Source organism: Bufo bufo, chromosome 2, assembly GCF_905171765.1.
Source record: "Bufo bufo chromosome 2, aBufBuf1.1, whole genome shotgun sequence".
NCBI classification, from domain to species: Eukaryota; Metazoa; Chordata; class Amphibia; order Anura; family Bufonidae; genus Bufo; species Bufo bufo.
The window spans coordinates 675,756,568-675,900,746 of NC_053390.1; the positions used below are offsets into that span (position 1 = coordinate 675,756,568).

Below are 144,179 nucleotides of genomic sequence, written 5' to 3' on the forward strand. Positions count from 1 at the left end.
CTCATCAATAAATAAATACAAAAATAAATTCATCAATACAGAAATATATTTAAAAAAGTCATCAATAAATAAATGCATCAATACAGAAATATATAAAGTCATCAATAAATAAATATATAAAATAATTCATCCCCTAATAAATAAATAAATTTATCCAGAAATATATACAGAAGTTAAAAAAACAACGATGTTTGGGAGGGAGAGCCAAGGAGAGGGATTGACAAGGGACTCTTCAGCGCCCTGAACCGACGGCGGGGGCCAAGAAGTCGCTGACGATCCAGGACTCATTCATTTTGATTAATGTCAGTCTATTCACGGAGTCTGTGGACATATGGGTCCGCTTGTCAGTGACCACCCCACCTGCCGCGCTGAATGACCGCTCAGACAGTACACTGGAGGGGGGCAAGACAGTACTTCCAGCGCATACTGAGCGAGCTCACGGCAGGTGTCCAGCCTGGCAACCCAGTACTCCATGGGGTCGTCGGTGCTCACGCTGTCGGAAGCACCGACGGACCCCATGTAGTTTGCCACCACGCAGGCCAGCCGCTGTATGGTGACTGCTGCTGCTGGATCTCGCAGACTGGTAGAACAACCTCATCTCACGCATAACATCACCTACTCGGCTGGAGCTGCTTGGGCCAGCCACCTGCTGGGTGAGATGAGCGGGGAGAACTGGAGGGTGAGGCAGAGGGTCTGCCTGCTCTAGCCGGAGAAGCAGACAGGCCTGCAGGTTTTGCATACGGGCATCCCTCCGGCTGGCTGGGGTGAACTGCTCCAGTTTCCCCTTGCAGCGAGGGTCTAAAACGGTGCCAACCAAAAATCATCCCTCTCCTTAATTTTCCTGATTCGGGGGTCCCTCCGGAGGCATCGCAGCATGTGGGCAGCCATCGGGAAGAGGACAGCCTGCTGTAACTCTTCTTGGCTGCCTGGGACCATGACATCTTGGTCCTGCTGCTGCTGCTCCCTGTGGGAGTCACCCCACCCCTGGACTAACGGTGCCCCTAGCACCGGCTCTCCCTTCTGACCAGGCCCAGACTCCTGGTTGTCAGCAAACTCCTCAAAAAATTCTTCCTCCTCCTCATCCTGTTCTTGGTGGAGCAGTATTGCCTCTTCTTGCTCCACCAAGGCATTCTCCCCAGCATCCAGCAGACGTTCTAGTGTCCTGTTCAGCAGGAACACTATGGGGAGCACGTCATTGAGGCAAACATGCTGCCCGCTGATCATCTTAGTTGCCTGCTCGAATGGGGCCAACACATGGCAGACCTGGCGTATCTGCCCCAACTCCGCATTGGTAATGTAGGGGAGTGGGTGTGATGGCCCTGAAGTGCCTTGGTCCAGCAGATACTCTTTCAACACCCGTTGCTGCTCCCACAACCTCTCCAGCATGTGGAGGGTGGAGTTCCACTGCGTCACACTGTCCACAATCAGCCTGTGAGGTGGCAGGCTGTTGTCCTGCTGCAGTTTGGACAGGGACGCGTGGCGGTTGGGGAGCATCAGAAGGGGCTGGCAATCCTCCTTACCCTTTGCACGATGTTGCTCAACTTTGGGTATGTGCGTAGGAACTTCTGTACCACAAGGTTGAGGACATGTGCCATGCAGGGCACGTGTGTTAGACTGCCAGCATGGAGGGCGGCGAGGAGGTTGCTGCAGTTGTCACAGACAACTATACCTGCCTGGAGCCTTCGGGGAGTCAGCCACTTGTGGACCTGAGCCTGGAGGGCGGCCAGAACATGAGATCCAGTGTATCTCCGTTCCCCTAAGCTTACAAGCTGGAGCATGGCCTGGCAGCAGACGTGCCCCACACTTGTGTAGCTAAGGGGACGCTTGCTGGGGGGCTCAGTAGCTGTGGAGGCTTGAGAGAGAGCAGCAGTTCTCTCCTGGACACCCCGGGGCGGCACCACAAACTGAGATGCCACCACATCCGATGATCCCTCCCCGACCCCTCAGAGGGACACCCAATGGGCTGTAAAGCTGATGTATCGTCCCTGCCCATGTCTGCTGGTCTAGGCCTCCATTGTCAGATGCACCCAGTCGCTGACAGCGTGATCCAGCGACAATGATACATTCTGCACAAAGTGCTGGTGTAGGGCAGGGACACCGGTCCTGGCAAAGAAATGGTGGCTGGGGACACGCCCTCTGTGTTGGGCCTGCTCCAACATCTGCCGGAATAGATTGCAGTCCACAATATTGAAGGGTAGCAGATGTTGGCCGATAACCCTTGCCAGGAGCTCATTGAGTGAACACACCCGTTGGTCCCCGGGGGCGTAGGCCGTGGTGTGTTCAAATGCGTCGGCGACTGACGGCTGGCGCCGGATGGCAGTGGAGGCGATAGAGGCGGGTGCAGAGGAAGCAGAGGTCTGGCTGCCAGTACTAGTACCTCTAGGAGAGGGAGTGGGGGAGTGGGAATGCATTATTGGAAGGGGGTGGGGTGGCTGCAAGACAGTGGCAGGAGCACTGCTGCGACCACCCTGCATCTGGTCCCACTCCCGCCAGTGATTGACTCTCAGGTGCTGGATAAGGGCATGGTACCCAGCCAAGCAACAGACCTCCCTCTCCTCACCCTGGCATGGCACAGCTGACAGATGGCAATTGTCTGATCATCTGCTGCCAGGGTGAAGTAAGCCCAAACAGGCGACTTAAGCACCGACCTCCTGTCAGATGGGGTGGTGCTGGCTTGCGCCTGTTCAGGCTCGGTGCGCACAGGTGGAGCCGGCACCTGCTGCTGCTACCGCCATTACCAGTGGAGCCCCTGCCATTGGGCTCCCTGGAGCACCGTTTGCCTTGGGTGCCTACCTTCCTTATCAGTGCTGCTGTCATCTGACAAGGAAGGTGGCACCCATTCTAGGTCACCCTCCTCTTCATCCCCTGTAATGTCAGACCCAAGGTTGACCAATGGTTGACTGAGGAGAACAGCATACGTGGAGCCCCTGACCTAGCTCCGCTGTCCACTCGCTGATGCCTGGGTCTGACTAGGTGCGGGGTTCTGTGGCTGAAACCACCTGCAACAGTTAGAAGGGATGTCACTGGAGTACTGATGGGCGGTACCCCCTCCTCCCCTCCCCTTCCCTTCCAAAAGGTCCTGAGCATCCGGACCAAGCTCTAGCTCACTCTCCTGCATTACCTCCCCCAAGATGTCCCTCTGGCTGTCGCTGTCAAACAGAATCAGGGACGAGTCTTGGGGGCTGGTCCTGCAGGAGGCAGAGTGCTTCTGCTGCTCATAGCCGGGGCAGAGGACTCCATGCCACTGGCTTGGGTCACTAATCACACAACTGCCTCGGCATATCGAGATGCAATAGGGTGGCTGCCACGCCCCAAAAAAATAAATCAGACGCCCCTGCCACCTGCGTCCACCCCTCAGTGGGTAGAGGAGCAGCCCCGTGCTGGCAGTGGTCCAGCACTGGAACCAACTCCCCTACCAAGACTACAAGCACGACCACATCCACTCATGATTTGACCACAAGGGTTTTAAACACCAGAAAAAAAAATTGAAAAAAAAAATATTGAGGGAGTTTGGGCTAACTTTATTGAGTTGTGGACAATGAGGCAAAAAAAAAAAAAAAAGACACTAAACCCCAAGACAATGACACAAAATCAGACAGGAAAAGCCTTTTTTTTTTCACAGACAAAAGACGCTGACCATAATCCCTCCCTAGCACATGAAACCCTAAACCAGTAACACTAAAATATAGCAAAAGACTTTATTTTTTTTTGTCCACATACAGCAAAAGGCTACACTATACTATATCTCTATCTAACCTATACTACACCCTGCACTGGAACCTATCAGCTACACTATTCACTAACCTACACTATCTCCCACTATCTGGATATATATATATATTTATATTTTACACACACACACACAGTTGCAAGAACACACAAATAATTAAAATGTTACCATGTTTTTATTGAACACATCAGTTCTGGGTTTGCTTTTCACAAGAAGCATTGCCTGATGTGAATGATGCCTCGCACAAAAAAGCTCTCAGAAAACCTACGATTAAGAATTGTTGACTTGCATAAAGCTGGAAAGGGTTATAAAAGTATCTCCAAAAGCCTTGCTGTTCATCAGTCCACGGTAAGACAAATTGTCTATAAATGGAGAAAGTTCCGCACTGCTGCTACTCTCCCTAGGAGTGGCCGTTCTGTAAAGATGACTGCAAGAGCACAGCGCAGACTGCTCAATGAGGTGAAGAAGAATCCTAGAGTGTCAGCTAAAGAGCTACAAAAGTCTCTGGCATATGCCAACATCCCTGTTAGTGAATCTACGATACGTAAAACACTAAACAAAATTGATTTCATGGGGGGATACCATCCGTCCACCAGCTGAAGCGCAACAGAAGATGGGTGTTGCAACAGGACAACGAACCAAAGCATAGAAGTAAATCAACAGAATGGCTTAAACAGAAGAAAATACGCCTTCTGGAGTGGCCCAGTCAGAGTCCTGACCTCAACCCGATTGAGATGCTGTGGCATGACCTCAAGGAAGTGATTCACACCAGACATTCCAAGAATATTGCTGAACTGAAACGGTTATGTAAAGAGTCAAGAATTACTCCTGACCGTTGTGCACATCTGATCTGCAACTACAGGAAATGTTTGGTTGAAGTTATTGCTGCCAAAACGAGGTTCAACCAGTTATTAAATCCAAGGGTTCACATACTTTTTCCACCTGCACTGTGAATGTTTACATGGTGTGTTCAATAAAAACATGGTAACATTTAATTCTTTGTGTGTTATTAGTTTAAGCAGACTGTGATTGTCTATTGTTGTGACTTAGATGAAGATCAGATCACATTTTATGAGCAATTTGTGCAGAAATCCATATCATTCCAAAGGGTTCACATACTTTTTCTTGCAAAAAATAATATTATATATATATATATATATATATATATATATATACATATATATATATATATATATATATATATACACACACACACACACACACTGTAAGAAGAGATACCTGCCACAATCATCCACCTTACATGAAATATACTCAAAATTCACTTTATGTACCAAGATAGAAACTCCCATTGAATAGGATGTACAGTACAGACCAAAAGTTTGGACACACCTTCTCATTCAAAGAGTTTTCTTTATTTTCATGACTATGAAGGCATCAAAACTATGAATTAACACATGTGGAATTATATACATAACAAACAAGTGTGAAACAACTGAAAATATGTCATATTCTAGGTTCTTCAAAGTAGCCACCTTTTGCTTTGATTACTGCTTTGCACACTCTTGGCATTCTCTTGATTAACTTCAAGAGGTAGTCCCCTGAAATGGTCTTCCAACAGTCTTGAAGGAGTTCCCAGAGATGTTTAGCACTTGTTGGCCCTTTTGCCTTCACTCTGCGGTCCAGCTCACCCCAAACCATCTCGATTGGGTTCAGGTCCGGTGACTGTGGAGGCCAGGTCATCTGGCGCAGCACCCTATCACTCTCCTTCATGGTCAAATAGCCCTTACTTTCAAAGTTTTCCCAATTTTTCGGCTGACTGACTGACCTTTATTTCTTAAAGTAATGATGGCCACTCGTTTTTCTTTACTTAGAATTTGTATTATGGCAAGAAAAAAGCAGCTAAGTAAAGAAAAACGAGTGGCCATCATTACTTTAAGAAAAGGTCAGTCAGTCAGCCGAAAAATTGGGAAAACTTTGAAAGTAAGGGCTATTTGACCATGAAGTAGAGTGATGGGGTGCTGCGCCAGATTACCTGGCCTCCACAGTCACCGGACCTGAACCTAATCGAGATGGTTTGGGGTGAGCTGGACCGCAGAGTGAAGGCAAAAGGGCCAACAAGTGCTAAGCATCTCTGGGAACTCCTTCAAGACTGTTCGAAGACCATTTCAGGGGACTACCTCTTGAAGCTCATCAAGAGAATGCCAAGAGTGTGCAAAGCAGTAATCAAAGCAAAAGGTGGCTACTTTGAAGAACCTAGAGTATGACATATTTTCAGTTGTTTCACAATTGTTTGTTATGTATATAATTCCACATGTGTTAATTCATAGTTTTGATGCCTTCATAGTCATGAAAATAAAGAAAACTCTTTGAATGAGAAGGAGTGTCCAAACTTTTGGTCTGTACTGTATATTTATTAGCTTACTCTCCATGGCAGCATTCATTTGTTTTAAGAATACTACATCTTTCTCCAGCTTAAATAATAAATCTTCCACCGGTGACCATCTACTTTCCAATTCCTGCATACAGTCACTCACCTTTATCAAATCATCTCTAATTAGCGACACATCTGTTTGGATGCCCCCAATCTGTATTACTACCTTCCCCATCATACTCTCTAACTTCGTGACCGCACATAAAATTTCATTCACCATTTTTGGGTCAGAGTCTCCTTTTACTCCCTCCACTTCTTTCCCTTCAGGGACATCCAAAATGTATATTTTCTTCCAAACCAAACTCTACCCCTTCCCCTATCTCATTTCCAGGGTTAGGGGTTCTTAGTGGAGAGGAAGCAGGTGTCAGATATTTACTTAAAGAATTTTGTTTCTGTCTTGTATCTGCTGCCGAACCCGCAGCGGATCGTTTATTAGCATTGTTCGTATTAGATCCAGGTTGATCATCTCTTTTTTAGGTGGCATTTTCAACAGGGGTAATTAAATAACAGACGCAAAGACCACGGCTATTAATAGATATGCTGGTTAGAAATTTGTCAGTCCAGGTTTAGTACACTGTTCGTAAGATGGTAGGTTGGAAAGAATGTTACAGCAGTCTATGGAGGAGTCACAGTCCGTTTGTTTCTCAACAGTTAGGGGGTAGGGGATAGAGAGTTAAAGAATCCAAGACGCATTGGTTAGAGGAGATCAAATAGATAGGATGAAGCAGGCAAAAAAGCTGCAAAGTTGTCCTCTTTTTTTGACTCCGTACAAAAAGAGACCTTTATCCCAGCTCCCTCTTTATACATTATTCTTCCACTCTTCCTTTTAATTGGTTGCACCCCCACCGCTTAGCATGCCAAACTTGCTGAGAGCCAAAAGCCCCACTGTCACCAGGTCTTCCTCATCATTGACCCCAGTGCCAACTGCAGTATCTTCAAATTCACTGCCTCCAAATGCCAACCAACCTATACCACCAATTGGCAGGAACACGCGGGAGACCAGGACAAGCCACCGCTGACCTACTACATCCGACTCTAGCTGGGAGGACCGAGCCGCATCAGCTCACACACGCAGCATCTCCCCCCTGCCTTCGCATGGACGGCCCGCACACTGCAAATCACGGAGGTGAGGGAGGGGACAGAGCTGGCGTCACACGTCAGACGCACTCCATGCCGATGAGCCGAAGTTAGTTATTCGCGAAGTTGCGTGTGACTTCGTTGAATAACTTTGGTAACAGATTTTTTTTAACTTGAAACCAAACCCAGCTTAGGTCCCGAGGTACCAGTTGGAACTGAAGCAGAGTTCAGTATCAAGTTTTAAATTGGTTTCAAAGTTTTGAATGAAGAGACTTCGGATGTAAAATCCGAAGCTCACTTTGCTTATCTTTACATACAATGAATGCTGTTGGTGGAAGCTTTCATAAATGAAAGGGCAGCATGGTGGCTCAGTAGTTAGCACTGGTGCCTTGCAGCGCTGGGGTCATGGGTTTGAATTCGACCAAGGACAACATCTGCATGGGGTTTTTTATGTTCTCTCCGTGTTTGCATGGGTTTCCTCACACACTCCAAAGGCATACTGATGGGGAACTTCGATAGTAAGCTCCACTGGGGACAGCTTGATACGGACGTCTGTAAAGCATTGCGGAATATGTCACCGCTATATAAGTGCATAAATTAAATAAATGCTGCAGATAGAGACATTTACACTGAGCTAACCTGTACACAAGAAAACCTTTAAAAAACAGGATACATGAAACATTATCCACCAGAAGTCTTTATTAAAAACTTAATAAATGAAAATCAGAATTTACATAGTGCAAAAATTGTTTATAAATCAGATCTTGTTTTTAGAAAACCTTTATAAAATTATTTTGTACAGGAAAACAAGGACTGTGCTACCACTAGCTAACAAACCTACCTGCTGTCAAAAGGATGACCAGTCAGGCCCACTTCACATATATCAGTTGTGGCAGGCCAGCTATTTCAGGCGCGGAGCTGGACACAACTGATATATGTGCACAGCACTTCAATGAACAAATCTGCACAGAAAAACTGAGCATGCAGCCCAGCATCCGGCACCACAACTGATGCACTGGATGTAGAGGAACAGTCCCAAAGAAAGCTATGGGATCAGTTCCCCTCTGGCGATTTCTACTTCTACCGAACTAGATCGTCAGACATATGTCCGTTAAATGGGCTGTCCAAGAAATAAAACTCGCAAACAAGCCTCCAATTTGGCTAAAATCAAAAAGGTTATATTCCCCCACGACTCTGGTCCAGTTTTCCTGCCGCTGCTTGTTTACAAACTACAGCAGTGATGTACCGGTCTGCAGGTGTACATCACTGACCGCAGAGGGCAGTGAATGGCTGAAGTGGTCATGTGCCATATAGACGGCAGGTCACTGTTATAGTTTGTAAGCATGTAGTGGCATGAAGGGCAGCAGCGGAGAAAGGGACGAGTATAATATTTATTTGAGCCAATTAGGGGGCCTTAACAATGCAAGACAATCGTGTGGATTTTGATCCATTTCTACACAACGGATGAAATGTAGTAAAAAATAAAAAACCACAAACAGCGCATGCCGTAGGATGCCCTTAAATCTGTAATGTACTTCAGCAGGGCATGGATGGGGTTTTTCAAAACACTATTCAGTTGTACTGTACATTTTGTTATGGCTACTAGCTTGCAGCCAAAAGCTTTCCGAACTCTAGAATAACATCGTTCTTGCATAATGTGCATGAATGGGTTTCCAGATTTTTTTACATGTCTCTTTATTCACACACATTATATATTATATGTCCCACACCGTAAGAAACACTTTCCGCCAAAAGTGGGTAAAAAAGTGCGTCTTATGAAGCGAATACTAGTGAGCACTTCCCCCTATGGATCAGGAGAGGTATATTTATTAACTTCTTTTAGGTCTCACATGTATGATGTGGGCCTAATCTGAGGTCTGATGGAAGTGTGATCTGAGGTGTGATGAAGAAATGGGGTCTGATGGGCATCTGATCTGAGATGTGATGACACATGGGGCTCCGATTTGGGGATCTGAGGAAAAATATTTTTTTCCCTCCTCTAAAACCTTGTGTGTCTTATGTTGAAGGAAATACAGTGTGTGTATATATATATATATATATATATATATATACATATATACATATACACACATATACACACACACACACATATACATATACATACACACACCACACACACCGTCCAGAATTCATTACAGGTTCATGAGAAACATCAAGATGGCGGATTTTTTTTCTCCGTAAACCCCTACCTCGCCTGTTCTCTGTGGAATAGCAGCTTCTGTCCACTGACTGTAATGTTGTTAAGCTGTAATACAAGACAAACCATGGACAGGTTTGGCATTGTTCCTGGAGGAAAGCAACCATGTTTTTCTATGCATAGGCAACTCATTTGATGCAATGTCACGGTTTCTTTATTAAGTGGACAAGTAAGATATTGCAGCATTTGTTATAATTAACTGAACATCACTGCACTCATTAACAATTAACTGCACTAATCACAAGACATTACAAAACACACACCAATATTAACAGAAATGGCTTCCAACTGTCTTCAGTAGTTTTAGCAAGTAGGAAACAGAAGATAACAGTCATTCTGGGACCTGAAAGAGAAATACCTGTAATAACACAGTAGTAACATACTATGCTCATCCAATATCCCTGCAATAGGGTTTTAGTGCACATAAACCCAAGCAGCTTTCACAAGATTCCCTCCATGATCATCCTCACAAGACACATTTTTTTAAGCCAGTTATTACTTCCGTATACACTTAATAAAAGAACACTCGAGCATGCCCAATGTACATCCAGCCATACAAACAACTTCCCGCTAAGGTGTCTCAATGAGAGTGGAGAAGTGTCACACCAATACATAATGATGTACACAGCTCCATGTATGATGAGGTGGCTCAATCTGCAGTGGAAAATGCATATTATTTCAAGCATACATACACGTGTGATCAGAACACAATATATTATGGGCCACAGCATACTCCGTCCATCACAAGTCCCATAGTGTGTGATCAGATGTCGAATAAATAGGTTTTATACAGTCATTCATCAGATGCAGAACATTTACTTCTTATGCAGTCTTAAAAGCAGAGCAGGTAAAGAGAGATTTTTAATGCAGGTCTTTGTCAAGAAGATTTCTAGAATGACTAAAGGGCATTTTTATCCGTGTTTTTATTTGACTTCACGTATAGCCTTACTACTCTTGATGCAACCTTGCAGAAGACTCGCTTCAAATTTAAAGGGCATCTGTCAGCAGATTGGCACCTATGAAACAGGTTGAAATGTTACATGTTTGGCAGCTGAAGGCATCTGTGTTGGTCCCATGTTCATATGTGTCCACATTGCTGAGAAAAAATGATGTCATATATGGAAATGAGCTCAGGTTCTACTCTCTGCAACTGCTGCGCCCTCTACACTTTGCTTGCCAGGGCCGGGCAGTGAAAAAGTCATCACACCTGCCCCTGTTAAAGCGCAGAGGGCATAGCAGTTGCTCCTAGAGGTTAATTTACATATATTAAAACATCATTTTTCTCAGCAATGCGGGCACATATGAACATGGGACCAACACAGATGCCGTTAGCTGCCAAGTGCACCTGCAACAGGTCAGGGATTTTCATAGGTACAAATCTGCTGACAAATGCCCTTTAAATGTGAAGTAAGTCTTCTGCAAATGGTGCAGAGATTGCATTAAGAGTAGTAAAGCTATTTGACATAAAGTCAAATAAAGTGTAATAAGGGTATGTTGGTTTCTATAGAAATCAGCTGCTGAAATGCCGAAGTTTTAGGTATATATTTTTTCAACAGCGTTTTCAGCTGCATAAATGGCTGCAAAATACATACCAAGTAAGCACTTCTCGAAATGTTTTCAATTCTTTTTCCAAGAAAAACCATTTCAAATTATTTTGACGCAAATTGTGGCAAGTAAAAAAAAAACAAAAAAAAAACGCTTTGCACATTTTGCCGTCTGAACATGGCCTCAGGGTTGGTTATAGTTTTGGGACCACTCTTGCACATTTTGGCGTGTGAACTAACAGATACCATTCCATATATTGTAACATGTACGGTGAACATTCATTTGTAACTGGAAAGAGATCAGTCAGCAAATTTTACATTTCAAATAATATCATGTAAAGGTCATTGACATATTCCTTCTGTCCAGATAATGCCCTTACATATAGTAATTAAAGGCTGAAGTCCTTAGCAAGTGTCAGTAGGTAGAGTTTGCTTGATCAAAAAATACCTTCAAAAATGAACATGGCAAGAAGCTTTTTTTTCATGTGAATAGTAGAACCTTAAAAATAAATACAGAAAACTAAAAAATACAATTAAAAGAAAATAAAAAGAAAACATGAAATAGGAATCACAGTTTGAATATATACGTATAGACCAAACTAGAAAAAAACATAAAAATCTCAGCAAACAAAAAACAGGCTAAATTATATTCTAAAAAGAAAAGAAAAAAAAAAACAGAACATAAAACACAACCCTGTTATAAAACTAAGGATGAAAAAATATGGATGGACCATTTCAGCAGTCAAATAATATTGTTTTTGTGTCTTAAAGGGGTTATTTAAGAACACTTTTACATAGCTACCAGCAACTTGTCCTAGAATGTAAGATTTGGTTGTTACCACTTTGCCTAGAAAGAAAAGCCTCGCTACTCACTATACACTCTGGAACTTGTATGTACTACATATTGGTGAGGTTTCCCGTCAGGCTGCTCAGCCATAATGGCATATCATAGGCAGGATCACATCATTACCATCTATTGTAGGGCACTATAGTGTGCAGTGAGTCCCCTCACCCCACTAGACAGTTATGCAAGTGGCAGCAACCAGTCCTGCACTCATTCTAGGACAGGATGCTGGTGGACAGAGAACCCCCTTTAAAAAACACAACTTTAATATGAGGGTAACACAAAATCAGCTGCAATTTACATGAAAACCACAGTTGCATGTGATTTTTCTCATTCATCCCGTAAACCACATGCAAAGGCAATTATCAAACAAAATGCATATGACTTTACGTTAGGTCTAGCCTAATAGACATCAATGCATCAGAAACAAAATCCTGCACTTGAAAAAAAATTGCAAGTGGATTTATAATTCTGCACATAACCATCAACAATTGGAAATTATCCAGGAAAACATAATTCTTATTTTTGTGGAGTAATACTGATCGATTGACAGTAACAAGCACATATTATACCATTGAACAATATATTGCATACAAATGGATTTTCTGTTGAGTGAAGTGTCAATATAAAAATCGACTGAAAAAAGTTAAAGGCTATATACAACTACAACCAATTCTGAAATGTTCCAATGCACCTTAAGCAGAAAATTAACAAAGTTTGCAAATCGACTTGATTAAAAAAATAAAATATCCTACCATTTTGTGCTTACAGCTTCTATGGGTCTCTATGGTCACAGACAAGAATTATAAAGAGATTATGGTTGCAGGCTACAAACAATCCCTGTGTCATCTGAAGCCTGTAGTCATCCTTATTATCATATGTATATATTACATATAGTACACTACATATAACTAAGAAGATGACTTCAGGGTCAGACAACACAGAGTTTGTTTGTAGTCTAACTATGGAGTCATCATTCAGCATGTGATTTATTTTATTTTAAAATCAACACCATTTGCAAAATCGTTAAAATTTTTATTTAACATGCATGGAAGTAAAGAAAAAAAATTGTTGCAATTGTGGACATACCCTTTAAATAAATACCACAATAAATCACAAAAAGATAAGATTTTTGGAGAGGTCAGTAAGAGCAGCCGTAAATATTTAATAACGGTCGGCCAAATAACAGCCATCTCTCCAGACTCCTTCACAGTTGGGCCAAAAGGGTATGTGTACTCATTGGGGAGGGAGGAGAACAAAAGGATCTAGAAAAAATATCCACTTTGTCTGACCCTTCTCTCCCCTGGCATCATCTGTGATAACTCTTGAAAGTCAACTTTATGATGGTCAATAACACAGTACGTTGTAGCTTCGAACCATTAGCCTTTGGGCTCATTCACACGACCATGCCGTGTTTTGCGATCTGCAAATTGCGGATCGCAAAATACGGATGCCGCCCGTGTGCCTTCTGCAATTTGTGGAACGGCACAGACGGTCCATTATAAAAAATGCCTATTCTTGTCCGCAAAACAGACAAGAATATGACACGATTTATCATTTTTGAGGGGTAATGGATGCGGGCAGCACACCGAGTGCCATCTGCATCTTTTGCAGCCCTATTGAAGTGAATGGGTCCGTACCCGAGCCGCAAAAAATGCGGCTCGGATGCGGAACCAAACCATGGTCGTGTGAATGAGCCCTTTGTCAGAGTCACACTCCTTGATTTTCCGCTATTCTGCATTGCTGCTGTGTCTGCTGTGCTGTAAGAGCCAGAAGCTGTTGACTAAGCAGTGCGTTGTGACGCTGTAGATATTCTATGGTATCTCCCTGTTTTTCAACCACATCTTCTAGGCTTGTTCCTTCCCTATAAAACAAAAATAAAATGTTTGAGAATGGACACACTCCTGAACAAATACACCATATTATACAAAAATACATCTCCAGATCATAAGTGAATAACTGATTCGGTGGGTGTCAAACCATGAGATGTATGAACTATGAACAGACAAGATAACAGGATTGTTTCAATGTCCCAATGCATTAATCATAATCTAAACATATGATATTCTACAATTACTTTAGGGTGTTCTCCAGGAATTAATAAAACCAAATTACTGAAAATACTTAAATACATTCCCAAATACCTTTAATTAGTTATAATGGCTCATTTTGTCTGAGGAGCAATCATTAGGATAAATAAAATGGCCGCTGCCCTATTAGTACACACAAAACCTGTTCTACACACAGGAGGACAAGTTAAATCAGAACACTGAGGTAAAGAGCTGCCTCATCCTCCTCTCTGCTCTGCTTGTCAGGGATTATCATCCTGAATACAGTTTAATATGGTCATCAGCTGATTCTCTATAGGAATGGAGTTCATGAGAAGACATGAGGAGGGTGGGGGTGTAGCTAATAAGCAGCAGCACTTGTATGCAGTCTCCATTACCACAGCCCCACATTACCAGTCTGCCCTGTCCATCCTCTCCGTACTTCATGTCTCCTCATGAGCTCCATTCCCACAAAGATTCAGCTGAAGATCATTTTAAGCTGTATTCAGGATCATAATGCCTGACAAAGTAGAGCAGAGAGGAGGATGAGGCAGCTCTTTACCCCCAGTGTTGTGAAGTAACTTGTCCTGCTGTGTGATTAGGACAAATTTTGTGTGAACTAATAGGACAGCGGCCGCTTTATTTCTTCTAATGATTGCCATGGTGCGGCAGAATTTGCGACTTCTCCCCGCTTATGCCAGGTCTGAAAAAGTAGGCGTGGTGTAGGTTTAGGCGTAGAAAATTGTCTAAATGTAAGACAGCAAGGAAGCCGCCTTACATTTAGAGCCGGCACCTCTACATAACTTCGGCGATCCACCGCCAGCTATAGGGTTTCTTAAGATCATAGTTAATAGTTACAGTGGCTTTACCGTTCCAAATCCGAAGATTAGGTGCACACTCCACGGCACATCCCCTGCCAATATAAACAACAATATGAAACAAATGGTCTGGAGGGCACTCAAATATCTGGCGTTGCAAGGAAACTTATATATGGATATCTAAAAGGTATTTATTCAATACATAATTGCATTAAAATCAGTGTACACTTAAAAATAATAATAATGATAAAAATTATATCCTGGCGTTTCCTTGCAAAGCCAGATATTTGAGTGCCCTCCAGACCATTTGTGGCTGCTTAAGATCGAAGTCTAAATCACCGGTCTTCATGAATGTGCCCCTTAGTATTTGGGAGTTCAATATAGTGTCCAGATTTAGGGTACTTTCACACTAGCGTTTTTGTTTTCCGGTATTGAGTTCCATCATAGGAGCTCAATACCGGAAAAAAAAGTGTTATCTCCAGCTAAAAATACTGATCACTTGCCAAAATGCGGATCCGGCATTCATTTACATTGAAGTGTATTAGTGCCGGATGCGGCATTAAGTGTTCCGGTAAAACGGATCGGGCTTTCCCGTCTGCGCATGCGCAGACCTTTAAAAATGCAAAAAAAATACCGGATCTATTTTTTCCAGATGACACCGGAGAGACGGATGCAGTATTTCAATGCATTTGTCAGACGGATCCGGATCCGTCTCACAAATGCCATCAGTTTGCGTCCGTATTGACGGATCCGGCGGGCAGTTCCAGCGATGTAACTGCCTGCCGGAATCCCCTGCCGCAAGTGTGAAAGTACCCTTAGCAATTCTCAAAACTGCATCATCACTGCATAGTGTCTCAAACATACACATCTAAAAAGTCCTGGGATTAATCCATGCTTGGTCCATGTGGAAGATTTTTTAAGTATAATGAAGCAAGCCTTTTAGTTTTAGATCTGGATCTGCGCAGTGTTGCCTTCTTCCCTGGTTCTACCTTGTACAGGTGACACTCGAAAAATTAGAATATCATGCAAACTTCATTTATTTCAGTAATGCAACTTAAAAGGTGAAACCAACATATGAGATAGACTCATTACATGCAAAGCGAGATATTTCAAGCCTTTACTATAATTTGGCTTACAGTTTAGGAAACCCCAAAGTCACAATTTTGAGGTCCCCTTTGCTCAGGGGGTATGGATTAATTAGCTGACTAGAGTGTGACACTTTGTGCCAAGAATATTGAACCCTTTCACAAAATTCTAATTTTAAGCTGCATTAATGCAATTCCTTTTAATTTGCATTACTGAAATAAATGGCCTTTTGCACGATATTCGATTTTTTTAGAGTTTCACCTGTATAGTTGAAACCCGGAACTTACATGGTTAGGCGTTGGGAGCTAGCTCTGGAACTATATTATATTTTAAAACTGTTTCATCACCTTAGAAATCCCTCATATACAAGTCAGTTTTGCAGGAGTCTGTATTACCGTAAGTTGTGCTAAATTTATCAAATCTTGCACAACGTTTGATAAATTTGGTGCATCTTCAAGTCTACACTATCTTGAGAGATGTTACTCCAGATTCTATGCCACCCTATTATTGGAGTAAGATTGTGACAATATTTGTGACCTTTTAAAGAATTGCAGTTGATGAATCTGGCATAATTAGTTTTTTTAACTTCAATATTGATGCCCTATCCTTAGGATAAGTAATCAATCTCTGTTTGGTGGGGGTACAACTCACAGAACCCTTGCCGATCAACTGTTAGAGGAGGGCGTGGTGCACGAGAGAAAACAAGCCAAACAGTCCTATATGTTGCATAGCAGCGGTGCTAGGCATTGCAGCCCAGGCCATTCACTTGAATGGAACTGAGCTGCAAATAGGCCAATGAACATTACATAATAGGCCTATGAACAGGTAAGCACCACTGCTGATTGACAGGGGTGTCTGGGGTCGGACCCCCACGATCAGACACTGATGACCTATTTAGAGGATATATCGTTAATACTAAAGTCCTGGAAAACCTTTTTAAATCAGCTTAGCAGGCTAACCTTGACCACTTTCCTACCCCACTTTTCAAAACTAGAGTGAGTGGTGTACAAGTCAAAATGTTGCAAATATTTTGGGCAAATGAACCCAAAAAGTCATAAAACCATATTTTGCAACTTTTTGAAGCCAGAATTCTAAAGTGCAGAGTTTGATAAATCCTCTTCATGCAGGTCTGTTAGAAAGTCTGGACGTTATATTGATCTTCGAGACTAACATTCTGTGATTGTTCTATGTATTGTTTAAAGATCGAAACTGTCTTGTAGTAACATTTTTCTTTATTTTACACCATTTCATGTATACTAATTGCTTAAGATTAATTCACGCAGTTTGACCTCTTGACATTCCAAACAGAAATAAAGCCAGTAGTTGTACATTGAAGGAGAAGTTACGTGGTTTTCTGACACGGTGTCTCATATGTTGTGACTGGAAATTTATGGTCAATCTGAGATTTTATCAATCCCCTTGGTAACCTCCATGTTGTGATGATTATCACTCTTGAGAAGAACTTATGCAGCATGCCATAGAGCATTGTTTCCTTGGTAACCTTTATGGGATTTAGAAAATCGTGGACGTAACAATCCTTCATGGTCACAAATTATCAGTTTATGTGCAGAGCTTTATAAAAAGTGCAGAAGAGACAGTTAAAAGTAAAACCCAGATAAATCTTCCAGAAACAAACAAAATCTTACCCACAGTTGTGTCTGGCAGGACTGGCACTATGGCTAGGCAAAGGCACCTACAATATAATATTTACAAAGACAGGTGCACTCTGCGGTCTTACTAAACCCTCAAACTGATGTTAAAATTGAGAGATTAGCCAACATATCATACTATAGAGGACATGTCTGAGCCCGAGCACCGCACCAAGGTTTCTCAAGTAGCTCAGGTCCTAACACTCACCTACCTGTGCCGTATGGGCAATACCAGGGGCCAGTGGGCGAATTACAGGAGCGTGAGGTCCAACTCACAGACAACTCACCAGTTACCTCCAGCATGTAGCCATGCTAGCAATGGGAGGAGGGAGGAGTCTGCGAGTCCCACTCAAGACTGGCTGATATAGCCCAGGCCTCGCAGGTGCACCTAAAATACACCTCCAGGCATCTCTATATACAAACCAACTGAAAAAATGGCATAGTGTTAAACAGGCAGGAAGTGCTCAAACCCATAACTTCATATGGGTTTGAGCACTTCCTGCCTGTTTAACACCATGCCATTTTTTCAGTTTGTTTGTATATGAAGGCATCTACAACACCACCTTGTACCAAAGATTGGGGAGCAATTTTTTGCATTTTTAACCCCTTAAGGACTCAGCCTATTTCACCTTAAGGACTTTTTTTTTGCAAATCTGACCAGTGTCACTTTAAGTGCTGATAACTTTAAAACGCTTTGACTTATCCAGGCCATTCTGAGATTGTTTTTTCGTCACATATTGTACTCCATGACACAGGTAAAATGAAGTAAAAAAAATTTTTATTTATTAAAAAATACCAAATTTACAAAAAATTTGTAAAAAATTGCAAATTTCCAAGTTTCAATTTCTCTACTTCTATAATACATAGTAATACCTCCAAAAATAGTTATTACTTCACATTCCCCATATGTCTACTTCATGTTTGGATCATTTTGGGAAGGATATTTTATTTTTTGGGGATGTTACAAGGCTTAGAAGTTTAGAAGCAAATCTTGAAATTTTTCAGAAAATTTCAAAAACCCAATTTTTAGGGACCAGTTCAGGTCTGAAGTCACTTTGCGAGGCTTACATAATAGAAACCACCCAAAAATGACCCCATTCTAGAAACTACACCCCTCAAGGTATTCAAAACTGATTTTACAAACGTAGTTAACCCTTTAGGTGTTCCACAAGAATTAATGGAAAATAGAGATACAATTTCAAAATTTTACTTTTATGGCAGATTTTCCATTTTAATAATTTTTTTCCCAGTTCCAAAGCAAGGGTTAACAGCCAAACCAAACTCAATATTTATGGCCCTGATTCTGTAGTTTACAGAAACACCCCATATGTGGTCGTAAACCTCTGTACGGGCACACAGTAGGGCGCAGAAGAAAAGGAATGCCATACAGTTTTTGGAAGGCAGATTTTGCTGGACTGTTTTTTTTTACACCATGTCCCATTTGAAGCCCCGCTGATGCACCCCTAGAGTAGAAACTCCATAAAAGTGACCCCATTTTAGAAACTATGGGATAGGGTGGCAGTTTTGTTGGTTCTATTGTAGGGTACATATGATTTTTGGTTGCTCTATATTACACTTTTTGTAAGGCAAGGTAACAAGAAATAGCCGTTTTTGGCACCGTTTTTATTTTTTGTTATTTACAACGTTCATCTGACAGGTTAGATCATGTGATATTTTTATAGACCAGGTTGTCACGGATGCGGCGATACCTAATATGTATACTTATTTTTTTTTATGTAAGTTTTACACAATGATTTCTTTTTTGAAGCAAAAAAAAATCATGTTTTAGTGTTTCATGTTTTATTGGCACTATTTTGGGGTGCATATGACTTTTTGATCGCTTGCTATTACACTTTTTGTGATGTAAGGTGACAAAAAATGGTTTATTTAGCACAGTTTTTATTTTTTACGGTGTTTATCTGAGGGGTTAGGTCATGTGATATTTTTATAGAGCCGGTCGATACGGACGCGGCGATACCCAAAATGTATACTTTTTTTTACCAATTTTTTTTTACTTTATTTGGGGAAAATGACGTTTTTGTTTATTTTTACTTGAAACTTTTAATTTTTAGGGAGGAAAACTTTATTTTTACAATTTTTTTTTTTACTTTATTTTTTGTCCCACTTTGGGACTTCAACTTTTGGGGGTCTAATCCCTTTTACAATGCATTCCAATACTTCTGTATTGGAATGCATTGGCTCTATGAGTAATACTGGCTCGTCACCGGAAGGCAGCGCAGATGCCTAAGGAAGGCATCGCGCTGCCTTCCATGCCATCGGGTCCCCCCTACAGCCGCATGGGGACCCGATTGCACCGCCGCCCCGCCGCATAAGGTAAAAGCCGCAAACCACAGGTCTGAATTGACCTGCGGTTTGCGGCGATCGCCGACACCCCCCCCCCCCCTCCCCGGCGTTGTGACATCCTGTTGCGATTAACCCCCGCCGCAATCGCGATTTAAAGTTAGGACGTACCGGTACGCCCTGAGTCCTTAAGGACTCGGGAAACAGGGTGTACCGGTACGTCCTAAGTCCCTAAAGGGTTAAAATGGTTAAAAAAAATATGTATTAAAAAATTATAAAAAACGACGGTGTGCAAAAATCCCTTTAACACACATGTGTACAGGACCTTTTACTGTTGAAGATCCTGCTATTGCATGACCACCTGTAAAGGTTCTGAAGCCAGGAGAATGCAGCTACAAAGCTCCACCGATGTTAAATGGGTTGTCTCACTTCAGCAAATGGCATTTATCATGTAGAGAAAGTTAATACAAGGCACATTCTAATGTATACAATGCTTGTATATAGGGGTTACAACCACCCTGAAATCCGGTGGTCGTGCTTGCACCCCATAGGAAAAAGTAACGGCCGGGGCCATGGCATAGGCACACATGTGCAGCAGCTCCGGTCCCTGCCACTTCCCATCTGCGCTGCAGCAGGAATCATAAACCTGGATACAAGCAATATATAATGTGATGGAAAAATGAATGAAGCCAGCAAAGGAGACAATATGGACAATCACAATACATTAGTAAGTGCCTTGTATTAACTTATTCTACATGATAAATGTAATTTGCTGAAGTGAGAATGTAAGAATGTGTTTTAGTGGGGAGCTGTATTTATATAGGGGTTAGGTCTATGGACTAGGTTTACCTAGGAGGTGTGGATTCTGTAGTTATTTTCAGAGTTGTGTATGATTAGGGGTCTTTTTATGGTGCCTGCTCTGGAGCGGGGACCATCTTTAAACAGATGACATGCGCCATACATGTATAACACCTGTTGTCAAGGGGTGAATAACATGTCTTAAACCTATAAGAACTGTAGCAATAGGCAAGTTGAATTCTTAAGATCTCTCCATATTTGTGTTAATTTCCTACCAAACTACAAAAACATACTGATCATTTTAGATCATGAGCCCAGGGGTTCATGTGAATAGTGAACATGGCTGTACAGCACTGTTGAATATGTTGGTGCTATATAAGCAATGGGAAATAAATATTATAAAAAGTTACCTGAATCCAATTCCTGGTTGGATGTGACCTTTAAATGCATGTATTTGCTCCTCTTCAATAATATCTGGTCTAGGCATAATTCTATTGAACTTGTATATCCGCACTGAAAAGCAAAGTGATATATTACGTGTTATGGCCTGTCCATTGGGATCAGATCTTGAAAAATACAAAGTACAAATTAATCTTCAAATAGTTAGTTATCCTACTCCCAACTATTTATATTCTATATAATGTATGTAGGGGCATATTCATCTATAAGCACATGTCTCCAAGAGGCCCTGAGGGAAAGGTGCCACACAGTGCATTTATATGCGTTTTATTCATATGATAATTAGGAGGCGGACACCCCGTAAAGGGGCAACTGCACAAGATACTACTAGTTTTCTTGTTCAACATGAAATTTATCAAGATCTTCTACCACTCTTTCAGATGCCTAGAACCTTCTCACAGGTGCCAGAGAAAACAGGGTATGTACCTAGCATAGTTAAACTGGTCCTCAGAGGATAGGTGATAAATGTATGATTAACGGTAGTCTGACCACTAAAACCTTCACCGAGCACAATAGTGGGGGGTTCCTAAACTCCGTGTGAATGGAGTGGTGGTGTGCTTGCGTGACCACCGCTCCATTCACTGCTATGGGACTGAAGGAGATAGCCAAGCTCCATACTTGGCAGTCCCATGGAAGTTAGCGGAGCAGTGGTCACACATGAGTACTACCACTGCATTCACACAGGAGGTCCCCAATCTGTCATGTGACAGATCCAGCACGTCATCACATTTGTTTCTGTTCCTATAATGGAACAGAAGAATGGAAATGTGAAAACAGATGCAAACCATGTCTTAGTAATGCATGGGTAGCAGGACCTAAAAGCCAATTAAAGGGTCACTGAACTTAAAAAAAATAGATATAATAATAATAATATTAGAGATAGATAGATAGATAGATAGATAGAGATATATATATATATATATATATATATATATATATATATATATATATATCTCTATCACTTTTAAATATGTCACTGTGACAAATCAAGAGTTTTGATCAGTGGGGATCTGACTGCTGAGATCCCCAGATATTGGCAGCATGAAGAGAGAAGCGCTCTCTTTCTCTCTCCGTACTGTAGTAGACAGAATCAAAACAGGTCCATAGACACATTTTTTTTATTGAGCCAGCCTCCTGCAATGAGGAGAGAGTGCGATAGGTTAACATATCACTCTCCTCATTCTAGCATTAAGACTTTAAGTTTAGCGACCCTTTAATAATGTTAAATTGAAAATTATTTGAAATATGTGGAATTACGATAATATGCATCAATTATACGGCAAACGCTGTTCATGTACATCAATAAATATTTAACAAAAATACAATCCTTTTAAAAATGTTCCAGTTAAAATTTAGAGGACACTTTCAAAAATGCATTCATTTCTTATAAATCTATGCCATGCAACATTTTGAACAAAGTGAACACAAATCCTTGGTAGAGTTTTAGTTTTCAGGTATCGAGATCCGTCATAGGGGCTCAATACCAGAAAAAAAATGCTTCCGTTTTGTCCCCATCCATTGTCAATGGGGACAAAACTGAACTGAACAGAACGGAGTGCTCCAAAATGCATTCCGTTCCGTTCCCATACCGGAGAGCAGACCGCAACATGTTGTAGTTTGCTTTCCGTCCTGGGATGCGGAGCAAGACGGATCCGGCATGCTCCACAATGCAAGTCAATGGGGGCGGATCAGTTTTTTATGACACACGGATCTGTCCCCTATTGACTTTCAATGGAGTTCATGACTGATCCGTCTTGGCTATGTTAAAGATAATACAACTGGATCCGTTCATAACGGATGCAGATGGTTGTATTATCAGTAACAGAAGCGTTTTTGCTGAACCCTGCCGGATCCAGTAAAAACGCTAGTGTGAAAGTAACCAGTCAAGCAATGTATGGGCTAACCAGACAAATAGGATCTTACTTAAACTGGAGGAAAAGGACAAAAAAAAAAAAAAAAAAAGTGACAAAAACATTAAACATCTAATGCATCAGCTTATTCTTACCCAAAAGGACAACTGTTTCAACAGTGCACTTCCCCACTATATGATCCCATATATGATGTCCCATTAAACCTCCTTTGTCTTCCTTTGTAATGGCAGCATAGCCTTCCACCATTGTTCATCTAGACCACCTGCTTGTTTGGGAGCGGAGTATATGACTGGAATTGTGAGCCTCACAATGTCTCTCCCACAGAAGCACACGAATATCAAACAGCAGGTTGTAAAGTAATCAGACAGGCCACCATCGGATCAGTTGCTGGTGGTCTCTTCCCATCTACTCCATTGTACACTGTATTTTAGAACATGGGCGTCTGATGCTTTAAATGCAATCGTGAAAGAAAATGAAAACAACTGAAAGCCATCAAAACGGCTCACAAAAACAGCAGCGTAAACAAAGGAAGCTGTGTACTTGTATGTTTTCTAGCCATTATCCATAACTAGGCCAATGAATATTTTTTTCACAAATTTACTACGGAAACATTCCTCAGTCTCTGAACTCAGCCTAAGACCTCTTGCACACGAATGTTGTGCATCCGTTCTGTGCAATGGGGCCGCAATCTGTGAACGGGTCTGCATCAGTGATGTGGAGTGCACACGGGCGGGTGCCAGTGTCTTGCGGACCCACTGTATGCAGGCCGCAATACGGCCACAGTCATACAAAGTTGGTGTGCAAGAGGCCTAAATGTCAGCAAAGTTTAGCCTTTAAACTTTTCTTCCTGCTCCTTTGGTGCACGTTTATCTCCTCACATCTCATGTTGGGGGGAAAGTCAGTAGGCCCCCCTACACAAGAAACCAAAGGCTAGTCCTCTTGATATCAGCAGGTCCAGCTGACTTTAATGAGTATGGCCAGCTTTAGGCCTACTGTTCACACCTGAAGGACTACAAGAACAATATACAGCCAACAACCTATGTGCTAAACAGCTAACCTTTATTCTGCACTGATACATTGTAACATTGTAGCATGAGAGCCAACATTGGATACATTGGTAGCAAACCCATCAGACGTTAGTTTTTTTTTTTTTTGCATTTGTAAGGAAACCATAATATTCCAATTCTAGCATTTTTTTTATGTTTTTGGTTGTTTTTTTATTTCATTACATTTTAAAAAATGCATTTTTATTTGCCATTTTGGGTCTCAAAGAAGCCTAAAGGAAAATACCTGAAGCACAAAGGGGAATTTATCATGCTCTGTGCTCCTGAATTCTGGTCCCAAAATAGGTAATTGCACAAAAATGTTGTGCCTTTTTGCCATTTTACACCACACACTCCAGTTTTAAAAGTGGGTGGAAAATGGGCATAGTTATCTAGGTTAAGGAGTTTCACTCCAGATTAATCACAGACTTTTTAAAGAGTCGCAAAAAAGTCAAACTCCCTCCAGTACAAGGATGGAGAAGGAAAGTTTGTGTAACACTTCTAGACAGAAGTTTTAGGGGTCTTTCACACAAGCTGTCCATGGCGGGAATCACACTCTGTGTGAAAGAGGGATCCTGCGTTCTGGACTTAGGAAGTGCATGGAATTATCACGATTGATAATGCTGTGTGCCTCTGTGTGACCTTTCTGTAACTGAAGCATACTGACTTACAACTATTTCCTCCAGAGATGGGGCGGAGTGATCGCTACTGCCATTGGGCTTCCCCATAACAACTCCTTGTTTCCCAGCAGCAGATCGTGTTCACACAGGACAATCTGCTGTTGGGAAACTAGGATTTTTGTGTTCGCACAAACGATCCATTACCCAGTAACGCTTGTTCATCTGGTAATCTGCGGTACATTTAATTCGCCAGATCATCACTAACAAGGTGTTAATCTGAATGCTCGTTATCAATGATCTATGCGAATCTTGGCCCGTGTAAAGGGCACTTAACTGCACACCGTCTAGATTATAGCAGTGGTGCAGTGTAATTACACCTCATTATCCCATTCAAGTGAGGATAGGTCATCAATGCTGGACATCTGGCCACAGCATTTTTTACTTAAAAAAAAAACAAAAAACATTAAGGCACTAACATAAGTGCCATGATAAATACTGCAACAAAATATGTAAAACCAGCTTTTTTTTATACCTGTAGAAACAAGCTTCAGATGAGTCATTGACCCAGACTTATTCTGATTGTTAAAGGGGGTTGTCTCATGAAAAATATTACAAAGTTTTCAAACCAGCACCAGGATCTGAATACTTTTGTAATTGCATGTAATTAAGAATTGTGTATAGCCACTAAACTATTCAATAAAATGCATCTGTATAGCACTACCAGCTCTTTATTCTTTTTCTTTGTCCAGCTCACAGAGTTGGCCGCACATGCTCAGTTTTATCCTTCAACTGCCTCCTGAGCTGTGATAGGGAGAGTTGAGACACGCCTCCTGAGCTGTGATAGGGAGAGCTGAGACACTCCTCCTGAGCTGTGATAGGGAGAGCTGAGACACGCCCTCTGAGCTTCAGCAGAGAAGACACTCCCCTTGAGCTGTCAGCTTGATATAACTCTAGCAAAGCAATGAATGGGGAGATCTCTGGATCCATGTGAGGTACAGGGCTGGTTCTAGCTTTAATATAAAGAGATAGTCATGGGATAACCCCTTTAAGTTGACCATAGATAGATATCTACCAAACATGTCAACTTTAGTGGGATTGGCCGACCATCTAAGGCAGAGTTCACACTTCAGTTATTGTGAGCCAAAACCAGGTGTGGGTCAAAAACACAAAACACGTGCAGATCTTTACATTATACCTCAACTCCGAGTACGCTTGACTACTGGTTTCGGCTCACAATAAGGGTCTATTCACACGTCCGTTATAACACTCCATTTTTTCGGATCCATTAATTTCAATTGCCTCTGCAAAAATGCGGACACCAATCATAGTGCTGTCCGAATCACAGAATCCGTTCCGTTTTCCTATTTTTGAGTATGCGGATCCTGAAAAAAAATTAAAGCTTGTCCTACTTTCCGTCCGTTTTTCGGGTCAGTTGTCCATTCAAGTCAATGGATCCGCATAAATGCGGATGACATGCACAAAACCATCCGAATGTCATCCGATTTTGCGGATCCGTTGACAGGAAAATGTATGAAAAAAAAAAACAGAATAACGGAAACACTGAACGGATTCGGAAGCACTTTAGTAAAAAAAACGGAAGGTTGCACTGAAAAACGGATCCGCAAAAAAAAAAAAAGGAACATTTGGAAAGTTAAAAATACTGACGTGTGATAGGAACCTAAGTGATGGAAATAACTGAACAAATAACTGAAGTATGAACTCAGCCTTATGTGTATGGCGACCGCCCAACTCTCTCTCGATGCTCAAGTGGTGTCTGGCAGTGGGTTTCTCCCCTCTCGCCATTCACTACTTATGTACGCTTGGTTGAGCCGAGCATGCCTGTGGATGGAGGGGATCAGAAGAGAGCTGTTGGCTAAAGCAGAATTCAGCTGATTATTTTGTGTGCACAGACAGGCTGAATTCAGGTCATTAATTACATTCTTCCCATTAAAAGCTGGCAACTGCCACACAGGGGTTTCCTTACTTTCTCTGGATCAATGCTATAGGAAAACCAATTAAATTAGATGCGTTGAACACAACAACAAGGTAAAGCAAAAAGTCCAATAACATTTCATTATACAACGATTTAGGTTTATTTACACAAAAACTAGTAAACCCCTTAACAACAAGCAGTTTATAGCACTGTAATCTTGGTAACTAATGCTCACGCTACAATCACATCTGTACAAACAGTTCATTCATGGGATCTCAAGGCTGTCCGGCATATGTTATAGACACAACTGCACTAAAACCATTGTCACACACACATACACACAAAGAACATACAGAGATTGCACCATATCAACAAATCCAAGCAGACAAATGTTCCACTGTCCGTGAAGACCCTGAAGCAGAAATGACGATCACAATCCAAAACAGTGGCTACTTCGAGAAGTAAAAGATGAATGTTTTTGGATTGGGTACACATCAAAGCTGATGGCCAAAGGATTTAGTGGCATTCTTAAAGGCAGAATGTGAATTCTGACACCGGAGGACTGTGATTTTACAATATCAGAGAGATGATGAGGACTCTGCTCCTGGAGAAGAGATCTGGCTGTCACTCACTAGGCAGCAAAAATAAGGGGTGCCATATCTTTGGTTGGGAATTGGGGGGGGGGGGGGGTAACGGTGGCAAGAAAAAAAAGGTGGGATAGTCAAGGCACCCGTGAGATTTACTGGCAACAGGTCCTCTTGAACAAGTATTAGAGGAGATTTGAAAATCAGCAGCATTTCCTGAAATCCATGCAGATTTTTTTTAATGATGTTTCATAAAAAAATTTAACAGTTTAACATTTTTTCTACTTACAAAATCAATAGAACATGTCTTAAAGGGAATCTTTAACCAGCGACTTCCCTATTAAACTGTTTGCATGATTAAAACACTGTTTTTGTTTTGTTGATCCGAGTCTGTTCCAGGGTTATACTTTTCTTAAAGGGTTTCTGTCACCCCACAAAACTCTTTTTTTTTTTTTTTGGATAGTTAGATTCCTCATAGCGCGATGTAGGGGAATATAATAGTCTTACTTACTTTCATGCGGCCGATTCTTTATAAAACGAAGTTTTATAATATGTAAATGAGGGCTCTTCCAGCAAGTAGGGCGTCTACTTGCTGGTAGCCGCAGCAGAAAACCGCCCCCTCGCCGTGTTGATTGACAGGGCCAGCCGTGATCTCCTCCTCCGGCCGGCCCTGTCAGTATTTCAAAAATCGCGCGCCTCTGGTCATTCGGCGCAGGCGCTCTGAGATGAGGAGGCTCGTCTCCTCAGCACTCCCTCAGTGCGCCTGCGCCGATGACATCACCGAAAGAGAAGACGTCATCGGCGCAGGCGCACTGAGGGAGTGCTGAGGAGACGAGCCTCCTCATCTCAGAGCGCCTGCGCCGAATGACCAGAGGCGCGCGATTTTTGAAATACTGACAGGGCCGGCCGGAGGAGGAGATCACGGCTGGCCCTGTCAATCAACACGGCGAGGGGGCGGTTTTCTGCTGCGGCTACCAGCAAGTAGACGCCCTACTTGCTGGTAGAGCCCTCATTTACATATTATAAAACTTCGTTTTATAAAGAATCGGCCGCATGAAAGTAAGTAAGACTATTATATTCTCCTATATCGCGCTATGAGGAATCTAACTATCCAAAAAAAAAAAAAAAAAAGAGTTTTGTGGGGTGACAGAAACCCTTTAAAGTGTAAATTTGGCCTTTGATGCAATGAGGGCATTACCATTGCTCCTGTTGCACCCAAGCTCCGCTACTTTCTGTGGCCAGCCGCTCCCTGTCTGCTTTGCCCCTGCCTGGCCTTGTCAATCAGAGCAACAGGGAGGGGCTGGTCACAAAAATTTGCATACCCTGAGTGTAACAAGAGCAACAGTTACACCCTTATTGCACTAAAGGTCTAATTTTCATATTAAGGGAAAAAAATAACGCTGGAATGGAGCCTCGGATCAACAAAAGAAGAACAGTGGATTAATCAGCATTCCGTTTTGTGACTGGACACAAAACCGTTACAAGCTGCAGTTTTGTGTCCGGTCATTGAAACGCAACAAACCGGATCAGTCACCAAAAACAATGCAAGTCTATGGTGACGGATCCGTCTTTTTTTAGGATCCTAAAAAACTGGATCAATCACCCATTGACATTCAATGAATTTAGTAACAGATTCTGTTTGTTACATTTTGATTTCACAAAACCGCATCCTAAAGGAACGGATGGAAACTGATGTGTAATCATAACGGAACAGTTTTGGTCACGCTTTAAGATCCTCTGCCTGATCTCACAACCTGAAACCAAAACGCATATATGTGAAAGTAGCCTTAGCTGGTCAGCAGGTTTGCTGAAATCAGTGGGTCTGGCTGGCATATAACTAATGTGTATGACCAGCTTTATATAGTCTGATTAGTATATAACTTAATCTCCAGGACTTCCAAAATGTGTTAAGTGCTCTCTTCATGGGCCGAGAATCAACAAGAGCGTTCATCTGGCAGTGTAAAGGTGCCGCCGATTACCCGATGAACTAGTAAAAGGCTTGTTCATCGGGTAATAGATATTTGTGCTGACGCAAAAATCATTGTTTGCCATCAGCAGATCATGCTGAGTAAACAGCAAACAACGAGCGATCACTCCTTCCCATACTGTGGAGGAGATCGCTGCATGTTAATGCAGTGGTCTCTTTCTCTGATGAGCAGACGATTGCTGGGAAAGAACGCTTCCTTCTCAACATCACCTGCTGTGTCATCCCATATAAAGGGACCTTTAGTTATCAAAGATTGTAGCAAGTGATTGTCTGGATGGAAGAGTTTGCCTGCTAGCTAGCAGAGGAGACCGTTGCGATTACATCCGGTGATCTTCCCGCAACATGGATGATTTTTAGGCAATTAAAAAATCACAATTGCCCGATAAACGAGCAAACACTCGTTCATCAGGCGATTGGCAGCAGTATTACACACTGCCAGAAGAAAAACGGCAAGTATAATACAGCCTTAATGGGAATGTGTCATCAGAAAATGACCTACATGTTTTTATATTTAAAAAAAATGTAAGAATTTTTGATGTTATTTTTAATTTCCCATGTCAATATCTATATTTAGACAAAAACTATAAAATCCTGCAGTTTTCGCACTGGCCACTTCTTGGTTTATACAGATCACTTTATTGCAGTTTGCCCTTTCTAATCCTGCCTGTAATAAGGAGATATCACCTTTATGTATAGATAAAACAGGATCTTTTCTTCTGCACAGGTCGCATAGCATGCCTAGAAATCTCTACCATAGAAGACAATAGGGTCCGCTCCTGAACATTGTGTCTATGGCCCATGGGGCTGCCAAAAAGCAGCTTTCTTAAATGCGGTTAAGAACAGCTCAGGCAAGATGGCCGCACCCATAATCATGTTCAGGAAACAGAATAAGAAAAATAAAAAAAAATCTATAAAAAAAAAGTCAGAAAATAAAAACATAAGAAAAAAGGAGATGTGCTGCTATCTGGTTTTAACTGGCAAACAAAATTTTGGGTGAGACATTTCCTTTAAGTACTGGTTCTTTAGTTCATCTCGTCTCCACTAATGTCCCAAAGATGGGGGAAGATAAGAGACTGAAAGCTTTTCTGGGACAGTAGCGAAACTAACTAAAAAAAGATAGTGGGCATCCTACAGACACAGGCAGAAACATAGTTCAGCTCTTGACCACACAACCCTTATGAATAGACAAACAAGTCAAACCACAAGTGAATTAGAAAGAGCAATTAGGACACTGGCGCATGATTCTTAGGAGAATCAAAGCCAAAATAAGACAAGTCTCCAATAAATAGGAAGGTTCAAAGGATCTAATAATGCTATACAACCCTGAAGGCAAACTCATAGGAAAAAATGGGTGTTATGAAATAGGATGCTATGTTGGTGTTCTCCATTACATCTTATAAGCCTATGTTTAATCTTATTTGCTGTACAGCTTATCTACACTACATACAGTACAGACCAAAAGTTTGGACACACCTTCTCATTCAAAGAGTTTTCTTTATTTTCACGACTATGAAAATTGTAGATTCACACTGAAGGCATCAAAACTATGAATTAACACATGTGGAATTATATACATAACAAACAAGTGTGAAACAACTGAAAATATTTGGATTGCTGTGTCGAGACTCTTAATTGATGCTCCACAGTGTTTTCTGTAGCTGGTCTCCCTAAGATCAGCTATTGTTTTGTTTGAGTAGTCTCCAAGGCATTGCTCCCGGTTAGCCAGAATCCTACTCCACACTGATGAGGGGCAACACCCCGAAACAGCTGTCTGTGGATGGATAACCGGCTTAGGTTTTCCCTGTCACATCCTTAAAGCTTGTAAAAGAGCGGGATCTTGACATAGGGGCCACTTAATATGGTGGATTTGGTGATCTCTGTAATGGGGACACCCCTTTGCTCAGGTTTTCCTTCCTTTGAGGGATATCTGGCTTTCACTGTGTTGAAGACCCAGAACTGGGGCTCCACAGTTATTTTGCATACAACTGAAAATATGTCATATTCTAGGTTCTTCAAAGTAGCCACCTTTTGCTTTGATTACTGCTTTGCACACTCTTGGCATTCTCTTGATGAGCTTCAAGAGGTAGTCCCCTGAAATGGATTTCACTTCACAGGTGTGCCCTGTCAGGTTTAATAAGTGGGATTTCTTGCCTTATAAATGGGGTTGGGACCATCAGTTGCGTTGAGGAGAAGTCAGGTGGATACACAGCTGATAGTCCTACTGAATAGACTGTTAGAATTTGTATTATGGCAAGAAAAAAGCAGCTAAGTAAAGAAAAACGAGTGGCCATCATTACTTTAAGAAATTAAGGTCAGTCAGTCAGCCGAAAAATTGGGAAAACTTTGAAAGTAAGGGCTATTTGACCATGAAGGAGAGTGATGGGGTGCTGCGCCAGATGACCTGGCCTCCACAGTCACCGGACCTGAACCCAATCGAGATGGGTTTGGGGTGAGCTGGACCGCAGAGTGAAGGCAAAAGGGCCAACAAGTGTTAAGCATCTCTGGGGACTCCTTCAAGACTGTTGGAAGACCATTTCAGGGGACTACCTCTTGAAGCTCATCAAGAGAATGCCAAGAGTGTGCAAAGCAGTAATCAAAGCAAAAAGGTGGCTACTTTGAAGAACCTAGAATATGACATATTTTCAGTTGTTTCACACTTGTTTGTTATGTATATAATTCCACATGTGTTAATTCATAGTTTTGATGCCTTCATAGTCATGAAAATAAAGAAAACTCTTTGAATGAGAAGGTGTGTTCGAACTTTTGGTCTGTACTGTACATCAGCTTTTATAAGAACATAAAATTAAAATGGGGGGGGGGTGTCTTCTCTTAAAGCATATGTGAAAACCCTAATTTTGAAAGCTTTTTTCATTCAACCACAGTAAGGACCGTTGGCGAGTCTCAACATCAAACACCTTCAATGACAAAAGCCATCTACTTAGTGAACTGTTTGTCCAAATAAATGGTAAAGGACACTGATCAGAAAAAAAAAAAAAAGGATGATCACTTCTCCTTTTAAACACCAGGGATGTAAGAGTGGAAAATGCTGAGTCTTTGAAGTTTGTGATTGTAAAGAAATCAAAACCAGTCTTTGCCTTGGATGGGTTTTCACTTGCAAAACAAAATGCAACCTTCAAAGTTCAAAACCTGAAAACAATCAAGAAAAAGGGAGAACATCAAAGTAAAGTGAGAAGATTCAAGGAGGACTTAAAACTAACAAATAAACAAAATTAGATAGAACAATAGGGGTCACGAAGACATGGAAGATAAGCTGTAACAGTCTTACGATATAGGAAAGATCCTAGGAAGTCTAGCAGTCTGTCAGAGCTTTGTGATGCTACCACTGATTTATAGTTATAGAGTCCAAAAAAAGTTTGAAAATTGTGGGCAAGATCATCAACAAGCCGGCCTTAAAAATGTGAATGTGCACCTGATACCAACACACATAATGAGAGTGTGGCAAAAAAAAAAAAAAAAAAGCTATCTGCACTTCAGGTCAATCAAGTCAATATGAAGATCAGCCAGCTGCATCAGGAAAATCTAACAAATCCACTGGACTTTATGGCACCATGTCGGCTTTCTTTATTCTTTTTAGCAAGTATATAGTGATGGACAGCAACAATATGTCCACGTGGGCATTTTTAAAAGAGTATGCCAATGAATCCAACATACACTGCTCAAAAATAACACATCCTAGATCTGAATTAATTAAATATTCTTCTGAAATACTTTGTTCTTTACATAGTTGAATGTGCTGACAACAAAATCACACAAAAATAAAAAAATGGAAATCAAATTTTTCAACCCATGGAGGTCTGGATTTTGAGTCACACCCAAAATTAAAGTGGAAAAACACACTACAGGCTGATCCAACTTTGATGTAATGTCCTTAAAACAAGTCAAAATGAGGCTCAGTAGTGTGTGTGGCCTCCACTTTGCTGTATGACCTCCCTACAACGCCTGTGCATGCTCCTGATGAGGTGGCGGACGGTCTCCTGAGGGCTCTCCTCCCAGACCTGGACTAAAGCATCTGCCAACTCCTGGACAGTCTGTGGTGCAACGTGACATTGGTGGATAGAGCAAGACATGATGTCCCAGATGTGCTCAATTGGATTCAGGTCTGGGGAACGGGCGGGCCAGTCCATAGCATCAATGCCTTAGTCTTGCAGGAACTGCTGACACACTCCAGCCACATGAGGTCTAGCATTGTCTTGCATTAGGAGGAACCCAGGGCCAACCGTACCAGCATATGGTCTCACAAGGGGTCAGAGGATCTCATCTCGGTACCTAATGGCAGTCAGGCTACCTCTGGCGAGCACATGGAGGGCTGTGCGGCCCTCCAAAGAAATGCCACCCCACACCATTACTGACCCAATGCCAAACCGGTCATGCTGGAGGATGTTGCAGGCAGCAGAACATTCTCTACGGAGTCTCCAGACTCTGTCACGTCTGTCACATGTGCTCAGTGTGAACCTGCTTTCATCTGTGAAGAGCACAGGGCGCCAGTGGCGAATTTGCCAATCTTGGTGTTCTCTGGCAAATGCCAAACGTCCTGCACGGTGTTGGGCTGTAAGCACAACCCCCACCTGTGGACGTCGGGCCCTCATATCACCCTCATGGAGTCTGTTTCTGACCGTTTGAGCAGACACATGCACATTTGTGGCCTGCTGGAGGTCATTTTGCAGGGCTCTGGCAGTGCTCCTCCTTGCACAAAGGCGGAGGTAGCGGTCCTGCTGCTGGGTTATTGCCCTCCTACGGCCTCCTCCACGTCTCCTGATGTACTGGCCTGTCTCCTGGTAGCGCCTCCATGCTCTGGACACTACGCTGACAGACACAGCAAACCTTCTTGCCACAGCTCGCATTGATGTGCCATCCTGGATAAGCTGCACTACCTGAGCCACTTGTGTGGGTTGTAGACTCCGTCTCATGCTACCACTAGAGTGAAAGCACCGCCAGCATTCAAAAGTGACCAAAACATCAGCCAGGAAGCATAGGAACTGAGAAGTGGTCTGTGGTCACCACCTGCAGAACCTCTCCTTTATTGGGGGTGTCTTGCTAATTGCCTATAATTTCCACCTGTTGTCCATCCCATTTGCACAACAGCATGTGAAATTGATTGTCACTCAGTGTTGCTTCCTAAGTGGACAGTTTGATTTCACAGAAGTGTGATTGACTTGGAGTTACATTGTGTTGTTTAAGTGCTCCCTTTATTTTTTTGAGCAGTGTACAATAATGACCAGGGGTGGAGTAGGAACTTAGTGACGCTGGAAAAAATAATAAAAATGGGCCCATTTTGTACTCTGGTCCAAATCAATGGAAGCCAGGGCCAGAAATAACATTGTGGCACATTATACCACACCAACAGAGCTAAATACCACAGTCCATCAGAAAATACTGCCCCAGCAGCACAAAATACATCTCCCAAAACTTCCTCCGGCGTATGTGAGGAGAACCCAAGCGGCCCCCTGGGCATCGGCCCACCGGGAAATTTCCCTGTAAGGTCTAACAGTCCTTAAAGTGTATATGTCATTATGCTATTCTGCCCAGAGTGAAAAACAGAGCATGTGACAAACACATTAGTAAGCCAAAAGGAAAGGATTGTTTTATCCAGTCTGGATTTGGGTAAAACACGAGCAAAAATGAAGAAAACAAAATTTTTGTTTAGTGGTTATGAAATCTGTCAGTAGACAAGACCTTTTTTAATACAATCTAGGAAGCCATGGGTGAAGTCATGCAAGTCTCAGTGGAATGTATATCTGATGGTTGATTGATTGATTCTGTATATTTCCTGTTTTACCTTTAAAGGGTTTCCATAACTTCGTATGCCATAATTAGCTCGCAGACACTAGCGATCCGCTAGTGTCTGCTCTGGCCAACCATCCTAATATAAGAGCTTTTTGGGCAGCCGTTTTGCTAAAAAAATAACTTTTATAAATATGCTAATGAGCCTCTAGGTGCTATGTGGGCGTCATTAGCACCTAGAGGCTCCGTCTACCTTCATACACAGCCACCGCCCAGCGCGTCCCTCCAGCCCGCCCATCTCCTGATGAATGCGATCCTCCGTGTGACGCAACGGACGAATTCTCGCGCATGCGCCGTGCGCGGCTGTATTCGGCGCATGCGCAGAGAATGTCTGACCGCTTCCCTGCTCAGACATCTCCACTGCGCCTGCGCCGATGACGTCATAGTGCTCCAAGGAACAGGCGCAGTGGAGATGTCTGAGCAGGGAAGCGGTCAGACATTCTCTGCGCATGCGCCGAATACAGCCGCGCACGGCGCATGCGCGAGAATTCGTCCGTTGCATCACACGGAGGATCGCATTCATCAGGAGATGGGCGGGCCGGAGGGACGCGCTGGGCGGTGGCTGTGTATGAAGGTAGACGGAGCCTCTAGGTGCTAATGACGCCCACATAGCACCTAGAGGCTCATTAGCATATTTATAAAAGTTATTTTTTTAGCAAAACGGCTGCCCAAAAAGCTCTTATATTAGGATGGTTGGCCAGAGCAGACACTAGCGGATCGCTAGTGTCTGAGAGCTAATTATGGCATACGAAGTGATAGAAACCCTTTAATTTGCGAGCTCAATTAATTCTAATGGCCTCAATTCAATCAATACTACAGTATAAGCTCTCCTGCACACGACCGTTGTGTGCACCCGTGGCCGTTGTGCCGTTTTCCGGTTTTTTTCGCGGACCCATTGACTTTCAATGGGTCCGTGGAAAAATTCGGAAAATGCACCGTTTTGCAGCCGCATCCGTGATCCATGTTTCCTGGCCGTGAAAAAAATATGAGCTGTCCTATTTTTTCCACGGCCAACGGTTCACGGACCCATTCAAGTCAATGGGTCCGTGAAAGAACACGGATGCACACAAGATTGGCATCCGTGTCCGTGATCCGTAGGTTACTTTTTATACAGACGGATCCGAAGATCCGTCTGCATAAAAGCTTTTTCATAGCTGAGTTTTCAGAACTCAGAACCGACAGTATATTCTAACACAGAGGCGCCCCCATGGTGATGGGGACGCTTCAGGTTAGAATATACTAAAAGAACTGTGTACATGACTGCCCCCTGCTGCCTGGCAGGTGCTGCAGGGGGCAGCCCCCCCCCTCCTGTAGTTAACTCATTGGTGGCCAGTGGGCCCCCCCCCCTCCCTCCCCTGTAGTTAACTCGTTGGTGGCCAGTGGGCCCCCCCCCTCCCTCCCCTGTAGTTAACTCGTTGGTGGCCAGTGGGCCCCCCCCTCCCTCCCCTGTAGTTAACTTGTTGGTGGCCAGTGAGGCCGGCCCCCCTCCCTCCCCTGTAGTTAACTCGTTGGTGGCGAGTGGGCCCTCTCCCCTCCCTCCCCCTCCTAATAAAAATCTCCCCCCCCCCTATCATTGGTGGCAGCGGAGAGTACCGATCGGAGTCCCAGTTTAATCGCTGGGGCTCCGATCGGTAACCATGGCAACTAGGACGCTACTGCTGTCCCGGTTGCCATGGTTACTTAGCAATTTGTAGAACCATTATACTTACCTGCGAGCTGCGATCTCTGCGTCCGGCCGGGAGCTCCTCCTACTGGTAAGTGACAGGTCATTAAGCAATGCGCCGCACAGACCTGTCACTTACCAGTAGGAGGAGCTCCCGGCCGGACGCAGAGATCGCAGCTCGCAGGTAAGTATAATGGTTCTACAAATTGCTAAGTAACCATGGCAACCGGGACAGCAGTAGCGTCCTGGTTGCCATGGTTACCGATCGGAGCCCCAGCGATTAAACTGGGACTCCGATCGGTACTCTCCGCTGCCACCAATGATAGGGGGGGAGATTTTAATTAGTAGGGGGAGGGAGGGGAGAGGGCCCACTGGCCACCAACGAGTTAACTACAGGGGAGGGGAGAGGGCCCACTGGCCACCAACGAGTTAACTACAGGGGAGGGAGGGGGGCCCACTGGCCACCAATGAGTTAACTACAGGGGAGGGGGGGGCGGCCGCACTGGCCACCAATGTGTTAACTACAGGGGGGGGGGGGGGGCTGCCCCCTGCTGCCTGGCAGCACCTGCCAGGCAGCAGGGGGCAGTCATGTACACAGTTATTTTAGTATATTCTAACCTGAAGCGTCCCCATCACCATGGGAACGCCTCTGTGTTAGAATATACTGTCGGATCTGAGTTTCACGATGTAACCTCATATCCGACAGTATAGTCTAACATAGAGGCGTTCCCATGGTGATGGGGACGCTTCAAGTTACAATATACCATCGGATTGGAGAAAACTCCGATCCTATGGTATATTAACTCCTGACTTTACATTGAAAGTCAATGGGGGACGGATCCGTTTGAAATTGCACCATATTGTGTCAATGTCAAACGGAACCGTCCCCATTGACTTGCATTGTAATTCAGGACGGCCAGGCGGACACCAAAACGACTGTTTTTTCATGTCCGTGGATCCTCCAAAAATCAAGGAAGACCCACGGACGAAAAAACTGTCACGGATCACGGAAAAACGGAACCCGTTTTTGCGGACCGCAAAAAAATACGGTCGTGTGCATGAGGCCTAAGAGAAATGCATAAAGTAAATCCAAGTTGAAGCTTTATTACGCGTCAAACTGACTAACCGTTAGTATAACATTTAGTACTTGCAATCACAGTACTTGTAAAAAAATAGCCCACATTTACTAACCGTGTAGGTGGTGTAAACTTAAAGTTGAGAATGGTAGGTTTGACCAACAGTTTAATGTGTGTTGGAGTTCCTGACACCAATGAATATTTTCACCCAATCCTTTTGATCCCCTGGTATACAAGATGTCGCCAGTGTCTGGCAATGACTTTCTCAGCTCTTCTAGCTGAATACAGATATTTTGGACATTAAATACGCCATTCTGAAGCGTAGCGGCATGACGTAGGACGTGCTGCGGCCCCGCCCCCTCGCCTCTTGCTGGACGCTCCACCGCCCCACCGCCGAACCGCTGCCTCCATGTTTCACCGCTCCACTGCTTGCCCTGGAGGGATGCCAGATGCCGGTCAGGCGGCTGATGTTGGTGCGGTTCTCTTCACTGCCTCCTCGCTCCTGCTGCAGCCTGCGAATGTTGAGGTCGATGCCCGGGTGACCAGGTGATCTTCCGCTGATGCCGCTCTACCGCCAGTGAGCCTTCAGATGGTTGGCCGGGTGTTCGGATGTCTGGGTGAAGTGTGGGCTGCGCCTTCGATTTGGTGACATTTTTCCGCTATTCATTAGTTCTGTCTTTATTGTGGACAATAGCCAAACGAAGTGGAGATGTAACATCAGAGCTTCCGGAGTTACTGCATCACAGGAGTTCCTTTTTTTTGGGAGGCACGTGGGACTGGTCACATGGCCTGTGTGCCAGTATGAATTGAGCTTTCGTTGTGATCTTGATGTGGTTTGGATACAGAGGGGGGGCTTAAATTGCCGGATTCAGATGCAGCGCCTTTTTGCCCTTAGGGCGGTGTTAATTTGTGGCGGTGTAAGGACACAGACACTGGACAAATTCACTTAGTCCCTTTAAGCACCGGTCTGGGCAGTGGGTGTCACGGGCGGAAGAGCTGAAGGGCGCACTCTGAGAGCAAGAGTGCCCCAAGCCCGACTACGGCCGCCTAATTGCCCTCGGTTTTGCTCCAGTTGCGCAATTAATAGGCCGTCACGATCCCTGCACCACCTCCAATGGGGATGAAGAGGGGCTCCTTGTGAGAAAGGGAGCGACCCTCATGCCTAAGTGTTTTCGCTTATAATTTTTTATTTTCTTTTTTTTGCACTTCATTTAACTGCACTGACGTATATTATTGGAATCTTTCAGGCCCGTTTGGCAGTTTCGATGCTGTCCCTTCCTTGAAAACTGAAAGAAAACGGCTGAAGACTGGTGAGATCTGCAGGGGTCGCCCTGCTTTAGTGTGGGATGTATGTCACACAAGAAAGGCAGTGGGAGATTAGGGAGATTAACAAGTGGCTCAAGAACTGGTGTAGGAAGGAGGGGTTTGGGTTCCTGGAGAACTGGGCCGACTTCTTGATCGGCTACAAGCTCTATCGTAGGGACGGGCTGCACCTCAACGGGGAAGGGGCAGCTGTGCTTGGGAGAAAGATGGCTAGAAGGTTGGAGGAGTGTTTAAACTAGGGAGGGGGGGGGGGGGGATTACACTATAGGAGGGGAAGATAGTGCAGATAGAGACCGGGGCAAGGTAATGGGACAGGGGGAGGAATGGAAGGAGGGACTAGAACAGTTCAGAAGGAAAGGTGTAGGGTAAAAAAAATATACATAAACTTCTCAAATGTATGTATACGAATGCCAGAAGCCTGACTAATAAAACTGGGGAGCTGGAATTAGTGATGTGTGAGGAGGACTATGACATAGTGGGAATAACTGAGACATGGCTGGATGATAGCTATGACTGGGCAGTTAATGTACAAGGTTATAGTCTGTTTAGAAAGGATCGTCAAAACCGGAGAGGGGGAGGGGTCTGCCTTTATGTAAAGTCCTGTCTAAAGCCCACACTCCGGGAATATATAAGTGAGGGACATGAACATGTGGAGTCACTGTGGGTAGAGATACATTGAGCTAAAAACAACAATAAATTACTAATAGGAGTTTACTATAAACCACCTAATATACCAGAGTCCACAGAAAATCTACTACTAAACGAGATAGACCAGGCGGCAAATCATAATGAGGTGGTTATTATGGGGATTTCAACTACCCAGATATAGACTGGGAAACTGAAACTTGTATATCTCATAAGGGAAACAGGTTCTTGGCAATAACCAAAGACAATTACCTCTCCCAACTGGTTCAGGACCCGACTAGAGGGACGGCCATACTGGACTTCGTATTAACCAATAGGCCTGACAGAACAACAGATGTGCAGGTCGGGGGACACCTGGGAAATAGTGACCATAAAGTAATAACCTTCCAATTATCCTTCAAAAGAGCGTTTCTACAGGGAGGAACAAAAATACCAAACTTCAAAAAAGCTAAATTTAGCCAACTAAGAGAGGCCATAGGCCTAACTAACTGGGACAAAGTCCTCAAAAATAAAAATACAGCCACAAAATGGGATATCTTTAAAAACATCTTAAAATCTCATTGTGAGAGGTACATACCGTATGGGAATAAAAGGTTAAGGAACAAAAAGAAACCAATGTGGATAAATAGAACTGTAAAGAAAGCAAGAAATGACAAAAAGAAAGCATATAAATCACTAAAACAGGAGGGTGGCACAGAAGCATTGAAAAACTATAAAGGAAAAAAATAGAACAAGTAAAAAACAAATAAAAGCGGCCAAACTAGAGACCGAGAGATTAATTGCCAAAGAGAGTAAAACTAACCCTAAAATGTTCTTCAATTATATAAAAGGTTAAAAAGTATAAATCTGAAGGTGTCGGCCCTTTAAAGAGTAATGAGGGGGGAGTCGCAGAGAGCGACGAGGAGAAAGCAAAGCTGTTAAATATTTTTTTCTCCAATGTATTCACTGAGGAAAATAAACTGTCAGATGACATGCAGAATGTAAAAATAAATTCCCCATTAAAAGTGTCCTCTCTGACCCAGGAAGAAGTACATCAGCGACTTAAAAAGATTAAAATAGACAAATCACCAGGACCGGATGGTATACACCCCCGTATCCTAAGGGAATTAAGTAATGTCATAGCCAGACCCTTATTTCTGATATTTGCGGACTCTATACTGCCAGGGAATGTCCCACAGGATTGGCGCATGGCAAATGTGGTGCCAATATTGAAAAAGGGTCCAAAAACAGAGCCTGGAAACTATAGGCCGGTAAGTTTAACATCTGTTGTGGGTAAACTGTTTGAAGGTTTTCTGAGAGATGCTATCTTAGAGCATCTCAACGGAAATAAGCAAATAACGCCATATCAGCATGGCTTCGTGAGGGATCGGTCATGCCAAACTAATTTAATCAGTTTCTATGAGGAGGTAAGTTCTAGACTTGACAGCGGCGAATCAATGGATGTCGTATATCTGGACTTCTCCAAAGCATTTAACACTGTACCGCATAAAAGGTTAGTATATAAAATGAGAATGCTCGGACTGGGAGAAAACGTCTGTATGTGGGTAAGTAACTGGCTCAATGATAGAAAACAGAGGGTGGTTATTAACCGTACACACTCAGATTGGGTCACTGTCACTAGTGGGGTACCTCAGGGGTCAGTATTGGGCCCTATTCTCTTCAATATATTTATTAATGATCTTGTAGAAGGCTTGCATAGTAAAGTATAAATTTTCGCAGATGACACTAAACTGTGTAAAGTAATTTACACTGAAGAGGACAGTATACTGCTACAGAGGGATCTGGATAGATTGGAGGCTTGGGCAGATAAGTGGCAGATGAGGTTTAACACTGACAAATGTAAAGTTATGCACATGGGAAGAAATAATGCAAGTCACCCGTACATACTAAAATGATAAAACACTCAGTAACACTGACATGGAAAAGGATCTAGGAATTTTAATAAACAGCAAACTAAGCTGCAAAAAACAGTGTCAGGCAGCTGCTGCCAAGGCCAATAAGATAATGGGTTGCATCAGAAGGGGCATAGATGCCCGTGATAAGAACATAGTCCTACCACTTTACAAATCGCTAGTCAGACCACACATTGAGTACTGCGTACAGTTCTGGGCTCCTGTAGACAAGGCAGACAGAGCTGAGCTGGAGAAGGTCCAGAGGAGGGCAACTAAAGTAATAATTGGAATGGGGCAACTACAGTACCCTGAAAGATGATCAAAATTAGGGTTATTCACTTTAGAAAAAAGACGACTGAGGGGAGATCTAATTAATATGTATAAATATATCAGGGGTCAGTATCTATCCCAACATCTATTTATCCCCAGGACTGTGACTGTGACGAGGGGACATCCTCTGCGTCTGGAGGAAAGAAGGTTTGTACACAAAGATAGAAGAGGATTCTTTACGGTAAGAGCAGTGAGACTATGGAACTCTCTGCCTGAGAAAGTGGTGATGGTGAGAACAATAAAGGAATTCAAGAGGGGCCTGGACGTATTTCTGCAGCGTAATAATATTACAGGCTATAGCTACTAGAGAGGGGTCGTTGATCCAGGGAGTTAGTTTGATTGCCTGATTGGAGTCAGGAGGTAATTTTTTTGCCTTTCTCTGGATCAACTTGCAGGATGACAGGCCGAACTGGATGGACAAATGTCTTTTTTCGGCCTTATGTACTATGTTACTATGATGACTCCCTGGATTATCTGGGGATAAGGATAGGTGTTCCCATAGGTAGATTTTAGGAGTTAAATCTTTCCCCGGTAATAGATAAAGTAAAGGGGAAAATTAGAGCCTGGCAAAAATTAGTAATATCGCAAACTGATCGTCTGGCATTAATAAAAATGATCATATTACCGTTGGTTCTGTATCCGATCTGTGCTTCCCCCATCTGGATAGAAGATGCTTTTTTTTTATAGATTGGAAGTTTTAATAAATGACTTAATTTGGGGGAGGCAGAGGTATCTGTGGCTGGCTGAGTCAGATGGGGGATTATCACTCCCTTTCATTCAAGGTTATTTTTTTTCTGCGCAGATACAAAGATGCTGTAATGCCGGCGAGAATGCACTAGGGCAGTATTTAAATAGGGTATCTGGTAGGTCACTTGATAATATTTTTATGCATTTAGAAACTGCATACTTTCTTACTTTGGATACTAGATGTCAAATTGCGAGAACACTACAGAGGGTTTGGGACACATTGAAAACGATTTTGCAGGTGCGACACGTTTTTCATTTTACCCCGCTGTGGGAGAATCGGAATTTAGGGGAATTTTCGAAAATGACTGATTACACTTATTGGAGATGTAGGGGTATCACTAGAGTGGCCCATCTGTTTGTTGCAGATCGCTTCAAAGTTTTAGGGGACTTTAATTTCACAAACACCTTCTTAGATCAATTTATGTATGCACGTTTAAAACATGCCTATGACACTACACTTAATAAAACATATATGATTACTGAACAACAATTAGTCTTTGATTACAGTTTTTTTCACGCAGGGAAAAAGATTAAAATGGCACAGATTTACTCGAAAATGCGAGATTCACTGTCCACGGTGTTTCCCCTTAAAAGCACATTTAAATGGGAACCTGGGAAAACCTCCCCCCTTCCCTGGCCACAGATTTTTTTAAATATAAAAAAGGTAGCATTGGCAGCCAGCTATAGATTGATCCAGTTTAAGATTTTATATAGGCTATACTATACACCACAAATGCAGGCTAAGTTTGTTAATAACCGAGGACGTGATTTTCCCTGTCGAAAGTGCGGCAGACCCAATGTTGGATATATCCATCTTTTATGGGAATGCAGTGTGATAAAGCGCTTTTGGGAGCAGGTATTTATAGCATTGCAGGGGGATTTTGGGCTATTATATACCTGACAATCCTAATCCTTCTGATCATCGATTATCCTGGTTGAAGGGCTGTTTTATAGCAAAGGTTCTGATAGTCAAGAGATGGGTTTCCCCCATTTCCCCGGTATTTGAGGAGTGGAGACAGATCATGTCCCAAATAAAGCTGTATGAGGAGGTTGAGAGGCGAAGTAGGTGAGGTACGCGTTATTATGCTGCTCTGCAGAAGCGAGGTGTATTGACTAGCTTAGCTCGAAGGGTGGAGTAGACGGACGAGTACGGGGTCCGGGCTATCAGCGACAGCAGCTAAGAGTAAAAGGGGGAATAGCGGGGTTTAAAAGGTACTATGCTTGTGTCTACAGTGTTGGACTTAATGCTATCGTCTATGTTAATGTGGAAATGATAGTATTATCTATGGCATATGTCTATAAGCTTGGTTTTTTTTCTGTGTTTTTGGCTTATTTCCGCTTCTTCAGCGCTGTTTAATTTCTTTTTTGTAATTATTATTGAAGAAAAGAAAATATTTATTTAAAAAATAAAAATAAAAATACGCCATACACAAAGCCATACAGAAACTGAAACACTTAAATATGGCAAAAAATAAAAAAAAGGAAAGGCACTCATAGGGTGATATGCATAAACCCGTAGGTGTTTAAATTTGATGGTTATGCTCACCATTTTGTGTTGTGCAAGCATAGGTACAACACTAGTGAAGGCGTGTGGATGTGATTGGTCGGTGCTGCCGATGTTGTCAGGTCCTCACCCACCAGAGGAGCATAGAGACTGTAGATGGGGGAAGGGGGTGCAGGCAAAGTGTAGCCTGCATTGTTCCGACACCTCTTAGCACAATACCACGACCACAGTAGGATACACAAAATTTCATTTATTTGAAACAAAGGCGACCACATGAAACCAATGAGACAATATTTCATTAGGAATTCAGACAAGGGAGGAGGCGTCATAATTCAAGACAAGGATGAATATCTTGCAGAAGCACATAAAATCTTTAAGGATGAAGAATACTATCAAGCTGTAACTGAAACTCCATTGACAGAGGACACCATTAAACTACTGACTACTCAAAGAAGCTGAAGATAAGCAGATTTAGACAAAAAAAAGGAAAAGGAGTACAGTTGTGTTCAAAATAATAGCAGTGAATAAAGCTCAAAAGCCTTCTAATAGCTTTTATTTCCATATACACAAATGCATTAGGAACACTACACATTCTATTCCGAATCAAAACATGAAGAAAAATATAGCAAATGTGTTGTTACTCTAATTACTCTAAAAAAAAACCTAAAAAAAAACCTGTGTTTGTATTCTTCTTTTCAAACGCAAACATTCACTATATAAACTGAAAAATGTTTGAAGATTTTGCTTTCCTTTGAATCACTTAACTAATATTTAGTTGTATAAGCACTGTTTCTAGCCCAGGATGATTGGACTTCATTCCACAGTTCATCTCTATTTCTTGGTTTTTGCCTCAGAAACTGCATTTTTGATGTCACCCCACAAGTTTTCTCTTGGATCAAGATCTGGGGATTGGGCTGATCACTCCATAACGTCAATCTTGTTGGTCTGGAACCAAGATGTTGCACGTTTACTGGTGTGTTTGGGGTCGTTGTCTTGTTGGAACACCGATTTCAAAGGCATTTCCTCTTCAGCATAAGGCAGCATGACCTCCTCAAGTATTCTGATGTATTCAAACTGATCCCTGGTATGTGATAAATAGGCCCAACACCGTAGTATGGGAAACATCCCCATATCATGATGCTTGCGCCACCATACTTCACTGTCTTCACAGTACTGTCTTACTGTGGCTTTAATTCAGTGTTTGGGGGTCGTCTGACAAACTGTCTCCGGCCACTAGACCCAAAAAGAACAATCTTATTTTCATCAGTCCACAAAATGTCTCTTTAGGCCAGTCAATGTGCTCTTTGGCAAATTGTAACCTCTTCAGCACAGGTCTTTTTTTCAACAGTGGGACTTTGCGGGGGCTTCTTGCAGATAGCTTGGCTTCACATAGGCGTCTTCTAATTGTAACAGTACTCACAGGTAACTTTAGACTTTTGATCTTCCTGGTCCTTGCCATTTTGGCTATTCTTCTATCCATTTGAATGGTAGTTTTTCGCTTTCTTCCACGTCTTTCAGGTTTTGGTTGCCATGTTAAAGCATTTGCAATCATTTTAGCTGAGCAGCCTATCATTTTCTGCACTTATTTATGTTTTTCCCCTCTCCAATCAACTTTTTATTCAAGGTACGCTGTACTTCTGAACAATGTCTGGAACGACCCATTTTCCTTAGAATTTCAGAGAGAAATGCACTGTAACCATCATGTACAACATTTGCTGCCTTCCTTCCTTAACCGCCTCCGGACCGCCTAACGCAGGATCGCGTTCCGGAGGCGGCAGCCCTGCGCAGAGTCACGCATATATGCGTCATCTCGCGAGACGCGAGATTTCCTGTGAACGCGCGCACGCAGGAGCGCGTTCACAGGATCGGAAGGTAAGTGAGTGGATCTCCAGCCTGCCAGCGGCGATCGTTCGCTGGCAGGCTGGAGATGCGATTTTTTTTAACCCCTAACAGGTATATTAGATACTGTTTTGATAACAGCGTCTAATATACCTGCTACCTGGTCCTCTGGTGGTCCCTTTTGCTTGGATCGACCACCAGAGGACACAGACAGCTCAGTAATAAGTAGCACCAAACACCACTACACTACACCCCCCCCCCCCCCGTCACTTATTAACCCCTTATTCACCCCTGATCACCCCCCTGTCATTGCTCACCCCCCTGTAAGGCTCTATTCAGACGTCCGTATGTTTTTTACGGATCCACGGATACATGGATCGGATCCGCAAAACACATACGGACGTCTGAATGGAGCCTTACAGGGGGGTGATCACCCCATATAGACTCCCTGATCACCCCCCTGTAAGGCTCCATTCAGACATTTTTTTGGCCCAAGTTAGCGGAAATATTTTTTCTTTTCTTACAAAGTCTCATATTCCACTAACTTGTGTCAAAAAAGAAAATCTCACATGAACTCACCATACCCCTCACGGAATCCAAATGCGTAAAAATTATTGACATTTATATTCCAGACTTTTTCTCACGCTTTAGGGCCCCTAAAATGCCAGGGCAGTATAAATACCCCACATGTGACCCCATTTCGGAAAGAAGACACCCCAAGGTATTCCGTGAGGGGCATATTGAGTCCATGAAAGATTGAAATTTTTGTCCCAAGTTAGCGGAAAGGGAGACTGAGAAAAAAATAAAAAATAAATAAATCAACTTTTGCTAACTTGAAAAAAAAAAAAATTCTATGAACTCGCCATGCCCCTCATTGAATACCTTGGGGTGTCTTCTTTCCAAAATGGGGTCACATGTGGGGTATTTATGCTGCCCTGGAATTTTAGGGGCTCTAAAGCGTGAGAAGAAGTCTGGGATCCAAATGCCTAAAAATGCCCTCATAAAAAGGAATTTGGGCCCCTTTGCGCATCTAGGCTGCAAAAAAGTGTCACACATGTGGTATCGCCGTACTCAGGAGAAGTTGGGCAATGTGTTTTGGGGTGTCATTTTACATATACCCATGCTGGGTGAGATAAATATCTTGGTCAAATGCCAACTTTGTATAAAAAAAAAAATGGGAAAAGTTGTCTTTTGCTGAGATATTTCTCTCACCCAGCATGGGTATATGTAAAATGACACCCTAAAACACATTGCCCAACTTCTCCTGAGTACGGCAATACCAGATGTGTGACACTTTTTTGCAGCCTAGGTGGGCAAAGGGGCCCACATTCCAAAGAGCACCTTTCGGATTTCACCGGCCATTTTTTACAGATTTTAATTTCAAACTACTTACCACACATTAGGGCCCCTAGAATACCAGGGCAGTATAACTACCCCACAAGTGACCCCATTTTGGAAAGAAGACACCCCAAGGTATTCGCTGATGGGCATAGTGAGTTCATAGAAGTTTTTATTTTTTGTCACAAGTTAGTGGAATATGGAAGTTAGTGGACTTTGTAAGAAAAAAATAAAAAAAAATCATCATTTTCCGCTAACTTGTGACAAAAAATAAAAAGTTCTATGGACTTACTATGCCCATCAGCGAATACCTTAGGGTGTCTACTTTCCGAAATGGGGTCATTTGTGGGGTGTTTGTACTGTCTGGCCATTGTAGAACCTCAGGAAACATGACAGGTGCTCAGAAAGTCAGAGCTGCTTCAAAAAGCGGAAATTGACATTTTTGTACCATAGTTTGTAAACGCTATAACTTTTACCCAAACCATTTTTTTTTTTTACCCAAACCTTTTTTTTTTTTATCAAAGACATGTAGAACAATAAATTTTGAGAAAAATTTATACACTGCTCAAAAAAATAAAGGGAACACAAAAATAACACATCCTAGATCTGAATTAATTAAATATTCTTCTGAAATACTTTGTTCTTTACATAGTTGAATGTGCCGACAACAAAATCACACAAAAATTTAAAAATGGAAATCAAATTTTTCAACCCATGGAGGTCTGGATTTGGAGTCACACTCAAAATTAAAGTGGAAAAACACACTACAGGCTGATCCAACTTTGATGTAATGTCCTTAAAACAAGTCAAAATGAGGCTCAGTAGTGTGTGTGGCCTCCACGTGCCTGTATGACCTCCCTACAACGCCTGTGCATGCTCCTGATGAGGTGGCTGACGGTCTCCTGAGGGATCTCCTCCCAGACCTGGACTAAAGCATCTGCCAACTCCTGGACAGTCTGTGGTGCAACGTGACGTTGGTGGATAGAGCGAGACATGATGTCCCAGATGTGCTCAATTGGATTCAAGTCTGGGGAACGGGCGGGCCATATGGTCTCACAAGGGGTCTGAGGATCTCATCTTGGTACCTAATGGCAGTCAGGCTACCTCTGGCGAGCACATGGAGGGCTGTGCGGCCCTCCAAAGAAATGCCACCCCACACCATTACTGACCCAATGCCAAACCGGTCATGTTGGAGGATGTTGCAGGCAGCAGAACGTTCTCCACGGCGTCTCAAGACTCTGTCACGTCTGTCACATGTGCTCAGTGTGAACCTGCTTTCATCTGTGAAGAGCACAGGGCGCCAGTGGCGAATTTGCTAATCTTGGTGTTCTCTGGCAAATGCCAAACGTCCTGCACGGTGTTGGGCTGTAAGCACAACCCCCACCTGTGGACGTCGGGCTCTCATATCACCCTCATGGAGTCGGTTTCTGACCGTTTGAGCAGACACATGCACATTTGTGGCCTGCTGGAGGTCATTTTGCAGGCCTCTGGCAGTGCTCCTCCTGTTCCTCCTTGCACAAAGGCGGAGGTAGCGATCCTGCTGCTGGGTTGTTGCCCTCCTACGGCCTCCTCCACATCTCCTGATGTACTGGCCTGTCTCCTGGTAGCGCCTCCATGCTCTGGACACTACGCTGACAGACACAGCAAACCTTCTTGCCACAGCTCGCATTGATGTGCCATCCTGGATAAGCTGCACTACCTGAGCCACTTGTGTGGGTTGTAGACTCCGTCTCATGCTACTACTAGATTGAAAGCACCGCCAGCATTCAGAACCACTCCTTTATTGGGGGTGTCTTGCTAATTGCCTATAATTTCCACCTGTTGTCTATCCCATTTGCACAACAGCATGTGAAATTGATTGTCACTCAGTGTTGCTTCCTTAGTGGACAGCTTGATTTCACAGAAGTGTGATTGACTTGGAGTTACATTGTGTTGTTTAAGTGTTCCCTTTATTTTTTTGAGCAGTGTATATGGATGTCATTTTTTTTGCAAAATTTTACAACTGAAAGTGAAAAATGTCATTTTTTTTCCCAAAAAATTGTAAAATTTCGATTAATAACAAAAAAAGTAAAAATGTCAGCAGCAATGAAATACCACCAAATGAAAGCTCTATTAGTGAGAAGAAAAGGAGGTAAAATTCATTTGGGTGGTAAGTTGCATGACCGAGCAATAATTGGTGAAAGTAGTGAAGGTCAGAAGTGTAAAAAGTGGCCTGGTCATTAAGGGTGTTTAAGCTAGGGGGGCTGAAGTGGTTAAATAAGGGCAATAATTGCCACCTGTTTTTCAAAGAATTAATGACCTCACTCATTGAACTCCACACTGCTATTCTTTTGGACATGCCCCTTTCAATTAGTGATTCAGTTACACAGAATCAGCAGCATGCATGTCATGACTGTTGGGTTTCTAGTACTCTACTACATCTAGTAAATTATTTGCCATGTAGAAATATCATTTCTACCAAAAACAGGGATTGATCAGGTTAGTGATGTCTGACTGCTATTATTTTGAACACAACTGTATATCATTGTGGATCATTCAAGCCTAGCACTCTTCTAGCATCTACCGAAGGTACATAAAGCCACCCACAATCCCCCTGGAAGACCTATCCTCTCTGGTATATCCTCGTTAACATGTAACATTACGTGGATATTCTACTACAGAAACATGTTATCAAATTACCTTCCTATTTGAAAGATTCATCGAGCTTGATTACCCCACTTTAAGAAGTGAAATGGCAAGACTCGTACATTTGGGTAACACAAGATGTTTCCACACTCTACTCCAACATTTCACACAGGGTAAGAGAAGTGGGGCAATACTATCTCCAACAGAATAGCACAATGCCCACCCTACAAGCCCAATTTGTATTAGATGCTATAGACTTCATACTGAATCATAATACATTCATCTCTACCTTTATCAGTCAGACCATCAATCTGACCAAAGAGAGTCCATCTTTGTTGACCCAGCGCTCTTCTGAAGCCATCTTTATGAAGGCCCATCAAGAGAACTATGGAACCGGTCATACAGTTAACCCATTTCTAGACCTACTATCATGAGTATTTCTATTCGAATTACATTCTGCTGTGATGGGAAGTGAACTGACAATGGATTATTTAACCATCTATACAGGAGTTTTACGTTTAAGCTAACAACCTATAACTCTGCCCTCCAGCTCGCCAAACAGACCTACTTTACCACCCTGATCTCCTCACTATCCAACAACCCTAAAAAAAAAATCTGACACTTTTCACCCCCTCCTCAGTCCCAAAGTGCAGCTGCCGATCACAGACCTCTGTGCTGAAGATCTGGCCGCCTACTTCACTGAGAAAATAGAAAACATCCAGCATGAAATCGGCTACCAGCCACTAAGTGTCATTGATCCCCCCCCCCCCCCCCCCCGACATCTCTTCTGGCTCACTATCCACGTTTGACCCAGTCATGGAAGTAGTCTCAAGGCTCCTCTCTTCTTCTCATCCTACCACATGCACTTCTGACCCCACTCCCTCACACCTACTCCGGTCTCTCTCTCTCTCTCTCTCTCTGGCTGTCACCACTCGCCTAACAAAAATCTTCAACCTCTCGCTTTTGGTATCTTCCCCTCCTCTTTCAAATACTCCTAACATTACTCCATTATTTTTAAAAAACAAAACTTCTCTTGACCTGTCCTGCACAACAAACTACAGACCAGTCTCTAACCTTCCCTTCATCTCTAAACTCCTGGAGCATCTGGTCTACTCTCGCCTCATCCGCCTTCTCTCTGCTCACTCTCTCCTTGATCCATTACAATCTGGTCTCCACACCCTACATTCTACAGAAATTGCCCTCACCAAAGTGACAAATGACCTCCTGACAGCAAAATCTCCTTGACCTCTCTGCAACTTTTGACACTATAGACCACCATCTCCTACTCACAATGCTCAAATGTATCGGCCTAAAGAACACTGCTCTCTCCTGGTTTTCTTCATATCTCTCTGACCGCTCTTTTAGTGTATCATTCGCTAGCTCCACTTCTCCTCTCCCTCTTGTTGTTGAGGTTCCTCAGGGTTGCGTCCTAGGCCCTCTCCTCTTCTCTCTATACAGCCAAAATTGTAGAGACCATCAGCAGATTTGGTTTCCAGTACCATAACTATGCTGATGACATAAAACTATACATTTCAACCGCTGACAGCACCCCTGCAGTATAATATAATACTAGTGACTGTTTGTCCTCTATCTCTATCATCATGTACTCCCCCTATCTGAAATTTTATCTTTCAAAATCTGAACTTCTTGTGTTCTCTCCATCTACTAACCGACCTAAACCTGATATCTCCCTCTCACTGTGTGGCACCATCATCACGCCTAGCCAGCACACCCGCAGTCTCGGTGTTATGTTTGATGATGGTCTTTCCTTCACACCCTATATTTAATCTTTTGCCCACTTATGTCGCCTGTACCTCCAGAATATTCCTAAAATACTCCCCTTTCTCACTATGGAAACAAGAACTCTTATTGCCCTGATCCATTCCTGCTTCGATTACTGTAGCTCACTTTTAATTGGCCTCCCCCTCTCCAGACTTTCCCCTCTCCAATCTATCCTTAATGCAGCAGCCAGGGTCACCTATCTGTCTAACTGCTACCGAGATGCCTCTGCCCTGTGCCAGTCATTGCACTTGTTGCCCATACAGTATAGAATCAAACTTAAACTGCACGTTCTCACACACAAGGCTCTCCACAGTACTGCACCCCCTAAATCTCTTTCCTTATCTCTATCACCCCAACCGTTTTCTACGCAGCGGTTTTTGTCCGGCCGCCTCTTGGCATATTTGTTGTGCTGCAGCCAGAGCCACGCTGCTCCCCATTATAGTGAATGGGACCAGGTGGACTTCCAGCAGCTCATGGATGTACACTCTAGTTACAGATCCGGCAGGCTGTTCCCCTGCCGGAATGAGTAAACGTCAGTGTGAAAGTAGCCTTACCTTTAACATAAAATTACAATGTGTCACAAGAAAACAAACAAACAAAATCTCAGAATCGCTTGGATAAGTAAAAGCATTCCAAAGTTATTACCACATGAAGTGACAATTGTCAGATTTTACAAAAATAGGCTCCGTCAGGAAGGTGAAAACTGCTGTGTCCTGAAGGCGTTAAAATAAAGCAATCATCTGCCAAGATACAGCACTTAACTGCTGCAGCCTATCACCTTCCTCAGCATTAGACTCCTGAGAACAGTGACTGGCTACTGTGGTCAGATGCCTCATCCAGGTATGTCACAAACAGCTGCAGGAGAGTTGTCCCAGCGCCGCAAAAAAATTCCACAACCCCTGCAAATAGTGGATTAGGGGGCATTCAAATGACCATCTGTATTTTGCAGTCCGCAAAACCAGATAAACACAATTCTTTTTTCTAATAGTTTTTATTTTCTGATTATAGTTTTTTTTTTTTATTCTAGTTTCTGAACATAATTATGGGGGCTGCCATCTTGCCCGAGCTGTTCTAAACAGCATTTAGGAAGCATTAAAGGGATTCTGTCAGCAACATTTTCGATATAGAGCTGTTTATATCATCCTATCAGTCTCCATTATCTAAATTAAAAATACACTAGTTTTACCCCCACCTGCGCTTTCATTTTTGATAAAAATCGGTTTATATACTAATTACCTGCCTAACGTCCCTTATCTCATAGCCCAGCGCCGCCGCACTGCTAATTATTCACTCCTCTCGTCGCCGATACTGCGCTGTGATCTTACACATGCGCCCTGGATCGACAGATCAGTGCCCGCGAGCGAAGCAAGCAGGCAGCTGGCGCTCTTCGTTCGCTGAGGCTGCTGCCAGGACACCGCGCCGATGCGCTGACCAGTGGATCCTGCACAAGAATACGCCGCACCATCGGCGATGAGTTAATAATTAGCAGTGGGGGCGGCGCTGGGCTACGAGATAATGGGCGGGGCTGGGCACAAACCGCCGGAGGGAAGGCCCCTTGGGCACGTTAGGAAGGAATTAGCATATAAATAAAACCGAATTTTTATCAAAAAAATTAAAAAGGACAGGTGGAGGTAAAACTAGTATATTTTTAATTCGATAATGGAGACTGATAGGATGATATGAACAGCTCTATATCGAAAATCTTGCTGACAGAATCCCTTTAAGAACATTGCTTTACGGCAGCCCCATGGTCCTTAGACACAATGGTCAGGACGGGACCTCACTCACTTCTATGGGAGAGTTTTCAAATCACCTATTGTGAATGGTGGATCCTGGGTTATCTATACACAGAGGTGATTTCATTACAGGCAGGATTACAAAGATAGATACGCAGATAACTACAGTAAAGTGATCGGTACAGACCAAGAAGCGGTGCCTATTAGGCTCAGTGGCCAGTGTGAAAACTGCAGGATTTTAAGTTTTTGTTTAACCTCTTATAACCATGTTTTGGGCCTTACTGACCTATCGATTTTTTTCGCCATTTTTTCATCATCTCCTTTCAAGAGCTATAACTTTTTTTTCCGCCTGTGTAGCCGTATCATGGGGACAAGTTGCGGGACAAGTTGTAGTTTTTAATGGTGCCATTTTGGGGTACACATAACTTATTGATTAACTTTTATTAACTCTTTCTGGGAGGGAGGATAGGGGGAAAAAAACAGCAATACAGCCACTGAGTATTTACAATATAAATTTTGTGCTGTTCATTTTTTGGCATAGAGAACATGATAACTTTATTCCATCGGTCAGTACTATTTTTCTGTAAAAGAATAAAATGCTTTTGCATTGCCGCATCCCAAGACAATAACTTTTTTCTTTTTCTTTTTCTTTCTGTGGAGCTGTGGGAGGGCTTGATTTTTGCAGGATGACTTCTAGTTTTCCTGGGTATCATATAGTCATGTCATAGACAAATTGCAGTTTTTGAAAGTACCTGTATGAACACCTAAACACACACACACAATGCTGTAGGAACCAGAGGCAGCAGCTATTTCATATTTCAAAAGCTGGCAGTCATTTTGTAAGCTGTATTTTTCTGGAGCCACATGGCTGGTCTGCAAATTGTATAACATGTTCTATTCTTGTCTGCATTACGGATGAGAATAGTCATTTCTATTGATGGGAGTGAGAAAGATATACGTATTTTGAAATCTGTTGCTTGCGGACTAAACACAGACACAACCGTGTGCATGAACCCCAAATTTGAAATGCGATTGGTTGCCATGGAAATCCAGACATAAAAAAATATATATATCTCTTATAATTTAAATTGTAACGAAAATTTTCTGTAAACTTTACAAACCAACTTGTAAGCATCCATTAAAAGTAGCCATATATCTTCGCTGGCAGCAATTTCTACTGCCTCTCCCATAAACATACACACTGTTTGGCCAATCATATACAGTGATCCCTCAAGATATAGTGAGTGGCCTCAGGATACAGAATTTTCAACGTACAATGGCCTTTTCGGACCCATCGTAAGTTAAAACCAGACTCAACATACAATGTCTCGGACTCAGATTCAACCAATCAAGGCCACTTCTCTGGTAAAATAACTACTAGTTGCTAGTTAACAGCTATCTATTCCTGACTGTTCTGTGTAAGGACTTGTTTTATCTGTCTTAGTTATCTGCTTATTTTTCTTACATCTTCATTTTCTCTCATCTTGGATGACATTTTGGGGCTTTGGAACAGATTACTCAAGTTACAATGGTTTCAACATACAATGGTCGTCCTGGAACCAATTAATATTATAACTTGAGGGGCCGCTGTATTTGTTTTCACCTTCTCTTATCTCATGCAAGAATAAAAATAAAAAAAATCTGGCTTTTTGAAATCCAAAATGTCCAATCCTTATACAGTCCTCTGATCCCTCCACCACATCTGGTATCGGGGAATAGTTGGGTGTAGTCTATATCGTTAGATAGTAGATATATAAAATTTTCATAGAGACCTCTATGGAGAGACTTTGCCAAATAAAGATAAGTGAACTGATTACACACACCGAATGCACACTGTTCCTAAAGTACAGAGCTGTGATAACTTTCTTGGCTGCTTCCAGATATCTACTATTTGTTACATTGAATGTTGTAAAAAGGTGGAAAGTCCCATTAAAACATTACAAGGGGTTGTCTCAATCACATCTGCGTTTAACTGATCCGACAGGTTGTTCTGACAGAGGAGCAGCCCGTCAAAGTTTACCGGACCCGGCATTGCTGGACATGGCTGTGCACCACCAGACCCCATTAATTTAAATTGTGTCCGACAGTGATCCAGATGCTTTCTGACATAAGTGCCAGCTTTGGCCAGACAAAAATTCTTGTGTGCAATGCTTTTATCCGGTTGAAGCCAGCACTTATGCCAGAAAGTGGCTGAATCCTATTATAGTCAATTGGGTCTTTGTTCCAAATGAAGTTGGTCCAGCGATTAGAAATCTCTGGAGATTAGCTGGTATTATTGTGGGATAGTATGTAGTGGTTTACCAGAAAAACGTATGCCAAAAGGACATGTGCGAAGACCATATAAATCTATGGACAGGACACCGGAAAAGATGGCTTTTTTTTTTTGCCATTAAAAGTATTCACACCTGGTGTGAAATAGGCTGACAGATTCAACCACTAGACTAAGAAAAAGTAGGACAAAATCTGTTTAAAAAATTAATTGGTTCTAAATTAAAAAAATATAAATAAAAAGGCATCATAGTCCTGCCTATATCCCCACTAGACCTTGCGAAGCCCAACCAAAGCGTTTGATCTAGACTGAGAAAATATCCTTTGATCCTTTAATTGCTTAAATAGTTAGAAATAAATAACTGTTCATCACGGCAGTTTCCAACAGAAAAAGAACTGTTCTGCAAATACCGTATTATAAAAGAGTCAAGGATTATATTATCATATGTAATAAACGTGAGGCAGATACAGGATGGACTATGGCTGATTATTATTAGATCATGGGTGTCCAGGCTCAATAAATAACCTCACCAGCATGTACAGTACAGTAATAAAAAGCATCACACTATACCAGAGATGCAGCCTTTTATGGTCAGGGACAAAAATAATTGGCCCATCTCTCAATAGTGAGCCTTTAAGGAGTACTAGTGAGCTACAAATACATTTCAGGTCAGGTCAGTTCCTAGAATGCATAGGTACTTTTATTTTAGCACATCTATATTTACTCTGTCCCAGGGGATATGATTGGGTGTGCAATAGAAGCATGGCACTGGATCTGTTGACACTTTTTGCAAAGCTTGCTTCTTTGCCATTTAAAGGAGCCTGAGGGACACACACTTAGCAGGTAATAGCAGAAATCGTCATCTCGACAGATAACAGCCCTGAGAGGGCATAAAAGTACATCAAAGAAAGACTGATCAGGAGGGAGGAAACACTCTTCATTCTTGGAATAGTGGAGAAGGCCGAACCTCTGTTGAAGAGATAAAGCCTCTGGCCAAAAAAAAACAAAAAAAACAAGACCCAGCAATGGAAAGAAAAAAAGAGGAACAGATCACAATAAAATGCTACATACAAGCAGTTCTATACCCACCTCTGGAAGATTCCTTACATTATTTAATGCCCACTTACTCTAGGTTCCTGTCTTGTAAAGGCTTCCAGTGGATGCACATTCCTCCTGCATTCCTCCCCTGCCCTCTCTTGGATATTTTGAGTTCTAAGCAAATATGGAGGACTTTTAATGATCGGCTTTCAATTGTTAACACTTCCTGTTTCCTTTTCCCAATTTTTTTTTTCACGGAAAAACAGTCTCAACAACCGAAAAAGGGCAGATGTCAATGAGCAAATCCACTTTTGATCTTGGTCTACAATGGTTTTTTTTTGGCTGCTGCAGCGAGAAGGAATTTCACAGATGGTCTGTGGCGGATGTACTCACCTGTGTACATGAGGAGGAATAGCACAGATAGGATCAGCTCCAGTATAAGGACACTCAGGATGAGATAGATATAGAGATCACTGTAACCAAAGGAATCCCTGACTGAGATTATCACATTTACAGCCGCATTGCCTAAAAGAAAGGAAAAAAGAGATAAGTTAAGAACAATGCTTGTGGGGAAACAAGAAACATGAACACGCTGAACAAAGACCCTCCATACGAATGCTTCTCCCCAATCATTGACATGTCGGCAAATAAAACAACAAATGGCAATTTGTCACTGATCGCATCTTTTATGTTGATGTTAAAACTATAAATTTGTCAGCACCACATCTTCCCGTGTAAATGGAGATGTGATACCTACAATGCAACCATGATTGCTCCATATAAATAGATATGGACTGTGTGCGCTCTGCATTTTGCAGATTAGCACATCCCACCCTTTGTTAGAAATGCCTATTCTTGTCCACAAAATGGACAAGAATAGTACATGCTAAATTTATTTATATTTTTTTTGCGGTGCCACGGAACAGACATACTGATCCAGACAGCACACTGTGTGCGGTCCGCATCTTTAGCGGCCCCATTGAAATAACTGGGTCTGCATCCCATCCTCAAAAAAAGGCAGATTGGAATGCGGACCAAAAATATGGTCGTGTGCATGGCCTTTATAGACAGGAATTCTCCTCATGTGAAAGAACCCTATAGATGTTATTTTACCCAGCAAGTTTCTAATGCACATGCAAAACAGATACAGTATAACAGACCACTAAATGTCACTAAAACATCTGACTGACCCAAGCAGGTAGCTCTACCAGTGGCTTATCTTACTGATAAACAAAATGATCTGGTGTTGAATGCAAGGCCGCCAATCTTTCTCATGCGACATTGGGAGCTCCCGATTCTCCTCGGCCAAACACATTAGATTGTTGGACGGTTCTACCCAAAAATGGTGGCTTTGGCAGACAATAGCCTAATGCAGGGATGCCCAACCTGCGGCCCTCCAGCTTTTGCAAAACTACAACTCCCAGCATGCTAGAACAGCCTACAGCTGGGCATGGTGGGAGTTGTAGTTTTACAGCAGCTGGAGGGTCCGCAGGTTAGGCATCCCTGGCCTAATGTCTATGTAGGCCTTCAGCCCTCTTAGAATCTGGATTGTTTTACATCTCCAAGAACAAAGCTTTCTCTTGAATTTGCTTGACATCTAGGCTTGAAAAGACACTTTTGTCTTCTTGTAATTTGCTTTTTAGCCCTTTCACCATGATGAATTACACTTTACACAAAAATAACACAAGAAGGAGTTGTTGGAACTGAATCAAACTAGGTGTGAATGTAATGATGATATAGGTTAGCGATTACAATATTCAAAGAGAGGATAAGTGTATTGGGGAAAACTGTACAATCGAAAGAAGGCTCCAGTCCCCTGTTGGGCCGCCTCTAGCTTGGATACAAGATGAGATACGGTCAGCCAGAGAAGCATACATGTTCCATATGGTATCCTGCAGCACATTTGCCCACAGATGCTGCAGCTGGGCTTGTAGATCCTGCACAATCATAAAAAGCTGGCATCCCAGCTGGTCCCATAAATGTTCGATTAATGATAAATCTGGCAACCAGGCAGGCCAAGGAAGAGTTGCAATCTAGCGGAGACATTCCTAAGAAAACCTTGCTGTGTGTGTGGTTCAGCATTATCCTGCTGAAAAATGTCAGATGGAAGCCATCCCATGAGAGGCGACGTGTCAGCGGGATGTCCTGCAAATATCACTAAGCTGTTAGTGTCCCACGTATCACTACTAGGGGTGACCGTCTGTCGTATGCGATACATACTCAAACTCAACCATTGTCAGTTCCCAAACAGAGGATTTGTCACTAAGGACGATCTGGTTCCATTCCATATAGAAGTCTGTGTTTTGCATTCATGCAAATGAAGGTGATGGTGGCTGGCTGTCAATAGAGGACAAGTAAACAAGTAAAAGATGCCTCCTTGAAATATCTCTAACACTCATAAGATACACTGATGTCTTACTGGAAAGCTGTTCTTTATTACTTAAAGCGCCATTCATTTCATGGTGCTTGTACATATGATAAGGGGTATACATACATAACAAAAACAAGTACAATAAGCATGAACAAGGCAGTTACAAACTACAGAAGGAGAGAGGACCCTGCCCAAAAAGGCTTACAATCTACGAGGGATGGGAGAAAGATACAGTAGGTAAGGGTAAAGATGGTCATGGTGGTATAGCGGCAGCAGGGATACTGTAAAGATTGCCTGAAGAGGTGCATTTTCAGGTTTCTTTTGAAGGTTTCCATGGTAGGTGAGCGTCTGATATGTTGTGGTAGTTCCAGAGAATGGGGGCTGCACAAGAGAAACTTTGGAGGCGACTGTGGGAACAGGAGAGGAGAGGACCGCAGAAAAGGAGGTCTTGAGAGGATCTTTCTGATTGATATGGAGGAAAAAATTATATATTCCGTTTTATCCATGTTAAGTTTTAGAAAGTAAAAAGAGGAGGCTATAAAAGATAGGCATTGTGGGATTCTGGATAGTAGGTTGGTGATATCTGAACCAGAGAGCTAAAATTTGCGTGTCATGAGCATAGAATAGATACTGAAAGCTAAGGGGACTCTACAATCTGTCCCAGGCCAAAGGTGTAGATTGAGAAGAGCAGGGGTCCTGGGACAGAGCCTCGACAAAGACTCGAGGTCCTGGGACAGAGGGGATGAGGCACTAGTCTGTAAGGTATGATGTGATCCAGGAGAGGTCTGTAATGCCAAGAGATGAGAGCAGAAGGGAGTGGTCAACTGTGTCAAAGGCAGAGGTTAGATAAAGGAGGAGGAGGGCACAGCAATGGCATTTGGCTTTGGCAGGTTGTTGGTGACTTTGGTAAGGGCAGGTTCAGAGGAGTGATGAAGGTCAGAAGTCAGATTGTAGCCGGTCCAATCGGGAACAGGAAGAGGGAGGACAGTTCAAGGTGAATATGTTAAAGTAACTTTGAGGCATATGGGAGTAGTGATATGGGGCAATAACTTGACGGTCAAGGGAAGGCTTTTTGAGGATGAGTGTGATGGTAGCATGTTTAAAACAGGAGGGAAAGACACCATGTCGAGAAGCTGGTTTTTGTGGAAGAGGACTGAATAGGTGTGTAGAGGGGCTGTAGAATGAAGCTCTCTGATATTATCAATCTTTTGTATAAAGTATGAGACAAAGTCCACAGCTGAGATGAGAGGAAAGGGAGGGAGCACCGGGGGATGAAGAAGAGGGTTAGAAGAGTTAAATAGTTTAGGATTGTGAGACAGAAAAAATATGAGAGATGTGAAGTAGGCCTGTTTTGCAGTAGTGAGCACAAACTTGAAGTTGATGAGGGATTGTTTGTATGTGACAAAGTGCTCTTTAGAATGAGATTCCTTCCGTCTCTGTTCTGCAACCCTGGGGGCTCGTCTCAGCTCTTTAGTCAGACTGGTGTGCCAGGGTTTTGTCATGTATGGAGGAGCTGTAGTTATTGTGGCGTTATACAAAATGGCGGCAATCTACCATAAGAGAGAGCAACAGGGAATGCAGTGTCAGAGGGTATCAGCCATGTGTTTGTCAAACTCAGGAAGGAAAATTTGTGAGAGATGGAAAGGTTGTGAATGTAGGATAGTCTATTGCAGACAGAGCGAGCGTTCCATAATGCTCCTGCAAGAGGGACAGAAGGTTTTTAGGTTTAAAGGGGTTGCAGAACTTTTAAAAGTAGATCGTTAGTGAGCGGGATATAGGATTGTAGGGATTTGCTGGGAAGGGCCAGGAATTGGATATACACTGCTCAAAAAAATAAAAAAAGTGAACACAAAAATAACACATCCTAGATCTGAGTTAATTAAATATTCTTCTGAAATACTTTGTTCTTTACATAGTTGAATGTGCTGACAACAAAATCACACAAATAAAAAAATGGAAATCAAATCTTTCAACCCATGGAGGTCTGGATTTGGAGTCACACTCAAAATTAAAGTGGGAAAACACACTACAGGCTGATCCAACTTTGATGTAATGTCCTTAAAACAAGTCAAAATGAGGCTCAGTAGTGTATGTTGCCTCCACGTGCCTGTATGACCTCCCTACAACGCCTGTGCATGCTCCTGATGAGGTGGCGGACGGTCTCCTGAGGGATCTCCTCCCAGACCTGGACTAAAGCATCTGCCAACTCCTGGACAGTCTGTGGTGCAACGTGACGTTGGTGGATAGAGCGAGACATGATGTCCCAGATGTGCTCAATTGGATTCAGGTCTGGGGAACGGGCGGGCCAGTCCATAGCATCAATGCCTTCTTCTTTCAGGAACTGCTGACACACTCCAGCCACATGAGGTCTAGCATTGTCTTGCATTAGGAGGAACCCAGGGCCAACCGCACCAGCATATGGTCTCACAAGGGGTCTGAGGATCTCATCTCGGTACCTAATGGCAGTCAGGCTACCTCTGGCGAGCACATGGAGGGCTGTGCGGCCCTCCAAAGAAATGCCATTCCACACCATTACTGACCCAATGCCAAACCGGTCATGCTGGAGGATGTTGCAGGCAGCAGAACGTTCTCCACAGCGTCTCCAGACTCGGTCACGTCTGTCACATGTGCTCAGTGTGAACCTGCTTTTATCTGTGAAAAGCACAGGGCGCCAGTGGCGAATTTGCCAATCTTGGTGTTCTCTGGCAAATGCCAAATTCCTGCAGGGTGTTGGGCTGACCTGACCGTTTGAGCAGACACATGCACATTTGTGGCCTGCTGGAGGTCATTTTGCAGGGCTCTGGCAGTGCTCCTCCTGTTTCTCCTTGCACAAAGGCGGAGGTAGCGGTCCTGCTGCTGGGTTGTTGCCCTCCTACGGCCTCCTCCATGTCTCCTGATGTACTGGCCTGTCTCCTGGTAGCGCCTCCATGCTCTGGACACTACGCTGACAGACACAGCAAACCTTCTTGCCACAGCTCGCATTGATGTGCCATCCTGGATAAGCTGCACTACCTGAGCCACTTGTGTGGGTTGTAGACTCAGTCTCATGCTACCACTAGAGTGAAAGCACCGCCAGCATTCAAAAGTGACCAAAACATCAGCCAGGAAGCATAGGAACTGAGAAGTGGTCTGTGGTCACCACCTGCAGAACCTCTCCTTTATTGGGGGTGTCTTGCTAATTGCCTATAATTTCCACCTGTTGTCTATCTCATTTGCACAACAGCATGTGAAATTGATTGTCACTCAGTGTTGCTTCCTAAGTGGACAGTTTGATTTCACAGAAGTGTGATTGACTTGGAGTTACATTGTGTTGTTTAAGTGTTCCCTTTATTTTTTTGAGCAGTGTATATTACCAGAAGTTAGGAGAAGCAGAGAAAGTGTTAGTAGCTGGGAGCAGAAGAGGGCATGAGTTGGCTGTGTGTGTTTTGAAAGGAAAGCTTTTAAGTTAACAAAACAGATCTGTGCAAGAGGTCAGATTGGTGGGTAAGATGGAGGGAAAGATAACTAGCTCCTTGCTGGGTGAAGGGGTGTGGGAGTATTTTAGAAAGTGTAGAAAAAGAGGGGAGATAAATGTGATAAATAGAAACATTGAAAGAAAATTAATTATGAATTATTATTAAAATCTGCAACTTTTTGCAGCTCGAGTGCCGAGAAAAGTGTGTGTCGTGGCTGGGGAAGAGGGCAGGCCTGTCTCATTTATCATTTTCCACAACAGTTTTTGTCCTGCTGCCTCTCTGCATTTTTGCAGTGCTGCGGCCGAATCTACACCGCTCCCCATTATAGTGAATGGCACCAGGCGGACTTCCGGCAGCTAACGGGTGTACACTATAGTACAGATCCGCCAGGCTGTTCCCTTGCCGGAACAGCCTGCCAGACCAAGTAAACATCAGTGTGAGAGTAGCCTGAGGCCTCTTTTACACTGTATTTGTAAGCCAAAATCAGCAGTGGAACCTACAGAGAAAAGGTATAATACAAATATTTGTGTCTCTTCTGTGTTTTGGACCCACTTCTGGTTTTGGATTACAATTACTGATGCAAAAGTACTGACCAAATACCGACTGTGTGAAAGCAGATCTCCAACATTCATCCTTACCTCACTGCGACACTGCACCAACCTGAATCCTAATCATTTCTTGTCTTACCCTGTAATTATTAGTACTGGGTTGACCCCATAAGAACCAGGCAATTTGTTTACTTTCAGGAACATACCAAAATTTTAGACTTTTCATTTCGCCATTCTGGAACTTTTTTTTTTCTTCTTCTTTTTTTTGCATTAAAACAGCAATTTGAGAATTTGTTTGTAAGGCATGTTGTTTTCTACATTTAATATTTTTGTAGTATTAAATAAAATGTATTTTAATAAAAAAAATGCTTTATGTATTTTTATTCAAATTAAATACAATTAAATAATTTTTTTCACTTTTCAGAGTTTTTTTTATTAACCTAATAAAATATATAAGACTTTCTCTAAACATAAATGTTTTAAATACATCAAGGTGCCTTAACCTAATGCCCTTGACATACTATTACGTCAGGGTGCTCCTGTTATATAAAATTATCCCCTATCCACAAGAAAATGGATTACTATCAGATCAGTGAGGGCTTGACCACGGAAGACCCCCTTTGATAAGGAAAATGGGGCCCTATACCCCAAAATGGATGGAGGGGCTGGTCAAGCATGCACTGTGCCAGTCCATTAATTATCTACGTGACTGCCAAAGATGGGCAAGCTCGGCTTCCTCCAGTAGGTCCCATATAGAAAGAATGAGAAGGGCGCGAGCTTGCTCAATCTGCTGTTCCATTCATATCAACACACCAGACCACCATTCTCATGAGACAGACCACTACTCTCAGTGGCCAAGCACGCACCCATCAGATGCTGATATTATATCCACAGGAGAGAGGGAGAGGTAAGCTGATTTTGTGGCATTTGCCTTGCCACTGTAATTTGTGTGTGTGCGCAATTATAAATGAAGACATACTTTATACACACTACTTCCATCAAAATTATCTTGAAGACGTATCCTAATGTTTGTCCAGAAACAGAAAACCACACTGAACAATGCTACAAGAAGCTGTAAAGATTCACCAGATTGAACTTGACAGAAGAGGACTAATACAGCGAGACACTGCATTATAAGGACTTCTAGACACAAATGTAAGGAAAAAAGTAACATTCCTTCCATTGAAAGTACCCACATACAGCCAGAGTCAGAAGATAGACACAGGACAGGTCATACATCGCCTCAGCACGGTCTTCACAATTTCCTTTTCTTTGGGATGTACAGGAAACAATAACTTACAAACTACAGACAGAAGACACCAAACCGACAGAGAAATTAATCCAAGTATCGAAATATCTCAAAAATTGCTTGAAGGAACACTATCTTCAAAAATAAGATGGAGGACAGTGTGTGTGACTAAAATACATATTGTAATGTAATTAAAGATTAAACCATGATCCTTACAGTGGGAGCTAAAGGTCCCGTTCATTCTCTAGAGCTTGGGTGCACAACCAATAGCCAATTGGCCACATATGGCCTGCCATACATACATGTTCTCTGTGGCCCTCAACCATTAGAACACAGACATGCTTGTCCATATTCAGACGATTCAGAAAGACGGGCATCTTTCTTTCTTCCCTGCATTGACAAAATGCAAAAGTTTGCAGATGCAGGACCCTGTAATGGCCGCTCACATGTACCTTCTATATCAGAAAAAAAGAGGCGTGGGAAACAGTTGACCACCACGTTGGAGCAGGGCCAGGCAAGTACTAATCTTTGAGTGTTTGGCTAGCACTATTTGGGGGAAACTGTGGGGGGGGGGGGGGCGCAAGAGCTGTATTTTAAAGGGGTTGTCTGGTCTTGGAGTTGATAAACCATGAGTCCTGCCCTGTCCTCTGAACATAAAAAACCCTACTCTTGTCTGCGGCCTTGCTACTACTCCATTTCCAGTTGCTTCCTTCCCTGTTGGACCAGGAAGCAGCTTGGTTCTGTAACCGTTGTAGCCACAGGCCTCAGCAATCAGTCACAGCCAAATGACAGCAGTGATTCATGCCGCTGTAACTGCTGAGACTGGCCATGGTAGTCACAGGACCAAGACCCTCCCTGGTCCTGCACGGACCAGAAGCAACTGGGAATGGAGCAGTGGCTGGACCTGGATAGGCGAGTATTGTATATGTCCAGAGGGACAGGGAAGGACCCAGGAGTTATTGGCTCTAACCCTTTTAAGCAAATAATTGAGCAATCCAGGCAAGACTGTTTCAATGTTATGCCTAGTAGAGACTATATCAAAGAGCACCAGATTCCCTGCACTAGGCATACCAGTGCATTCGTTTTATCCAGATTGCTCCTTTAAAAAGGGATATTATCCATGAGAGAAATGTATAACATATCCACTTCTGCTCACATGGCCAAACCGGACCTCCCCAGCGGCTCATAACCCCGCCCTCCGTGTGCCTCTGCCCGCCCTCCGTGTGCCTCTGCCCGCCCGTTTACACTCCTCCTCTCTCCTGCTGCGCAGTGGAAAAGGAGAGAGGAGGAGCGTAAACGGGCGGGCAGAGGCACACGGAGGGCGGGGTTATGAGCCGTTGGGGAGGTCCGGTCTTGGGCTCGGAAGATTGAGACGCCGCCCTGGGCACTTGAGAGGGCGCATTAACAGAACCTACAAAGTTCATTTTTGGCTGAAACAAGACTCCGGTATATGCAACAAAGGTACCGTTTTAAACTTCTGGGTGGCACATATAACGCTATTGGATCTGTCTAATAGGCTCAAATGTGGTGACAGACTCCCTTTAAATATGTGCAGAAAGGGCAAATATAAAGAAATGCTTGCATATCCTTATTTCTTATATTTTATAAAGGAATTATAGCAAGTAAATGTGATTTTCTTGGCATAAGGCAGGGATGCCCAACCTGTGTTCCTCCAGCTGTTGCAAAACTACAACTCCCAGCATGCGTGCACAGGCTACAGCTATTAGAGCATGCTGGGAGTTGTAGTTTTAAAACAGCCGGAGGGCTGCAGGCTGAGCATCCCTGGCATAAGGAATCGAAATTGGGAACAGTCTTTATAAAGTGCTGTGGAAAAGAGTAAGCTATTTTCCAGACGTCATACACACTCTTAATTGTCCTATACATAGCCCACGATTGGAAGATCTACAGAAATGATCCCTTAGATTACAGTGTAGCTAGTGTGCCATCTAGTGCCTGTGTGTGAAACTGCAACTTTATACTGCCTTCATATTCCATTCTGCAAAGTTGGATTTATTGCATCTGTTGTGAGGTGCGTGCATGATTAGAAACTAGAATACCATGTCTCATTTTGCAGACTACTTGCATTAATGCAACCTATAAGATGACCTATATGAGCCACAATGGTTAAATATAAAACCTACAACAAAAATGTTTATGCCCAGGTCATATAACTGCAGACGACCATATTGTAAGCAAAAAATATATATCTTTTGTAAGGGGTTAGACTCTCAGGCAGGGCGGCGATGACAGATTCTCTTGCAGACCACAGGGTTAAAGTCCAAATGTTGCTTTATTTATAACACTCCGGCAATACAGGCAACCCCAGTTATAAATCACTGGGTAAGGTGAAGGTCCAACACCACAAAACATAAACCAAACCAAAATAAACACCTGCCCGTCTGGGCTCTGGCTAATAATAGTGAAGATCCTAGCTCACCTATTGAACACAGGTGACACAGAGAACTCGGCTTCTCTAGCCAGCAGGTCAGCCACCTTCCCAGACTTTCTCCAGGCATTACTCTCCCCAGACTGACGGCCTGGACTGTGCTTTATTTCCCCTTGACGATCCCAGTTGGCTTCAGCTGGGGATCCCTCAGGCTAGGGGAAAACCTGCCCCGGAATGGGGTGGACTAGGAAGGTCCCTCTACCAAGCCTAACAAAACTGTCTCAGCAACCTACACATTGCGGAGACCATATTAACCTTCTGGATTTTATTTACCTCACCCAGTTGAGGAAGCTTGGTGGGATATACACCCCTTCCAGGACTTTACCATACACTTTTCTGTTCACCTTACCACACTTTATTAAATAAAATCCATTAAAAGCACAGAATGGAGTCCACACTTTACAGCGGGATAAAAATGTATAAAAGAGGGACAGCCGGGATGAGGCCAAATATCCAATTACATATACAGGGAAGAAGCAAAATTGTGTACATAATATTCAATTGCATATAATTATATACATTAAAGTGCCAGTGCAAAGAAAAAGAAAAAAGTATATTGGTCTCCACTGCAGATTGCACATTAAGCTGTATCAAGCACCGTGATTTAAAATCTTGGCAATTATACAGAGGAGAACCATAAAGAAATCCATAAAAGCTCCTCACCGCTAGTATTAGTAACCAACAGTCAAATCACTCATCCCAGTGTCCCTCACTTACCCAACGCGTTTTTGCCCGATGGCTTCGTCAAGGGAAGTGCATTAATGGCCCAACCCATCATCCCCGCAGGGTCATGGCGTTGTGCAGGCCTGTTAGTCTATCTTCAGGGATTTGATATTAATGGGTATTGAAGTGAACGGGAGCAGCGCTGCAGTAACCAGCCCTGGCCACTGCACATTGGACAGAGCTGTGTAGTTCCCGTTTCCGACACCGAAACCATAGCAAAAAAAGTTGACCGGCGCGTTGTGAGGAGTCGCCCCCTGCCTACTTGATATTGAGTGCCTATCCCAAGGGCTAACCGTCAATATAAAACTCAACTAGAACCCCTTTAACCACCATTTTCTTAAACTTACTGATGAAACCATCTAGAAAATAAATTATATAGCTGTAAATACATACATCACTTAAATCGGATACTGCCATTTTACAATATATGATCACTGTATTTTAGCGTACCATTAATACCGCTCATAGTTTATACACCGTACCTGTTGAGTGAATAATCAGGGGTAGGGTCTTGATGCACTTTGTTGACCGGTAGAAGGAAAGATAGCCTTGGTTTTTCACTTTGCTGTGCTGGTGCTGAATGAAACGCTCATAGACCACATAAAGCAGCCACAGACTGACTTTAGCAATGACCACAGTGGTAGTCAGATTGAATGGTGCTATATACGGCTTGCATAGGTCTTCTTCACCATTAGATATACATAAAACTACAGCTACACAGGTCAGAGCTACAAATGCCACCTGAAAAAAGAAAGACGTCATTAATTATCCTGCACTGTGTTAAAGCATCTCAAGCCCAAAAAATAAATAATAATATTGATGGCCCTGATTTATCATGCCTTCTCTCAAGAATTCTGGCTTCAAATAGTTGCAAAATGAGGCTTTTGCGACTTCTTGCATTTTTCCAACGCTCACTCCAGCTTTGAAATGGGAAAGTGGGCATGGTTACTTACGTTAATGAGCTTCACTGCAGATTTATCAGAGACTTTTTTAAAAAAAAGTTGCAAAAACAGGTTGCAACCTCACTTCAGTATAAGGGTGGAGTAGAAAAACTGATGTAGCTTTTCTAGGCAAAAGTATTAAGTTTAAAAGGGTTTTCGGAGACTTATATACCAATGACCTATCCTCTGTATAGGTCATCAGTATCTGATCAGTGGGGACCCCACTGATCAGCTGTTTGAGAAGGCACCGGCGCTCTCCCTGCTCACCAAGCACAGCACCAAGGCCAAGTGACCAATGAACGTCATCACATGGCCTAAAGAAAGCTGAAATAAGGCAGTGCCGATACCGTCCCAAACAGCAGATCTGCAGGGGTCCAGAGGATAGGTCATCAGTACACAAGTCTCAGAAAACCCCTTTAAGGACAAGACAAATTTATCAAACAAAGTGACATGTAATAAATGTGGCACGAAGTACTCCAACACAGACTCAAGCAAAACTGACTTCAAATATTCCCCTCGAGATCAATTCCCCCAAAAGTGTGAGGGGGGGGGGGGCGGGGGAGGAGAAATGTCACTGTGTCTTATGGGCGAATACTAATGAGCGCTTCCATTATGAAAGTGCTCATTAGTACCAGAGGACCGGGAAGCGGTAAAGTCTCTGTACCAACCGCTTCCTGGTCCTTGGCCGTCAGCTGTGCTGTGGCTGCGCACAGCGTGAGGGCGCTCTGTGTCACAGCACAGCCGACGGCAAGAAGAAAAAGACAGAGCGCTGGAAGTGAGGAGAGGCAGCATCCAGAGCAGGAGAGGTAAGTGGATTTTTCATTTTGTGTGATCTGAGGCATGGGGGCTGATATGAGGTATGGGGGTCTCATCTAAGGTCTTAATGGGGGGGTCTTATTTATATTGGGGCTGTTAACTGATGTCTAATTGGAGGTCATTCCCATTGGGATCTGATTGTGGGTCTGATCTAAGGTCTGATTGGGGGTGTGAGCTGAGGTCTAATGAAAAATATTTTTTCTTATTGTCCTCCTCTAAAACCTAGATTGTCTTATAGGGCGAAAAATACGGTATTTCCAGTAACCAAGTGCAATCTCTCTTCTCGAAACCTATATGCATGCTCCAGACTCCTGCCTTTATAATGAACAAAATCTTGAAAACAAGGAAAGTTGTGAAGTTCAATACGGACATCAAAATGGGAGAAATTAAGGGGATTTCCAGTCCTTTTCTCAGGATAGGCCATGAATATCTGATTGGTGGGTCCATGACACCACATCCCGTGTCAGTGCTGGATGTCAGACCCCATTGATCAGATATTAATGGGATGTCCTGAGGATGGACCACCCTTTTGTCCCAGGATTTAAATGCATTTCCACAGGATAGGCTATAGGTGCTTGGTGGAGGACAACTGCTGGAAACCTGTGTCCCCCGGTATGAATGTAGAGGCAGTCGAGGAAGCCTGTTGCCGCGCCATCCATTCTCTGTTGGAGTTCAGTTCTCCACTATCTCCGATAGTCCCTTAGATGAATGGAGCGGTGGCGTTCAAGCTCAACCACTTCTTAATTCATCCGGAAGGGGAGACGAGAGCACTCCAATTCTAGCGATTGGTGATAGGAGCTCAGGTGCCTGCCTCCACCAATAAGACACTTAGGCCTCTTTCACACGGGCGTCATGTTTTTGGCCCGGATAAAATGCGGGTGCGTCACGGGAAAATGCGCAATTTTTCCGCGCGAGTGCAAAACATTGCAATGCGTTTTGCACGCGCGTGAGAAAAATCGGCATGTTTGGTACCCAAACCCGAACTTCTAAGAAGTTCGGGTTTGAGTTACGTGTTGTGTAGACTGTATTATTTTCCCTTATAACATGGTTATAGGGAAAAATATTTGCATTTTTAATACAGAATGCATAGTACAATAGGGATGCACTTGTTCGCGCAACCCGGCTTCTCTTCTGTCGTCTTTGAGGAATAGAACCTTTGATGACGTCACTGCGCTCGTCACATGGTCCATCACATGATCTTTTACCATGGTGATGGATCATGTGACAGACCGTGTGATGAGCGTAGTGACGTCACCACAGGTCCTTTTCCTGTGCACAGCAAAGAAGAAGAAAGAAGAGAAGTCGGGCTGCGCGAATAAGTGGATTACGGAGAGTTAATTTTTATTTATTTTTTTAACCCCTCCAGCCCTATTGTACTATGCATCCTGCATTAAGAATGCTATTATTTTCCCTTATAACCATGTTATAAGGGAAAATAATAATAATCGCGTCTCCATCCCGATAGTCTCCTAGCAACCGTGCACTTGCTTGCGGATGCTTGCGATTTTCACGCAGCCCCATTCACTTCTATGTGGCCTGCGTTGCGTGGAAAACACACAAAGAGGAGCATGCTGCGATTTTCATGCAATGCACAAGCGATGCGTGAAAATCACTGCTCATGTGCACAGCCCCATAGAAATTAATAGGTCCAGATTCAGTGCGCGGAAATCTCGCCCACCTCATGCATTGCACCCGCGTGGAAATCTCGCCCGTGTGAAAGGGGCCTTATTCCTGATCCTGCGGATAAGTTTAAATCTTAGGACAACCATTTAAAAGGCAATCTGTCACCAGTGACCTCCATATCCAGCTGTTTGCATAGACACATAGCTGTGGTTCACATGATTAAAACGCCGTTTTTAATTTTGTTGATCCGAGGCTCAGGTCTGGAGTTCTGATGCATTTTCTTAATATGCAAATTAGGCCTTTGGTGAAATGAGGGCGTCACCATTGCTCTTGGTTCACCCAAGCTCCACTTCTTTCTGTGACCAACTCCTTCCTCACCACTTTGCCACTGCCTGACCCTGTTAATCAAAGCAGCCATGGAGGGGCCGACCACAGAAAGGAGTAGAGCAACATATAACATGTTAAACTGCGATCTGGGCAGTGAGGGCAGAGTGCCAGCTGTATAATACAAGTGAGTCCACACCAGCAAGGCAATGCTATTACAGCACCTGGTGGAAGGGGTTAACAATGGTTATGAATGCAATATTTATTTCTATTGAAAGCAGTGAATTAGGATAAGCCAGATGACGTACCATCAGTTGTTTAAGTGCCCCATGATTATGTAATAAATATTATAATATGCTGTCGCGGATTTTCATAAGGCAAATGAACAGCAAAATGAATGAATTTTTAGCAATTCTTGTTCACACATGGCAGAAAGATTCCACAGTGGTGCAGAGTTCAAATCTGCAGCCGTCAACTAAAGGCTCATGCACACGAACATATTATCTTCCCGTGTCCGTTCCATTATTTTTTTCAGACCGTATGCAGAAGCACTCATTTCAATGGTTCCACAAAAAAAAAAAAAAGTGCATTCCGTTTCAGTATGTCCGTTCCGCAAAAAAATAGAACATGTCCTATTGTCTGCATTACGGGGCCAGCTGTTCCTTTCCGTAAAATACGTAAGGCACAAATACATCCGTATTTTTAGCGGATCCCTGTTTTGCGGGACGCAATATACATGCGGTCGTGTGCATGAGCCCTTACACTGCGGATATGACCCTCTCCAATGCAAAGAGCGAAATCTGTGGCTAATCAGCAAATCGGTGACAAAAATGCACCTTTGGGTCTCTACTGCTGCAGGTTACAAGCAGAGATTCTGCAGCTAATCAGTCAGATGTGAACATACCCATGTCTAGATACTGCGGTCACATACCTTTGATTCCCTCTCAGAGCCCCAGCCTAATGTGTCCAGTGCTGGTGAACACATGCATAGAAGCTCAGGACAACCACCCAGATCCTCGAGGACATGAGCAGCAGGGTGACAGCCAGCATTTCTGGTCACATGTCACACTGTAAGCAAGCCTCGGCACCGTTCTGAGGGATATGTGAGGAGCTAATGGATTTATCTCATTATTCTTCACTTGTGAGGGGCAGTCCCCAGAGGTGAAGCAGCGCCCACCTGCCTTTTGATCGAGACGCCCAGACATCTTTCCTGGCCCTGATAATCTGGTCCCTGTGCTGCTGCTGCTGCTCCGAGTAGCGATGCAAGCGCTAAAGCTCAAATTCGACTCATCAGGTCTAGGCTAGATCTATGGCCACGGAACACAAAGGTGGGCACTTCTTCACCAAGCCCCTCACAAGTAAAGAACTCTTGTTAAAAAGACAAATCGATGCACTTATCCCTATGTTTGAGGAGTAAGGTGCCATTACACAGCCATGGCTAGCACTCACAATTTACCGCTCCTTGCCAGCTGCACCTGGATTTGCCATGGCTGGAGACTGGAAGTCCTGGTGCACCTGGCACAAGCTGAGGGGGACGTCTAATCGCACCCATGGTCAGACAAGACTGAGGGGGGAGGCAGGGCGCTGTAAGTGACCAGGTGTCAGAAAGAAGCAGTCTCATAAGGATAGCACCGATTCTGTGCCAAAGACCAGGCCTCCCACTGTTTTTAATGGGGGTTGCAATGCAGTAAATGCAGCCTAGGGTTTATGTTGCGCAGTTTTCAAGACTGTGCCAATAATGTATAGGTCCATTGTGGCACGGTAACTATGCGGACCCCTCGCAAAGCTGCAGCGGGAGCCTGCTCACAGTTTAGCTACACCTACAGCAGGTCATAATGAAAAGCCAGGGTAGAAACCGTACCTGTACTAGTAGAAGAATAACGCTGACCGTGACTGTAGGGACAGGGTAGAACAACGGTCGGATATCAGAATGAAGTTTCTGTGACGGTAGGAGAGGGGCGTCCAGTAAACAGTCGTCATCGGCACTCTGGGTCAGCTCTCCAGAACTCTGCAACAGAAAAGAAGAAGAGTCATTATTACCAATCTACCCACTAAAGATGGAAATACACCCATTACAGTAACCTTATGCGTGCCTCGTATGCCTCTACCAATGACTAAAAGAAAGGGGCTACTAAGAAACTGTGCCCATTCAGCTTCTGGTGGGAGAGCCGAATATGGATCATAGGATATATATCGTATGTCCCATCTGATTGAACTGACGGCAGTTGGCACAAAGCCCATTATTGTAGTGATCGAAGGGGGTCTCTGGCGCAGTCCTCTCCCACCAAGTGATAACTTCTGACTGATGATAAGTGCACTTTACAAATCATGGCGATCGCAGGATAGTTTTCAAGACAAGGAAAGCAAATATAAATATGAAAAAAATAAAAGGCAATCCAGGCATATACTAGAGAATCAATACCAGAAGAGCTACCTTTTGGCATAAGCCTGCCATGTACAGATCTTTTTCTGACAGTGTAGGTCAATACTCTTCTAAAACGGAAACCACAAGAAAACATATAAAATGCAACTGCACAGCGGCTCCGATTTGCAGAATGCAAGAAGCAGAAAACATAACTAGCAGTTTGTAATCATGTCACTTTAATTAAACGCCTCACTTTACTTCCATAGCTCAATTCGTTTATCAAAGCGTTCAAATGCAGTCTACATTCTCCCCACTAGAGGTCAGTATACTATCAGAAATGCATCTCTAATCAGAGAGCACACTGCAAAAACTACCAAGAAAAAGCTCTGGGGGAGATTCAGACAACCCTATGTGCCAGAAAACTAGCATAAGAAAAGTCACAAATGACAAATCCCAGGTTGTGGGTTCTTAAATATTTGTGCACATCTGGGGGTCATTTATGATCAGAAATACACCTATATTAGGTGTATTTCTGGCGTAGTTGGCAATCTGCAACTTTTCCCATCTCATACCAGGTCTAAAAAAATGGGAGTGGTGTGGATGGGGAAGGGGACCGGCAGGCCGTCTCGGTCATCAATTTCTACGTAGGCACTGGATACGCTGAAGTTATGTAGAGGCCACGGCAGATCCACCGCTAGGGGCTTATCAAGACCGGCTTCTAAAAGGCCCGTCTCCATAACTGACCCCAATGTTTGTACGCCACCCTTGCCACTTGGCAGATCCAGCGTCATTTAAGCCAGTTTTTTGGCTACGAGCTGGCATAGATTTCATTCTAGGTGTGCGGACTGTCAGAGGATGCGCTTCATTTATGACATGGCGGCCACATTACATTCTCCCTACATCAAGACCGATGTGGAAAACACCATTCTTGATAAATCGCCCTTTCTGTATAAAGATGAATCCAGAGACCTGACAAGAAGTCTTTAGCCATTCCTGAAAACTCCTCTATTTTTAGATTTCTGTTGAATACTGCGATTCCCATATGTACTAGATGTACGTTCACACAATGCAGATTTGCTGCAGAAACTTCTGCGATTGTCCCATAAATCTGAATGGGGTTTATGAAAATGCTTGCAAATGCTGCAGAGTGAACCGCAGATGTATTCAGCTTCTGTAACAAATCTGCCAGATGTGAACGTGGTAAATTTAATATTTGGTCCCGCCACACGTTGCAGATTACGGTACGTGTGGTTTTAGAGTCAGATTTTCGTGCACGTGTAATACTGTACAAGAAAAGTGATTGAGATCTGCCAAATCTCATGTACACATTGGGGGTCATTTACCAAGGGACTTACGACTTTGTTGGCTAGCGGTGCGACTATATTTAGTCTTTCGCCATGTTCAACAATTGGCATGGGGGAAAGTGGGGCATGTTCCGGCACTGGCAAATTTAGTAACATTGTGCCTGGCCTAAAAACCCGTTTCCAGGCATAAGACTGTTATAGGGAAGCCTAATGTATGATGAGGCACGTGTTGCACACCGCGGGTCCGCAAAAACCAGCACTGACCATCATGGTGTGGATCCATTGACGTCAATAAGTCTGCAAAACGTCCTATCTTTTGTGGTGCGGAGGCACGGACGTGGAAGCCCTTCCATGTGCTTCAGTGTCTGTGCCTCCACAGGCTCTCTTTCATTGCATCTTGAATTCAACGGGTCCACACCGCCATGTGGAGTGCCCACAGCCGATGCCCGTGTTTTGCAGACCGTCTTGGCAGCCCCACGGTCACTTACAGGAGGCCCAAAAACGGACCAAAACTGCAATACAGTGCGGATTTATGCCCGGTTTTGTTGCGGACTTCACGCGTCGCATCGTGTGCAGATACCATAAGGACGCCTTCACACACACATGATTTTGTTGGAGAACATTTTTTTGCGACAGAAAGTCAGTTCCATTCATGTGAGGAACAGGGTCATTTTGGTAGGAAGCACATGGATTTCTGCAAACCCCGTTCAGATGAATGGAATGGATTCTCAGTCGCAGAGAATTTTCTGCAGCAATATCTGCCGTATGTGAAGGCATCCATATTAATTCGGATTGGAAGAAAATGCAAGGCTAACAAGATGGGCGATTTCAGATGGAGAAATGATAATGTTCGGTGTCTGTCACCGTTAGAGATGAATCAAATAGACTTGGGATGAAACATCCGAAGTTGATTCGCATAAAACTTCGTTCCAATACTGTACGAAGCAGGAGCTCCGTACAGTATTAGAATGTATTGGCTCCGATGAGCCGAAGTTATTACCTCGCATAATAACTTCAGAAATTAATTTGTACTGTAAAAAAACATTTCCCGAACTCAGGTTCGGTCCCCAGGTACCACTTGGAACCGAACCAGAGTTCGGGATTTTTTTAGAGTACAAATTAATTTCTGAAGTTATTATGCGAGGTAATAACTTCGGCTCATCTGAGCCAATACATTCTAACACTGTACGGAGCTCCTGCTCCATACAGTATTGGAACGAAGTTTTATGCGAATCTACTTCGGATGTTTCATCCAAAGTCGATTCGCTCATCCCTAGTGACCGTATACGATTTACTGCAGCACTGGTAAGGAACAAATAATGATGCAGGGAGCAGTTTAGGAAACGTCGCCCTATCTTGGGTAACATTTGAACTGCATGTAGTGCTGAGATGATGCAGAGCGCTACTAACAAGACATTCAGATTCTAGAACGTTCCTTCAGCACTTCAAACCCTTATCAGATCATAATCTCCATGGGTTTGTTAAATCCAGAGTGGACCGCTTAAACTGGTTTTCAGTAAAATTCAATCAGGTAACATACGAGTCATGAGTCACGTCCAATGAGTTCTAAAATGGAGTTAGATATTAACCAGCATTGTGCCACTGCAAAGGGCCAACATCAGGAACACTGGCTCACATGGGAGAACTAGAAACATCCCAACAGAATTCACCTTAACTTTTAATAAACTGGGTAAAGCCTAACATCATTCAAAACTGGAATATTTTACTAAAAAGCCATGTTTTATTTGAGTTCACTAAAGACAGTGACACAGAAGGTTTAGGCCTAGTTCACACTTTCAGTGTTTGGTCAGTGATTTCCATCAATTATTAAAGTTCTGAACTTGTTCTGGGTTTTTGAGCTCCACCTCCCAATCACTGATGGAAATCACTGACCAAATCACAGACGTGTGAACTAGGCCTTAGGCTGGATTCACTTTTTTTTTTTTTTATGGCATTTTTGCAGTTTGACACTTTAAAAAAATTTGTGCGGTTAAAGTGCCACCTCCAGATGTTAGCTTAAAGTCTTAGGCCTCTTTCACACGGGCGTTGCGGGAAAATGTGCGGGTGCGTTGCGGGAACACCCGCGATTTTTCCGCGCGAGTGCAAAACATTGTAATGCGTTTTGTACGCGCGTGAGAAAAATCGCGCATGTTTGGTACCCGAACTTCTTCACAGAAGTTCGGGCTTGGGATCGGTGTTCTGTAAATAGTATTATTTTCCCTTATAACATGGGAAAATAATAGCATTCTGAATACAGAATGCAAAGTAAAATAGCGCTGGAGGGGTTAAGTCCACTTGATAGCGCAGCCGGCATCTGCTTCTGTATTCTTTCTTTAGGACCTGGGTAAAGGACCTTTGATGACGTCACTCCGGTCATCACATGGTACGTCACATGATCTTTTACCATGGTGAATCACCATGGTAGAAGATCATGTGACGTACCATGTGATGACCGGAGTGACGTCATCAAAGGTCCTGTAACTGTATTTAACGCTCACCATAGGTCCTTCAACAAAGGAGACACAAGGAGATGCCGGGCTACGCGAGCAAGTGGATTAAGGCGAGTTAAATTATTATTTATTTATTTTTAACCCCTCCAGCGCTATTTTACTTTGCATTCTGTATTCAGAATGCTATTATTTTCCCTTATAACCATGTTATAAGGGAAAATAATAATGATCGGGTCTCCATCCCGATCGTCTCCTAGCAACCGTGCGTGAAAATCGCACTGCATCCGCACTTGCTTGCGGATGCTTGCGATTTTCACGCAACCCCATTCACTTCTATGGGGCCTGCGTTGCGTGAAAAACGCAGAATATAGCGCATGCTGCGATTTTCACGCAACGCATAAGTGATGCGTGAAAATCACCGCTCATCTGAACAGCCCCATAGAAATGAATGGGTCGGTATTCAGTGCGGGTGCAATGCGTTCAACTCACGCATCGCATCCGCGCGGAATACTCGCCCGTGTAAAAGGGGCCTTAGGCCTCTTTCACACGGGAGAGATTTCCGAGCGGGTGCAATGCGTGAGGTGAACGCATTGCACGCGCACTGAATCCGGACCGATTCATTTCTATGGGGCTGTGCACATGAGCAGATATCTTCATGCAACGCAGGCCCCATAGAAGTGAATGGGGCTGAGTGACAATCGTAAGAAACCGCAAGCAAGTGCGGATGCGGTGCGATTTTCACACACGGTTGATAGGAGACGATCGGGATGGGGACCCGATCATTATTATCTTCCCTTATAACATGGTTATAAGGGAAAATAGCATTCTTAATACAGAATGCTAAGTAAATTAGGGATAGAGGGGTTAAAAAAAATAAAAAAATAATTTAACTCACCTTAATCCACTTGTTCGCGCAGCCCGGCTTCTCTTCTATCCTTATCTTTGCTGTGCAGTAGGGAAAGGACCTGTGGTGACGTCACTGCGCTCATCACATGGTCCGTCACATGATCCATCACATGATGATTTATCATTTGATGGACCATTTGATGAGCGCTGTGATGTCATCAAAAGGTCCTTTACCCAGGTCCTGAAGAAAGAAGAGAAGCCGAGCTGCGCAAACAAGTAGATTAAGGGGAGTTAAATAATTTTTATTTTATTTTTAACCCCTCCAGCCCTATTTTACTATGCATTCTGTATTAAGAATGCTATTATTTTCCCTTATAACCATGTTATAAGGGAAAATAATACAATCTACACAACACCTAACCCAAACCCGAACTTCTGTGGTTCAGGCTTGGGTACCAAACATGCCAATTTTTCTCACGCACGTGCAAAACGCATTAAAATGTTTTGCACTCACGCGACGCACCCGCATCTTATCCGGCCCAAATCCATGACGCCCGTGTGAAAGAGGCCTTAGGCTTCTTTCACGTAAGCAATGCAGAATGGGTTTGGGTCTTTTCAGTAAAAAACTGATTGCTTAGCACGAAAGTTGAATCAGTTGTGTCTGTGACTGTGTTCAGTGTTTCAGTTTTTCCCCCAGAAGGATTGTATCTTTTTTCATGCACGTAAAAAATAACTGGAGAATAAAGGCTGATTTACACTGGGCATCTAGAAGTAGATTGTTGGCAAAGAAGCTTTTCTTCCCGACAGTCAGCTGATTGTTCAGTGAAGGAGACAGCTGCATTTACATGCATGATCTCCTCCACTGTATGAGGAAAAGCGGTTGCTATTGCGATCGCCTGTCCTCATACAGCTGCACGGTTTCGGGGCAGCAGATCGTTGTTTAGAATATTCGTTCCATATAATCTGCCTGAAAATAACCCGTCTAAATCCACCTTAACACTCAGCATCTCCCAGCAAGCATCAGTGAAAAATGGACAGTCCTTCAGTGTGCTTTAGTTATTTTCATTGACCCATTTACTTGAATGGACCAGTCCTGCGTGAAAAATGGAGGAAGATACAACGAGATGCAATGTTTTTCTGAACAGGCAGATGGCCAGTGAAAAACAATGCTCATGTGCATACACCCGTCAGAATCCGGTCTGAATTCTGTCCATCTGCAAAACAGACAGCATCTAGGTGGAAAAAACACTTGTTTGAAATAAGCCTTCATCAGTTCTTCATGCGGGATCGGTCCAATGAAGTCAATGGATCAATGGGAAAAAAAAGAAAAACTGACAGCACATAGATGGCATCCGGATGCAGTCTGTTCTTCACTGATAATTGCTCGAAATTAATTCAGGTGGATGTAAAACTATTGCAATCCTGACATGAAAACAAACAATTGGAGTCTTTTATTAAGTTTTTTTTTTAAAATTTTTTAAACTAAAATAAAATAGTCAAACCGCAGGTCAATTCAGACCTGCGGTTTGCGGCTTTTCAATGTTGCGGCGGAGCCATCGAGTCCCCATGGGGCTGTAGGGGGGACCCAATGACATGGAAGGCAGCGCGATGCCTTCCTTAGGCATCGGTGCTGCCTTCCTGTGACGAGCCTGTGAGATCCAGCCCCCTGGATCTCACAGGCCGGAAGCTGTATGAGTTATACACACAGTATTACTCATACAGCCAATGCATTCCAATACAGAAGTATTGGAATGCATTGCAAAAGGGATTAGACCCCCAAAAGTTGAAGTCCCAAAGTGGGACAAAAAATAAAGTAAAAAAAAAAAAGAAGTTGAAAAAATAAAGTTTTACCCCCAAATAATTTTAAGTTTCAAGTAAAAACAAAAACGTAATTTTCCCCAAATCAAGTAAAAAGAAAATTGGGAAAAAAAAATAGGGGAAATTTAAAAAAAAAAAGTTGACATATTCGGTATCGCCGCGTCCGTATCGACCGGCTCTATAAACATATCAAATGACCTAACCCCTCAGATGAACACCGTAAAAGATAAAAAAGAAAAACTGTGCTAAATAAACCATTTTTTTGTCACCTTACATCACAAAAAGTACAACAGTAAGCGATCAAAAAGGCATTTGCCCACCAAAATAGTACCAAACGGTCACCTCATCCCGCAAAAAATGAGCCCCTACCTAAGACAATCGCCTAAAAAAAATAAAAAATAAAAAAATATGGCTCAGAATATGGAGACACTAAAACATAATTTTTTTGTATTAAAAAAGCTGTTATTGGGTAAAACTTAAGTAAATAAAAAGAAAAATTATACATATCAGGTATCGCCGCGTCCGTAATAACCTGCTCTATAAAAATATCACATGACATAACCCCTCAGGTGAACACCGTAAAAAATAAAAATTGTGCTAAATAAACCATTTTTTGTCACCTTATATCACAAAAAGTGTAATAGCAAGCGATCAAAAAGTCATACGCACCACAAAATAGTGCCAATCAAACCTTCATCTCATCCCACAAAAAAATGAGACCCTACCTAAGATAATTGCCCAAAAACTGAAAAAAAAAAAAAAAAATCTATGGCTCTCAGACTATGGAGACACTAAAACATGATTTTTTTTGTTAGAAAATCATTGTGTAAAACTTACATAAATAAAAAAAAAAATTGTATACATATTAGGTATCGCAACATCCGTGACAACCTGCTCTATTAAAATACCAGATGATCTAACCTGTCTTGTTACCTTGCCTCACAAAAAGTGTAATATAGACAAACCAAAAATCATGTACCCTAAACTAGTACAAACAAAACTTCCACCCAATCCCGTAGTTTCGAAAATGGGGCCCGTACAGCAGTTTACGACCACATATGGGGCGTGTCTGTAAGCTACAGAATCAGGGCTATAAATATTGAGTTTTGTTTTGCTGATAACCCTTGCTTTGTAACTGGAAAAAAAAATTTAAATAGAAAATCTGCCAAAAAAGTGAAATTTTGAAATTGTATCTCTATTTTCCATTAATTCTTGTGGAACACCTAAAGGGTTAACAACGTTTGTAAAATCAGTTTTGAATAACTTGAGGGGTGTAGTTTATAGAATGGGGTCATTTTGGGCGTTTTCTATTATGTAAGCCTCACAAAATAACTTCAGACCTGAACTGGTCCTTAACCACCTCAGCCCCTATAGCTTAAACACCCTTAAAGACCAGGCCACTTTTTACACTTCTGACCTACCCTACTTTCACCGTTTATTGCTCGGTCATGCAACTTACCACCCAAATGAATTTTACCTCCTTTTCTTCTCACTAATAGAGCTTTCATTTGGTGGTATTTCATTGCTGCTGACATTTTTACTTTTTTTGTTATTAATCGAAATTTAACGATTTTTTTGCAAAAAAATGAAATTTTTCACTTTCAGTTGTAAAATTTTGCAAAAAAAACAACATCCATATATGCATTTTTCTCTAAATTTATTGTTCTACATGTCTTTGATTAAAAAAAAATGGTTTGGGTAAAAAAAAAAAAATGGTTTGGGTAAAAGTTATAGCGTTTACAAACTGTGGTACAAAAATGTGAATTTCCGCTTTTTGAAGCAGCTCTGACTTTCTGAGCACCTGTCATGTTTCCTGAGGTTCTACAATGCCCAGACAGTACAAACACCCCACAAATGACCCCATTTCAGAAAGAAGACACCCTAAGGTATTCGCTGATGGGCATAGTGAGTTCATAGAACTTTTTATTTTTTGTCACAAGTTAGTGGAAAATGATGATTTTTTTTTATTTTTTATTTTTTTCTTACAAAGTCTCATATTCCACTAACTTGTGACAAAAAATAAAAACTTCCATGAACTCACTATGCCCATCAGCGAATACCTTGGGGTGTCTTCTTTCCAAAATGGGGTCACTTGTGGGGTAGTTATACTGCCCTAGCATTCTAGGGGCCCAAATGTGTGGTAAGTAGTTTGAAATCAAAATGTGTAAAAAATGACCGGTGAAATCCGAAAGGTGCTCTTTGGAATGTGGGCCCCTTTGCCCACCTAGGCTGCAAAAAAGTGCCACACATGTGGTATCGCCGTACTCAGGAGAAGTTGGGGAATGTGTTTTGGGGTGTCATTTTACATATACCCATGCTGGGTGAGATAAATATCTTGGTCAAATGCCAACTTTGTATAAAAAAATAAATAAAAAAAAATGGGAAAAGTTGTATTTTGCGAAGAAATCTCTCACCTAGCATGGGTATATGTAAAATGACACCCCAAAACAAATTGCTCAACTTCTCCTGAGCACAGCGATACCACGTGTGTGACACTTTTTTGCAGCCTAGGTGGGCAAAGGGGCCCACATTCCAAAGAGCACCTTTCGGATTTCACCGGCCATTTTTTACAGATTTTGATTTCAAACCACTTCTCACGCATTCGGCCCCTAAAATGCCAGGGCAGTATAACTACCCCACAAGTGACCCCATTTTGGAAGAAGACACCCCAAGGTATTTCGTGATGGGCATAGTGAGTTCATGGAAGTTTTTATTTTTTGTCACAAGTTAGTGGAATGAGAGACTTTGTAAGGAAAAAAATAAAAATAAGAAAAAATCATCATTTTCCGCTAACTTGTGACAAAAAATATAAAATTCTAGGAACTCGCCATGCCCCTCACGGAATACCTTGGGGTGTCTTCTTTCCAAAATGGGGTCACTTGTGGGGTAGTTATACTGCCCTGGCATTTTCCAGGGGCCCTAATGTGTGGTAAGTAGGTAAATGACCTGTGAAATCCTAAAGATGCTCTTTGGAATGTGGGCCCCTTTGCCCACCTAGGCTGCAAAAAAGTGTCACACATGTGGTATCGCCGTATTCAGGAGAAGTTGGGCAATGTGTTTTGGGGTGTCTTTTTACATATACTCATGCTGGGTGAGAGAAATATCTCGGCAAAAGACAACTTTTCCCATTTTTTATACAAAGTTGGCATTTGACCAAGATATTTATCTCACCCAGCATGGGTATATGTAAAATGACACCCCAAAACACATTGCCCAACTTCTCCTGAGTACGGCGATACCAGATGTGTGACACTTTTTTGCAGCCTAGATGCGCAAAGGGGCCCACATTCCTTTTATGAGGGCATTTTTAGACATTTGGATCCCAGACTTCTTCTCACGCTTTAGGGCCCCTAGAATGCCAGGGCAGTATAAATACCCCACATGTGACCCCATTTTGGAAAGAAGACACCCCAAGGCATTCAATGAGGGGCATGGCGAGTTCATAGAATTTATTTTTTTTTGGCACAAGTTAGCGGAAATTGATATTTATTTATTTTTCTCACAAAGTCTCCCTTTCCGCTAACTTGGGACAAAAATTTAAATCTTTCATGGACTCAATATGCCCCTCACGGAATACCTTGGGGTGTCTTCTTTCCGAAATGGGGTCACATGTGGGGTATTTATACTGCCCTCGCATTCTAGGGGCCCTAAAGCGTGAGAAGAAGTCTGGAATATAAATGTCGAAAAAATTTTACGCATTTGGATTCCGTGAGGGGTATGGTGAGTTCATGTGAGATTTTATTTTTTGACACAAGTTAGTGGAATATGAGACTTTGTAAGAAAAAAAAATAATAATTTCCGCTAACTTGGGCCAAAAAAAATTCTGAATGGAGCCTTACAGGGGGGTGATCAATGACAGGGGGGTGATCAATGAGTCTATATGGGGTGATCACCCCCCTGTCATTGATCACCCCCCCTATAAGGCTCCATTCAGATGTCCGTATGTGTTTTGCGGATCCGATCCATGCATCAGTGGATCCGTAAAAATCATACGGACATCTGAATGCAGCCTGACAGGGGGGTGATCAATGACAGGGGGGTGATCAGGGAGTCTATATGGGGTGATCACCTCCCTGTCATTGATCACCCCCCTATAAGGCTCCATTCAGATGTCCGTATGTGTTTTGCGGATCCGATCCATGTATCAGTGGATCCGTAAAAATCATACGGACATCTGAATGCAGCCTTACAGGGGGGTGATCAATGACAGGGGGGTGATCAATGACAGGGGGGTGATCAGGGAGTCTATATGGGGTGATCAGGGGTTAATAAGTGACAGGGGGGGGTGTAGTGTAGTGTAGTGGTGTTTGGTGCTACTTTACTGAGCTACCTGTGTCCTCTGGTGGGCGATCCAAACAAAGGGGACCACCAGAGGACCAGGTAGCAGGTATATTAGACGCTGTTATCAAAACAGCGTCTAATATACCTGTTGGGGGTTAAAAAAAATCACATCTCCAGCCTGCCAGCGAACGATCGCCGCTGGCAGGCTGGAGATCCACTCTCTTACCTTCCGTTCCTGTGAGCGCGCGCCTGTGTGCGCGCATTCACAGGAAATCTCGCGAGATGACGCGTAGATGCGTGACTCTGCGCAGGGCTGCCGCCTCCGGAACGCGATCCTGCGTTAGGCGGTCCGGAGGCGGTTAAAAAGTTGGTTTTTGAAAATTTCTGAGAAATTTCAAGGTTTACTTCTAAACTTCTAAGCCTTGTAACGTCCCCCAAAAATAAAATGTAATTCCCAAAATGATCCTATCATGAAGTAGACATATGGTGAATGTAAAGTAATAACTATTTTTGTAGGTAGAAATTGAAACTTGGAAATTTTTCTAAATAAAAAAAGATTTTTTTTTTTACTCCATTTTACCAGTGTCATGAAGTACAATATGTGACGAAAAAAACAATCTCAGAATGGCCTGGATAAGTCAAAGCGTTTTAAAGTATCACCACTTAAAGTGATACTGGTCAGATTTGCAAAAAATGGCCTGGTCCTTAAGGGGAAATAAGGCTGTGTCCTTAACCCCTTAAGGACTCAGCCCTATTTCACCTTAAGGACTTGGCCATTTTTTGCAAATCTGACCAGTGTCACTTTAAATGCTGATAACTTTAAAACGCTTTGACTTATCCAGGCCATTCTGAGATTGTTTTTGCATAAAAAAGTTTCAAAGTTTCAGTTTCTCTACTTCTGTAATACATAGTAATACCCCCAAAAATTGTGATGACTTTACATTCCCCATATGTCTACTTCATGTTTGAATTATTTTGGGAATGATATTTTATTTTTTGGGGATGTTACAAGGCTTAGAAGTTTAGAAGCAAATCTTGAATTTTTTTTTAGAAATTTACAAAAAACAAATTTTTAGGGACCACTACAGGTCTGAAGTCACTTTGCGAGGCTTACATAATAGAAACCGCCCAAAAATGACCCCATTCTATAAACTACACCCCTCAAGGTATTCAAAACTGATTTTACAAACTTCGTTAACCCTTTAGGTGTTGCACAAGAGTTATTGGCAAATGGGGATGAAATTTGAGAATTTCATTTTTTTGCCTAATTTTTCATTTTAACCCATTTTTTCCACTAACAAAGCAAGGGTTAACAGCCAAACAAGACTATCTTTATTGCCCTGACTCTGTCGTTTACAGAAACACCCCATATGTGTCCGTAAACTGCTTTACGGGCACACAGTAGGGCGTAGAGGGAAAGGTGCGCCATATGGTTTTTGGAAGCCAGATTTTGCTGGACAGTTTTTTTGACACCATGTCCCATTTGAAGCCCCCCTGGAGTAGAAACTCCATAAAAGTGACCCCATCTAAGAAATTACACCCCTCTAGGTATTCAAAACTGATTTTACTAACTTTGTTAACCCTTTAAGTGTTGCACAAGATTTAATGGAAAATAGAGATACAATTTCAAAATTTCATTTTTTGGGCAGATTTTCCATTTTAATATTTTTTTTCCAGTTACAAAGCAAGAGTTAACAGCCAAACAAAACTCAATATTTATGGCCCTGATTCTGTAGTTTACAGAAACACCCCATATGTGGTCGTAAACTACTGTACGGGCACACGGCAGAGCGCAGAAGGAAAGGAATGCCATACGGTTTTTGGAAGGCAGATTTTGCTGGACTGGTTTTTTTGACACCATGTCCCATTTGAAGCCCCCCTGATGCACCCCTAGAGTAGAAACTCCAAAAAAGTGACCCCATTTTAGAAACTACGGGATAGGGTGGCAGTTTTGTTGGTACTAGTTCAGGGTACATATGATTTTTGGTTGCTCTATATTACACTTTTTTGTGCGGCAAGATAAGAAAGCTTTTTTGACACTTTTTTTTTGTTATTTACAACATTCATCTGACAGGTTAGATCATGTGGTAATTTTATAGAGCAGGTTGTCACGGACGCGACGATACCTAATATGTATACAATTTTTTTTATTTATGTAAGTTTCACACAATGATTTCATTTTTAAAACAAAAAAAATGTTTTATTGTCTCCATAGTCTAAGAGCCATAGTTTTTTCAGTTTTTGGGCGATTATCTTAAGTAGGGTCTCATTTTTTGCGGGATGAGATGACGATTTGATTGGTACTTATTTTGGGGTGCATATGACTTTTTGATCGCTTGCTATTACACTTTTTGTGACGTAAGATGACAAAAAATTGCTTTTTTTTACACCGTTTTTATTTTTATTTTTTTACGGTGGTCATCTGAGGGGTTAGGTCATGTGATATTTTTATAGAGCCGGTCGATACAGACGCGGCGATACCTAATATGTATACTTTTTTTTTATTTATTTAAGTTTTACACAATGATTTCATTTTTGAAACAAAGAAAATCATGTTTTAGTGTTTCCATAGTCTAAGAGCCATAGTTTTTTCAGTTTTTGGGCGATTATCTTGGGTAGGGTAAGATTTTTGCGGGATGAGATGACTGTTTGATTGGTACTATTTTGGCGTACATGCGACTTTTTTGATCACTTTTATTACCTTTTGTGGGAAGTAAGGTGGGCAAAATTTAAATTTCCTCATAGTTTTTATTTTTTTATTTTTATGGCGTTCACCGTGCGGGGAAAGTAACATGACCGTTTTATAGATCAGGTCGTTACGGACGCGGCGATACCAAACATGTGTAGGGAATTTTTATTTTTATTTTTTAATCAGTGATAAATGTGTTTTTTGATTTTTACTTTTTTTTCCCTTTTTTTTTTACCCAGACCCACTTGGTTCTTGAAGATCCAGTGGGTCTGATGTCTGCATAATACAATACAGTACAGTACACTACACTATATAGTGTTTTGTACTGTATTTTACTTACACTTTGTCTGAACAGATCTATGCCTTTAGCCAGTGCTCCAGACTAAAAAAAAATTCCTAGTAGCCATTGGCTCCTGAACTGAAAAATTTAGTCGCCAAATCAAAACCGAATCAAAATTTTGGTATCGTGACAACGCTACGCCGATCAGATTGGCGTAGGGTTGTTTCGATACCAAAGTTTTGATTCGCTTTCGTCACCATAAAAAAGTATTGCGATACTCAATACCGTACAAAAAAAAAAAAAAACACCAAAAAAAGCCGCGTGCATTTCATGAAACGTTCGGCCCATAATAGAACAGTCCTATCCTATTTTTTGGGGTGACAAGATGACAAAAAAATGTTGAATGCTCACCGCATAGGAGAAAATTTTCGGACACAGCGCTATGTAATATGTTTATTTATTGTTTATATATTTTATATGTAAAATTGGGAAAGGGGGGGATTTAAACTTAATATTTTAGGGTACTTTCACACTAGCGTTTTTCATTTCCGGCATAGAGTTCCGTCACAGGGGCTCTATACCGGAAAAGATGTCTTCAGGTCAGTCTTTTTGACTGATCAGGCAAAAGATAAAACCGCAGCATTCTACGGTTTTATCTCTGGCGAAAAAAACTGAAGATTTGCCTGAATGCCGGATTCAGCATTTTTCCCCATAGGAATGTATTAGTGCCGTATCCGGCATTCAAAATACCGGAATGCCGGATCCATCCTTCCGGTTGAACCGTGCGATTTTCACGCATGGTTGCTAGGATGAAAGTCTATTCACTGTATTACTTTCCCTTATAACAACATGGTTATAAGAGAAAATAATAGCATTCTTTAATGCAGAATGCGTAGTAGAAGGTCAATATAATAAACATTATATACACCCCAATATAATAAACATTGGTGGCGCAGTGCGCCCCCCCAACATAATAAACATTAGTGGCGCAGTGCGCCCCCCCCTAGTATAACATATAAACATTGGTGGCGCAGTGCGCCCCCAACACCCCAGTATAATAAACATTGGTGGCGCAGTGCGCCCCCTCCCTAGTATAATAAATATATAAACATTGGTGGGCAGTGCCAATGAGGGTTAAAAAAATAATTAAAAAAATTAACTCACCTCCTCCAATTGATCGTGTAGCAGCCGGTCTCCTGTTCTTTCTTCAGGACCTGTGGTGACATCACTGTGCTCATCACATGATACATCACATGATCCATCACCATGGTAATGGACCATGTGATGAGCTCAGTGACGTCACCACAGGTCCTGAAGAAAGAACAGGAGACCGGCAGCTACGCGATCAATTGGAGGAGGTGAGTTAATATTTTTATTTTTTATAACCCTCATTGGCACTCAATGTTTATTATACTGGGGGGGGGCCGCACTCAATGTTTATTATACTGGGGTGTTGGGGGGGGGCGCACTGCGCCACCAATGAAGATAACTGAGCTGTTAATACAAATACAGGAGGCGGGTGCCGGAATCAAATAGCCGGCACCCGACCTCAATGACAGGGAGCTGCGATCAGCGGCAGTTAACCCCTCAGGTGCTGCTCCCTGTCATAGAGGTCGGGTGCCGGCTATTTGATTCCGGCACCCGCCTCCTGTATTTGTATTAACAGGTCAGTTATCTTCATTGGTGGCGCAGTGGCCACAGCCCCTCCCCCTATCCCTCTTCTTATTGGCCGCGGCGGCAGCACAGGGGGGAGGGAGAGACTCTTCCACTGCGCTGCTCATAAGAACATGATAGTTCAGCTTCTGTGCCCGCTGCTGTATTCAGAGCTGCGGCGCGGCTCTAGTCGCAAATGGCGACAAGACTAAAAAGTCTTGTCGCCATTTGTAAATTCTAAGTCGCATTGGCGACCATTTTGGTCGCCATCTGGAGCCCTGCCTTTAGCACAGATCTGTTCAGCACCATGGACAGCAGGATGCCTGAGAAGGCGTCCTGTTGCCATGGGAACCTTCCCCGTCTGCTCAGTTGTGGCCACAACGTCGCAGACGGGGAAGGGTAAGGAGGGGGGCTGTCTGGGGGCTCTCTCCTCCATCGGAGGGCTGCAAAGGCACAGCAGCCCCCCGATGGGAGAGGGAGGGAGCTCCCTCTTAATGTTAACTTTTTCCATACAGCGGTCCGTACGGACCGCGGTATGCAAAGGGTTAAAGGGCTGACATCTGCACAGATGTCAGCCGTTTATACCAGAGTGTCAGCAATGTGCTGACACCCTGGTATAACCACTGTACACCGAATTTTCAAGAGGCGGCGGGCGGGGGATCGCGATCCCGCCTGCCACACCGCCCGCCTCCCGCACCGCCCACAACGCCCCCCCCCTGCACCACCCGCCGGCAAAAAATCATGCAGGGGGAAGGTGATAAAATCGATATTTTAGGCACACTAAAGTTTCTGATCCGCGGGGATCAGAAACTGCAGAAAGCGCAGCAAACTGCAGGTCTGAATTGACCTGCGGTTTGCCGCGATCGCCGATACGGGGGGGTCACATGACCCCCCCCTGGCGTTGTGACAGGATGCCGGCTGAATGATTTCAGCCGGCATCCTGTTCGGATTAACCCCTGCAGCTCCGCAATCTCGATTTAAACTTATGACGTACCGGTACGCCCTAAGTCCTTAAGGGGTTAAGGAGTTAAAATGCTCAGAAAAAAATAAATAAATAAATAAAAACACCAATAATTGCAAAATCTGCAATAAATATTATATAATGTGTATATATATATATATATATATATATATATATATATATATATATATATATAGCCAATGTTGTGTGTGTGTGTGTATATATATATATATATATATATATATATATATATATATATTTTTTTTTTTTTATATATTAGGGCTGCAACAAGTGCCGCAATTTGACAAAGAAAATTCTCGATGAAAATTTTTTGCATCGAGGATTCGTTTGTGTCACGTGACCATGGAGCGGGAGTGAAGAACTTGCTATTACTCCCGCTAGCCCGCAATACTCACCTTTCCAGCAGGGGGCCTCCGGACACTCAATGGCACATCCATGGTCCCGCGCTGCACTGACCTCCTGACTTACAGACGCCGTGACCTGATGCGCTGCGTGACGTCAGGCCCAGAGCAGCGCGGAACGATGGAGTGTCAGTGGCGCCCCTGCTGGAAAGGCAAGTTGGGGACAGCGAGGGGGTGGGAGCGCGACTATGGCCAGGCGCCCGGAATGCACAGTGTCATAGCAACCGATAACGCTGTGCACTCCGGGTGTCAGGAGAAGGGCAGGCTGCATGGACAGGCACAGCTCTGGGTGCTAGGACAGAAGCTCTGTGTGGTAGCTGCAGCTCCAGCTTGCAGGGAGCGTGTCCTCGAGATCCCAGGATAATACAAGAAAGGAAATAAACCTGCCCATAAATAGTGCCAGCCAGGGTGCCCACAATAAAAAATAAGGGTGCAGAGTGCTTCTATGACTAGTGTAAGTTTGTGTCACCATATATGATGGCAGCTAGAGCACCCTTCTGTATAGTGCCAATCAGAGTGCTCCCATGAATGGCTCCAACCAGAGAATCACCATGAATAGTTCCAGTCAAAAGGCCACCAGGAACAGTGCCAGCCACAGTGCCTACATCAATAGTGCCAGCGGCAGAGACGATGGCACAAGTGGGAGTGGAGCTAATGGCACCTAGGATGGGAGGGGGGGGGCTGATGGCACCTAGGATGGGGGGGGGGGGAGCTGATGGCACCTGGGGGGGGGGGGGGGGGGAAGGAAACTGAGCTGATGGCACCTGGAGGGTGAACTGATGCACTTGGGCTGATCGCACAGAGGGGAACGAAGGGTGTTGGGGACTGATGGCAAGGGGTCTTATGAGTTTTTATAAAGGAAAACAGTCTATTAATTCATTTTTTCTTATTAGATTACTCGATTAATCGTAAAAATAATCATTAGAATACTAAATTTCTAAAATAATTGTTTACTGCAGCCACAATATATATAATTATTGGCAAAAACATTATGTACAAAATCATTTGTGCCTGTCCACCTCGGCACGGTGATCTCTTTTGGACAGGAGCCTACACTAAATGCTACCTCTTTTGGTGCCAACTTGCCTCCATTAAATTCAGGGAATGCAGGTTCCACATGCATGCTGAGACTATTCTGTATTTTACCTCTCCGGGTGCCAAATGTCCTCCACTGAATACACGGAGTGCAGGTTTCAGCTGTATGCCTCATTCACACATCAGTGTTTGGTCAGTGATTTTGAGCCCAAACCAGATGCAGAGCTAAACACAGAACAAGTGCAGATCTTTCCCTTATACCTCATGTCTGTGAGCCAAAACCAGGATTGGAGCCTCCACAATCACTGATGTGTGAATGAGGCTTTATACTTGCACAAATTAAACATCAGCCTATGGGACAGACAGGTGAGTTAGAAGTGTTGACTGGTGGTCATCCACTCTTTAGTGCAAACCTTGCCCAGCAGCTCTGGACCTCCGAATATGACATGGGAGCAGCTTCTCATGTAGCCAACATTCTGCAATCGAAATAATGAGGAGTTACGGCTTTACTGAAGCGGTCTCTATTCATTTCAATGGATGATGCCATTCACACAGAAATCCGTATCAAAATTCACAATGAAATTTGCATCCAAATCCAAACTTTCACATTTTCTGGCGCTTTTGAAGCGAATGTCAATATATAGGAAAGATATTACTTCTGTTTTTGAATTCCAAGAACTCCACCAAGAAGGCACATATAATGCATTCACTGCTTCAGTTAATAGGTAAACCATTATGACAAGCTGGAACAGACTACAGATTACTTTCCTGCAGCCATTCATGTATTGCAATGTTAAAGAAGTATTTTATGGCAGGTAAACCTGTAGCTCGGTGGTGAAGTGTTCCAGAAAAAGCTCAATTCAGTAAATAAGGCGAGCGTTATTAGTTCCAGCAGAAAACCGCGGCTGATTTGTCTGACTGAATCGTGGTAATACAACAATTTTGAATCCTTTTTGTCATCAGAAAAACATCCCCTCATTCTGCTTTGATAGCGATCACCCACCGCAACGATTGGTCATGGCCAGTGCCATAAGCCTGTCCTCCTGCACCATTAACACCTTCTCCTCCAGTGGTAGCCTCTCATTCACAGGATTTTGTCCATGTAGGTCCACAACAGGGTGGCAGGCGAGTTGTGGAAGCTGTTGTTCTTCTACCATCCCTTGTTGCAAGAGAGTGAAAGTGTGTTCAAAAATCTGGGGGATGACATGGTCGATGCCGCTGTTGTCCGCTGGTGGCGTCTTTGAAAGGATTGAGTACGAGACAAGCGTCCCTGATGCACTGCCACTGCCAGAGCTCAAAATAACACATACTCCCCGCTGTGCTGGTCTTGTGAATGATGTAATCATCGACCGCTTTACATGCGGATGCTCCAGCATATGCGAGGTGGAATTCCAGTAAGTTAGAAAGTCCCAGATAAAGCAACGTATGTCTTCCATTTTTTACGGTCCGCAAAAAATGGAAGAAAAAAAAAAATTGAGAGAAAAAAAAAAAGATAAGTAATAAGTAATTATTTATACCTTCAAAAATACGGAAACGGATCCGCAAAAAAATGGATGACATACGGAAACCATTCCGTATGTCATCCGCAATTTGCGGATCCATTGACTTGAATGGGGCTGTGGACCGATGTGTGCGGACAATAGTAGGACAAGCTTCATATTTTTGCGGACTAGAAATTCGGAAACACGGATGCGGACAACATACTGAACGTTGTCCGCACATTTTATTCACTCATAGAAATGAATGGATCCGCATCTATTCCGCAAAATGCGGAACGGATGCGGATAAAATTATACGGTCGTGTGAATGTACCCTTATAGTATTGGATAACCCCTTTAAGTAAACAACGGCAAGAACATGTTGTCTTTTTCTATGGATTTCAACAGCTTTTGTCACAAGATGACACCGACATGTGTTATCAGAGTCCATTTGAGCTCAGGTACATTTCTGATCTGCTCCAGCCCTGGCTACAGGCTAAGGGTCCATTCACACGTCCACAAATGGGTCCGGACCCATTCATTTTCAATCGGGCCGCAAAAGATGCGGACAGCACACTGAGTGCTGTCCGCATCCGCACTTCCGTTCCGCAAAAAAATAGAACATGCCCTATTCTTGTCCGCAGACACGGACAAGAAAAGGCATTTCTATTTAAAGTGTCGGCCATGTTTTTTCGGATCCGCAATCCCCAGTGAATGGACCCTAGATTGCCCCTATACTGTTCCTAATGATAAAACCTCACATTCTCCCTAAGGCCCCTTTCACCCGGGCGAGTATTCTGCGCGGATGCGATGCGCGAGTTGAACGCATTGAACCCGCACTGAATACCGACCCATTCATTTCTATGTGGCTGTTCACATGAGCGGTGATTTTCACGCATCACTTGTGCGTTGCGTGAAAATCGCAGCATGCTCTATATTCTGCGTTTTTTTCACGCAACGCAGGCCCCATATAAGTGAATGGGGTTGCGTGAAAATCGCAAGCATCCGCAAGCAAGTGCAGATGCGGTGCGATTTTCACGCACGGTTGCTAGGAGACGATCGGGATGGAGACCTGATCATTATTATTTTCCCTTATAAAATGGTTATAAGGAAAATAATAGCATTCTGAATACAGAATGCATAGTAAAATAGCGCTGGAGGGGTTAAAAAAAATAAAAAAATAATTTAACTCACCTTAGTCCACTTGATCGCGATGCCGGCATCTCCTTCTGTCTCCTTTGCTGAACAGGACCTGTGTTGAGCATTCATTACAGGTGAAGGACCTGTGGTGACGTCACTCCGGTCATCACATGATCCATCACCATGTTATAAGGGAAAATAATACAATCTACACAACACCTAACCCAAGCCCGAACTTCTGTGAAGAAGTTCGGGTTTGGGTACCAAACATGCGTGATTTTTCTCACGCGAGTGCAAAACGCATTACAATGTTTTGCACTCGCGCGGAAAAATCGCGGGTGTTCCCGTAACGCACCCGCACATTTTCCCGCAACGCCCGTATGAAAGAGGCCTAATAGTTCAATCTAACTATATCTTCTTCAGTATCCCTGCAAACCTCAAGGCCTCCGCAGGAGTGATACGGGCTGTTGTCAGGATCTGTTCAGTAAAAAACGGATGGTTCTGCAGGCAAGTACAATCGGTTTTGTCTGTGACTGCATTCTGTGTGCGTTTTTTCCGTGCGGATGCAATCAGTTTTGAGGTGTTTTTCACATGTGCAGAAAAACTGAAGGATAATGCTCAACGTCTTCTAGTAACCATCAGTGAAAAACACATCGCATCTGGACGCCTTCCATTTTTCACGCAAGCATTTCTAAGGAACCAGGGAAAAACCTACAATATAGAACATGCTGCCATTTTTCCTGAACACATTGGGGGAGATTTATCAAAACTGGTGTAAAGGAAAACTGGCCTAGTTGCCCATAGCAACCAATCAGATTCTACCTTTCAAATTTCTGAGTTCATTTAGAAAATGAAAGGTGGAATCTGATTGGTTGCTATGGGCAACTAGGCCAGTTTTCCTTTACACCAGTTTGGGTAAATCTCCCCCATCACGTGCACAGACACATTGAAATGAAGGGTTAGGATTCAGTCTGGACGCTATGCGTTCACAACTCACACCCAGACAGAAAACTTGCGCGTGTGAAAAGGGTGCCCTCACAGGTGGCGGAATTTTCTGCCCAAAATCTGCAGATTTTTTGGGGGTGAATTATGGTGCGGATTTTGTTCCAGATTTTCTGTATAAGAATCTCTCCATTCAATTGGAAATTAATTCTGCAGTGGAAAACGCTGCGAAAAAAATCTGAAAGAGAGATCACAAGCAAAATCAGTGCGGATATTGTTGCGGATTTTACCACAGCGTTTTCTACTTCAGAATTAAAGGGGTTAACCAGCGGCGGCCGTGCAGGGATCAGGAGTGACGCAGGTGGAGCTTGGGCATTGTGGGGGGCATTTTTAGAACTCGATAACCCCTTTAACTTCGCATTGAATTGAATGGAGCGTTTCTGATACAGAAAATCCGTAGCACAACATTATTTACACTGCGGAACGCAAATTTTAAAGTGGAACACAATGCAGGGATAGTTTTCAGCCCCATAACATAACATGGAGCAAGCCTTAGGCCACTTGCACACGAGAGAGTATCCAGCGAGGGTGCAATGCGTTATGCGAATGCATTGCGCCCCCACAGAATGCGGACCCATTCATTTCAATGGGTCTGTGTACATGAGCATTGGTTTTCACGCATCACTCGTGCGTTGCGTGAAAATCGCAGCATGTTCTATATTCTGCGATTTTCACGCAACGCTGGCGCCATAGAAGTGAATAGGGCTGCGTGAAAATCGCATCGCGTCCGCAAGCCAGTGCAGATGCGATGCGTTTTTCACGGATGGTTGCGAAGAGATGTTGTTCGTAAACATTCAGTTTTTTATTACTCGCATGCAAGACTTACATTACTCTTACCGGTAATCGTTTTTTCCCTTTAGCCTCCACAACGGCAGTAAACATGGAGATTATCCCGCCTTCTCAGGGACAGGAAAACAGCTTTGTGGACCAGCCCATATAAGGCCCCCTCCCTCTTACCTCTCCAGTTAGTAACCTAGTACTCAGAGATAAATGCAAGGAAGGTTTAATAAAGAACAAAAGTAACAAATATCAGAGCCAGTCTGCTCTAACTTAGAAGAACATATATATTTCATCAATAGAATATACACATATAAGTATGAATACGTATTAAATAATGTATATCTATATATAGTAGATTTATTTTATTTTTTGGGGGGGGGGAATTCCTCCTGCCGTTGTAGAGGCTAAAGGGAAAAAACGATTACCGTTAAGAGTAATGTAAGTCTTTTCCCTACGCCTCCACAACGGCAGTAAACATGGAGGAAGTAACATAGGATAATAGCCTAGGGTGGGACAACTGCAGATAGGACCCTCCGCCCAAAGGCCAAATCCCTATTTGAAGAAACATCTAAGGCTACTTTCACACTAGCGTTCGGAGCGGATCCGTCTGATGTTTTATCAGACGGATCCGCTCCGATAATGCAGACGTTTGCATCCGTTCAGAACGGATCCGTCTGCATTATTACTTAGAAAATTTTCTAAGTCTGAAAGTAGCCTGAGCGGATCCGTTCAGACTTTACATTGAAAGTCAATGGGGAACGGATCCGCTTGAAGATTGAGCCATATAGTGTCATCTTCAAGCAGATTCGTCCCCATTGACTTACATTGTAAGTGTGGACGGATCCGCTCGCCTCCGCACAGCCAGGCGGACACCCGAACGCTGCAAGCAGCGTTCAGGTGTCCGCTCACTGAGCGGAGCGGAGGCTGGACGCTGGCAGGCGGATGCATTCTCAGTGGATCCGCCTCCACTGAGAATGCATTGGGGCCAGACGGATGCGTTCGGGGCCGCTCGTGAGCCCCTTCAAACGGTGCGCACGAGCGGACACCCGAACGCTAGTGTGAAAGTAGCCTAACTTGTAATGTCTAAAAAATGTACATGGATTGGACCACGTGGCTGCACGGCAGATGTCCTCTAAGGAAGCTGAAGCACCCTCGGCCCAGGATGTGGCTAGGGCCCTGGTAGAGTGAGCTTTGAGAAACGGTGGAGGAGGAACACCCTCTGTCTGGTAGGCTAGATAGATACAGGACTTGATCCATCTTGATATTGAAGTCTTGCTGGCAGCTTTCCCCTTCAACATGCCCAGGTATTGAATTAGAAGTTGATTAGTCTTCCTAATCTCCTTAGTGGCTTCAAGGTATTGGAGGACACATCTCCTGAAGTCCAGGTTATGAAAAAGTCTCTCTTTTTCGTTCTTTGCCTGAGAACAAAAGGAGGGAAGGATAATTTCCTGTTGGCAGTGAAATTTAGAGACTACTTTCGGGAGGAATTCAGGAGCATGTTTTAGCGTGATCCTGTCGTCTGAAACGGAAAGGTATGGAGGCAGGATAGAAAAGGCTTGTATTTCGCCTACTCTTCTGGCCGTAGTGATGGCTAGCAGGAATGATATCTTAAGAGTAAGAATTCTTAAGGGTATATCTGTAATTGGCTCAAAGGGAGGGTACATAAGCTTGGACAGTACCAAGTTTAAGTCCCAGGGAGGCACTAGGGATCTTAACCTAGGGCGAATCCTGATGGCCGCCTTAAAAAACCTTTTTATTATTTCCATGTTAGCCAGTTTACAGTCCATAAATACACTCAAGGCTGCTATCTGAACCTTCAAAGTACTTACTGCGAGGCCTTTATCCAACCCTGCTTGGAGAAAGTCCAGTATGAGGGACATCTGAGGTTCTCCTGATGGGTCGTATTTATCCTCCCCGAAGAGTAGAAAGGATTTCCAGGCCCTCAGATATATTTTCGAGGTGACCGGTTTCCTACTAAGAAGTAAGGTGGAGATCACTTTCCTGGAGAAACCTTTGTTCCTCAGGATGTTTCTTTCAGCCTCCAGGCCGTCAGACAGAGTTGGGCGACTTGAGGATGAGAAACCGGACCCTGAAGTAGAAGGTCTGGGCGAGGAGGGAGGATCCAGAATTCTTCTCCTGCCAGAATCTTCAGGATCGGAAACCATGATCTGCGGGGCCAAAATGGAGTGATCAGGATGATTCGTACTCTTTCTTCCAAAATCTTTGCTATGACCCGCTGTATGAGGGAGAATGGTGGGAATGCATAGAACAGGATTGGTGGCCAGGGTACCCAGAGCGCATCCACCTTTAAGGGTTGATCTTCTACCGCCAGAGAGAAGAAATTCGGAACCTGTCTGTTTTTTCTCCTGGCGAACAGGTCGATCTTCGGCGTTCCCCACCTGGAACAGATCTGCTTGAATACCCTACAGGGTTTAGAATCCACTCTCCTGCGTTTAGCTGGTCCCGGCTGAGGAAGTCCGCCACCTGATTCTCTTTTCCTCTCACATGTGCTGCTGAAAGGGACTGAATATTCTTTTCTGCCCAACTGAAGATTTTTCTCACCACCAGGGCTAGCGATAGGCTTCTTGTGCCGCCCTGTTTGTTCAGGTATGCCACTGTTGTAGAGTTGTCCGACAAGATCTTTACATTCCTCTGCAGGAGGGAGGGTGCAAATGTTTTCAGGGCTTCCCAAACCGCGGACAATTCTCTCTTGTTGGAGGAGGCTTTTTGCAGAACGAGACCCCACTGGCCTTGAGCTAGTTTCCCTTCCATGTGGGCTCCCCATCCTTGTTGGCTGGCGTCTGTAGTAATAACTACCTGATCTGATGGTCTCCAGGGTACTCCTTTCAAAAGATTTTTCCGATCTGCCCACCAATTCAAGGATGTCTTTACTGCCTGAGGTATTTTTACCTTCTTGTTTAAGGATGTCTGTTTTTTGTCCCAGGTTCTTAAGAGAAATGATTGGAGGGTCCTTGAGTGGAACTGTGCCCATTTTACTGAAGGGATAGTGGATGTCATTAGACCCAGGATGACCATCATCTCTCTGAAAGAGACCAAGCGTTGTTTCTGGAATCTTCTCACTGTCGTGATCAGGAAATCTTGTTTCTGTAGAGGAAGAAAAGAGATCATTTTCTCCGAGTCCAACAGTACTCCTAGAAAGTTTATCTGAGTTGAGGGTATGAGACAGGATTTTTCCGTATTGATTATCCACCCCAGGTTGGTAAGTGTGGTCCGAATTGTCTGGAGCTGCAGGAGTAACTGATAGGATGATGGGGCTGCTATTAGGAAATCGTCTAGGTACGGAAAAAATAGAATTTCCTTTAGGTGAAAGAACTTGGATACTTCTGTTATGACTTTTGTGAAAAGCCTTGGGGCTGAGCTGAGACCGAACGGAAGTACCCGGAACTGGAAGTGGCACAGCTCTCCCTTGAACCATGTCGCCAGTCTCAGAAATTTCTGATCCTCCTTTCTGATGGGTATATGGTAGTAGGCATCTGCCAAATCTAATGTTACCATGGCGCTGCTTTTTGGGATCAGGCTGATGACTGTCTTTATGGTTTCCATCTTGAACTTTTTGTATATGATGTATTTGTTTAACATCTTCAGGTTTATTATTAATCTGAACGATCCGTTTGGTTTCTTTATCAAGAAGATCGGGGAGTAAAACCCTTTCCTCTGTTCCTGCTTTGGGACTGGGATGATGGCCCCTTTCTCCAGCAGAAGTCTCAACTGATGATCCATAGTTTGTTGGCTTATCTCCCCCGGGCGAGGGTTCTCCATAAATCTGTCTGGTGGGCAGGTTTTTAACTCTAGACTGTACCCGTTCTTTATGACTGACAGAACCCATGGAGAGGCCTGGATATTTACCCAGGCAGGATAGAATTGGGACAGTCTTCCTCCCACTACGCTTTTGGCGTCATTGAGTAGAGGTGTGGGCCGATTTGTCAGGGTTAAACAGGAACCCTCTGCCTTTACCCCTATTGGACTGCCAGGCTGGTCTAGTGTCCTTTCTTTTTTGGTCCGGCCTACCTCGCTTCTGGGACCGAAAGGACCGCCTTTGTTGAAAAATTTTGATTCTGTAGGAAAGCCCTTTTTTCTATCTGAAACTTTCTCTAGAATGTCGTCCAAGGCCGTACCGAACACCCTATCTCCCTCACATGGCAGAGTGCACAGCTTGTTTTTGGAGGCTGTGTCACCGGACCAGGTGCGTAACCATACTGCTCTTCTAGCAGAGTAAGGCTGCGTTCACACGAGCGTGTCCGGATTAGTTCCGGATGCGTCCCGGTGTGTCGCGGCAAACCCGCGCGAGTAGGAATGCAATTGCAGTCAGTTTTGACTGCGATTGCGTTCCGATGTTCAGTTTTTATTGCGCGGGTGCAATGTGTTTTGCACGCGCGTGATAAAAAACCGACTGTGGTACCCAGACCCGAACTTCTTCACAGAAGTTCAGGTTTGGGATCGGGGCTGTGTAGATGTTATTATTTTCCCTTATAACATGGTTATAAGGGAAAATAATAGCATTCTGAAAACAGAATGCTTAGTACAAGGTCAATTGAGGGTTAAAAATAATAAAAAAAAAAATTAACTCACCTTCTCCTCTTGTTCGCGTAGTTCTCCCGGTCTTTAGTTCTTTAAAAGATAAACTATGGGCTAAAAGGACCTTTGGTGACGTCAGATCACATGCTCCAATCACATGGTCCATCACCGCGGTGATGGACCATGTGATTGGAGCATGTGATCTGACGTCACCAAAGGTCCTTTAGCCCATAGTTTATCTTTTAAAGAACTAAAGACCGGGAGAACTACGCGAACAAGAGGAGAAGGTGAGTTAATTTTTTTTTTATTATTTTTAACCCTCAATTGACCTTGTACTAAGCATTCTGTTTTCAGAATGCTATTATTTTCCCTTATAACCATGTTATAAGGGAAAATAATATAGTGAATAGACTGTCACCTAGCAACCATGCGTGAAAATCGCACCGCATCCGCACTTGCTTGCGGATGCTTGCGATTTTCACGCAACCCCATTCACTTCTATGGGGCCTGCGTTGCGTGAAAAACGCAGAATATAGAGCATGCTGCGATTTTCACGCAACGCACAAGTGATGCGTGAAAATCACCACTCATCTGAACAGCTCCATAGAAATGAATGGGTCAGGATTCAGTGCGGGTGCAATGCGTTCACCTACCGCATTGCACCCGCGCGGAATACTCGCCCGTGTGAACGCAGCCTTAGAGAGGGCAGCAGATCTGGCTGAAAGCTTCACTATGTCTGCTGACGCGTCTGCCATAAAATTAGCGGCTTGTTTTAGCATAGGTATAGAAGCTAGGATGTCTTCTCGTGGAGTGCCTGACTCTAGATGTTCCTCCAACTGTCCCAACCAAAGGCCCAGGGTTCTTGCCGTATAAGTTGCGGAGATCCCTGGTCTTAGAGTGGCCGTAGAGGATTCCCACATCTTTTTAAGGAGGCTTTCACATCTTTTGTCCATCGGATCTTTAAGAAGGCCGAGGTCTTCAAATGGAAGGGCAGTTTTTTTGGAGATTCTTGCTACTGGGGCATCTACTTTAGGGGTCTTATCTCAGGCCACAGAATCTTCTTCCGCGAAAGGGTATTTTCTCTTTAACCACTTAGAGGCGGATTGTTTTTTCTCAGGGTCTCTCCATTCTGAGTTTATTAATGCTCGGATGTTAGGGTGGACGGGAAAAACTCGTTTTTTCCTGTCCCCTAATCCAGCAAACAATTGGTCCTGTACTGAAAGGGGTTCTCTGGGCTCTTCCAGGTTTATTGTAGCCCTAATGGTTTTCAGTAGGGAATCCGTCTCCTCAACTGAACAGAGAGGTTTACCGCCTGCTTGATCTGAAATATCAGAGTCAGACCCAGAGGAAATTTCACCTTCATCCAGGTCAGAGTCCTGCACATTAGAGACTATGGCTCCTGAGGTAGATGGTCTGGGAGACAATGTAGATAACTTAGCTTCTACAGCTGCACCCACTTCTTCTCTGATTATGGTTTTCAGACTTTCAATTAAAGATGGGGTCTCCTCTGACACAACCTTGTCACAACACTTTTGGCACAATGATTTCTTGTATGTACCAGACAGCGATTTCTTGCACATTAAGCATTTTTTCTTCAAAGGCGGATCCTTTTTTGAGGATTCTTTACCCTGAGAAACACAAAATTGGAGAGGAAAGTTTTATCCTTAGTCTCTAAAAAGAGAAGGGTAAAGAACCACCACCAAGGAGACCCCCATACAGGATAAGGCACCCTGTTATTTAGTAATGGGAGGAGGCTTACCGGGCTAGAGGGCCTGGAGGTATCTGTGGGCCGCCTGGGCGAATCGTCAGCTTGCTGGGACATCTTTCTCAGGAGAAGAGCGCAGGAGCTGCATCTGAACGCCGGCAGCCGCGCTCTTTACTTCCTGGTTCCCACTGATGACGACATATGCCCCGCCCCCCCCTCGCGTCACGCGCCGGCCTCCGACGTCACATAGAATCTAACTGCCGGCGCTCGCGCATAGGGGAAGATGTGGGGAGCGCTCCCAGGCCCAGGAACGCTCCCCCGGCTCGCAGAACAGGCCCGGTCCGCATTGGACGCGGGTCCAAAGCCCGGGGTGGCCAGCAACGCTGGGCTTAAACCACAGGGAAGGAGGAACTTTTATAGAGTTCCGCGACCCTATCCCCTGCCTCAGCCCTCCGGCCAGAGCCGGGATAACAAACCGAAAAGGCTGGGCGCGTGACTGATCCATCCGGCAAGTCCTGACCTTCTGAGGGACAGGAAAACAACTGGAGAGGTAAGAGGGAGGGGGCCTTATATGGGCTGGTCCACAAAGCTGTTTTCCTGTCCCTGAGAAGGCGGGATAATCTCCATGTTTACTGCCGTTGTGGAGGCGTAGGGAAAAAACGCATTGCACCTGGTGCGATAAAAACTGAACAACTGAACGCAATCGCAAACAAAACTGAATGGACTTGCTTTCGAAATCGCACATTTTTCACTGAACGCATCCGGACCTATTCCGCTCACGCTCGTCTGCAAGGAGCCTTAGGCCGAGTTCACACGAACGTGTGTGACCCGTGCCTGTGCTGTGACCCGTAAATAGCGGGCCGCAATGCACGACCTCTGGCCGTAGGTCAGCCGCATCGGATCGCGGACCCATTCACTTTAATGGGTCCGCGATCCGGCCGTTCCGCAAAAAGATAGGACTTGTTCTATCTTTTAGCGGAACGGAAGTACAGGACGTAACCCCACGGAGGCACTCCGTAGTGCTTCCGAGGGGTCCCGTCCCGTGCGGCCGTTCCGCGATTCCGGATTTGCGGACCCATTGAAGTGAATAGGTCCGCATCCGTGATGCGGAATTCACACGGAACTGTGGCCGTGTATTGCGGCACGCGATTTGCGGACCGCAATACGGCCACGGATCACACACGTTCGTGTGAACTTAGCCTTAGGCTACTTTCACACTAGCGTTTCTATTTTCCAGTATTGAGATTTATTGTCCCTGGGGACAAAACATAACTGAACAGAACGGAGTGCACCAGAATGCATTCTGTTCCGTTTGGTTGCGTTCCCATACCGGAGAGCAAACCGCAGCATGCATAGCAAGAACGCTAGTGTGAAAGTAGTCTTAGGCCAAATGCACACGGCCGTGTTCCGCGGCCGAGAGCGGTCCGTGGTATGCCGGGCTGGATTCCTGTTCCGAGCAGGAGCGCACGGCGTCATTGGTTGCTATGATGCCGTGCGCTTCATGCCGTTGCTGCACTACAGTAATACACTCGTATAGTGTATTACTGTAGTGCAGCGGCGACATGAAGCGCACGGCGTCATAGCAACCAATGACGCCGTGCGCTGCTGCTCGGAACAGGAATCCAGCCCGGCATACCACGGACCGCTCTCGGCCGCGGAACACGGCCGTGTGCATTCGGCCTTAACGTTGCAGATATTCTGGCAGAAAATTCCGTCATATGTGAAGTCACCCTGAAATAACATTGTGTGTCTTAGGCCTCTTTCACACGGGCGTTGCGGGAAAAGGTACGGGTGAGTTGCGGTAACATGCGCAATTTTTCCGTCTCGAGTGCAAAACATTGTAATGCGTTTTGCACTCGCGTGAGAAAAATCGCGCATGTTTGGTACCCAAACCAGAACTTCTTCACAGAAGTTCGGGCTTGGGATCGGTGTTCTGTGGATTGTATTATTTCCCCTTATAACATGGTTATAAGGGAAAATAAGAGCATTCTGAATACAGAATGCATAGTACAATAGCGCTGGAGGGGTTAAATTAAAAAAAATATATATATTTAACTCACCTTAGTCCACTTGATCGCAATGCCGGCATCTCCTTCTGTCTCCTTTGCTGAACAGGACCTGTGGTGAGCATTCATTATAGGTAAAGGACCTGTGGTGACGTCACTCCGGTCATCACATGATCCATCACCATGGTAAAAGATCATGTGACGGACCATGTGATGACCGGAGTGGCGTCACCACAGGTCCTTTTCCTGCACACAGCAAAAAAAGAAGACGGAAGAGATGCCGGCTGCGCGAGCAAGTGGATTAAGGAGAGTTTAATTTTTATTTTTTTAACCCCTGCAGCGCTATTTTACTATGCATTCTGTATTAGGAATGCTATTATTTTCCCTTATAACCATGTTATAAGGGAAAATAATAATGATCGGGTCCCCATCCCGATCGTCTCCTAGCAACCATGCGTGAAAATCGCACAGCATCCGCACTTGCTTGCGGATGCTTGCGATTTTCACGCAACCCCATTGATTTCTATGGGGCCTGCGTTACGTGAAAAACGCACAAAGAGGAGCATGCTGCGATTTTCACGCAACGCACAAGTGATGCGTGAAAATCACCGCTCGTGTGCACAGCCCCATAGAAATGAATGGGTCAGGATTCAGTGCGGGTGCAATGCGTTCAACTCACGCATCGCATCCGGCGGGAATACTCGCCCGTGTGAAAGGGGCCTTAGGGTAGGTTCATATCACAATTTTGCCATCTTGTCGGACATATACAAAAAAACGTATACATTAAACGGATGCCATACAGTGGCATCTGTCACCATAAAGTGCAAAGCACTGTGGGTAGGTCTGCCCAGGGTCATGTGATCCCCTGTCTTCATGTTCCCTGCCCAATTTACCTCACTAGGGTACTGAATTTGAAATACTGTGGTTGTCGATGAGCGCCATGGCCTCCTCACAGCTCACCATACACAGTGCCGTCCTCAGGATTGCGGCTGTGCTTGGTATTGCAGCTCAGCCACATTCACTTGAATACTGTGCCACTGGCATAGCTACAGGGGTCACAGTTGCGACCAGGCCCTTAAGCCAGGGGGGCCCACAGGACGCCCCTTGCCAGTGGCACTGTACTTTTCCCTTTATAAGATGCAGTGCATACTTTTTTTTTTTTTCCCTCTGCCCCCTCTTCTCTCCTCCCTTCTCCTTATTTTCTTCAAGAGGGGGGGGGGGGGGGGAGGCGGGGGTGCACGTATCATATGCTCATATGCTGCGGGGGGTGGGGGGTAAAGGGGGGGAAAGGAGATGGGGTGAAAAAGAAAAAAAAGGGGTTGAAAAATGTATACTAATTTCTAATTGCATTTTGTGTACTGCTTTGTATAAGGAATAAAGATGTTAAATAAAAAAATAAAAATAAAAAGGGGATACTAGTGAGCGCTTCCATTATGGAAGTGATCACCAGTATACAGGAGGAGCGAAGCGCTGTGAGCTCTGTACTCACCTCTCCTCCCTGCTTGCTCGTCTCAGGGACTTCACTGCTGTGTCCTGGCTGCCTGCAGCGTCAAGACATACAGAGCGCACTATGACCTGACACTGCAGGCAGTCAGGTGACTGTGCAGTGCGGGCCCCGAGAACAGAAGAGAGACGGGGAGCCGCAGGACCTGGAGAGTGCTGGCAGAGCAGGAGAGGTAAGTTATTTATTTATTTTAAAGTCTAATATGGGGGGATGGAGAGGACAGATGGAGGTCTGAGAGGTCTAATGGGAGTCTGGTCTGAGGTCTGGAGGTCTAATCTGAGGTCTGATATCGGGGGGGGGGGCTGACATGGAGGTCTATTGGGAGTTTGATCTGAGGTCTGATACATGGGGGGTCTGAGAGGTATAATGGGGGTCTGATCTGAGATGGGGGGGGGTTTCTGACAGGGAGGTCTAATAGAGGTCCAATCTGAGGTTTGAAACTAGGGTCTGAAATAAAGGTCTAAAAGTGGTCTGATCTGAGGTCTGAGATAGGGGGTCTCATCAGAGGTTTGTTATGGGCATCTGATCTGAAAGGTAAGGGTGTTTTTTTTTTTTTTTTACTTGAGCACAATATAAGGGGTATTTTTTTGCACTGGGGTACATTATAAGGGGGTATTTGCACTGACGCACATTATAAGGGGGTAGTTTTTGTACTGGAGCACATGAGGGGGTATTTTTCTATTGGCACACACTATAAAGAGAAGTATTAGTAGTAGGTGGCTATGGGGGACATTATTACTAGTATGGGCACAATGGGGGCATTGTTATGCACTCTGGCAGATAATTATTACTATTGGTGGGACTTTGGGGAGCACTATTACTGTGGGGTATCAGCTTAGCACAATTCTTTTTGGGGGACATTTATACTATTAGTGTTGGACACTATTTGCTGGGTGCAGTAATTTTTAGGGCACTGTGTGCCAGTAATTGCTGAAGGGGGCACTATCTGTGTGGTACCAGTATTTTCAGGAGGACTGTTTCTGCAGTACAGTATTGGGGGAGTACAATGAGCACAGTATTTGGATGGCGGAAAAGTAGGGAACTAAGATGTCTGTTTGTTAAACTCTGCACAGAGAAGAGATGGCTGAAAGAAATCATCATGGTGGTCTGGTCTGAAGGGAGAAGATGAGGAAAGAACATCTACATCAGAGGAGACGTCATTGGCCATAAGTATAGTATGTGGTGCTGTATTCTGCGTGATTTGTAGAGCTGTGTATAATGTTTTCCAAGTAGGTCTTTAAACAGGTTGTCCACTTTTTACTATTGATGACCTGATAGATCATCAATATCAGATCGGCGGGGTCTGACTCCTGGCACCCCCGCCTGTCAGCTGCTTGAAGAGAAAGCGGCGCTCCTACAAGCGCTGCCTTCTCTGCTCTGTTTACCTGCTCGCCGCAGTGTAATTACAAGTATGGCGTCCTCATTCACCTCTGTAGTATTCACTTTAACACAGAGCCGTCCCATAGAAGTGAATGGGGACGCCATACTTGTAATTACATCGCTCACCACTGCAGTTGCTGCGGCAAGCAGATAAACAGAGCAGAGAAGGCCGAGCTTGTATGAGCGCCGCTTTCTCTTCAAGCAGCTGATCGGCGATGGTGCCAGGAGTCAGACCCCCGTAGATCTGATATTGATGGCCTATCCTGAGGAAGGCTTGCACCAGTGCCCATGAACCTTTAGCTGCGCCCCTGGTGACCGATAAACGTGATGTCACTGGCCCAGGGTAAGCTGTGGCACTGACTGGTACATCGCAGCCTCTTCCTTCAGCTGATGGTGGTGCCAGGAGCGGGACCCTCACCAACCAGACACCACTGATCTATCCTGAGGATCAGCATTTAACCCTTTACACAGAAACCATACAGTATAATGAATTGAAAGCCAATGGCCGCGTTATACAGTGGCAGACAGCGCCGCCTGACGGGAGAAACCGCTCTTACAATACACGTAAGGAAGAGATGGTTGTATACAGAGGGAAAAGAGCCCAGAGACCGCGGTCACGTGACGGCCGATCACATGATGCAGCTGCACGGTGTACCGCTCTCACCGGGAAGTAGAGGCACCGCAGCATACACCGTCACACAGGAAGGAGAAGGCGCTGTAGCCGTGCCGAGCTCCTCGTGCTGAGGGGCCCCTGCACCGCTATAGTGTACCTACATCCAGCAGGAGCCGGCGGGGCCTGTCCATTCTCCTGACTCGGTCACGTTGGGTTTCATTGAGGTCTCAGCAGGGCTGTTGTGTGCGCGGCGCCGCAGCCCTCCCCTTCCTACTCGCTCGCACATTTCCTGTCACTGCGAACACTTCCCTCAGATATAGCCGAACTGCAGAGGAGTGCTGACAAACGACGGGGCGGGGAATGAGGGCCTTTACAGGGGGCCACAGCAGGGAATGAGGGCCGGTACAGGGGGCCACGGCGGGGAATGAGGGCCGGTACAGGGGGCCACGGCAGGGAATGAGGGCCGGTACGGGGTGCCACGGCGGGGAATGAGGGCCTTTACAGGGGGCCACGGCAGGGAATGAGGGCCGGTACGGGGTGCCACGGCGGGGAATGAGGGCCTTTACAGGGGGCCACGGCAGGGAATGAGGGCCGGTACGGGGTGCCACGGCGGGGAATGAGGGCCTTTACAGGGGGCCACCGCGAGGAATGAGGAGTGGTACAGGGGGCCACGGCGGGGAATGAGGAGTGGTACAGGGGGCCACGGCGGGGAATGAGGAGTGGTACAGGGGGCCACGGCGGGGAATGAGGAGTGGTACAGGGGGCCACGGTGGGGAATGAAGAGCGGTACAGGTGGCCACGGCGGGAAATAAGGGCCGGTACAGGGGGCCACGGCGGGGAATGAGGGCCGATACAGGGGGCCACGGCAGGGAATGAGGGCCGGTACGGGGTGCCACGGCGGGGAATGAGGGCCTTTACAGGGGGCCACGGCGAGGAATGAGGAGTGGTACAGGGGGCCACGGCGGGGAATGAGGAGTAGTACAGGGGGCCACGGTGGGGAATAAGGCCTGGAACAGGGGGCCACGGCGGGGAATGAGGAGTGGTACAGGTGGCCACGGCGGGGAATGAGGAGTGGTACAGGGGGCCACGGTGGGGAATGAGGGCCGGTACAGGGGGCCACGGCGGGGAATAAGGGCCGGTACAGGGGGCCACGGTGGGGAATGAGGAGTGGTACAGGGGGCCAAAAATGAGGGGCGGTACAGGGGGCCACAGCGGGGAATAAGGGCCGGTACAGGGGGCCACGGCGGGGAATGAGGAGTGGTACGGGGGCCACAAATGAGGGCCGGTACAGGGGGCCACGACGGGGAATTGAGGGTCGGTACAAGGGGCCACGGGGGGAATGAGGGTCGGTACAGGGGGCCACGGCGGGGAATGAGGGCCGGTACAGGGGGCCACGGCGGAGAATGAGGAGTGGTAAAGGGGCCCACAAATGAGGGCCGATACAGGGAGCCATGGCGAGGAATTGAGGGTCGGTACAGGGGGCCACAGGGGGAATGAGGGCTGGTACAGGGGGCCACGGCGAAGAATGAGGAGTGGTACAGGGGGCCACGGTGGGGAATGAGAACCGGTACAGGGGGCCACGGCGGGGAATGAGGGCCGGTACAGGGGGCCGGGAATGAGAACCGGTACAGGGGGCCACGGTGGGGAATGAGGAGTGGTACAGGGGGCCACCGCGGGGAATGAGGAGTGGTACAAGGGCCCACAAATGAGGGCCGGTACAGGGGGCCACGGTGGGGAATTGAGGGTTGGTACAGGGGGCCACGGCGGGGAATTGAGGGTCGGTACAGGGGGCCACGGGGGGATGAGGACTGGTAAAGGGGCCCACAAATGAGGGCCGGTACAGGGGGCCACGGTACGGAATGAGAAGTGGTACAGGGGGCCACGGCGGGGATTGAGAACCGGTACAGGGGGCCACGGCGAGGAATGAGGGCTGGTAAAGGGGCCCACAAATGAGGGCCGGTACAGGGGGCCACGGCAGGGAATGAGGAGTGGTACAGGGGGCCATGGCGGGGAATGAGGGCCGCTACAGGGAGCCACGGCAGAGAATGAGGAGTAGTACAGGGGGCCACGGAGTAGTACAGGGGGCCACAGCGGGGAATGAGGGCCGGTACAGGGGGCCACGGCGGGGAATGAGGGCTGGTAAAGGGACCCACAAATGAGGGCCCGGTACAGGGGGCCACGGTGGGGAATTGAGGGTCGGTACGGGGGCCACGGGGGGAATGAGGGCTGGTAAAGGGGCCCACAAATGAAGGCCGGTACAGGGGGCCACGGCGGGGATTGAGAACCGGTACAGGGGGCCACTGCGGAGAATGAGGGTCGGTACAGGGGGCCACGGTGGGAAATGAGAGCTGGTACAGGGGGCCACGGCGAAGAATGAGGGCCGGTACAGGGGGCCACGGCGGGGAATGAGGAGTGGTACAGGGGGCCATGGCGGGGAATGAGGGCCGGTACAGGGAGCCACGGCAGAGAATGAGGAGTAGTACAGGGGGCCACGGCGGGGAATGAGGGCCGGTACAGGGGGCCACGGCGGGGAATGGGGGCCGGTACAGGGGGCCACGGTGGGAAATGAGAGCTGGTACAGGGGGCCACGGCGGGGAATGAGGAGTGGTACAGGGGGCCATGGCGGGGAATGAGGGCCGTTACAGGGAGCCACGGCAGAGAATGAGGAGTAGTACAGGGGGCCACGGCGGGGAATGAGGGCCAGTACAGGGGGCCACGGCGGGGAATGGGGGCCGGTACAGGGGGCCATGGCGGGGAATGAGGAGTGGTACAGGGGGCCATGGCGGGGAATGAGGGCCGATACAGGGAGCCACGGCAGAGAATGAGGAGTAGTACAGGGGGCCACAGCGGGGAATGAGGGCCGGTACAGGGGGCCACGGCGGGGAATGAGGGCTGGTAAAGGGATGCACAAATGAGGGCCAGTACAGGGGGCCACGGCGGGGAATTGAGGGTCGGTACGGGGGGGAATGAGGGCTGGTAAAGGAGCCCACAAATGAAGGCCGGTACAGGGGGCCACGGCGGGGAATGAGGAGTGGTACAGGGGGCCACGGCGGGGATTGAGAACCGGTACAGGGGGCCACTGCGGGGAATGAGGAGTGGTACAGGGGGCCACGGCGGGGAATGAGGACCGGTACAGGGGGCCCACAGCGGGGAATGAGGGCCAGTACAGGGGGCCACGGCAGGGAATGAGGGCCGGTACAGGGGGCCATGGTGGGGAATGAGGGCCGGTACAGGGAGACACGGCGGAGAATGAGGGCCGGTACGGGGTGCCACGGCGGGGAATGAGGGCCGGTACAGGGAGCCACGGCAGAGAATGAGGAGTAGTACAGGGGGCCACGGCGGGGAATGAGGGCCTTTACAGGGGGCCACGGCGAGGAATGAGGAGTGGTACAGGGGGCCACGGCGGGGAATGAGGAGTGGTACAGGGGGCCACGGCGGGGAATGAGGAGTGGTACAGGGGGCCACGGCGGGGAATGAGGAGTGGTACAGGGGGCCACGGTGGGGAATGAAGAGCGGTACAGGTGGCCACGGCGGGGAATAAGGGCCGGTACAGGGGGCCACGGCGGGGAATGAGGGCCGATACAGGGGGCCACGGCAGGGAATGAGGGCCGGTACGGGGTGCCACGGCGGGGAATGAGGGCCTTTACAGGGGGCCACGGCGAGGAATGAGGAGTGGTACAGGGGGCCACGGCGGGGAATGAGGAGTAGTACAGGGGGCCACGGTGGGGAATAAGGGCTGGAACAGGGGGCCACGGCGGGGAATGAGGAGTGGTACAGGTGGCCACGGCGGGGAATGAGGAGTGGTACAGGGGGCCACGGTGGGGAATGAGGGCCGGTACAGGGGGCCACGGCGGGGAATAAGGGCCGGTACAGGGGGCCACGGTGGGGAATGAGGAGTGGTACAGGGGGCCAAAAATGAGGGCCGGTACAGGGGGCCACAGCGGGGAATAAGGGCCGGTACAGGGGGCCACGGCGGGGAATGAGGAGTGGTACGGGGGCCACAAATGAGGGCCGGTACAGGGGGCCACGACGGGGAATTGAGGGTCGGTACAAGGGGCCACGGGGGGAATGAGGGTCGGTACAGGGGGCCACGGCGGGGAATGAGGGCCGGTACAGGGGGCCACGGCGGAGAATGAGGAGTGGTAAAGGGGCCCACAAATGAGGGCCGATACAGGGAGCCATGGCGAGGAATTGAGGGTCGGTACAGGGGGCCACAGGGGGAATGAGGGCTGGTACAGGGGGCCACGGCGAAGAATGAGGAGTGGTACAGGGGGCCACGGTGGGGAATGAGAACCGGTACAGGGGGCCACGGCGGGGAATGAGGGCCGGTACAGGGGGCCGGGAATGAGAACCGGTACAGGGGGCCACGGTGGGGAATGAGGAGTGGTACAGGGGGCCACCGCGGGGAATGAGGAGTGGTACAAGGGCCCACAAATGAGGGCCGGTACAGGGGGCCACGGTGGGGAATTGAGGGTCGGTACAGGGGGCCACGGCGGGGAATTGAGGGTCGGTACAGGGGGCCACGGGGGGATGAGGACTGGTAAAGGGGCCCACAAATGAGGGCCGGTACAGGGGGCCACGGTACGGAATGAGAAGTGGTACAGGGGGCCACGGCGGGGATTGAGAACCGGTACAGGGGGCCACGGCGAGGAATGAGGGCTGGTAAAGGGGCCCACAAATGAGGGCCGGTACAGGGGGCCACGGCAGGGAATGAGGAGTGGTACAGGGGGCCATGGCGGGGAATGAGGGCCGCTACAGGGAGCCACGGCAGAGAATGAGGAGTAGTACAGGGGGCCACGGAGTAGTACAGGGGGCCACAGCGGGGAATGAGGGCCGGTACAGGGGGCCACGGCGGGGAATGAGGGCTGGTAAAGGGACCCACAAATGAGGGCCCGGTACAGGGGGCCACGGTGGGGAATTGAGGGTCGGTACGGGGGCCACGGGGGGAATGAGGGCTGGTAAAGGGGCCCACAAATGAAGGCCGGTACAGGGGGCCACGGCGGGGAATGAGGAGTGGTACAGGGGGCCACGGCGGGGATTGAGAACCGGTACAGGGGGCCACTGCGGGGAATGAGGGTCGGTACAGGGGGCCACGGTGGGAAATGAGAGCTGGTACAGGGGGCCACGGCGAAGAATGAGGGCCGGTACAGGGGGCCACGGCGGAGAATGAGGAGTGGTACAGGGGGCCATGGCGGGGAATGAGGGCCGGTACAGGGAGCCACGGCAGAGAATGAGGAGTAGTACAGGGGGCCACGGCGGGGAATGAGGGCCGGTACAGGGGGCCACGGCGGGGAATGGGGGCCGGTACAGGGGGCCACGGTGGGAAATGAGAGCTGGTACAGGGGGCCACGGCGGGGAATGAGGAGTGGTACAGGGGGCCATGGCGGGGAATGAGGGCCGGTACAGGGAGCCACGGCAGAGAATGAGGAGTAGTACAGGGGGCCACGGCGGGGAATGAGGGCCAGTACAGGGGGCCACGGCGGGGAATGGGGGCCGGTACAGGGGGCCATGGCGGGGAATGAGGAGTGGTACAGGGGGCCATGGCGGGGAATGAGGGCCGATACAGGGAGCCACGGCAGAGAATGAGGAGTAGTACAGGGGGCCACAGCGGGGAATGAGGGCCGGTACAGGGGGCCACGGCGGGGAATGAGGGCTGGTAAAGGGATGCACAAATGAGGGCCAGTACAGGGGGCCACGGCGGGGAATTGAGGGTCGGTACGGGGGGGAATGAGGGCTGGTAAAGGAGCCCACAAATGAAGGCCGGTACAGGGGGCCACGGCGGGGAATGAGGAGTGGTACAGGGGGCCACGGCGGGGATTGAGAACCGGTACAGGGGGCCACTGCGGGGAATGAGGAGTGGTACAGGGGGCCACGGCGGGGAATGAGGACCGGTACAGGGGGCCCACAGCGGGGAATGAGGGCCAGTACAGGGGGCCACGGCAGGGAATGAGGGCCGGTACAGGGGGCCATGGTGGGGAATGAGGGCCGGTACAGGGAGACACGGCGGAGAATGAGGGCCGGTACGGGGTGCCACGGCGGGGAATGAGGGCCGGTACAGGGAGCCACGGCAGAGAATGAGGAGTAGTACAGGGGGCCACGGCGGGGAATGAGGGCCAGTACAGGGGGCCACGGCGGGGAATGGGGGCCGGTACAGGGGGCCATGGCGGGGAATGAGGAGTGGTACAGGGGGCCATGGCGGGGAATGAGGGCCGATACAGGGAGCCACGGCAGAGAATGAGGAGTAGTACAGGGGGCCACAGCGGGGAATGAGGGCCGGTACAGGGGGCCACGGCAGGGAATGAGGGCTGGTAAAGGGATGCACAAATGAGGGCCAGTACAGGGGGCCACGGCGGGGAATTGAGGGTCGGTACGGGGGGGAATGAGGGCTGGTAAAGGAGCCCACAAATGAAGGCCGGTACAGGGGGCCACGGCGGGGAATGAGGAGTGGTACAGGGGGCCACGGCGGGGATTGAGAACCGGTACAGGGGGCCACTGCGGGGAATGAGGAGTGGTACAGGGGGCCACGGCGGGGAATGAGGACCGGTACAGGGGGCCCACAGCGGGGAATGAGGGCCAGTACAGGGGGCCACGGCAGGGAATGAGGGCCGGTACAGGGGGCCATGGTGGGGAATGAGGGCCGGTACAGGGAGACACGGCGGAGAATGAGGGCCGGTACAGGGAGACACGGCGGAGAATGAGGACCGGTACAGTAGGGTTGTTTCGATACCAAAATTTTGATTCAGTTTCGATACCATAAAAAAGTATTGCGATACTCAATACCATTCGATACCACACGGAAAAAAAAACAACGCATGCATTCAGCATTTTATGGAACGTCCGGCCCATAATTGAAGAGTCCTATCTTATTTTTTGGGGGGGAACAAGGTGACAAAAAAATATTGCTAATCATGTGTTTTTTATTTATTTTTTTCTGTTATGGCGTTCACCGATATGTAATATGTTTATATATTTTATATTTAAAATTGAGAAAGAGGCGATTTAAACTTTACTAGACATTAAGCCCGTTACAATAACGGGCGCTAGAACAGTAGGAACAGTCTATATTAGGCCTCTTTCACACAACCGTTTTTTTTTTCCATTTGCGGGCCGTTTTTTTCGTTCTGTATACGGTCATTCAGTCCAATGGTTCCGCAAAAAAAACTGAATGTACTCCGTATGCATTCTGTATTTCCATTTTTCCGTTGTGTTGAAACATAGAACATGTCCTATTATTGCCCGCAAATCACGTTCCGTGGTTCCATTCAAGTCAATGGGTCCGCAAAAAAAACTGAACACATACGGAATGTACTTTGTATGTGTTCCGTATCCGTTCCGTTTTTGCGGAACCATGCATTGAAAATGTTATGCCCAGCCCAATTTTTTCTATGTAATTACTGTATACTGTATATGCCATACGGAAAAACGGAACAGAAACGCAACGGAAACAAAAAAAATGGAACAACAGATCCGTGAAAAAAGGACCGCAAAATACTGAAAAAGCCATACGGTCGTGTGAAAGAGGCCTTAATTGCACTGACTGGTGGCTGAGACGGCTGGCACTGACATGTGGTGCTAAGACTGCTGGCAGCAACTGGTGGCTGAGACTGCTAGCAGCGACTGGTGGCTGAGACTGCTAGCAGCGACTGGTGGCTGAGACTGCTAGCAGCGACTGGTGGCTGAGACTGCTAGCAGCGACTGGTGGCTGAGACTGCTAGCATTAACTGGTGGCTGAGACTGCTGGCACTAACTGGTGACAGACTGCTGGCACTAACTGGTGGCTGAGACTGCTGGCACTGTGACTGGTGGCACTGACTGATGGCTGAGACAGCTGGCACTGACTGGTGGCTGAGACTGCTGGCACTGTTACTGGTTGCTGTGGCACTGACTGATGGCTGAGACTGATGATGTTGCTGGTGGCCTCTGACTGATGGCTGAAACAGCTGGCACTGACTGGTGGCTGAGACTGCTGGCACTGTGGCTGAGACGGCTGGCACTGACTGGTGGCTGAGACTGCTGGCACTGTGACTGGTGGCTGAGACTGCTGGCACTGTGACTGGTGCCTGTGACTGATGGCTGAGACTGCTGGTACTGTGACTGGAGGCTGTGGCTGGTGGCACTGACTGATGGCTGAGACTGCTGTCTGTGGCTGAGAGTGCTGGGACTGTGCGGCTGTGTGATGCACGAACAGTAAGGCCCCTTTCACACGAGCGAGTTTTCCGCGCGGATGCGTTGCGGGAGGTGAACGCACAGCATCCGCACGGAATCCTGACCCATTCATTTCTATGGGGCTGTTCACATGAGCGGTGATTTTCACGCATCACTTGTGCGTTGCGTGAAAATCACAGCATGCTCCTCTTTGTGCGTTTTTCACGTAACGCAAGCCCCATAGAAATGAATGGGGTTGCGTGAAAATCGCAAGCAAGTGCGGATGCGGTGCGATTTTCACGCATGGTTGCTAGGAGACGATCGGGATGGAGACCCGATCATTATTATTTTCCCTTATAACATGGTTATAAGGGAAAATAATAGCATTCTGAATACAGAATGCATAGTAAAACAGCGCTGGAGGGGTTAAAAAAAAAATTGAAAATCATTTAACTCACCTTAGTCCACTTGTTCGTGATGCCGGCATCTGCTTCTGTCCCCTTTACTGAATAGGACCTGTGGTGAGCATTAACTATAGGTCAAGGACCTTTGATGACGTCACTCCGGTCATCACATGGTACGTCACATGATCTTTTACCATGGTGAATCACCATGGTAAAAGATCACGTGACGTACCATGTGATGACCGGAATGACGTCACCACAGGTCCTGTTGCTGCACAGAGATCAGATGAAGCCAGAAGGAGATGCCGGGCCGCGAACAAGTGGACTTAGGTGAGTTAAAAATATATATATTTTTTTTTTAACTCCTCCAGCGATGTTTTACTATGCATTCTGTATTCAGAATGCTATTATTTTCCCTTATAACCATGTTATAAGGGAAATTAATACAATATACAGAACACCGATCCCAAGCCTGAACTTCTGTGAAGAAGTTCGGGTTTGGGTACCAAACACGCGCGATTTTTCTCACGCGAGTGCAAAACGCATTACAAAAATCGCGGGTGTTCCCGCAACGCACCCGCACATTTTCCCGCAACGCCCGTGTGAAAGAGGCCTAATGGCGGCACTCCGACGTGGAGAGCACACCATAACCTGCGAGCGGCGGCGATTTGCCTGGCCGGCTCGCAGGTGCGGAGCGTCGTGTGATGATTGGTCGGTGCGCCGTGCGTGCTGGTGTGGGCGGCGCGGTTGCGTGTGGGGCGGTGGTGATTGGGCAGCACGTGCACAGTTCAATTATCGCCACACACGCAGCCGTGAGCATGCACACAGGGCTTTTATTATAGTAGATATATATCCTCTATAATAAAGTCCCTGTGTGCGAACGTGCGTGTATGACGATTAGTTAAGTGCGCATGCGCGGCGGCCAATCAACACACGGCACTCCGCACGCACCGCCCACCCCTGTGCATCAGCCCGCTGCTGTGCCCAGCTCCACCGTGCCTCCTCCTACCCCTCCGGCTTCCTCTGCTGACTGACACCCCGGGATCTGGGCCCAACAACCGCCGCCTGCCACAACGTATCCTACACCGACACCCTTACGCACTGTACCTGCTGCAGCATTGCATCCTGGAGTTCATAGAACTCCCAACGTGCCTGGGAGGACAAAGATGGGAGCACTGGGGATGGGGACCTCCGATTCTGGACCCCGGGTATCTGTCAACACAGGGGGCACATGTTAGTCCCCGCAGCGGCCGCATCCTACTCGCTCCTATCTCACCCTAACCCCGCCCACCAAAGTCAGGAAATGGCTGCACAGTAGCAAGTGAGGGAAGCTATCACAGGCAGAGAGCATTACACATGTATTACACTCCAACCCCCATCATTACACTACAGCCCTCATTGGAGTGTAATATGTGTGTAATGATGGGGGTTGGAGTGTAATATGTGTGTAATGATGGGGGTTGGAGTGTAATACTGTGTATAATGATGGGGATCCTGGGGTGTAAGGCATCTGCAGATGAAGCTGGAGGGGGAGGAGGAGTCACAGCGGAGCTGGGCGCAGGTGCGGGCGGCGTGTGGAGCGCTGTGTGCTGATAGGTCCCCGCGCCACGTATGCCCAGTATAACAAACGGCACGGACACAGGGCACTCACACAGGGATTTTATTATGTGGGATTACACTCCAGCCCCATCACATAAAATCTCTGTGTGAGTGCCCTGCGTCTGTGTGACGTTTGTTATAGTGGGCATGCGTGGCGCAGGGACCCATCAGCATCATTATACCCCCATCATTATACACTCCTACCCCCATTATTACACTCCAATGAGGGCTGAAGTGTAATGATGGGGGTTGGGGTGTAATATGTGTACAATGATGGGGGTTGGAGTATAATATGATGGAGGTTGGAGTGTAATATGTATACAGTACAATGTATTTCCTCCTATATCCCCCTCTATCTCTACAATATATTCCCTGTAGCCCCCTCCCTAACTCTCTCTAATGTCATGGCCGGAGTGTACAGATGTAGTCAGAATAATAGGGGGAGGAAGGGGGCAGGGAAGTTTCCCTGCGTTAGCTGCCTGCAGCTCGGGATGACAGAGGACGGCACATAGGGATGGATGTGGCCTCTCATCTCCACTCACAGAGACTGCCGCCGGATGCACATGTATGGGCGCTGCAAGCGGTGTCCGTACGTGCGTGCCGATTGGCCAGCGCGCCGCGCATGCGCACTTAGAAAAAATCTGCACGGACGCGCACTTACATAGAGATTTTATTATATAGGATATTTTGGTGTTTTGTTTTTTTACTTTTTATTTAATAAGTATTTTCCCCCTTAGGGGCTAGACCTGGATCTTTTCATCAGTTGTCCTATTCACCCTTATAGAGCTCTATTAGGGTGAATAGGACCTCACACTCTCCCTGCTGCCCTGTGCATAGTACACACAGCAGCAGGGAGATTACCATGGCAACCAGGGCTTCAGTAGCAACCTGGCTGCCATGGTTACCGATTGGAGCCCCAGGATTACACTGCTGGGGCTCCGATCAAAAGCTGCCACCAATGAGGAGGAGGGGAGGGGACCCTGTGGCCACTGCCACTAGTGATTATATTAGTTATAATACTGGGGGGGGGTTGGGGGCACTGCGCCACCAATGGTAATTAACCTTTAATGCAGATACAGGAGGAGAGTACTGCCGGCACCCGCCTCCTGTATTTGTATTAAAGGTTAATTATCAATGGTGGCACAGTGGCCAGGCACCGGCTATGCTGGCTGCTTGACTCTGGGGAGGACACTCAGGAGGAGGAGGCTGCTGCCGTTCCCCGAGCTCACTAGCTCAGACGGCGCAGCAGTGTATTCCCTTCTCACCTCCTGCTTTAATTAATAGCGGCACATTCATTGGTGGCAGTGGTGCGGGCAGCTTCAGAGCCCATAAGAGGAGAGTCTAGTATTGAAAAAATGAACATCCTGATACCGAATTGATACTGGCATAAAAGTATCGATTGGGTATCAAAAGTTTGATACCCGAAACAACCCTACAGTACAGAGGGACCACGAGGACCAGTACAGCGGGGCACGGTATGGATTGAGGGCCAGTACAGGGGGCCACAGATAGGAATGTAGGCCATGGCTGGGAATGAGGGCTAGCATAGCGGGGCCACTTGGGACATGAGGGCTAGGATAGCGACCCCACGGCATGGAAGTGAGGGCATGGGGCAAGGCTTGGCTAGGGAGTAAATTAGGGAATAGCACTCCCATCATATTAGGAGATGCTGCAAAACTAATGCTCAACCTGAGGTAAAATCAGCTGAAAGCAGTACGAAAATAAACGCCCAGCATACAAGGGGCATCAGGTGTGATTAAAGGGGTAATGCTGCGCATCATATTCAGTTAGGCCTGACACGAACAGGTCCTTGGCATGAAAATGGGCAGATGAACACTTTTCAGTTAAGGTAACCATGGCTGATATGGTGCTGGGCATAAACCTGCACTGAATTGTGTGTGGCTGTCACGGATGGTGATGCAGAAAGCTGGAACTTATAAATAAACATCCGACTGGCTTGATCACAAACTAAGGAGCATATGGGTGAGCCCTATAAAACCCCTAGAGCTCTCCCTGACTGCTATGCCCATGCAAAGGTCTTTATGGTAAACGATTGCATGCCCACGTACCTTATACTGTATGACACCTGAAAACCCTATAATAGTGAGGGGACACGACCACCGGCTCCCTGCACTTAATACGGACGGAGTCAGGGTCACCTAAAATCAAGCCAGTAAGGAAACACAAATAAAGGAAAAGGACTTATCTGAGGAATCAGCAGTAGGAGCCTCCAGCAGTGAACAACTCATCCAGGAAGAAGTATAAACCGCAAAGTGAGGCAGTATGGGAGGGAATATAAAAGGAGACAATTAGTGTAAATAGGTGACAGCTGGGAGAAGGAAAAGAGATGACAAAGTGAAACCAAAATAAAGAACCTCATGCAAGAGGTAGAGAAGAACGTCTAACAGACCTTCTCACAGAACTGGCGGTTACAGTGGCATCAACCTCTGTGTACTAGCAATGTAAGTCTACCGGATAGACAGAGCGGACTGTGATTCATGATAGTTCCTGATTGCGGATCTGTTGTGCTGTACTATGTGACGCACTATGCCCCATTTCATATTTACCACAGTTGGGCCCCGTACACACAGCAGTCCTGGCTACAATACTTGTTGTGCGACCAAGGATCACTGTGTGGCGGTGAATGGTGCGACTCGCCAGCTGCTGAGACCCTACCATTACTAAACAAAACATGCTTTTTTGTGATTCTGTGGCCGCAGCAACTTGCGAGATTCACTGTGACACCATTCGGCACTTGTCCCTTCTTGACGCATTCTGGAAATCTGCGCAGAAACAATTCATGGCTGTATGGACAACAGTGGGAAACCGTTTTCAGCCGAGAAATTCGTGCTTAAAAGCAGCCATTTGAACAAGCTGGTGTACTGAACAGTTTATGTAAAGCCAAAACCAGCGCTGGATCCTGAACACTGGGAAAATATACTGGAGACTGGTATACATTATCGCTGTTACACAATAGATGGGAAATAGTCACAATATACACGTTTCATGGTTCCTTGAGGCTGTACTCAGATAGTGTCCTGTACTGGAGTGAAAATATGGCAGCATGCACACAGCCAGGATCGGTGTTTTGCCAACTGGAAACCACGATAGTGTGCATGAGCCCTTAAACTAACAGCCCAGCGTTACTTTGATTTGGTTGTGGAACCAGTGGTACAGCCATTTCAGCAGGACAGCGTCAGACGTCATGGCCTTAACGTCATTGGTGTAAAGCAAGGTTTTTAATTGGTCCTTCCACTTTAAAGAGGACCTTTCATCTGTTTAATCCCCCCCATTCGTCCGCTGTTGTCCCCCGTTGATTTCGGTGCCTTATATTCTAATTAGCCGATTTGGTTATATTAGGCGGAGACTGGAGCGGTTTTCTTCTCCCTGGCTGTGAGCGCATCCAATCAGAGCGCACCGCTCATAGCCAGGGAGGAGCTTATTCTTTGGGGGAAAAAGTGCGATAACATCAGTGGGGGCGCCCTATAAGGTAAGACCCTAATTAGGGTTAAACAGATGAAAGGTCCTCTTTAATTCCTTGTAATGTAAGTGTTTAGTGATGTCTAGATTTGGCCGCATTTTTGTATGAGGTTACTGTACATGTGTACTAACTTTTAGGAGGGGGCGAAAGAGACTAGGAAACACTTAGGCCCCTTTCACATCAGCGAGTTTTCCGCACGGGTGCAATGCGTGACGTGAACGTATTTCACCCGCACTGAATCCTGACCCATTTATTTCAATGTTTCTGTGTACATGAGCGTTCTTTTTCACGCATCAGTTCTGCATGAAAATCGCAGCATGTGCTATATTTTGCGGTTTTCACGCAAGACAATGGGGCTGCGTGAAAAACGCATTGCATCCGCAAGCAAGTACGGATGCAATGCGTTTTTCACTGATGGTTGCTAAGAGATGTTTGTAAACCTTCAGTTTTATCACGCGCGTGAAAAACGCATCAAAACACATTGCACCCGCGCGGAAAACATCTGAACGCAATCGCAGACAAAAATGACTGAACTTGCTTGCATAATGGTGCGAGTTTCACTGAACACATCCGGAAATAATCTGTCACGCCCGTGTGAAAGGGGCCTTAGGGGCACACTTATTAAGGCCGGCCTCTTAGACACTGGTCTTAATAAAGCCTATACCCTTAGGCCCCTTTCACACAGGCGAGTATTCCGCGCGGATGCGATGCGTGAGGTGAACGCATTGCACCCGCACTGAATACCGACCCATTCATTTCTATGGGGCTGTTCACATGAGCGGTGATTTTCACGCATCACTTGTGCGTTGCGTGAAAATCGCAGCATGCTCTATATTCTGCGTTTTTCACGCAACGCAGGCCCCATAGAAGTGAACGGGGTTGCGTGAAAATCGCAAGCAAGTGCGGATGCGGTGCGATTTTCACTCACGGTTGCTAGGAGACGATGGAGACCCGATCATTATTATTTTCCCTTATAACATGGTTATAAGGGAAAATAATAGCATTCTGAATACAGAATGCATAGTAAACTAGCGCTGGAGGGGTTAAAAAATAATAATTTAACTCACCTTAGTCCACTTGATCGCGGCCCGGCATCTCCTTCTGTCTCCTTTGTTGAATAGGACCTGTGGTGAGCATTAATTATAGGTCAAGGACCTTTGATGACGTCACTCCGGTCATCACATGGTCCATCACATGATCTTTTACCATGGTGATGGATCATGTGATGACCGGAGTGACGTCATCAAAGGTCCTTGACCTGTAATGAATGCTCACCACAGGTCCTGTTCAGCAAAGGAGACAGAAGGAGATGTCGGCATCGCGATCAAGTGGACTAAGGTGAATTAAATTATTTATTTTATTTTTTTAACCCCTCCAGCGCTATTTTACTATGCATTCTGTATTCAGAATGCTATTATTTTCCCTTATAACCATGTTATAAGGGGAAATAATACAATCTACAGAACACTGATCCCAAGCCCGAACTTCTGTGAAGAAGTTCAGGTACCAAACATGCGCGATTTTTCTCACGCACGTTCAAAACGCATTACAATGTTTTGCACTCGCGCTGAAAAATCGTGGGTGTTCCCGTAACGCACCCGCACATTTTCCCGCAACGCTCGTGTGAAAGAGGCCTTATACAGGCGTAGAAAATGGTAAGTGAGACAGGCCTACAGGACCTAATTTAGTCGTATTTCTGTTTAATAAATGACCCACTTAGTTTTGGAACAAAAAGCTGAGCTCATCAGGGTAAGACGTGTCTTGCCACCATCACCTCTCTTTGTGTCATATGGGCGTCGAACGAGTTCCATGTTGGGCACGGGTCTATAGGAGCTGGGTCATTTGTTGATGACTTTTGGTGACCTTTACTTTATCTTTGTATATACATATCGTTTAGTAAACTCTTTATGCACCTAAGGCTACTTTCACACTTGTGGCAGAGGATTCCAGCAGGCAGTTCCGTCGCCGGAACTGCCTGCCGGATCCGGCAGTCTGTATGCAAACGGATACCATTTGTAGACGGATGCAGATCCGTCTCTACAGTTGTCATCCGGAAAAATAGATCCAGTATTTATTTGCGCATGCCAAATCCGTTTTTCCGCAACACTTGGGGCCGGATCCGGCATTAATGCATTTCAATGAAAAATAATGCATTATAATGGAAAACAATGGCATTCCAATGCTGCAGTATTTTCTCCATCCAAAAACCGTACAGTGACTGAACTGAAGACATCCTGATGCATACTGAACGGAACTCAATGCCAAAGTGTGAAAGTACCCGAAGTCATGTTAAGGCCCCTTGCAGACAAGCGTGTCCAGATGCGTTGCATCTGCGATCAGGGAAAATCGTGCGATTAGGCAATCAATTGCAGTCAGCTTTGACTACGATTGCGTTCCGATGTTCAGTTTTTATCGCGCCGGTGCAATGCGTATTGCACACGCGTGAGAAAAAACTGAATGTGGTACCCAGACTTCTTCACCGATGTTCGGGTTTGGGTTAGGTGTTCTGTATATTTAATTATTTTCCCTTATAACATGGTTATAAGGGAAAATAATAGCATTCTTAATACAGAATGCCTTGAGGGGTTAAAAAAATAATAATTATTAACTCACCTCATCCACTTGTTCGCGCAGCTAGCATAGTCTTCTTCTTCTTTCAGGACCTGCCAAAGAACTTTTGATGACGTAATCGAAATCTTCATTCAGCAGGGCCTGCGATTACGTCATGAAAGGTCCTTTGGCAGGTCCTGAAAGAAGACTATGCCGGCTGATCGAACAAGTGGATCAGGTGAGTTAATTTTTTAGTTTTTTTTAACCCCTAAAGCCACATTTTAGTAAGCATTCTCTATTAAGAATGCTATTATTTTCCCTTATAACCATGATATAAGGGAAAATAATACAGTGAATTGACTTTTAGCAATTTACTTACATCATCTCCTAGCAACCATGCGTGAAAATCGCACCGCATCCGCACTTGCTTGCGGATGCTTGGATTTTCACGCAGACCTATTCATTTCTATTGGGCCTGTGTTGCGTGAAAAACGCAGAATATAGAACATGCAGCAATTTTCACGCAACGCACAAGTGATGTGTGAAAATCACTGCTCATCTGCACAGCCCCATTTAAGTGAATGGGTCCAGATTCAGTGTGGGTGTAATGCGTTCAAGTCTTTTTTCCCAAACCTCAGATCCCATGATAATAATACAGTCTGCAATCTCAAAGGGAGCTGCCAGCTGCAGATCCTGATGTCCGCACAGCAAAAAAATGACATGTCATATTTATTTGTGGTGTGGAACAACGGAAAGAAACACCACGGAAGCACTCCGTAGTGCTTCCGGTGTTCCGTTCCGTGACTCCGTTCTGCATCTCCGGAATTGCGGACCCATTTAGGTGAATGGGTCCACATCCGTGGTGCACAACGGCCGTGTGCATGAGGCCTTACACTGAAAAGAGTGAAATTTGTACAAAATAATTGCACAGAGTTGACATTCTGCAGATTTCGAAATCTGCACAGCAGGTCATTTTCCGCACGGGAAAAAAGGCAAAGTGTACATGAGTTTTATCTAATCCACAACATGTGCAGGTAACCATAGTCAACTGCTCCAGAGCTCTTATAGGCTACCTGCACGCGTTGTGGAAAAAAGCGCAGCATAATACAGTACCAGCAAAGTGAAAGAGATTAGACAAATCTCTGCTAGAATTCACGCAGCAGGTGTAACACTAACCTTAGGCCCCTTGCAGACGAGCGTGTCCGGATTAGGTCCGGATGCGTCCCGGGTGCATTGAGGGAAACCCGCGCGAGTAGGTACGCAATTGCAGTCAGTTTTGACTGCGATTGCGTTCCATTGTTCAGTTTTTATTGCGCGGGTGCAATGTGGTACCCAGACCCGAACTTCTTCCCTGAAGTTCAGGTTTGGATTCGGTGTTGTGTAGATGTAATTATTTTCCCTTATAACATGGTTATAAGGGAAAATAATAGCATTCTTTAATACAGAATGCTTAGTACAAGGTCAATTGAGGGTTAATAAAAATAAATTAAATAAAATTAACTCACCTCCTCCAATTGATCACGTAGCTGCCGGTCTCCTGTTCTTTCTTCAGGACCTGTCAAAGGACCTGTGGTGACGTCACTGAGCTCATCACGTGGTCCGATCACATGGTGATGGACCATGTGATGTGACGTCACCACAGGTCCTTTAGCCGGCAGCTCATGATTAAAAAAGTAAGAAGAGATCGGCAACTACGCGATCAAGAGGAGGAGGTGAGTTATTTTTTTTTATTTTTTAACCCTCAATTGACCTACTAAGCATTCTGTATTAACCCCTTAGGGACTTAGGACATAACGGTACGCCATGTTTGCCGAGTCCTTAAGGACTCAGGACGTACCGGTACGTCCTAAGTTTAAAAGAAAGTAGATTGCGGCGGGGAAATAATAGGAACAGGATGCCCGCTGAAATCATTCAGCGGGCATCCTGTTACATCGCCGATCGCCGCAAACCGCAGGTCAATTTAGTATACATATTTGGTATCGCCGCGTTCGTATCGAACGGCTCTATAAAAATATCACATGACCTAACCCCTCAGATGAACACCGTAAAAAATAAAAACTGTGCTAAATAAACAATTTTTTGTCTCCTTACATCACAAAAAGTGTAATAGCAAGCGATCAAAAAGTCATATGCACCCCAAAATAGTGCCAATCAAACCGTCATCTCATCCCGCAAAAATTGAGACCCTACCTAAGATAATCACCCAACATTATTATTTTTTTTGCTTCAAAAAAGAAATCATTGTGTAAAACTTACATAAATAAAAAAAAGTATACATATTAGTTATCGCCACATCCGTGACAACCTGGTCTATAAAAATATCACATGATCTAACCTGTCAGATGAATGTTGTAAATAACAAAAAATAAAAATGGTGCCAAAACAGCTATTTCTTGTTATCTTGCCTCACAAAAAGTGTAATATAGAGCAACCAAAAATCATATGTACCCTAAACTAGTACCAACAATACTGCCACCCTATCCCGTAGTTTCTAAAATGGGGCCACTTTTTTTGGAGTTTCTACTCTAGGGGTGCATCAGGAGGGCTTCAAATGGGACATGGTGTCAAAAAAAACAGTCATAAATATTGAGTTTGGTTTGGCTGTTAACCCTTGCTTTGTAACTGGAAAAAAATTATTAAAATGGAAAATCTGCCAAAAAAGTGAAATTTTGAAATTGTATCTCTATTTTCTATTAATTCTTGTGGAACAACTAAAGGGTTAACGACGTTTGTAAAATCAGTTTTGAATACCTTGAGGGGTGTAGTTTCTTAGATGGGGTCACTTTTATGGAGTTTCTACTCTAGGGGTGCATCAGGGGGGCTTCAAATGGGACATGGTGTCAAAAAAAAACAGTCCAGCAAAATCTGCCTTCCAAAAATCGTTCCTTTCCTTCTGCTCCCTGCCGTGTGCCCGTACAGCAGTTTACGACCATATATGTGGTGTTTCTGTAAACGACAGAATCAGGGCCATATATATTGAGTTTTTTTTGGCTGTTAACCCTTGCTTTGTAACTGAAAAATATGGATTCAAATGGAAAATCTGCCAAAAAAGTGACATTTTGAAATTTTATCTCTATTTTCCATTAATTCTTGTGGAACACCTAAAGGGTTAACAAAGTTTGTATAATCAGTTTTGAGCACCTTGAGGGGTGTAGTTTGTAAAATGGGGCCATTTTTGGGTGGTTTCTATTATGTAAGCCTCACAAAGTGACTTCAGACCTGAACTGGTCCTAAAAAATTGGGTTTTAGAAATTTTCTGAAAAAATGTCAAGATTTGCTTCTAAGCCTTGTAACGTCCTCAAAAAATAAAATGGTATTCACAAAATGATCCAAACATGAAGTAGACATATGGGGAATGTAAAGTAATAACTATTTTTGGAGGTATTACTATCTATTATAAAAGTAGAGAAATGGACATTAATAGATTTTTTTGGACTCAATTTTACCACTGTCATGAAGTACAATATGTGACGAGAAAACAGTCTCAGAAAGGCCTGGATAACTAAAAGCGTTTTAAAGTTATCACCACTGAAAGTGACACATGTCAGATTTGGAAAAAATGGCCTGGTCCTTAAGGTGGAAAATGGCCCAGTCCTTAAGGGGTTAGGCTCCATTCACACGTCCGTGGTGTGTTACGGACCCTCAAATTGCGGATCCGCAACAAACCCGCCCGGCACCCCTATAGAAATGCCTATTCTTGTCTGCAAGCTGCGGACAAGAATAGGACATGTTCTATCTTTTGCGGAGCTGCGGACCCGAAGATCGGGGCCGCGCTCCGCAAATGCGGACAGCACACTGTGTGCTGTCCGCATCCATTCCATCTCCATAGAAAATAAATGGGTCCGCACCCGTTCCGCAAAATTGCGGAACGAATGCGGACCCATTTGCGGACATGTGAATGGAGCCTTAGGTGTTAAAGGGTGAAATGTAGTAACTGTGTTTGGTATCATGGTGGGTACCACACTGAACATGGACCAAAGAAAGCTCAGCAGAGAGTTGCCTCAGGAGATTAGAAATAAAATTATAGAACATGTTAAAGGTAAAAGCTATAAGACCGTCCCCAAATAGCTTGATGTATCTGTTACTACAGTTGCACATATTATTCAGACACTTAAGGTCTGTAGCCAACCTCCATGTACCTGGCCGCAAGAGGAAAATTTAAGAGATGGATAATACGAATGGTAACCAAAGAGCCCAGAACAACTTCCAAAGATATTAGAGGTGAACTCCAAGGTCAAAGTACATCAGTGTCAGATCGCACCATAGGTTACTTTCACATCTGCGTTTTTAATTCAGGTTTTGAGATCCGGCAGAGGGTCTCAAAACCTGAATTAAACTGATCAGTTTTGTTCCCATTTATTGTCAATAGGGACAAAACTGATCAGGATGCATCAATTCAGTTCAGTTACACTTTTGGGCAGGAAACAAAACCGCTGTGTCTGGTTTGCACAACTGAACAAACCTGATCAGGCATGATCTGTTTTTTTTTTTGTTAGTTTTTTAGTAAGGGTACTTTCACACTAGTGTTTTTGTTTTCCGGTATTGAGTGCCGTCACAGGAGCTCAATATCGGAAAAAAACTGTACCGGCAGGGTTCAGCAAAAACGCTTCCGTTACTGATAATACAACTATCTGCATCCGTTATGAACAGTTCTGGTTGTATTATCTTTAACATTGCCAAGACGGATCAGTCATTAACTCCATTGAAAGTCAATAGGGAATGGATCCGTTTTCTATTGTGTCAGAGAAAACGGATCCGTCCCTATTGAGTTGCATTGGGGGTCATGCCGGATCCGTCTTGCTCCGCATCCCGGGATGGAAAGCAAAATACAACATGTTGCAATTTGCTCCCCGGTCTGGTAACGTAACTAAATGTTGGGCAGACTAGATGGGCCAAATGGTTCTTATCTGCCGACACATTCTATGTTTCTATGAACGGAATGCATTTTGGAGCATTCAGTTCAGTTTTATCCCCATTTACAATGAATGGGGAAAAAACTGCAGCGTTTTTTTCTGGTATTGACCCCCTATGACGGTACTCAATACCGGAAAACTTAAACGCTAGTGTGAAAGTAGCCTTACAATCATTTTCATGCGTGATCAGGTTTGTTCAGTTTTTAGGCTACTTTCACACTTGCGTTTTTGCTGGATCCGGCAGGGACAACATCTGCATGGAGTTTGTATGTTATCCCCATGTTTGCGTGGGTTTCCTCTATGTACTCCAGTTTCCTCCCACACTCCAAAGACATACTCATAGGAAACTTAGATTGTGAGCCCCATTGGGGACAGCGTGATGGTAATGTGTGTAAAGCGCTGCGGAATTTAGCAGCGCTATATAAGTGCATAAAATAAATAAACAATCAGATACTGATAGTCTATCGTGAGAAAATACCATCAATTGATATCCAAGAAAATCTACACAGTGTTCACAAACGCAAAAAGAAGCATACAGTGATCCAGACTAAAAAAAAATAAACGGGAGCCATTTAAGAGCCAAATTAAATTTTTAGTTGGCAAATTGAAAATACATATAGTTATAATAAAAAAAAAAGACATGGAGAAGATGAGACGTAGGTCACAGTAATGAGCCAGCACTACATATAGGAGAATACAGCACCACATACCTTTTACATCCAGGGACATCTCTCAAGTAGACCTTCTCTTTCCTCTACTCCTGCATTTGACCCAGACCACCATGACAAAGTCTTTCAGCCGCATCTCGTCTCTACAGAGTTTGTTACAGACACGTTAGATTTTTCCATCAACCTCCCCATCCTGGTGTCCCAACAATGTCATCCTGCAGCCACTCCCAATACTGTGCCCGTGGTGCTCCCCAATGCCCCAGGTACTATACTGCTGAAAAAATAGTGACCGCACTAGGAATAATGTCCCTATAGTGTCTACAGCAATTATAAATGCCACCTAGAGTGCCCCCAGTAATAATAAAACCTTAGATGAATTCCCCCCCACACACTGCCCTTACATAGTTATTTCCCCCCCCACACTCACTGTCCACACAGTCATTTCCCCCCGCACAGTAGTAACTTCCCCCTCACTGCCCTTGCGTAGTAATTTTCTCCCACACTGCCCCATATAGTAATTTCCCCCACACATAGTAATTACTCCCCCACAGTAGAAATATGCTCCACAGTAGTAATTTCCCCCCATACTGTCCTCTAGTGCCCCCCTTATGGCTAGTAATGTCTCCCAGTGCCCTTCTTACGGCCAGTAATGTCCCCCACTGCCCCCCTTACGGCCAGCGATGTGCCCCTCTTTCAGCAATTAATGTTCCCCAGTGCCCTTCTTATGGCCAGTAATGTCCCTCCAGTGCCACCCTTACAGCCAGTAATGTCCTCCACTGCCCCCCTTATGGCCAGTAATATCCCCCAGTGCCCCCCTTATGGCCAGTAATGTCCCTCCAGTGCCCCCCTTACGGCCAGTAATGTGCCCCCCTTACGGCTAGTAATGTGCCCCCCTTACGTCCAGTAATGTCCCCCAGTGCCCCCCTTATGGCCAGTAAAGTCCCCTCAGTGTTCCCCTTATGGCCAGTAATGTCCCCTCAGTGCCCCCCCTTGGTCTATTTGGTAGTGAATTCCCAGCGCAGGTGGGCGTGAAGACATCACTCCCGCCTGTGCCGGGACGCACAGCAATGAGGTGTTTAGCCTGTAGTGTAGGTGATCGGCGGTGGGGCAAGGAATTATTGGCTCCGCAAATGGCGAAAAGGCTAAAAAATCTTGTCGCCATCTGGAGCGCTGAGCATACAAAGAAAATAAAATTGGACCTACTGTGAAACATGGAGGATGCTCGGTTATGTGTTGGGGCTGCTTTGCTGCATCTGGCACAGGGTGTCTTAAATCTGTGCAGAGTACAATGAATTCTCAAGACCACCAAGGCATTCTGGAATGAAATGTGCTGCCCAGTGTCAGAAAGCTTGGCCACAGTCGCAGGTCATGGGTCCTCCAACAGGATAATGACCCAAAACACACAGCTAAAAACATCCAAGGATGGCTAAGAGCAAAGTATTGGACTATTCTATGAGCCCTGATCTAAATCCTATTGAACATCCGTGTAAGGAGCTGAAACATGCAGTCTGGAGAAGGCACTCTTTAAGCATGTGGAGGAAAAATGGGGCGAATATTAATGAGCGCTTCCATTTTTGAAGCGCTCATTAGTACTGGAGGACCGGGAAGCGGTGAAGGCTCTGTACTCAGCACTTCCTGGTCGTCGGCTCTGTGACCTCACGTTGTGCACGGCAGAACACAGCCAACGGAGGCGGAGGAAGAAGATCGCTGGAGCAGAGGAGCGGCGTCCGGAGCAGAAGACGTTTTCCTATTTTATAAAACATGGGGCTGATCTGATGCAATATGGGGCTGCTGGGGGAAAATCTGAGGCAATATGGGCTGTTGGCTGATCTGAGGCAATGGGGCTAATGAAAAGCATGGGGCTCTTATCTGAGGTCTGATTGGGGGGTCATTTACATTGGGGTCTGATCTGAGGTCTTGGGGTCTTATTAACATTGAGGTTCTGATTGAGGCTGTTAGCTGAGGTCTGATTAACATTGGGGGTCTGTTTGGTGGTCTGACCTGAGGTCTAATGAAAAATATTTTTTTTATTATTGTCCTCCTCTAAAACCTAGGTGCATCTTATAAGGCAAAAAATACAGTAGATGTAAAACACAGAATCCACTCCTTTCTAATAACCACTCCTAATTTCAGCTGAAAATACATCTAGGTGTATGTTGATGTCATCAGCACATGTGCTGTAGGTATCTGCGCTGCTTAAAAAGCAGAAGAGTATCTTTTGTGCATGCGCTGATACCTGGGACAACATAGAACAAAACATACAATGCAACAGCACTCTGCAAACCAAATAAAGTACAAAAATGTATTATATTGCTAATGCTATGCTTATAAATTAGAAATGCTTGGCAAATCATTTTGTACAAAATTATTTGAGCCCGTCCGCCACACGCCAAGGCGATCTCTGTAAGACTGGAACCTAACACTCAGTTTAACCTGTTAAGTGCCATGACAACCCGCTTTTTTTCTTTGCGGATACCTAGGACAACAGTGCCACTGCAAAAATACAGGACCTGGTGAGATGTCTGGCCCCAACAATTAAAGGGATTTTAATATTGACGACCTATCCTCAATATAGGTCATCAATATCAGATCGCGGAGGTGTCGGGTCAGCTGGTTGAAGAGAAGGCCACGCTTCGTGTGAGCACTGCCTTCCCTACATCGCAGCGCTGACAGGTTTAATTACAAGCCGTCACATTCATTTCAATGGGATGGCTTGTTCCTATTCAAGTGTATAGAAAGGATCCGTCCCATGGAAGTTATTGAACGGCGGGCACAAGGTCAGTGCATTGTGGACCACAATTTGCGGCCCACAGCACGGGCGCGGCCAGCACACGGTTGTGTGCATGAGGCCTAATAAAAAGCATAACATTCTTGGTGATGGTGCCATGTAGAACCAAAAATAAGGTAAGGTTTGAATCAGCAGGCGGTATGCCTGGTTTTATAGGGTTGACCCTGATGATGCTTTTTGATTATTGTGTCACAGTAAAAAAATAATTTGCACCTTAAAATCAGTAGGCATGTTGTGTAAATCAAGTTGTACAAATCCCACCAAATCCATTTGAATTCCAAATTGTAATGTTGCAAAACATCACGGGTTTGAATACTTTTGCAGTAAAAAGCTAAGAGAAGGAATTAATAAAAGTATCTGCTACGGTGCATTAACATGTGGGAGTTTATTAAGGTTTCAGTATTTTCTTCTGACTGAAATAATTGCCTACGTGGGCACACAGTCTAGAGGGATTGAAAGCATTTGCTTAGAGTACTTGCATGAAAGAAGACTTCAAAAGAAATGATTCATCAGTGAAGCAAAACGTTTAAGGTTGGTTTACTAAAAATATACAGAATGGAGCTAATTACAAAAAGAAATTAATGTTAATCTATATATTTTAACCCCTTCCTGACCCTCCCCGTACATGTATGGTGCACTGTTGGCACAGGAGCTGTGTTTGCTCGATGAGGGCAAAGGCTTGGCTGTTAGTGACAGCAAGGCCACTGCTGTAACTGCCTGCAGCGGTGAAAACTCAGATGCTGGCAGTTTAACTTCTTAGATGCAGCGATCAATGCATCTACACTGTTTACAGAGGGAGGAAACTCCCTCTCACTTTATCAGCTCCCCATGTTGTGATTGCGGGGTGTTAATAGTTGCTATGGCAGCCTGAGGCCATACAAAGGTCTCAGGATCTGCCAGCTACGGAAGCCCACCGACCCCTGCAATATGAAAAAGCTGATGGGCATAAGTGTCGGTGTGAAACTGACCCAATTAATTACAATAGATACTGTATTGCAATGCATTTTAGAAGTGATCAGACCCTTAAAAGTTGAGTTCCCTTAGTAGGTTTAAAATAAAAAATTAGTTTTATAAAAGTAAAAGAATAAAAGTTTGAAGTGTAAAAAAAAAACTTTCTTTCTCCTCATCAATCCATTTACTATTGTGAAATAGATATATTAGGTAACGTTGTGTCCATAACGACAGGCTCTATAAAAAATATCATATAATCTATCCCGTCAGGTGAACAAAAAAATACATATAATGTATGCCAATCTTGCCTCACAAAAATCATAATATCAAGTGATCAAAAAGTCGTATGGACCCTAAAATAGTACCAATGAAAACAGCTAAAATAAGCCCTCACACAAGACCATCGCCAGGAAACAAAAATAGTTCTCAGAACATGGCAACACAAAAACATGATTTTTTTTCCAAAAATGCTATTATTGTGTTAAATAAAAAAAATAGACATGTTTGGTATCTCCGTGTCCGTAATGGCGTGCTCTGTACAAATATCACATGATCTCCCCCATCAGGTGAACGTTCTTAAAAACATAAATATATAAAAACGTTGACAGAACAGCCTCCTAAAAATCATAATTTTTTTATGCCTTTAAAACTGGCGTGAGGGGAATGATAAATTCCCTCTATAGGGTTAAAATTTTGCACATACTGTGTGATAGATTTGGCGCAACTTCCAATAAGTTACATACTTATCCTTATGCTAGCACAAGGCTGGCTAAGGCTACTTTCACACTAGCGGCAGGCTGTTCCGGCGGGTGAACAGCCTGCCGGATCCGTGCTGCCGCTAGTGCACGCGTGCCGCTGGAGGTCGCTCCGGCCCCATTGACTATAATGGGGGTGGCCCGGCGTTCCGGCGGCAGCCCGGCAAACATGCCAAGAAGCGGCCAGAATAAAACTACGACATGTCTTAGTTTTATTCCGGCCGCCTCTCGGCATGTTTGCCCGCCGGAACAGCCTGCCTGAGAAGGCTGCCACTAGTGTGAAAGTAGGCTTACTTTACACCATTATTTTAATCAGAAAATTGGGGCATGCCATAAATACATTTTGCACATTTTACGCATCCACTAAACTACGCCCCTTACAAAATTTTCTAGTGACGTACAAAATTGTCTTAAAGGGAACCTGTCACCATGAAATACAGTGCAATCTGCAAGGAGCGTGTTATAGAACAGGAGGAACTGAGAGATTGGTATATAGGTTTATGGGAAAAATACTTGTCATTTCTACATTTAATTCCTGCTCATTTCTGGTTTTGAACTCAAGGAGGTGGTCCTGTCAGTGACTAGATACTAAATACCCCAGCGACTACAAGGTACTAGATACTAATTATACCAGTGACTACTAGTGTTGAGCGAAGCGAGCTTCGGATGCCTCATCTGAAGTTGCTTTATTCAAAACTTCGGAATAATACTGTATGGAGGTCCGTCTCCATACAGTATTAGAATGTATGGGCTCCAATGAGCCAAAGTTAGTTATTCACGAAGTCGTACGTGACTTGAATAACTTCAGTAGTTGAATTTTAAAGTGGTACTAGTCAGAACCAAAGCGGAGTTTGGTTTTGAGTTTTAAAGTGGTTTTCCACTTTCAGGTGAACATCATTGGAGGCATGTGGGAGGGCGTACATAGGTGACACACGCATCTCCCTCCCGGCTGCTGTGCTCCTGCCCTCACGAGCTGGGACGCTGAGACCATGCTGGGCGTTCCGCTACTTGCTCCACTCTCCTGCCGATAACCCGGATATGCTGAGGCTACCGCTGCATCACTGATCTGTTTGGTGCGCTGACATCATGAGGTCCGGGTCTTTAAGGTTGAGGCAAGAGGAGTCGGCGTCGCCTATAAAGCTGGGAGAGGAGGTGAACTGAAGCTCCGAGGACCGGGCGGTGCGATTGCCAGTGCTTCTACCTTTCCCCCTTCCTCCCCCTGAGGATGAGGTGAGATGAAACCATGCTCCCTACAACACCGCTATAGCTAAGCCGAGGTAACACCTGGAAAAAGGCACGGGCTTATGGGGAATGAAAGGGGCGCCATGCGTGTTGGTCCCAAAAGGGTATATATGGCATTTGAGTGGCACCCCTACCCCTGAAGGGCCCGTGTAAATTGGTGAAAATACATATAAAGCTTGATACAGTGTTTGCTGTTTGGACTGGGGGTGGGGGGGGGGGGGTCTAAGAGGGCTCCACTGAAGAGATACTGAGCCGCGCGACCCTGGGGGAGAGGGGAAAAAAGAGAGAAAAAAAAGAGAAGAAAATGTCTATTACTGGTTTGACCGTTATTGGAAAGAAGAATGGTGGAAAGGGGGGAAACAGCCTTAGAGTCTGTTACCCGATACCCTGAAGTGGAAAGCAGGACTGAAACAGTATTAAGATACGGAGTAGACTTACTAAACTTTACTAACTGAATAACTAGCCATCATGGAGACTATGAACTAGTTGGATAATTAATGCCTACTAACTGAGACTTCACTATTGTTTTTTGTGATATAAACTGGCACGAAGAGACTGGCTAATAGAACTGAGCAACTATAGGATGCCATGAATGTCATGAACTAACTCTTTAACAAACGTTCACTATTTAAGATATTGTTACCTTTTTCAGTTTTTGTTTTTTTTCCTTTTCTTTTCTCCCGCTTTACAACTATGAAACTAATTGTATGTGTATGCTTTAGGAGGGAGAACGAAAACTGGTAGAATAGCGTTATATGAATTAGTGGGGGTAAGAGAATATGCATGCAAAAGAAATTGACGGATGTATTGCTGTTTAATGGGTCTGTAAGCTGATGCTTCTGCGTTATTGATCTAGCTACTGACATTGTGGATTGTTATGTAAGACGAGTGGAGGAGGTGGGTAAGGGGGAGGCAGCAAGAAAGTCCAAAGATGGCTAGACAGGGAGCTGGGAAAAAGGGCAGGGTAATTTCCCCAATGACTAAAAAATAGAGGCAAGTTTCCAGTCTGGGGAGGGTGTGTCATGCCCTGCTCTGACTATGTGCGGAGGTCGGCCAGAATAGCAGCACGTGTTTAGTTTTGTTTTGTTTTGGAGTCGTGCTGAACCCGCCTCCCATCAGGTGCACTGGGTGGGGTCACTGGTTTAAATATCACTCTAGTCCAGTGTTCTGAGCGGGTTATAGAAATCAGTCTGGCCTTGGAAGCAAGGAAGGAAGGTTGTCTGTTCCAGCTCAGAAAAGATAAAGTCTGGTTTCAGTTTTTGTTGATTGCTGTCTAGGTTGTGTTTGTGTCATCTTTCCCATCCAGGTTCTGTGCGAGCAGGCTGCTCCTTTTCCCCTTTTCACCATCTCAGGGAATCTAGGGTGTTTTAGCCCAGGCACGAGGACACATCATTCCTACCTTCAAGGTCTGAATGTGGGCTGAGCAGTGCAGGGAAAGAGGTCAGGGTTTAGCTAGGAGGTGACCCTTCCCCTGCTTCTCGCCTAGGGCCTGGTTGTTGGTTTATCTGTGTGTCTGAGTTCCCCTTCCGCCGTGACAGAGTGTTGATAAACAGGGGAGAGTGATGGAAGAAATTGCTGCGACAAAGGAGGAGCAGGCTCTTAGCCTGCAGGATATATTTCAAGAAATAAAAAAGTGTAATATGGCAATTCAGGATCTCTCTCTCCAGACTGGAAATATTAGTGAATCTGTGGGGCTCCTCAGAGCGGATGTCCAAAAATATAAAGAAAGGTTTATAGAAGTTGAGAAAAGGACGTCTGACTCTGAGGACCTCCTGCAGATAATGGTTAAGGAAAAAACTCCCTAAAAGAGGAAAATAGGGAATTAAAAAATAGAGTACTGGAGCTGGAAAATAGGACTAGAAGGTCCAATCTGAGATGTCTTGGGATCCCTGAGGGAGTGGAGGGGCAAGATTTATGTGCCTTTCTGCAAACATGGCTCATGGAACAGCTGGGCCAGGACATCTCAGATCATAAAAACTTTGTGGAACGAGCCTATAGGATACCATCCAAGCTACCGGTATCTGGAATGAGATTGAGACCCATACTTTTTAGTCTGTTATTGATCAGGGATAAGGAGGAGATATTGCGTAGATCAAGGAAAAAAGGGAAATTAGAATATCTGGACGCAATAGTAATGATCTTTTCAGATTACGCAAAAGAAACGATGCAGGAAAGAAGCTGTTTTATTGAGGTAAAAAAAATCTTGCATTCGAACAATGTTAGATACTCGATGACGTTCCCGGCAAAACTCAGGATTGAGTGGAAAAATAAAAACTGGGTTTTCGATAAAGCAGATGCGGTCCAAAGTTGGATTAAAGAAAATTAAGGAGTTGAGGGGCAATTGGGCCGGAGGTCGGCGGGGAGGGGGAAATGCCAAGAGAGAGAACCAGGAGAGAAATCAACCTGGCTCATTCAGGAGGGAATGGGGTGGGGTATTTGCTGTGTTGGGTTAATTTATATTTTTTTTTTCTTCCCTGCCTTCTCTCCCCCCTTCCCCGGGGTATCTAGCTATGTTAGAAGATCGGATGGACAATTACCTAGGTCTTTATGAGAATAATTTCTTGGAATATTAGGGGGGTTGAGCAGGGGAGCAAATGGGGTGGCAGTGTTCGATGTAATACATAGATTTTTACCTGCTATAATTTGCCTACAAGAGACGCATCTGACAAGCGAAACGATAAAGGGTCTGAGTAGACCATGGATACTGCACTCCTTTCACTCAGTGTATTCATCATATGCAAGAGGTGTGAGTGTTTTGATACATCGGGATATTGATATTAAAATAAGGGAAGTAGTTCAAGATCAGGAGGGTCCATACGTTCTGATTGATTGTTTGCTGGAAGGAAGACCGTGGATTATAGCTAATGTATATATACCACCACCTTTCAAAATTGAAATCCTTTTAAAAATCTATGACTTTGTGCTTAAGGTAGGAGAAAAACCACTATTAGTTATGGGGGACTTTAAAAACATTATGGATAGTTAAATAGATAGATGTAGGGTTGGTAAGACTCAAAATGTTTGCACGGGTTCTAAATTAAAAAATATCACGGAAGAAATGGGTTGGATAGATATTTGGAGGGTATTACATCCTAAATTAAAAAAATACTCATGTTTTTCAAAGACGCATAAGAGTTTATCATTGATTTTACAAACAACATAGGTGCATTAGAAATTGAAGGGGTTAAATATGGTCGACATGGAATCTCGGACCATAACCCAATTATCACAAATATAAAAACACAAAAATTGTTTTTTTAACGAGGATGCACAGAAATATAGGGTGATTTCAAGAGAGATAGGAGAATTTTTTGAGATGAATGATGACTCAGCACCAGTTAATATAGTTTGGGAGGCTGCGAAGGCCTATATGAGAGGGATTTTTATAAAAGAACACGGTAATATGCAAGAAAGGGATAAGGGAAAAAATAAATAAATTGCAACAAGAGGTGGAAAAGTATGAGGATAATTATATGAAAAATCCTACAGAAAGTAACTATGAGGTCTGGATAGAGAAAGCTGCAAAAATGGAAGATGAGCAACTTTTAATAGCAGAACAACAGAAAGAAAACTACGTGAGGGACAACTATATTTATGCGCATATACCGGGTAAAAAGTTAGTGGCCCTAGTAGCGGCGCAGACAAAAAAAATAATTATATACATTGCCTAGTAGATAATTTAGGAAATAAAATTACTGAACACGAGGAGAAAAAAGAACTGCTTCAAGAATATTTTAAAGATATATACAATACAAAGATAAATAAGAACCCGGTGCAGATTCAACAGTTTCTGGAGTTAATAACTACCTCTATGCTAACAGTAGAGCAAAGTGAGAAACTAGAGACCCCCTTGAATGCCCTGGAAGTGGATAAAATACTATCTAGTATCACGAACAATAAATCTCCAGGAACAGATGGCATTCCGTTTGAGGTCTATGCTCAATACAGGGAAATATTGATTCCGAAACTGTTGACTATGTGGAATGATGCGAGAAAGAAAGGGAAATTGCCAGACTCACTGAGAGAGGCATTAATTACACTGATTTTAAAATCGGGGAAAGATTCAATCTTTCCGGATTCATATCGCCCCATTTCGTTAATTAATACTGATAATAAGATATTGGCAAAATTTTTGGCAACTAGACTTAGAAGTGTGGTGTCGGGTCTGGTACATGAGGATCAGACGGGCTTCATGTCGGGTAAGACCACAACAGATAATGTCATGCGTTATTTTGTGAACACCCAGCTTGAGCCCGAAAACTGTGTGTGGTGAACAACTGATTGTTACATTGGACGCCTCAAAGGCGTTTGATACTGTAGAATGGCCCTTCTTGATGGCAACACTGAAAAAAATGGGATTTGGAGATAAATTTATATCCTGGGTAAATTTGCTATATACGGAAATGTCAGCAAAAGTGATATTGAATGGGGAATATTCTGATAACATACATATCCCCAGGGGGGTTAGACAGGGATGCCCTCTCTCCCCCCTGCTCTTTGCTATAGCTATGGAGCCGTTAGCGGATATGATCAGGCAAGATGCAGCAATTGAGGGCTTCAGGTTTGGTGAACACGAGGAAAAAATCTCTTTATATGCGGATGACATTATGCTGTTTGTTGGCTCACATAGATCTTTGACAAAGATTTTCCAGGTCTTTGACCAATATGGAGAATACTCTGGGCTTAGGATAAATTGGTCTAAGTCAGCATGCATCCCGATTGATCCTTTGAATGATTTTATTCCAGGTCCATTACAAGTCATGAAGAATAACGAACCAGTTAAATATTTAGGAATTCAAATAACCCCAAACCCTTAAAAATTTAAAAACAGATTTTATAGGCTTATAGATGAGCTTCAAAATCATTACAAAAATGTTTAAAAAAGTTAAAAATATAAAAGTTTCAATCACCCCCCTTTCCATATAATAAAAAAGTAAATACCTAAATAACAAAAACTATAAACATCATGGCTATCACCGTGACCAAAAAACATACTATTCAAATGGAAAAATATTTTTCTAATACGGCGAATGGCGTAATGGAAAAAAGGGTCAAAATGGGCGATTTGAAATTTTTTCATTGCTTCTCTTGCCCAAAAAAAGTAATAAAGTGTGATCAAAAAGTCACAAACACTCCAAAATGGTCTGAATAAAAAGTACAGATTGTCCCGCAAAAAATGAGCCTGTATACAATTCAGTAGACATAACTATAAAAAAAGTTATGGGGGTCAGAATATGGTGATGTAAAAAAAAAACTTTTTATTTTCAAAGTTAAAATTTATTTTTACACTATTTAGACATAAAAAAAAAAACTAGACATACGGGGTATTGTTGTAATCTTACTGACCCAGAGAATGAAGGGCATTGGTCAGTTTTGCCGCAAATGCCGTGGGAACAAAACCCGTAAAACGGTGTAGGAATTTAATTTTTTTCCAGTTCCATCCCATTTGGAAAATTTTTACCGCTTCCCACTACATTGTATGCCATAATTAATGGTGGCCTTAGAAAGTACAACTTGTCCCGAAAAAAATAAACCCTGTGGTTATGGCTCAAGGAAGATAGGGAAGAAAAAAAAAAAAAAAAACTCTGGTAGTGAAAGGGTTATATTACAGAAGTATTCAGAACCAGGTGGTGCTTTAAAAAATGTAGAATATTTTTTGTGGGCCAACCCCTTTGGGTTGTAACTGCATGTAATTAAAGTTTAGTATAGCCCAGGGTTAGGCAACCTCTGGCACTCCAGCTGTTGTGAAACTACAACTCCCAGCATGCATAATTGCTCTGCCCTTCTCAGAACTCCCACAGAAATGAATGGAGCATGCTGGGAGTTGTAGTTTCACAACATCTGGAGTGCCGGAGGTTGCTGATCCCTGCCCACTGAGTTTTTCAATGAAATATGTCATGTACTTACCTGTCTGTGCTCCCACGGCGAGTCTGGCCGCACTATGGCGGCCTTTCTCTGTTGCTACGGCAACCAGCCCTGCTGCCCTTATGGTTGAGTGGGTAAATGCTTTGCCTCTGATACATGGTACATGGAGGTTGTAGGTTCGAATCCCAGACACATCAGGAGACAGTAATATTAGATCACATTAGCGAGGGGGCCTGGTCCGCTGCTGTGAAGGGGCCCTGAACATTAAGACAAGAATCGATCATATTTAACTAACTTGAAAACTGTCACACATGCTGCCGGGGCGCCGGGCCCCGAAGCAGCCGCTTCCCCTGCTTCCCCGGTAGTTACGCCACTGCACATAGCATAAGATGCTATATATGTGTCATCCACAGATCCCCCCCATAACTGTCATACACAGATCCCCATAACAGTGCCATCCAGAGACCCCCATAAGTGTCACCCACAGATCCCCCATAAGTGTCACCCAGAGATCCCCCATAACAGTGCGTCACCCACAGATCCCCCATAACAGTGCGCCATCCACAGACCACAATTAGTTCAAAAGCACACCTATTGGTTCAAAATATATTTTTTCTTATTTTCCTCCTCAAAAACCTAGGTGCGTCTTATGGGCCGGTGCGTCTTATAGGGCGAAAAATACGGTATATACGTATATTTAACAATATTATGAGAAAATTAAAGAACAATTATGCTCTCTGATTGATGGGAGATGATAACATACATAAGAGTCCATATTATCCATCCCCTTTGGGTCACCTATAGCTATACGGAGACAGTAGGATCTGTAGTTGCAAGAAAAAGTAAGTGAACCCTTTGGAAATTTCTGGACTTCTGCACTGATCAGTAATAAACTGTAGAGGTTCACTCAATGTGCTCCATAAAAGACATGAATTTAGTTAGATTGTGATTGTCTATAATTGTGACTTAGGTAACAACCAGACCAGGTAATTCCAAAGGGTTTACTGTATTTTTCGCTTTATAAGACGCACCTGATGATTAGACGCACCTAGATTTTAGAGACGGAAAATAAATTTAAAAAAATTGAACTAAAAGGTGTGCTAAAAAATGTAATAAAATAACAGAATATTTCACACTGTTATGGGGGAATCTGGTGCTGAGCACTGATATGGAGGGATCTGCGGAAGATGCACTATTGTGGGTGGGAATTGCAGAAGACACAAGCACTGTTATGGGTGGTTTGGCAGATGACACTATTATGGGGGGATCAACGACTAGCACACTGTTATGTTATGGGACTATACCTCCCCTCATCCTTAAGAATGCATTCTGGAACTGCAGTACATAAATACATTCTTAAGGATGAGGGGGCTATTGTTACATTTAATATATACACTTACCATTAACCACTTAAGGACCACAGGTTTACACCCCCCTAAAGACCAGGCCCTTTTTTACAAATCGGCACTCCACAACTTTAGCGGTTTATTGCTCGGTCATGCAACTTACCACCCAAATGAATTTTACCTCCTTTTCTTCTCACTAATAGAGCTTTCATTTGGTGGTATTTCATTGCTGCTGACATTTTTACTTTTTTTGTTATGAATCGAAATTTAAAGGGGTTATCCCATCATAATGATCACTGTTAAATCTGTTAATGATTTGACAGTGATCATTTTTGTAAATACACTGCGTGCAGTATTATTAGGCAAATGAGTATTTTGACCACATCATCCTCTTTATGTATGTTGTCTTACTCCAAGCTGTATAGGCTCGAAAGCCTACTACCAATTAAGCATATTTGGTGATGTGCATCTCTGTAATGAGAAGGGGTGTGGTCTAATGACATCCACACCCTATATTAGGTGTGCATAATTATTAGGCAACTTCCTTTCCTTTGGCAAAATGGGTCAAAAGAAGGACTTGACAGGCTCAGAAAAGTCAAAAATAGTGAGATATCTTGCAGAGGGATGCAGCACTCTTAAAATTGCAAAGCTTCTGAAGCGTGATCATCGAACAATCAAGCGTTTCATTCAAAATAGTCAACAGGGTCGCAAGAAGCGTGTGGAAAAACCAAGGCGCAAAATAACTGCCCATGAACTGAGAAAAGTCAAGCTTGCATCTGCCAAGATGCCACTTGCCACCAGTTTGGCCATATTTCAGAGCTGCAACATCATTGGAGTGCCCAAAAGCACAAGGTGTGCAATACTCAGAGACATGGCCAAGGTAAGAAAGGCTGAAAGACGACCACCACTGAACAAGACACACAAGCTGAAACGTCAAGACTGGGCCAAGAAATATCTCAAGACTGATTTTTCTAAGGTTTTATGGACTGATGAAATGAGAGTGAGTCTTGATGGGCCAGATGGATGGGCCCGTGGCTGGATTGGTAAAGGGCAGAGAGCTCCAGTCCGACTCAGACGCCAGCAAGGTGGAGGTGGAGTACTGGTTTGGGCTGGTATCATCAAAGATGAGCTTGTGGGGCCTTTTCGGGTTGAGGATGGAGTCAAGCTCAACTCCCAGTCCTACTGCCAGTTTCTGGAAGACACCTTCTTCAAGCAGTGGTACAGGAAGAAGTCTGCATCCTTCAAGAAAAACATGATTTTCATGCAGGACAATGCTCCATCACACGCGTCCAAGTACTCCACAGCGTGGCTGGCAAGAAAGGGTATAAAAGAAGAAAATCTAATGACATGGCCTCCTTGTTCACCTGATCTGAACCCCATTGAGAACCTGTGGTCCATCATCAAATGTGAGATTTACAAGGAGGGAAAACAGTACACCTCTCTGAACAGTGTCTGGGAGGCTGTGGTTGCTGCTGCACGCAATGTTGATGGTGAACAGATCAAAACACTGACAGAATCCATGGATGGCAGGCTTTTGAGTGTCCTTGCAAAGAAAGGTGGCTATATTGGTCACTGATTTGCTTTTGTTTTGTTTTTGAATGTCAGAAATGTATATTTGTGAATGTTGAGATGTTATATTGGTTACACTGGTAAAAATAAATAATTGAAATGGGTATATATTTGTTTTTTGTTAAGTTGCCTAATAATTATGCACAGTAATAGTCACCTGCACACACAGATATCCCCCTAAAATAGCTAAAACTAAAAACAAACTAAAAACTACTTCCAAAAATATTCAGCTTTGATATTAATGAGTTTTTTGGGTTCATTGAGAACATGGTTGTTGTTCAATAATAAAATTAATCCTCAAAAATACAACTTGCCTAATAATTCTGCACTCCCTGTATACTTTATTAACAAATTCCCACCGATTAGGAGAAAATTCATCCCCACTTACCTTATTGTTGTGACTCGATCTCCCCTGGCTACGACCACCGCTCTTCCGCAAAATCCCGATGGTCGCGCTTGCCCAGAAGACTTCTTCTTTTCTCCCGGCCGGGCCACTCGCTGTCCTGAACGCGCACGCTGCCGCGCATGTGCGACGGTGACTTCTTCCC

The 144,179-nt window shown here is 44.8% G+C and overlaps 1 protein-coding gene and 1 long non-coding RNA gene across 2 annotated transcripts; both read right to left on the reverse strand.

The window, feature by feature from the left end:
- Nucleotides 1-11,435: 11,435 nt before the first annotated feature.
- On the reverse strand, nt 11,436-13,299 carry LOC120990094. The gene is made up of 2 exons (XR_005776369.1): nt 12,283-13,299; nt 11,436-12,207 (listed from the first exon to the last, which is right to left on the reverse strand). It is a non-coding gene; the product is annotated as an uncharacterized LOC120990094 (long non-coding RNA).
- A 109-nt stretch (nt 13,300-13,408) lies between these two features.
- TMEM192 (transmembrane protein 192) lies at nt 13,409-107,726 on the reverse strand. Its single transcript, XM_040418636.1, has 6 exons — nt 107,517-107,726; nt 72,969-73,115; nt 67,886-68,144; nt 57,005-57,136; nt 20,916-21,018; nt 13,409-13,669 (listed from the first exon to the last, which is right to left on the reverse strand). Exons 1-6 carry the CDS (start codon nt 107,544-107,546, stop codon nt 13,516-13,518), a joined length of 825 nt encoding a protein of 274 aa, XP_040274570.1. The 5' UTR covers nt 107,547-107,726; the 3' UTR covers nt 13,409-13,515.
- Between the last annotated feature and the right edge of the window lie 36,453 nt (nt 107,727-144,179).

What these genes read in the sequence shown, in the direction of transcription:
- TMEM192 (XM_040418636.1), bottom strand. Translation starts at nt 107,546, where the DNA reads ATGGACAGGCCCCGCCGGCTCCTGCTGGAT. An exon ending in TTATTCTTCTACTAGTACAG is followed by an intron (nt 68,145 to 72,968) that starts GTACGGTTTCTA and finishes TTCTTTTTTCAG; the next exon opens with GTGGCATTTGTAGCTCTGAC. An exon ending in CCTGATTATTCACTCAACAG is followed by an intron (nt 57,137 to 67,885) that starts GTACGGTGTATA and finishes CCTTTCTTTTAG; the next exon opens with GCAATGCGGCTGTAAATGTG.